Source organism: Carassius carassius, chromosome 34, assembly GCF_963082965.1.
Source record: "Carassius carassius chromosome 34, fCarCar2.1, whole genome shotgun sequence".
In the NCBI taxonomy this organism is placed as follows: Eukaryota; Metazoa; Chordata; class Actinopteri; order Cypriniformes; family Cyprinidae; genus Carassius; species Carassius carassius.
This window is the reverse complement of record NC_081788.1, coordinates 8,855,106-8,999,284: the sequence shown is the minus strand read 5'-3', so window position 1 is coordinate 8,999,284 and position 144,179 is coordinate 8,855,106. Positions and strand designations below refer to the sequence as shown.

The 144,179-nt window shown below is 37.4% G+C and overlaps 6 protein-coding genes and 1 pseudogene across 13 annotated transcripts; 4 read left to right on the top strand and 3 right to left on the bottom strand.

The window, feature by feature from the left end:
- Positions 1 to 5,102: 5,102 nt before the first annotated feature.
- On the bottom strand, positions 5,103 to 31,819 carry LOC132115441 (ubiquitin-associated protein 2-like). Of its 5 annotated transcripts, none has more exons than XM_059523921.1 (27): positions 31,691 to 31,819; positions 30,597 to 30,733; positions 30,414 to 30,491; positions 29,622 to 29,732; positions 27,153 to 27,297; positions 26,934 to 27,011; positions 24,925 to 24,985; positions 24,714 to 24,790; positions 24,344 to 24,396; positions 24,186 to 24,256; positions 21,652 to 21,838; positions 20,282 to 20,486; positions 19,869 to 20,104; positions 18,584 to 18,771; positions 18,163 to 18,307; positions 16,808 to 16,847; positions 16,575 to 16,698; positions 16,348 to 16,405; positions 16,000 to 16,186; positions 15,763 to 15,854; positions 15,536 to 15,586; positions 12,405 to 12,480; positions 10,985 to 11,338; positions 10,293 to 10,400; positions 9,843 to 9,904; positions 7,088 to 7,276; positions 5,103 to 5,226 (listed from the first exon to the last, which is right to left on the bottom strand). In XM_059523921.1, the coding sequence occupies exons 2-27, from the start codon at positions 30,690 to 30,692 to the stop codon at positions 5,146 to 5,148; spliced, it is 3,153 nt and encodes a 1,050-aa protein (XP_059379904.1). In that variant the 5' UTR covers positions 30,693 to 30,733; positions 31,691 to 31,819; the 3' UTR covers positions 5,103 to 5,145. The 5 variants fall into 5 exon arrangements, with proteins under 5 accessions (XP_059379904.1, XP_059379907.1, XP_059379905.1 ...); XM_059523924.1 differs by having other exon boundaries at positions 19,869 to 20,101; positions 31,658 to 31,808; XM_059523922.1 differs by having other exon boundaries at positions 31,695 to 31,808.
- A 2,145-nt stretch (positions 31,820 to 33,964) lies between these two features.
- Positions 33,965 to 55,159, top strand: adamts13 (ADAM metallopeptidase with thrombospondin type 1 motif, 13). Of its 3 annotated transcripts, XM_059523916.1 has the most exons (31): positions 33,965 to 34,219; positions 34,498 to 34,564; positions 34,722 to 34,990; positions 35,077 to 35,239; positions 36,368 to 36,501; positions 36,660 to 36,743; positions 36,829 to 36,953; positions 37,495 to 37,641; positions 37,743 to 37,877; positions 38,548 to 38,698; positions 39,264 to 39,368; positions 39,596 to 39,747; positions 39,991 to 40,054; positions 44,452 to 44,578; positions 44,656 to 44,804; positions 44,945 to 45,065; positions 45,145 to 45,225; positions 45,887 to 46,068; positions 46,163 to 46,313; positions 46,479 to 46,611; positions 46,926 to 47,105; positions 47,389 to 47,584; positions 47,967 to 48,066; positions 48,152 to 48,281; positions 48,358 to 48,546; positions 49,627 to 49,831; positions 49,948 to 50,233; positions 51,302 to 51,448; positions 51,536 to 51,712; positions 53,556 to 53,731; positions 54,936 to 55,159. In XM_059523916.1, the coding sequence occupies exons 1-31, from the start codon at positions 34,124 to 34,126 to the stop codon at positions 55,107 to 55,109; spliced, it is 4,596 nt and encodes a 1,531-aa protein (XP_059379899.1). In that variant the 5' UTR covers positions 33,965 to 34,123; the 3' UTR covers positions 55,110 to 55,159. The 3 variants fall into 3 exon arrangements, with proteins under 3 accessions (XP_059379899.1, XP_059379900.1, XP_059379901.1); XM_059523917.1 differs by lacking the exons at positions 51,536 to 51,712; positions 53,556 to 53,731; positions 54,936 to 55,159 and having other exon boundaries at positions 49,948 to 50,241; positions 51,302 to 51,442; XM_059523918.1 differs by lacking the exons at positions 33,965 to 34,219; positions 34,498 to 34,564; positions 34,722 to 34,990; positions 35,077 to 35,239 and having other exon boundaries at positions 36,368 to 36,505.
- Positions 55,160 to 56,136: 977 nt separating this feature from the next.
- LOC132115440 (carnitine O-acetyltransferase-like) lies at positions 56,137 to 74,640 on the bottom strand. The gene is made up of 14 exons (XM_059523919.1): positions 74,477 to 74,640; positions 72,073 to 72,351; positions 63,848 to 63,963; positions 62,288 to 62,341; positions 62,035 to 62,200; positions 61,646 to 61,820; positions 60,731 to 60,909; positions 60,517 to 60,617; positions 59,445 to 59,564; positions 59,215 to 59,337; positions 58,483 to 58,618; positions 58,333 to 58,395; positions 57,747 to 57,884; positions 56,137 to 56,472 (listed from the first exon to the last, which is right to left on the bottom strand). Exons 1-14 carry the CDS (start codon positions 74,501 to 74,503, stop codon positions 56,260 to 56,262), a joined length of 1,890 nt encoding a protein of 629 aa, XP_059379902.1. The 5' UTR covers positions 74,504 to 74,640; the 3' UTR covers positions 56,137 to 56,259.
- A 952-nt stretch (positions 74,641 to 75,592) lies between these two features.
- Positions 75,593 to 78,626, top strand: LOC132114824 (mitochondrial import inner membrane translocase subunit Tim17-B-like; annotated as a pseudogene).
- A 1,249-nt stretch (positions 78,627 to 79,875) lies between these two features.
- On the top strand, positions 79,876 to 84,012 carry LOC132115438 (PRA1 family protein 2-like). The gene is made up of 3 exons (XM_059523915.1): positions 79,876 to 80,088; positions 82,630 to 82,847; positions 82,978 to 84,012. Exons 1-3 carry the CDS (start codon positions 79,910 to 79,912, stop codon positions 83,115 to 83,117), a joined length of 537 nt encoding a protein of 178 aa, XP_059379898.1. The 5' UTR covers positions 79,876 to 79,909; the 3' UTR covers positions 83,118 to 84,012.
- Positions 84,013 to 85,975: 1,963 nt separating this feature from the next.
- cacna1fa (calcium channel, voltage-dependent, L type, alpha 1F subunit a) lies at positions 85,976 to 117,073 on the top strand. 2 transcript variants are annotated; one of them, XM_059523914.1, is made up of 46 exons: positions 85,976 to 86,102; positions 89,519 to 89,658; positions 90,018 to 90,160; positions 90,240 to 90,392; positions 90,509 to 90,705; positions 93,252 to 93,355; positions 93,560 to 93,702; positions 94,421 to 94,486; positions 94,592 to 94,658; positions 94,755 to 94,781; positions 94,918 to 95,078; positions 95,178 to 95,403; positions 95,951 to 96,158; positions 97,655 to 97,775; positions 97,896 to 97,968; positions 98,097 to 98,160; positions 99,197 to 99,254; positions 99,353 to 99,452; positions 99,549 to 99,678; positions 100,327 to 100,386; positions 100,865 to 100,971; positions 101,045 to 101,132; positions 102,543 to 102,650; positions 102,830 to 102,882; positions 102,965 to 103,111; positions 103,191 to 103,392; positions 103,534 to 103,692; positions 105,406 to 105,516; positions 105,670 to 105,753; positions 105,918 to 105,938; positions 106,342 to 106,473; positions 106,573 to 106,638; positions 106,754 to 106,845; positions 106,972 to 107,131; positions 107,477 to 107,604; positions 107,691 to 107,787; positions 108,049 to 108,151; positions 108,390 to 108,491; positions 108,611 to 108,735; positions 109,246 to 109,356; positions 109,869 to 110,101; positions 112,905 to 113,138; positions 114,568 to 114,872; positions 114,960 to 115,072; positions 115,924 to 116,241; positions 116,848 to 117,073. In XM_059523914.1, the coding sequence occupies exons 2-46, from the start codon at positions 89,594 to 89,596 to the stop codon at positions 117,055 to 117,057; spliced, it is 5,775 nt and encodes a 1,924-aa protein (XP_059379897.1). In that variant the 5' UTR covers positions 85,976 to 86,102; positions 89,519 to 89,593; the 3' UTR covers positions 117,058 to 117,073. The 2 variants fall into 2 exon arrangements, with proteins under 2 accessions (XP_059379897.1, XP_059379896.1); XM_059523913.1 differs by having other exon boundaries at positions 109,869 to 110,158.
- A 3,802-nt stretch (positions 117,074 to 120,875) lies between these two features.
- On the bottom strand, positions 120,876 to 142,286 carry LOC132115435 (adipocyte enhancer-binding protein 1-like). Its single transcript, XM_059523912.1, has 22 exons — positions 142,034 to 142,286; positions 139,767 to 139,841; positions 138,987 to 139,196; positions 135,399 to 135,674; positions 134,714 to 134,836; positions 134,535 to 134,630; positions 134,372 to 134,452; positions 133,822 to 133,881; positions 131,172 to 131,231; positions 128,795 to 128,887; positions 126,837 to 126,946; positions 126,613 to 126,752; positions 126,438 to 126,522; positions 125,796 to 125,940; positions 125,537 to 125,625; positions 125,185 to 125,308; positions 124,858 to 125,054; positions 124,154 to 124,333; positions 123,317 to 124,004; positions 122,491 to 122,630; positions 122,108 to 122,207; positions 120,876 to 122,029 (listed from the first exon to the last, which is right to left on the bottom strand). The coding sequence occupies exons 1-19, from the start codon at positions 142,191 to 142,193 to the stop codon at positions 123,828 to 123,830; spliced, it is 2,481 nt and encodes an 826-aa protein (XP_059379895.1). The 5' UTR covers positions 142,194 to 142,286; the 3' UTR covers positions 120,876 to 122,029; positions 122,108 to 122,207; positions 122,491 to 122,630; positions 123,317 to 123,827.
- Between the last annotated feature and the right edge of the window lie 1,893 nt (positions 142,287 to 144,179).

Genomic DNA, 144,179 nt, shown 5'->3' with positions numbered 1-144,179 from the left:
GCTGCCCCTGGAGTGCAGCATCCATTGCAGTGTACCACTGCCAGGTGGCAGCAGTCACACTACCGGCCTCTACCCCTTTTCCTGTGGGTGGGTCCCTAAGCTCCTGAAATAAAGCAAAATGCTGTCATGTTCTCACCTCACGTTGTTCCACACTTTTAGACATTTTTTATTTTTGCTCTACACAGAGAAAGATATTCTTAAGAATTTTTGTAACCTAACAGTAAACAAACGTAATGGGCGGAAATCACTGGATAATTAGGCTGCGAATTATGGGGGTTTGACCCCCTAATTAAGGCTTGAACCCACAAAGCCAGTCAAAATAAAAGAATTGGGTGCCTTAGAAGACAGTAAAACACAAAGTTAGTCAAGTTAAGGTGGGAATACACAATACAGCTGTTGCACAGATTTTTTTCCCCTCCCGGTTTGCAGTTGACATTGTCGAAAGTCAGACTCAGAGCTAGTGTGCAGTTTTCAGTTTACAGATTTCGCAGAAAATCGCGTAGAGCTTGATGGGCACCAACTCTGATTTTTTAGCTTCAATCCAGTCAGAGGGTATCAAGCATGCTTGATATTTTGGGACTATTTTAGACACATGGTGCATCCCAATCTGCATACTTATGCACTATTCTGTTATTTTATAGCATAAATTTAGCAAGAAGTACCTTCACACCACTTATCTATAAAAAAAACATTTAGAATTTATAAAATTCATACACTACAGGGTTGAGTAGCCTACATAGTACATAAGTACATAGTGTATAAGTGCATAGGCCCTGTCCCAAATAGTGCACTTCATGTCCACTTGCAGACTTATGGCCTAGGTATAGCCTACTTCACTTTCCGCGTTCCATTCCATCTCGTGAACAGACGAGTCCGCACAGCTTTCAAACTATGGCCCTGTCCCAAATCGCACCCTAAACCCTCGCTGTTTTCTACACTTTCATAACTTAATTCTGTTTTGACTGTCGGTCAGAAGTCTGCTGTGGAGCTGGGGATGAATGGGACACCCTGGTCTCGTAGACTTAACAGAAATGCACACGTGGCAGCCATTGTAAGACTGCAAGTGTACATGAAGTGTGCCATTTGGGAGAGGGCCTATACTCAACTCTGGAGGGAAGAGTTCAACACATGTGCAGTACCACCTAGTAGACTAGTTCTGTCTCAACAATCACCTTGTGCCTGCACTGTTGTACACACAGACCATCTGCATGGTCACAAAACATTTGCATAACACGGACAGTGTGCCAACCATCGTGGATGGCCAAAGTATAATTTGAGCTTCACAATGGCCGCCATGTGCGTATGTAAAGGCGATGAGACCGTAGGTAGGGTGTCCCATTCAGTGGCAGTTCAGACGACAGGCACAGTGCTGAAAAGGGGCGAAGCTACATAAGAGCTATAAAGTACATAGACAAGAAATACTGTCAATATTCATCAATATATTATAGATTGACACATTACAAGTATATTGCAAAAACATTTTTATTACCATTTAAGATCTATTAATTACTAGCGATTAATTACTAGCTATTTTGTCATTCAAGACAAGCATGACAAGTATGACAGATGTTAGTTTTTTTATTTCCTTTTTTTTTGGTCATGTTTTGGACACCATTGACTTTCATTAAATGGAAAAAAACTGTTCAAAAAATTTTCTTTTGTTTGCATACAGGTTTTAAACAACATTAACGTGAGTAAACGATGACAGAATTCTCATTTTGGGTGAATATTTCTTTATTGTCCCACATGAATGAGACAAACCTCAACCGAAATTTACAAACAAAATTATTTATAATATTTAATTAATCTCATAAGCTCCTTTTAATGTCACTAAACAATTCTCACACGCTCGGACCCCATGCTCGGACCACCTAACAAGGAGTTCTGCGGCTAATGCATACAGTAGAACCCATTTATTCATTTGTGCACTTGCTCACCAAATGCAATAAGAGAAGTAGGGCAGCAGCATGTAAAACGATTTGACTGGTTGATGCAGTCAAAACTGTATTACTTGATAGCTTCTCTAAGTGTATTTTTTCGCAGGGAGGATTTTACGTGCTAAATGCTGATGGAAATGAAAGAGACAGTAGTCAAACATCACACAGGCTGGGCTCATTGACCTGCATATGTGAGAGAGACAGGCAGCCAGAAAACACACAGCAGTGAGACAAAAAGAGCTCTGTGGTCCTGACGGCAATGTGGGAGCCCCTCACTGATCTCACTGGCAGGAGATCATTGTTATTCTCAGCAAATCAGTGCATGGATGACACACAACTTCATTCTTAGAAACATTTTCCCTCTATATGCACACACACACAGAGACTACATTATTCGGAGCCAGCCAGCTATTCAGCTGACAGACAATCTTATGCTATAGCATAAGAAAATTAATGCAAACACTGCATCAATTAATGCAAAGCTTCACTGCATCAGAGTAATTAACACTGCAGGCCGGCCCTATATATGTCCACATGAATGAAAATACACAATAGTGAGTGCCATGAAGACTGCATCATCTTCTAAAGGTCATTGTATGACATGATAAAGGACAACAACTCATTGCTGTACTGTTTTAAAAACCATCATATAGAACTGAAATAGTTTATTTAGTATATTTATTTATCATTGTCCATATAAGAAAGTCAGTGTTGTTTGGACCCTATTGACTCTCACAGTCTTTGTGTGTGTGTGTGTGTGTGTGTGTGTAAGAAGTAAAATATATTAAAAATAGACAATACTAATAAGTAAAACAATGTTTTTATTAATTAACAATGTGTTTGTTAATTTCATATGTTATTGTTCTCTCTCTCTCTCTCTCTCTATATATATATATACATATATGGATGGATGATGCAAAGAGAGCGAGAGAGAGATAAATAATTACATATCTTAAAAAATATGTAGTGTTATAAAATAGTTCCATTCCTTGTTTCTGATTGGTCAATACAGCGTTCCAATAAAGGAACAGCTATGACGTCACTCTGAACTGTTTATTCAGGGACTATATCTTCAATTGGAAAGATGCCACAAAATGAATTTGCTTAAAAATAATGCTCAAATGAACCTTTGTGGCCTTATTTCTTTTTTTTTTAGTTATGCAGTTAAATGTTTTGTAAAAGCAATATAGCATTTGAGGCTGTGCTGTATTGTCAATGTAGTCAGCCTGCTGCACAATATAGCAACTCACAACCCATATTATATCGCTTAATTATTGGCCAATATCTTACAAATTTTTAAAAACTTAGTGTTTACATAGCTATACATAGTGTACTGATGATGAACTATACTGTTACCTTCCTCCACTTTGACAGCAACATTAAGCACAGTTCAAAACTAGGTTAGTTAATAAAGCACCGCTTCATGCAGCGCCCTCTAGTGTTCATAACATATATGACAGTGACACTAACATCTCTGTCAAGTGTTTTGAATAAACACATTTTTTTTAAAAACAAAATTAAATTCAGGATGTAAAGTGCAATCATGTTTAGTACATCAACACTCCTATTTTCTATTAATAAAAAATAAAAGATAAACAGCACTGTCATAATTAAAGCAGAAATACCAAAAATAAAAAATATTTAGCCAATATGGCGACTTCAGATACTGTGTTGGACAATGCAGGGATTTAAAGAGTCAAATTCAGAGCCACTGAATGCTTATGGTCTTCACCTCAGTGCAAATTGCCTCCAGGGAAGAATTATTAAAGAACGTCTTCGTGACACACCACCTTTTAAACTCCTTGAACAGAACCAGCTTAAAATACCTAAACCCCTAAGCTACTTCAAGTCTGAAGAGCCTTCACACTGTAAATCTATTAAGAAGATGTTGGTGAGATTATGTATTTGCCTTTATTTAACCAGGAGAGAACTTCACTGAGATTAAACATCTCTATACATGGCCAAGACAGGCAGCCCAGCTATACAAATACACATTATAACAAATACAACACACTATAACATTCATTAAAAGTACAGCCTTAGAAGCATTTGGAAATCACAAAATCATTTTGTAGTGCACGCATACGTGTTTTAAAATTACTGAGACACCAAATGATTTATTCATGATGACGGTTTTATCTTTTCACCATTCATAGAAGGAAAAAAAAAAAACTGGTACCATTTGTGTCCCTCATATGCATGTTTAAAAATGAACAGTTCTACATTAGACACTTTTATAAATACATGGACAGAAGGAACAGAAAGTGTATACATTTTTTTCTTTCCAGTCTTCACATCAGTTTATAACAAATCAGTAAATATGAAACCATTGTGGTAGAATTGTCTCTTCTTTTTTTTTGTGAACTTATCTATTCAATTATTTTTACAGATGCACATATACATTTTTGGGTAAAAATAAATTTTTATAAAAATAATAAAATAATTTTCATAATTTTATTAAAAGCTAACAGCAGTAAACTGACAAAATTAGCCAAGTTCAAACTCGCAAACAACATATTTCAAGTTAATGTTAAAAAGCTTACTTTTTTGTATAAAATTACAGAAAACGATGTTAAAATGTAAAAGTTAAAACCAAGCAAATATAAAAAAATAAATAAATCGACTGTAATAGTTTAAAGATGCATCCCAGATGGATTCATTTAAGCAGCAAAATGCAAATAAGAGACACACAACACGGTGAATAGCTCAGAACCTTTATTCAGAGGGCAACAAGAGTAAAATATAAAATGTATGGGCTGTTTTTCCTTTCTTTCAGAAGCATGGTATGGGAGAACTATCCCTAGAGGAAGAGAGTCAATGCTTGTGAAGCCCCGAGACGTTCACCCTCCTCCGCCATCAGTGCTCTAGTTCTACTGCAGGGTCTCTGTAGTTTCCCTCAAAATGCTTTTCCTTTTCAATTTTTTTTGCTACATCTCTGTAGTTTTTAAAAAGTAAAAAAAAGAAAAGTCCTTCAAAAAAATAAAATGGAGCGACCACATCTAAATGTTCAGCTTCTTAACATTTACAGTGTATATAAATACTTACATAAATATCTTACATGGAAAACCTAATTCAGAGAAGGAAAAAACAAAAACGAAAAAAAAAGCAGAGGAGAAGGCTGGAGGAGGGAGTGTGTTTGTGTATTTCATGTCAGAGGCAGGACACACAGGTTTGGGTGTTTCTGTGGGTAACAGTAGAGCCGGTGTGTTCAGTTAGCCCAGTATGGAGAGCTGCTGTAGGTGGACTTGCCCTGACTCTTCTGCATGCTGTTGGCCTGACTGCGCTGGCCCTGCAGAGACAAACAGAGTCAACATTAACCCTCTAAAGCTTACTGCATCATATTTAATATGCAAATTAACAATAGCAAAAATTTAGCCGACAATTTATAGTTAAGTTCAGAAAGGAAAAGGCATTGGAGTATATTTGTATAAGAGTCCCCCATCAGGTTGCAGTCAGTGTTCATTTCGTTAACCAAGACAAAGACTAAAAATATTTGTGAACAAAGCTTTTTCTTTGAGATGTTGACAAGCTAAAACTAATATCTGATGATAAAAACGATGATGAAATATACGCCTCGTCTTCGTTAACAAGACGAGACGGGATTATAATGTTATTTGAGGACATCCATCTAAATGTCACTGGATTGCAATCGGATAAGGGGCGTTCACATATCTAGTCTTTGTATGGCAGCAGCAGTGGATGGACAGACTACCAAAACGCGAAGTGTCCATCTGAAAAAATGGCTTCTGCACCCGAAGAGGTAAGGGGACCAGAGGTCCCATTTTTCCCGGGAGTCACAATTCGTTTTCGATTAACTTAAATATAGGCGGAATTGGCTGATAGAAGTGTTCTCTCGCACGCTGCACTTCCTCAGTTCTCACATACAGCGTGCAATCAGCTCTCAGCGCTCAGATACCACACAGCTGTCCAAATGACTATCATGTAGAGTCTCAAATAAATACAGTTATGGATTAAGTGAACGTAAACAGGTGGGTGAAAACTAAACGTGTCAGTAGCCTATTACATGCATGCCTTCCGTCTTAAAGGGACATGTTAACTAACAAAAGATAAATATGAAACAAATATTTTAAGTAAACCTACTGTATCTGAATAATGAGTTTCATTTGTTTCTCTTTCGTATTTGTCTTGTGCTTTTTTTTTTAATTATTAATTATATATATTAAATATATAAGAACAACTATCATTTGTCAAGTTGTTCCCTTTTCACTACTGTTAAAGGGATAGTTCACCCAAAAATGAAAATGGTCAATTTATTCAAGTTTTTCCAAATTCAATAATTGATTCAAATATATCATGAGATTAACTGATTTTGTCTAAAGAGAGAAGAACTGATTACCATTTTTTTTTAACTACCAAAATAAATGTTGGTAACTGCAGCTAGACTAAAAGTTGACAAAAATGTGATGAGTTTGTCAACTAAAACTATGTGACTCATATGACTAAAATGTGACTATTAGACTATTAATCATTTTCGTCTCAAGATAAAGGCTAAATCCAAATTCCCTGTCAAAATGGTTCACATCTTTATACTGTGAAATCTTTACAGATTTTTATAATGCAAGAATAATATTTCTATTGTCAGTAACATTTGAAGATGAACATTTTCTGGACTGAAGCTACTTAAGTTTACTTGATTATCCATACATCCATACATCATTATATAGAAAAATCAAGTTAAAATGCATCAGATCTGTTGGATGATATCGTGTTACACAGCATTGCCCCCCCCCCCCAAAATAAATTCTACTGCGCTTGATGATAAAACTAAGAATTTACCATTTTATTGAGAGATACAATGAGACAGTTAATATTTATATGCATTTTAAGTAGACCGTTACACATTAAGAGTTAACATAAATCTATCTTTTTAATAATCATTTATTCATAAATTATTTATTTTAATAATGAATCTTAATTTTATAAGTAACTGCATCAAATTTCATATTTTTGTTCCTTTTTTTTGCCCCTGAATAAAACAGGGTTTTTTCTCTCTCCACATCAGCATCATATTCCACGAGATCATATATGAGCCATAAAAGCCTGATGAATCAAAAAAACTGTCTAAAGGTTGAATAAACTTCCATTTCACAGGGTTAAGACACAGACTGCTCAGAGCATCTGCTTGTTACCTGCGTGTCTTGAGCCATGTGGTGGTGCAGTAACTGTGAGGGGGGCTGCTGATGGGGCAGGATGTGAAGGAAGGGTGCGGGGGCGTATCCGGGGGCACCTGCGGGGTTAAGCGGGCCGGTTCCTCCCAGAGCTGAGGGCAGGCTGAACGCAGGGCCGGCTGCTGTGGGGAAACCCTGCTTGTCAAATGACTAGAAGGGTCAGAGAAGAGAAATGAGATTAATGGCCTTGAAAGGACCCCATAAGTAAAAAAAATATTAAAGAAATATTTAATTTAAAATTAATTTAAATAGCAAATATATAACGTAATAATCTATAATATAAATTTTATATATAAAGTTACAGCAAAAAAAAAAAATTTATATCAATTTTATATCAATGATATTTATATATACATATATATATATACACACACACAAATCTATATTAATTTTTCACTGTAACTAGGCTACAATGACTTTTTAAACACGTTCTTAAAGCGTGATTCGCTATTAGTCCTATAGATTCAGTTTTTTCACATTCTGTAGCTTTTTGTGAATAAAAAAAACAACGTGTGGAGTTTGTATGTTCTCTCTGTGTTGAAGTTTTTTTTTTATCATTGTGAAGTGAAAGGAATGAATAGCGATTCTCTCTCTCTGCGTGGACACACAGAGCTCTTAGCAAAGTTATTCGTAGTGGAGTTCATGGTCACCAGGATCAATGGCACGAATGCAGTTTAATTATTATTATTAGAATAATCCTGGTCTGTCCCTGCTCTCTTGGATGGATAGCAGGCTCATAATTGTATGGCTGTGATCTGTTATCAGAGTATGAATAAACATTTACAATTTCCTCAGCGTCCGAACGGTCATTGCGATCCATTGTTTTCCTATTGTTTAAATTGACCACAGCGTTTTTCAGATGCCAAAGTTACATTTTCTCACAAAAACAACTCCAGAAACCTCAAGTAGCATATTTAGAAGTATATAAGAAAATCTAGTTCCTAATCTAGCCATTTTTACGCTGAATGTGCAAATTTTCTGTATAAAACTAGTCAGTTATGCTGCTTGATGTCACAAACTGGTATTTATCATTTCAATATTTTATCGTGATTATAAATATAATGATAGCAGTTTTACCATTCACAACACTTTTTCTTCTGGTTATTTACCTGTAGATGCTAATAAATCAGAAGTCTCGCACATTCACAAGAAACAGCTTTCGCTAGGGCTGGACGATTAATCGAAAAATAATCAAAACCGAAATTCATAACCTCTAACCGACGTAATTTTCCCATGTCGGTTATTTCGGTTTTTTAATCCTGTCAATACTTCCCCCTTAAAAGCATACTAGCGCGTGTGTAGCCACATGACTCTGCTTCGTCCAGTCAGTGGCATAAAAGCAAAACACGTAGCTGAACGCCGGTTCAACACATAGTGATGGCGCGCGAGCGGTGAGCCTTGCATCTTCACTAAACTTTGTCAGTTGTATTTGTTTTATGGTTTGGACATTCAAGCGATTAGAGAAACGGATGTGTATTCTTATATCGAGCTACCATGTTCGCTAACACTCATATAAACAGTAGCTGTGAAGATCGCACACACAGAGGAACACAGAAACTAGTTGTCAGCGCTGTCCTGTGATTTATCACTAAAGTAGCTTAGAATCTCAAAACTTATTATAGCATGTTTGTGTGCAGCGCACATGAAGCACGAGCGCGTGCACAGAGAGCAGCGGTCGGCGGACGCGCTGCGGGTTCCCGGTTTGTGTCCGTTCTCAGACTGTTCTGTGTATTTTAACTGTAGAAAAGGTTGTTCCGAGCCGAAACTACGATACAGAAAACTACATCAGTATATCATCATAAACGCAGCCGTTTTGTCTTACGTAAACATAAACAGATGAGAAAGAAAACACACGTGCAGTATTTTTGCTTAAAGAGACAACAGCCTAATAAACGCGCTGGCTATCATTAATGTTAATCAAAGAACAAAAGAAAATCATTCACTGATCTTGACTGAAAATATTTAATAACTTTACTTGATTAATCTTTATTTTATTTATAAAAAGAAAACTATGCAGTGTTTTTAAAGTTTTAATTACAGTTTCTGTACCTGAAATTTAGTTTAGTTGTATTTATTTATGATATTGCTAATTGATTTGTTTGTTCATTTCTTATTACTGACCTATCTTATTACTTGTCTTTAACACTTTAAAATTTGAAATTTATATTAATCTAGTTGTTTTTGCTATGGTATTTTTTTTTTTTAATCACAGGCAAAGTTCCTCTTGCAGTGTTTTGTAGGCTGCTGATTTTTGCTCATGTTATTCAGCTGCAACAGAATGCTTTGTAAAAATGTTTGACATCTAAATGTTTTTATCTTATTGGAATCGAAACTAGGAATCGATAAGAATCGGAATCGATAAAATTCAAACGATCCCCAACCATAGTAAGAAATGTTACGAACATAGATAAAATAACTGCTGATAGTCAATCATATTTACAGTACAAACCTTGTCAGTGAACTATGAGGGCAAAAAAAAAAACTAAACCGAAACAAAATAATCGTTCAGTAATTGTAATCGAGGTAAAATTTTCAATTAATCGAGGTTTTGATTTTAGGCCATAATCGTCCAGCCCTAGCTTTCGCAATGTTGAAAAATAAGGTGGATATGAAGACAAATACAGAGTGGAAAGTGGTCATGTAAAACGAAATTTATAAGGATAATGTAAACCAAAAAAAGTAAACGTAAAAAAACGAGCAGAAATGTTAAGCTCACCTGTGTCTTGTTGTACACTGTTCCAGTGAGCTCTGAACTCGCAGATCCAGACAGTCCTGGCGCTAAGAAAAGGTTTCAAATGTTCAGTTGAAATCATCTTAAATATGACTTTATTCAACACATTTGCAAGCTTTGTACAGTTGCTACAGTCAGTTTAGTAAGATTTCCAAAGAACTGCAGATAAAAGGCCAATCAGAAGTTAGCATGACCCTTTGATGATCAGATCATATCTCCGCACTGTGCACAGGAAACATTTAGTAGTCACCACTTCAAAGTAGTAATTTCTATTTTTTATATATTTCTATGTACACATTTGACAGATGTTTTGAATGCATTTAAAGTCGTGTTTTCATCAGCAAATAACCAGCATTTAACAGTAAAATGCCAGTTATGTGCTGAACATGACGAACAACAACATCTGTACATAAACTGTGAGTGTGTAAAATCTACCTTTTCCAGAGCTGTTGATGACTGCTTTGGCCTGGGACTGGGAGCTTCCTCCATATCCTCCTTTCCCATAATCTCCTCCAGCATGAGCCTGGGACATCTCATCAAAACCTCAGGAGATAATAAGAGATTTCAAATAAGAAAGTCTATTTTACAACCACAATTATAAACATTTTAGGACCCTCAAAATCCTACAGTATCATGTACTAGTATCAAAGACTTCTAAATGATCAATTCTGTAATCATCAACAATCTACTACATGCCTTCTGTCACTCAATTATACTTCTGTCTAATTTATACTTAAAGACGGTAAAAATCCTTTAAGTACAATTCAAAAAATGTCCAGCAAGTTGTGGTACATATTTTTACAGTGATACTTTAATATTTTTATACAGTAAATGTAAGAATTGCTTTTATATTGGTAGTAATATTTCAAAATGAACATTTAATGGACCGAATATGCTTATGTTTACTTGATTATCCATACAATACTTTTTAGAAAATCATGTCATTAACCAAAGTATGTTACAGACATTTCATGAAGACCCTAAAATGGGCATCCAATGTCCCCTAGAAGTATTATTGGGTGATATAGAGTGATAACTGATATTTATATGCATTTTAGGTAGTGTGTTATTTTATATGTCAGGCTTCCCAGGGTTAAAATCTCAATTCAGTAGCCTTTAACACTTACCTTGGCCATACGTGTGCTGGCCGTATCCGGCCTGGTGTTGGTACTGGCTGGACGGGCCCATGCTGTGCTGCTTTGTGGATGCTGGAGGCATGAAGACAGCGGGGCCGTACTGGAAGGCACTGGGCACTCCCGGCACCCCGGGGTAGTAGGGCAGGCTGGTGTAGCCGTAACCTGGAGGCAGAGGGGGATTGAGGAAGGCCTGGGTCTGACCCTGCTGGGCTTGACCTGGGTTCTGTGGCCCTTGATTTTGAGGGGGGACAGCACTCTGTTGAGACTGCGAGGGGGACACTGAGGAGAGACTGGAGGCAGGGGCTGGGGAGTTTGAGTCGCTGCTGCCAAATTTGGTAGGCTCTCCTGTACGAGCAAGTCAAGACAGAAGAGTCTTTTAGACTGAACCAGTACTAGACTGTAATAACTCTTGTCCTAGCTTTTTGCACTAGCATAATCTTTGTGCTTTAAAAACAACAACAACCAGGGCTCAACAATAAGGACTGCCCGGTGGCCCGGGGCCAGCGTGAAAGCTGCCTGGACAGTTGACACATTTGTCACTTGTCCGATTGGGTCACTGCTGTGTTGTCACAAAAATGATCTCATTTGCATGTTTTTTTAAGCCTTGTTAATTAAAAAATTCAAGCGATTTTAAAGCATTCAAGCAAGATGAGAAAGACAATTACATTCAGTATTCGCACACTGTGTTGCAACTTTTGCACTGAGCTGCAACTCTGACAAAGTGCAAGACCCGAATTGTGTTTCTTTCCTCGCCTTCATGCGCCTGAACAGACTAATACATACAATAGTATGTCAAAATACCAGGTTTTGTGAGTAACTTCGTAGATTTTTTTTTTTTTTATTGATCTCTGTTCCAGGCTTGCACACAAACTGCACTGCAATCATTTTCCAAAAAATAATTTGAATGGAAAATTACAAAGTGTGTACACAGGCATTAACAGAGGCCAGAGACACTGAAGGTGAACGCAAAGAGCAGAAAAATAATGTAGCAGGCAGAGCAAGATCACGGTTCACAATGTGCAAAATATTGGAAGAAAATCCTAAATTGTCTTTGTGGGGAACTGACTGTATTAAGAAAAGTTTACATTGCATTTTTTTTTCATCTGGCCTCTGTATAACGCATTTAAAGTGGTGTTAGTTGTTAGGCTAGTAGTTTTGGCTGTGGTATCAAATTATAATCAAGAATTTTAAAATTTTATTGGTATCTAAACTTTTGGTGTTATATAAGCTTATTAATTAGAATAAAAGATAATATGGGTTAAAAACAATTGACAACAGCAACTATTTTATTTTTTTGTGGCAGGTCGATTAATTGAAAATGTTGGCAGGGCCAGTAAAAAATTGCACCACTGACCCAACTGGGCCAGTAGAGAAAATCCTTAGCTTTGAGCCCTAAACGATGGTTGCTTACCGGAGTAGGGATTGTTTGCTAATCCTCCATCTCTGCCAGCTAGTGCTGTACCAGGGAAAGCCATGCCATAATAATCCTACATAGAAAAGTGACATTCATTAAACATTCATTTAATCTATGAGAAATAAACATTAAGGAACAGTTCATACAATAATACAAGTTGACATCTAGTCAATTTATCACATTAACACCACAGTAAAAGCTCCTCCCCATGAACTCGTCTCTGCAAACCAAAGAGACGCTTTAACGGCTCGCTGCGGGTTTCTACCATAAAAGCTTGGTTTAATGTTTGAAAATCAATAGACAGACAAATTGAAAACTTGAAAATAAATCACATTCTCACAATTTTTCACCTAATTCTGTTAGAATGAGAATCTGTGGAGTCGTTATTGCATACATTTTTTTTTATTAATGTGATATTTTTAAAAATGAAACAAACCCACCAAAACCCATCTTTACGAACAGGTTACTGAATCACTGTAGAGCTGAAACAATGAATCGATTTTCGAGTTGTCAACTAATTTAGTCATCGATTCGTTGCTAAATAACTTTTATTTGCCGTAAGCGGCTCATTTCGTGCATATTTCAAATCTGCGGTGACCAAAGTGTGGCAGTAATGAGCCACCGGAGGTTTTACTCAGCCAGTACAACAGGAGAAGTAGCGAATAGCCAATAGCTGGCCTTGTTTTGTCACGTGCTTCCCGAGCAGCGTCTCTGCAGCCATAGACATCATATGATGTCTATGTCTGCAGCATTCAGCGTGATGTGGGAGTACTTTACATTGAGCCTTTAAAAAAGAAGAGTAACCTGTAAACTCTGCACTACTGCACTGTTTAAGGGGACGTTCACATATCGCGTCTTTTGCGCGCTCAAGTTCGTTATTTCCAACACCGCATCGAGTTAAAAACATTTAAACTTTTCAGAATGCCGCAACCGCACCGCGGGTCATGTGACAAGAACTAACCAATCAGCTTCATCCTTTCCCGTAACAACGTTAAAAGCTCAGTCAAGATGAAAGGAACAGCTGATCATAGTTGTATATGGATTTCCATTTTGAAATAAATTTAGTAGCAGAACTACTGCAAGCGATTTATTTGAGCTGCAAATCCATTTATCCTTTGCTGAAATTTCCGCGTCTTCAAGGAGAGAGCACGTCATGGTTGCTTATCAAAGGCAGACGCCTCAGGGGCGCTTCTGCGCGAGCGCATTGGAAAGAAGGAGAAAGCGGTGCGCCTAGCTTTTTCCACGCGTTTTTAGGCGCGATTTGTGAACGGCCCCTAAGACTTTCATTTGTGCAGATTCTCCAGTACAATGTTGTTTGCAAATGTTTAGTCGTAAAAGCTGATAACATTGCTTTTTAACAGTTAACATTTAAAGCTTTACAAACATGTTCTGTGATCAGTTTGTCGTTTACCAGTTCAAAAATCAGTCGTGCAGCCTAATTATGACTGAATGAGAGAGGTAAATGTAGATATTTGAAATGCACTTATTTTCTAAGTATTCACTGCTCTTTTTCACACAGCAGGTTTTTTGTGTGTGTCCTATTTTTTTCTGGACAACCTTCTGATGGATTTTACTTTAAATTGTGAGTTCCATTCTGGTTTCATGCCATTGGCACTTTTTTTGAAGGATTGTTTACAATTTCACAGCAAAAGCTATAAAGCTGTTTCCCAGTAAATAATAAAATACAATGCACTGCAATTTTATTCTGTTTTATCCTTATTCTTCGTGAAAATATGTTCTGAAAGATTCCTTAATAAGCTTTGTTCAGGATGTTAAACTACTTTAGGAGCTCTAAGGACTGCCATGGTGAAAACATTATTTGAAATCTCCTTGTGAAATTTGCTAGAGTATGGGTCAGTGTTCTGATTGCAGAAGAGTTCGACAAAGGATTACTAACACAATAAAACAACTCCAGGTATATTTTTGATGAGGATATGACAATGCAAAATGGTTACAATCTCTTAAATCTATGCTGAATGATAAAGACCATTTATTAATAATTTACTTGGGGAAAAAATGGAAAAAACTAAAATATAAGTACATAAACCGATTAATCGATTAATCGTAAAAATAATCGACAGATTAATCGATTATCAAAATAATCGTTAGTTGCAGCCCTAAATCACTGACTCACTCGATTTGTTCTAAACTGTGGGTTAATTCAGTAACGAAACACCACTGAGTTGCTCTGAGACACACCAGTTCTGCTGTGGCTTTGATCAGAACTATTTTCATTTGTGAAATTGAGGAAAAATTGGATATAGTAGTGTCTAAAATGCAAGTCAATTAATTTGAACTTCTTGTTTATTGAATTATTATCACTGTCACAATGCAGTCATGCTGATATTCGGAGAAACATCTTGTTCTTGGTAATGTTGCATGCTATATGAGATATCATAAATATTTTATTTTCAACCGCAGTGTGAATCTACAACTTTCTGTGTTACTCTGTGTTGTTGCGCTCATTTGTTTTGATTTCTACACGAGTCTCACACACTCAGGTTGCGGAAGCCTCATGGCACAACAATACATTATCAGTCAGCCAGTACACTATGGATGTAACTATTAACGACGAGCCGGTTGAAAATCTATTCAAATATGAGACTATTCAAATCAGTTGATGCACCAAACAAATCGCGGTACAATTGAAATAGTTTATATGTATCTCTGAGGGGCACGTTCTATCTTTAGAAAAGTTAATGTAGTATTTTCTTTTCATTGTGCCTCTGAACAATGCATATTAAAGTAGTGTTCATAAGCGCAGCACTGCTTTGTTTACATCTGTAACCCAAGAAACACTCATTGCTGTTCATAAGCACCACCTGCTGTTAGAGACCGAATCGGTCTCATTCAGCTCTCTGCTGTTTGTTCAGATGTTTCATGTGATCGTTTCACAAAGCTAAAGTCACAGCATTCTGTTTTTGCTTTAAATTCTTTAATTATACAGTCTAATTTAGATTTAAAAAGTACTCATGTAGATCGATTCATCTCTGGCAATTACATTTTTTATTCTTAAAAAAATGTGCAGCCCTACAGAGTAGAAATTATTTAGCAGCAAATTTTATGAATAGGAGGAAATGCATTGTCAAAAGAGTGTGAAAACAGGCAATTGACTATGAAATGATTACCATGGGCAGGCGGGACTGCATCATCTGTAGGTCCTCATATCCATAGATTGGCTTTAGGGAGGAGAAGGCACAGAAAGATCAGAAACATGTACAAGACAGGTCAGTACCATCACTGAGATACATGCAAGAAGACACTTCACTTCAGCAAAAGATAGAGATAAAGTGAGAGAGTGTATATTTAAAAATGTAGCTTCCTATATCTGAGAGCAGATCAGCCATACACTAACCGGGTAAGCAGGAAGGAGGCCACCAGGACCCATGATATACTGACTGGCCAGCAGCGGAGGCACTCCTTGAGCCAGGTTAGGAGGAGCTTTACCTGGAGATATAGGGGAAAAAAATGGGAAACAAGAAAAAACTATTTACAGATTGACAACATTTCGATTTTACATTTACTTTTTGATAATAAATAATCATGCAACTCTGCTGGATCACTATAATCATGTTGAAGTTTTGTGACAGACCAGAGGAGGGTGTGATGTTGGTCTGCAGTGGTGCAGAACGGACAGCAGAGGGAGCGGATGCACCGTTAGCGGTGAGGCTTTGGGTTCCAGTGTTCAGGCCAATTGAGTTGACCATCGAGCTGGACACGGTCGACACAGCGCCAGAGTACGTGGACAGGCTCACATTCACGTCAGTGCCCATCTGCGTCTAAAGGAAGCATTTCAATTCAATTTAACACTGATCCAGTCACTCTTATCCATAATATAAAAACAAGAGAAGTTAATTGCTGAAACCAGGATAAATAAGGCAGAGAAGCTCAGGTAAAGAAGGAAATGCTGGAAATGGGAGGAGGCTCACGAGACACTTACGCTCAGGGAAGAGCTGGTGGGTGCAGAAGATCCAGGACAGTTAACGCTGCTCACGTGACTGAGAAAAACAAGCAATCAGAAGACCATAAGGAGACGGTGTTTTCTTTTTCAGCTTTTCTGTACTGGCAGACACTAAAGATATCTAATTAAATGCAAAAAACCTAAAGCTATTTCATCCAATGCCCCCTTCAATGAGATTGAAATTCGAATGGGATGGTCAGTCATACCTGCTTAGTGATGGAAGAGCTGTGCTGAGGACAGGCGCTGCTGTTGAAGAGGAGGAAGATGACAGTGATGAAGATGACAAGCTGTTCTCTGTCGATATGGGCTGAGGGGTGCTGGATGGAGCAGCTGCAAATATTTCCGGTCAAAAATGTCAATTGCGGCCTATGGATGGAGTTCAACTAGCCACGAAAATACAGGTAAAAATGGAGAATCTGGTAATACAGAACTCAATTACCTTCCTGTACACTGGATGTCCTCATTTCATTGAACCCATTCTGTGGGAAACGAAAAAAAGATGTATAAAAACATTATGCAGAAAATGTATTTACCGTACATGGATGTTCCACCCAAAAATGAAAATTGGGTAAACTATTCCTGTTTTGGTGATTTTTTTTTGGACACCAGAATGGGGTATGCAAGGGCTGTCCTCAAAGTATCCAGCTAGGTAATATAAAAAATACGAGATAAGAGCAGCGATAGGATGAAAATGGCTGCAGCTTTAGGTAACTGGTGATTGACAGCTTCATCACAACAATGGCTTTTGCCAAAACTAAAAACAACGCCTGAGGCGTCACTGTCCTATGTACAGTATGCCTTGTATCTTCTTCAATAGTATCTCTACTTTACATATTAAATGGTTGAATACTTTTCGAACAGCCCTCGTATGTCAAACATCACCTGACTAAACTGGAAAACAGATCTCATCGTGTCTGCTTGTGAGTGTGTTAGCAGTAGTATGAACTGATGGCAATATCTTTGTTGCAAATAATCTCTATTCTATTCATTTTATTAGAATAAAAGCAACTTTTTGGACTAATTCTATTCTGCGAGAAAATGGGTCTGATTCATGTGGACCCAATGGTACAACTGGTTTGACCAATGAAACACTACTAAAACATTCTTGATTACTGGACTTTAATTTCGCTCAAATTCAGAGCAGTTCACTAATAAATCATGAAGTTTCATTTTTATTTAAGTTTATTTTAGTATCACTGAGATACTACTGTAGTTTTTATTAATATTTTGACATAGTATTTTTATATTTTTATTTTAAAGTTTGTGATTTTGTTGTTTTTTTTGTAAGTTTTTTTTAATACCTATACAGTTTTTATTACAGTTACATCAAGTGTTCGTTCTAGATTAAATAAGTTTAGATTTGAAATTTTATTTATTTAAAACAACTTTTTATTAGATTATTGCTCTTCCTGGCATGGAAAACATGAAAATATCACATTTATATATGACGAGACAAGAAAGATCACATTTTTAGATACTTCCAGGTATTTTCCATATACATAGGAATCCTGAACAAGAACAGCTCAGCTCTGCATTCTGGGTAGTCTGGACCAAGCTAATCTAATTAAGGTGGAGGCGAGAGCCAGCATTAAGAGCTTAGGGATGCACTAAGCACCACTCACACAGAAATCACTTTCAAAGCAAACAGCTTTCTGTCTGTGAAACCTGCAAACTTAAACATGAGCAAAATCTGTATGAGGAACTGATTGTGAAGATTCCAGATGAAATGCGTTATTTTGCCTGTGATATTCTGCCAAGCTACGGTAAACGTGATGAAAAGAGTTTTGGTCATACACTGATAGTGGTGGTGGCTGATGACTCCACTCTGCTAGCTGAGGATGAAGCCAAAACAGGAGGGGCAGTAGTGCTCGGTAAACCAAGAGAGGCTGATGGGTAACTGGACTCCATCACTGCTGGAGGCAAGCCACCTAAAGACTCACTAAAACAAGAACAATTTGATTAGAAATGCATTTAAGTCATTTGTTTATGGAATGATCTGGGTTTTATCAAGAGCATATTTTAACTAAAACTTGAGATTTCTGTCCCTCCACTGAAAGCCAATTTCAAGTTTTTGAAAAGTTCATAAAGACACTGTAACCCATAGAAATTTAGAGGTTTAATCCGAGTCTCTTGAATAATCACTTTTTGTGTGAAATATCCCTTTAAGATCTTGTAAACATGCAGAAAAGGCAGACAAGCAGGAGTACAGTCAGACCTGATGGCGGTGGGTTTGGGATACAGGCTGCTCTGGGTTTGAGGAGTGGCCACAGGTTCCTGACAGCTATTCTCTGATTGGTTGAGATTTTCCACAGTGGATTCGGATCCAAAATCCAGCGCACCAAACTGCACGTTCAGCCTGGACACCTCAGCAGAGCCTGGCATCTCTACTGCCGAAGAGGGGATCTGGCAAACAAAATGCATAATTACTTGTTCATTAAGATGAAAAAGCCATTAGAACCATTCTGTAAATGGGACTCCTCCTTACATTTTTTACTGTAAACTTTTTTTTTCCAGTATAGAATATACTTTTCCTTGGGTTCATTCAGGGTCACAGGTGTAGTTTCAAGAGGCACTGGAGCAGTGGATTCAACAAATGCAGTGCCATTGGTCAGGATGTACTCAGAATATACTTTCAGCAGATGTCAACCTGAAGTTATTTCAAACACTCGACTGATGTGGAGCAAACATGTTATAATGTTCTTTTTTGTTGGGAGGCAGGTTTAGAAATGCTTCATTACATTGAAAATGTTTTGGCGTGTTGCTTTTTCAAATGCATAAGAGGGGAAGAGTCAGCTCGGAGAGAAATAAAATGCACTAAAATAATTTACATAAACCAAAAAGAAAAAAACCCGAAGCAACGACTACTGTACTGTCCACGCTTTAGAAATCAGTCAGATGGCAGGAGTGGAAGGGGAATCGAGTGGGATTTTGTGTTGCTGTCGTTTTGCAGTCTCTTAATAATAGGCCTTCCTCACTTGTAAATCATCCTCACTTGCTATTTGGGGAATGAACCCAGTGCTCTGATTGGCCAAACTCTTTCTTTTGCTCTTGCTTGATTTGAGAACTGAGCGTGGACAGAGGCGTAACCAGGTTTTTGCGTAGTTTAGAGTGACAAATCATACCAGTGTACATTGAGGTCAAAATGTGTACTCATTACACAAAATGCGTACAGGTTGGCAGATGTGTTGATGGACAGTTGTAAAAAAAAAAAAAAAAAAAAAAGCACCTCACTCGCTTGTGACGATGTTAGGAGGCATGGTCATTTCAGAAGTGGAGAGGGAAAAAAAATTAAACTGGGGAGTTAATTTTGAATTTTGAAACTTGCAGTATGTTTTAATTGCAGAGCAACCTCTCAAATGTGTAAATATCAAGAACATTTTGATTCTCCATTTCATGATCCCCTTTAACTAATTTCATGGCTGCCAAATCACATTGCTAACAAATTTTACAGCAGAACTCACAGACAAACAATGAAAGGGGCTACAGGGAACTTTTGTTACCTTAGAGGGAGGTGGTGCTCTCCGTCTCTGTGGTCTGATGTTTCTGGGTTGTGGTGGCTCTGTCGAGGTGACCACAGGCTCACAGTGGGGTTTCAGTGTCAGAGAAGGCCCATCGTATGGGGGGATCGGAGCAGGGTCTCGGGCCTGAGCCGGCAGGTCCGACTGGAGGGCTGCGTTTTGATGCTGGGTCAGACGACCAAGGATGGGAGATGGGTCGGGTTGGGCCTTCAGGTCTACTAAAGACAGAAAAGATATATTCCAACATGTGCAAGTCTCTGTTAAACTCTGGCAGAGAATGTGTATTCAAAAATGTTGGAGAGTGTTAAGGAAAACCACACTGATTTCAAGACATGATGCAACAGTCAAGTAAGAGTACAGGCTGGGCAACTCTGGTGTCTATGCATAGTACTTACGATAAGTTGCTGTAACAGGGGTCTCCTTGGGTTCATTCAGGGTCACAGGTGTAGTTTCAAGAGGCACTGGAGCAGTGGATTCAACAAATGCAGTGCCATTGGTCAGGACCCCTGAAATCTGATTGGACAAAGGGGCAAGTCGGGGTGTGCTGATTGGCTCCATTTTCTGTACATCATTCTGGGGAAGCCTGGATCCCAGCATGGACTAGAAGGAAAAGAAAGGTTGTCATGACACCAAAATATTAGTATTCAATACTAATCTCAGTAAATTTGAAGACTCAATACCAATTTTGATATTCGAGGAAAAACTAATGTCATTCAACACACTATTTTATCAAGTTTGAGACCTACGTGTCATCTTGGTAACAAAGTACAGGTACTTTTGACATTTCTTATTACAAAAAGCATGCAATAAGTAGTACACTATGTAATATGTGATGCATATTATATATTAACTCCATATGAGGTATTAACAGATTTTGTAGTTTATCACAATTAGCCGATATTGTATATTTACTGGCTAAAATTTGATTATTTCACTGACTGTATCCAAAAAAAAGATTTATAACATCACTACAACAACAACTAAAGGGAAAGTGACAGATTATGTGAATTCTGGTCAAAGATACAAGCTTGGGGTTGTTAAGATTTTTTTTTAAAAGATACGTCTCATGCTCACCAAGGCTGTATTTATTTGGTGAAAAATCAAATTAGAGAAATTAATTTCACTAATAAACAGCATTTATTAGAAATCTATTTATAATGTCACTTATCACCATCACCTTTATCAAATCGCTTCAATTTTTAGAATTACTTTTTTCATTTTTAATATATATTATATGATAATTAACAAATGGCATTCCTTCACTACTTTGCATCAGCAATAATTTATTTCAGCCATAATTTTCACATGTATAAACTTAACACAGTGAGCTCAGGAGAGCTCCACACACAGCTGCTAGATGGCGCCTCTTAATCAAGCAATGCTGTCAGCATTAACACACATGTAATAACAGTCATTATGAAAGCAGTATTTGCAGTTTTAGTACATTTAAGTAGACACTTTATTCCAGTGTTACTTATAAAGTAAAACATTTGTACTGTTTTAAGCCATTAAATATTGGACTAAAAAAATAATGCAATTTTGCGTCCTGAATGAGGCAGAACACTGAAGGTACCAACTGTCCAGTTGGGTGATGACGACGTTGCGCCTAACGGCATGCGAGATACCAACAAACACGAGATACACCCCTCAAAAAAACACCTCTGATCTACACGAATCACATGGGTCATCCCTCAGAGGTTGGAGAATACAGAAATCCGCAAAAAAAATCCCATCCCTGGTGCCTGTATGTGTGCGTGTGTCTCACCGATGCAGCATGGGCATAAGTGCCAGCAGCAGCAGAAGCGTAGCTGTGTGTGTGTGTCCGGGTGGCGTGCTGCTGAGAGTTGGTGAACACCAGGCTCTGGGTGAGAGTATCAGGGGACGACGGCTCCAATCCCGACAGCTCAGAGTCACCCTCAGCCACCTTAGGCAACAGAGAGCCCAGATCCATCCTGAGGAGCAGAGAAACACTTTCAGACGACTACAAAAGAGGACACTGCTCTATGATGCAAAACATCAGATTCTGCACTATTGCTTTCACAACATAAGCAGGAAGGGAGGATGTTCCAGGAGCGCATTTGAATATGCCTGCTAATCTGTTTCAGTTTGTAAGGCTGATTTTTTTTCTTTTCTTTTTTTTCCTTCTTCAATAAACATAAGTCCTACTAGTCTTTACTGTGTATGTGTATATGTGTGTGTCCGTCATGTATGAGTATGCAATATTAGATGCCCTGTTTGCTAACTGCGGCATTTCTTATATGTTGTTGTTAAATGTAGTGTATTTTAAATTAAGTCGAATCATGTTTAAATTAAATGTTTAGCTGTGTTACTAGGTATTGTTGAGGACCTCACATGGGACTACAAATGTAAAATAGCCTGGGGGCTAACTTTGGCATATGTACATTACTGAAAAGCTATGTTCATTCATACGCACTGTCCCTTTTAAATAAAATTAAAAAATAAATAAATAAATAAATGAACGAGACAGGGAGGGGAATCATACTGAATGTGTGCCAAATACTTTGATCACTCAAGTAGACAGATGCGGCTAAACTTGCTCTTCAGAACGGCTTGTTGAACATGTAATAGAGTTTAAACACTTGCTTATACTTCTGACACTATTGAATTGAGTTGAATGACACTTTTGTGTACTGTAGAGCTGCTTTATAGCTGACTTAATACTATTGCCTTCTCTAGAGCTGCATACAGCTGAATCAACCATGTTTCATAATTGATGAACTTTACACAGAATATGAAACTAAACCAACAATGTATTAACAATATTGCCTTTTAGAGATGCTTTATGGCAGAATTCAAACTCTTTCTTGTTTCGTAATTCCACACAAGTGTGCCACTTAAAAGCAAATAAAGAAAACTATCATCAATGTATTACTTCAAAATATAAATGACTTCTCAAACGGCTAAATAGATTTTGCTAACTAACAATTAAATGTGACTAAATTAATGTATGTAAATTAATTTTGACATCAAGTTTTGATTTAGTCTTGATTTATTCAGTCTTTTGACTAAAATGCAGTTTAGTTTTAGTCATTTTTGAGTTGATGAATCTGAATTGTTTTAGTTTTAGTCAACTAAATATCATAATCTATCATAGATTTAGTCGACTAAAATCTTAAGTCAGCTAAAATCTAATGGTTTTAGTTAGTGTAAAACATTTATTAAACATTTCTCTAAAATTTCCTCAAAAAAAAAAAAAAAAACTCATGGCTGCCAAATCACATTGCTAATAAATTTTACAACAGAACTCACAGACAAACAATAAAAGGGGCTACAGGGAACTTTTGTTACCTTAGAGGGAGGTGGTGCTCTCCGTCTCTGCGTAATATTAAGGATTTATAATGCAATATGGATACAGATGTAACTGCTGTGATATTAAATTAAATAAAACCACCTCTTAAAGAAACAAGACCATGATCCTCCTTTCAATATATTGTATTCATTCTTTATAACAACTTACCACATTCTTCATTATTTCAAGCAGACATATTTATACAAATAGATTTAGATTAATCCTTATTATTGCTAAAATAATGTCATCAGGTCAAGAGCAGTGAGTGATCTTTTTTTGTTGTTGCTTGAATAACACAGACATACAACAGCTAAATTAGGCTCAGGCTGTTGTCCCTTTAAAACAGAATTACTTAATACTGATACACATCCGATATCTTGTTTACTTTCACGTAAGACGTTACAGTCCAAATGTTCGCCTCTAACCTCCTAACCACACAGGACATCTGACCCTAACATTTACGTCTCATTTTTATTCTTTGACCAAAATGTCAATAGATTTTCATCATAGTTTTTGTCATTCAAAACGAGTTTTTATTCCACTATTCTCATTTTTGTCTGTGAAAAAATGTTAACGAAAATTTGTCATGAAATGACAAACTGCATTAAATATAAATGAACGTTGAATTAAGTTAATTAAAATTAACTTTTTTTAAATTATCAACTTTATTTAAAATTACACTGGACACATCATTGGCTGCTCGCATGTGTGAACTACCCACCCAATGGCATTTATTTGACCTTGATTGACAAATGGCTAAATAAAAGAATCTGGTAAATAAAACAACAAATTGATATTAATATAGTAATATTTTGTTAAATTTAACTTGTTTTTGTCAATTTTAAGTCACAGTAAATGAATGAAACTACTTTTATTTGAATAAAGGTTTTTTTTATGAAATCAGTTTCTTTATTTTTTAAGTGGCTCTCCTAGTCATCCGTACATCCGAGCTCTGTGCTAGAAAGTGCTGAAGCACAGGAAGCACTCACCCCTGTCCAGGCTGCACGTGGTTCTTGGAGCCAAGCGCATAAGAAGCAGTGAACACTTTGGTCTCAGAAAGCTGATAAATGGAAAAGTGAGCGTTACACACTTGACATCTCTTGATCAAGCTTTCCAGTTTCATTTTTACATTCTTGAGATCACTCACATCTTCATTCCAGTCTTCGGCTGCCCAATCTTCCAGACTGTCCTTCCAGGCTCCTAAAAGCACAGGGAAGTTATAGATAAAATAAAATGATGTTTTGCAGTGGGTTATATAAAGAAAATCAAACACTGGTTAGTGATTATGCTCATTTTCACCATCAACTGTGCTTTTTGGTTTGAGAATGAGCCGCAGTACAAAAAAAAATTGGATCAGAGATGAGCATTTCGAGCTCTACACAGGGCTGTATGAAATCGGCTCACCTGACATTGATACCACACTGAAAATCGCTTCAGATATGATTAAGTGAAAAGTATATGAGAAGCAACTTCTGCCCTATTAAAGAAACGGTTTAGGATGTGGATCAATAACTCACCTGCTCCTTCAGTAGTCTCATTTCCAGTCTCCCCTGCCTCAACAGAGCCGGTGCAGTCAGCAGCGTTAAAGGTCCTTCTGGTCAAAGAGAAGCCAACAGAGGGGGAGTGAGAATAATGACCAAGAAAGAGTTTGTTTGGAATGGGCACAGAGATATTTCTCACTGAAGGAGTGTTCGATGGGTTTGGAAAGACAAAAGTGTGAATACTCACCCCATTCCCTGAGAGAGCCTGCTCATTCCAGCTCCTCTGCCTCTTCCTCGGCTTCCTACACCTGAGACGACACCAGCACAGATAACATGAGAACAAATGAAAACATAGGAAGAGTTCAGTCAAAAACAAATATCCATTTACTAGTCCTTGTGCCTTTCCAAGCCAATATTACTGTCATCACTCTTTATGGTCAGGACACGACAAACACTTCACGTTCTTGAATTCTTTACACCTTTCCAAAATAAATATCTTAATAGAAAAATGTATTTCTTAGTTTCTGCATGGTCTAATGAGTGATAGTTTCAAATAAAGAAACCGGTTTGTGTTGCCTGACTTTGACACATATCTTCAGTACAGTTTGCAGTGCAGCCTGCAATAATATTAATAATATTTTTTGTCTCTTAGAAAAGCACGTTTGACAGTAGCTTGAGTTGACGGTAGTAGCTTGAGTTAGGATGCAGATGTAAATTTGCATTCATTATCAAAAACAGTAAATCCGTAAAAATTGTAACAACCTCATTTTTATATAGTGAAATGTAATTATTCTGACAGTTTAAGCTTGCACAGCCCTATGATTAGCTAATCTTCTTACACATGAAATTTAATGTAGATGTAAGAGACTAAATTTTCATTTAAAAACTGGAAGTAATCTGTCCTCTTTAAGAGACTGAAGACAGGCCTTTCCGATGACTCTTTCCTACCCTCACTCACCATCTACCCCTCTTGAGCTGCAGCTGCTTTAAACAACGCATTCGTCACATTTAGTGCCCTACAAATGTTGCTCAGAGTGACACAAATAGCAACACATGAAAAGGCCCCTCCCTGCCCAGTCTGAGACAGCAGAACTTGCATCAGGCATAAAGGTTCCAAAGAAGAACCAACAAAATGCTAAAAAACCTAATATTGTGAAGACCTTTAGTTTTCCACTGAAAAGAATCTTTAGTGCACTGGAGAGTTTCCATGGATGTTGGAAGTTTCTCATAGATCATACACGATACATATTTCCAAATATCACACACATGATAATATTGGAGGTTACAGTTCTCTGGTGAAGACCATCTGTGGTAAGCAGCAGCACATGAAAAAAAATCAACTACTCTGCTTCTACTTCTGCACCAGTAAAAACGCTATTCAAATTCTGCAAGTTGACTCTGTTTTTGGCAACTGAATTGGTTAACATTTTAGACACAAAGTTTAGATGGCTTGTGCTCTCAGTATTTAGATTCTTAATCTATATCTATTTTGATCCCCACTGGATGATGATTGCTTATCATCAGACTGATATTAGTGTGCTAACACAGCACACTTTCAAAAGCACACATTTTCTTTTAAATAACGATAGCAATTCAATAGTTAAAAAAGAGAGAATGTAAACAAAAGTGTTAATAAAGACTTTTATACTGTTACAGAAGACTTCTTAAATGCTGTTCTTGAGTAGTTTCTATTCATCAAACAATCTTGACAAAAAGTACCAGGGAGTAAAAACATTGATAAGGCTACACTGCAAGTCTTAATGCACACATACAATCTTCTGACCATATCTGTTTTTTGGCCCACCTGTTTACTTTCATTTTAGACATGACTCGAGTTCAACCTGTTTTGCTGTTGGCCGCTGCTTGAACAGAAAGCGACACATCTAATATGTGTGATCCCTGATACCTAGCTAGCTGATACCCCTGATAGCCCAGCTTTTAGCCGTTGTATTTATACAATTCACAGGGCAGGGGTTGAAAACCACCTCCTGAATGTACAATTTCTTACCAATATAAAGTTTCCATAAATGTAAGCACATACAGCACACCGGAATTAAAACTTTATGGGCAAACAGGTTTCCCTCGCATTGGGAGTTCTGAGGGGAATCAGATCTGTGTGTTTAGACGCAAGTCGGATGTCCAGATATCAGATAATCAACAGTTCGTTTTTTGCAGCTAATCAAATTAAAAACCACGTCTGCAGGCAGCAGTGTATTGGTCAGCAGTAATGTCTTGGAGTGCATATAATGCACTGACCTCTCCCTCTTCCTCTGCGCCCACGGTCTCCTCCTCTCTCTCCTGGAGCTGAATCAAACCCGTTCTCTTCCGACCGCCCTAAAAAACAAAGTCCAAGAACAGTGACTACCTGTTCTCCTAATCACCAAAACAACATTATTATGCGGTCTCATTAGACACCTGACCTTAAAACACAATCCATACACACAAGTTAGGACATGCACATACAGAAAGACACACCTTCCTGGCTGTGGCTGGCCCCTCGGCCTCGTCTGTTTGGACCCCCCCGGCCTCGGCCTTCCCTCTCTCCTCTCTTCTCCCTGCTCTCTGGAGCCGTCCCTTCCTTTCCAACACTTTTCTTCTTACCAACTGTCTCCCATGAGTCCTGTGCAATCGAAGTAGCGATGAGAAAAATTCACAACAGAACCAGAAACATGGGTTTACAGTGTTTCCCACAGAATTAGATTCTATTTGCGGTGGTGTGGTGTTTGGGGACCGGGGAAGGGGGGTTAAGTTAAACACACACACACACACACACACACACACACACACATATATATGTATATATCATAAATATATCATATTTTTAGTGACAAGTACACATTTCCATTGGCAACACTTAGTGTCAGATACCTTAAAGGGATAGTTCACCCAAAAATGAAAATTCTATCATCGTTTACTCACCCTCAAGTTGTTCCAAACCTGTATGAGTTTCTTTGTTCTATTGAACACAAAGGGAGATATTTGGAAGAATGACAGAATCAAACAGATCTCGGTCCCCATTGATTTCCATAGTAGGAAAAAATATATACTATGGTAGTCACTGGGGACCGAGATCTGTTTGGTTACAAACATTCTTCCAAATATCTTCCTTTGTGTTCTGCAGAACAAAGAAACTCATACAGGTTTGGAACAACTTGAGGGTGAGTAAACGGTAATAGAATTTTCATTCTTGGGTGAACTATCCCTTTAAAGACATTGCTATTGCTACATTGCTATGCCATTGCTACACTTTCTATGCTATGACTGCTCCACAGACTTCTTGTTGCAAATTTGGCTCACACACAGACACACACAAAACTGGACCTGGAGATGGACACACACACTCAAACTCACAAACTTACTGACACACTCAAACACAGGCTCACACACTCAAACCTTCAAAAAGACTCACACACACACACAAACACTCAAACCTTCAAAAAGACTCAGACACACACACACACACACACACACACAGACTCAGACACACACAGGCTCACACACACACCAAACTGGACCTGGAGGTGGACACACACAGACTCTGACACACACACACACAAACCTGGAGATTGAGGTGGACAAAAACCAACACACACCAACCTGAACCTGGAGATAATAATAATATAATGTCTAGTCTGGTGGCTGTGATATATATAAACCTACCAACGTCCGTTGCCATTATTTTTGGACTAACTGATTTCATCCTGTCAAAGAATTACTCAACCTCGAGCCAATAGCCTTCGATTATGAGATGTGACAGAGCATGTGATTTGTTGAATGAAGTGAACGAATACGCCCTTGAACTAGTTTCATACGAGTCTGAACGAGTTCGAGAGATCTTATCGTTCGTGAATGAAATGACTGAACTGATACCCATGTCGTTTGTGAACGAGTTGAATGATTTAGTATATCTCATTCGTGAATGAAATGACTGAACCGGCGCACATGTTGTTCGTGAATGAGTTGAATGAACGGATACGTCGTTCGTGAATTAAATTAACTGGTATAGCTTATCTCGTTCGTGAACGAAATGAATGAAAGTAAACTGGGTTAGTCGGCCAATTAGCATTTCAATCTCGCAAAATGCAAAGCGCAGTTACAGGTACTGTGCACATACGCTCGTTTTGATATTTAGCATACAGAACTCCACGTTTAATCCCCGATTTATGAATGTGAATATATAATATACAAACTATCTGACCAAACAATTAAAATGCTAATTATGCAAGAAAACCTCGTGCTTTGTTCATCTGAACAACTTAATTAGACTTTATATATTGAATGCGGTTATACACACATTTTTATAAAGCCAGATCAGTTTTTGTAACAAGTCAATACGTTCGTTGGCTTAAGAGATAACACATAATACACTCTTTTTTGCCCCCTACTGGCATATTGCGTAATACGAAGAAATTATCACTGAACGAATCAGTGAACGATTCTGAACGAATCATTTTGGTGAACGAACTGAAAATGAACGAATCTCTTGAAAGAATCATAATTTCCACCACTAACCGGCAACAATCCGTAACTAACGCATGCTCATGTTTTGATTCAGATCGTGTTCGAAGAGGAGGGGCTAGTCGTGCGTGCCTCCGTTGTCAGTTTGTGAGAGGGAGGGAGCAAGCAGCGCGCAGCTCTACAATAAAATACATTTGTACCCATATTAAATAGTTTAAAAATCTGAATCAATCCATGGCGGTTAGCATTGATATTGTGGCGGGCCGCCACAAATTAATGAATGTATGGGAAACACTGGTTTATTAGCCTCATAAACGTTTAGCGAAGACCTATAGCAGTTTAGTTAGTAGTATGGCAGGCTAGTAAAGTTGGAAAAGCTCCATGACAATATTTCTACTCAGTCTAGTTCTTCTGGTATAATTAATGCAATTACAAGACACTGAATCAGAAACGAGTAAAACAGGATCAGCTGTAGCAAGCACGCACCTTGACAGTGACCTCCTCCAGCAGGAAGTTGATGGCCCTGGTGACGTCCCCATTGCAGTCATGAAGGGCTACCATACACTCATCCTGATTTTTGCCTGTAACCTCCATGAGCTGGGAGACAAACAACCAATGCAATCAAACTCAACATAACATCTATCATCTAGCTCCATTATATTTGACATTAAATATGTACTTTTGTAAAATCTTTTTAAGATTTTATTAAAGTTTACAATTTATTACAACAAAACTGTCTAAATGTCTACCATCCAGAAATTATACTGATTAATTTAAGATTAGTATACAACGCAAAAACCTTGATTGTGAAAGTAACTGCAGTTCAGGGAATCAAGAACCACTTCACATTCATTGAGAAAACTAAAAGCTATGAGTTCAAGACGGATCTTGATTCTATTTTATCTTCTAGACAGAAATTATATAGATTCGTCTGGACCTTAAGTAAACAAAAAGTAACAAATATTGATTTGTTTGGGGTTGGAAACGTGAAAGAACCACCACTCTGACTGATTCATTAGACCGATTCAAAATAAGGCAAAGAGTCCTGGCAGATTCTGAAACAATTTTTGCTGATTCATTAAAGGAAACTTAAAGGCTTAAAAGAGTTAATCACATATTGGTTTACACTTTTAATTTCCATTATGACTAGATTCTATGCTTCCATCTTCAGCATTGTATATCAGATTTTGTCCTCAGTATTGGAATACAGTCATGATCCGTTAAAACAAACTTGTGGCAATGATGTTCCCGACTTCTGTAGATTCTGGAGTTCCTCACCTGCTGGACTTTGCCCTCAAAATCTGCATCGTTTTTGTCGTAAATCATCTGGGCGAGTCGGATCTGTTCGGCTGTGGCCTAGAGACAGTTGACACAGTTACGCATCCGTAATCAGAACACACACACTGGTTCTCAGGCCTGTGTACACACCTAACTAACAAAGTGTGTGTGTGTACGGCTCACCTGAATCTGTTTCTGTGACTGCGAGGGGTGTGTGGTTTGTGGTAGGGCTCTGTCCCGATTGCCCCTGGCAGCATCAGTGACCACTGAAGTCATCATAAACAGTATATACAAAATAATGTATGTACAAAATAGAAAATCTGGAGGAGAAAACACCAGAATAAATGACTACACACAGAATACTAATAAAAAATATTCCAAAAACATTTGTGTATGACGGCGTTGGTGACCGGTTCATCAGACATATTTAACTCTCAGCACTGTACTTCTCATGTAAGAGCACCACCCCCCATCTGTCCAACACTTAAATATAACCATAGTACTGTGGACTGGTGTCCAATTACACATCGACCCAAACCCCTCTACTGAAAAAATAAAACACGCCTGCAACAACATATCAACAGCACATCGGTCCTAAAAGGACAGATCGACAAACAAAAACTAAACCACAGGACGTGATAAATTCTGCAAACAATAACAAATCGCATTTTTAGGCCTATCCCTTTAAGGGCAGCGTCTCAAAACTAACGTGCGGCTCGGACAATAACGCTGTTTAGGTAACGTTAGGGAGCTCGGTGCATTTTGAGCCACGGAATGATCTCAACTAAGCGCTGACTAATAATAGACGCGGTAACGGTTTGAATTCGCTGCGTCCGTCATGTATAACAATATCCACCTTCGTGACGAACTATAAACAAACAGTAACGTTACCTTGAAACGGCCCTTAGCAACAAACACACAAACTCATGCGATATCACTGCTATATCGTTTTAACGCAACTGAAAATACACAAGTGTGTCCTATTTATGTGTTTACAGTCAGTTTCGGATAAAGTTAGATTCGACGGAGACGCTAACACGCTCGGCTAACTGTTTGGTCTGCACCACGCCGCGCCGCTGCTAATGCTACGAACAACCGTCAACGGACCACAGCTCATCTGTCGCGAATAAAGTGTCGAAATCGAGTGAAGCAAACATTTAATCATGGGCCAGATAGAAGCATAAGGTCTTATACGTGTCGACGGTAACGGCTTTGTTTTCAGTCTCTCGGCATCACAGACATACCTTCTCCGCTCCCTCAATGCTGTGTGTGTTTACCTGCCTACTGACCGCACGCGCTCCCCTCATTCAGCAGCGCGAAGCACGCGACGACAGACAAGTCGATTTTCAAAATAAAAGCTCAGACGACAGTTCTAAAGTAAAAGACCCTTGTCGCGCAGAACGGCCGCGTATACTACTAGATAAACATAAAGCAGATATACAGTATGGCTCTACATTTTTAGATCATGTTTTTCTAATTTAATAACTTTTATCACAAATTACATGACTAGTACAACAATTTGAGTGTACCCATATTGAAAATTAATAAGTTTTTCCATAATGCCTTAGTATTTATTACCACTTTTGTTTTAATGACAGCAGCGTTTGAGCTTAGTGAAATCCACACGATTCGAGAATGCAAGCAAAAACATCTGGCATGTGGTAGTAAGCCCAGAATCTTAATTATATACTCTATAATCCATTTTATCCCATAAAAATGTATTGTTTGAAAATTTCGAAATCCTGACACTTTTCTGTTTATTGTCAAATGTAGGGTTTTTTTTAGAGCAATGTCCCAGATAGCACACATACGTCTGCGAGATGTCTGTTCACTGCATCTGGAAAGCATCTTCTGTGTACAAACATCTGAGACACGTCTCTATGAGGTCATGTCAGTTTTACGGTTCGGTGCCTTCCTCAAGGGCACCTCTCCACCTTCAATACCACGACTGAGGTGCCCTTGAACAAGGCACCAAACCCCCAACTGCCACCTGGGCGCCGCAGCATAAATGGCTGCCCACTGATCCGGGTGTGTGTTCACGGTGTGTGTTCACTGCTGTGTGTGTGTGCACTTTGGATGGGTTAAAAGCAGAGCACAAATTCCGAGTATGGGTCACCATATTTGGCTGTATGTCACGTCCCTTTCACTTTTTTTTGTCACTTTATTTCACTTTTACATATTTTACCATTTTAAACCATAGACATCTTAATTTTATATATATATATATTTGGGCTGGTCAAGATAGGCAGCAAAGGACAAAATAACAAAGAAATACACATTCCCACACAATGAATGAATATAAAACACATTTTTTAAAACAATACAAATCCTAGTCAGTTATTAAAACATGTACACTGTTCTATATAAACAGATATTAAAATATTTTTAAACATAGTGAGAGATTGTGCAGATTTCATATGTAATGTACCTTGAAGCTCATTCGATACATACGGAGCATAACTAGAAAAAGCTATATGACCTATCTCTGTATGAAAAATTGCCATCTTAAGTAAGAGTTTATCTGTTGATCTGGTATTATAAATATTTGTGCAATAAGTCAGCAAACTAGATAAAATTGGCCCCAAAATTTATCCTTGAGGCACGCGTGTCTTTACTATTAAAGGAGCAGAAACATAATTATCTATGGACACACACTGAGTCCTTCCAGTCAAATAATCTGAGAACCTCTTCAACACTATATAACTAAAACCTACACATTTAAGCCTTTGCAATTTAAAGACATTTTATAAACGTCTATTTGACATAAAGTATGATAGGAAATGTCCTATAGACATATTGCAGATTATCTTAAAAAAATGTCTTGCAGATGTTTTTAACGAGAAAGTTCACGGTTTGATTGATTCATTTATTAATCGATTCGTTCACGAGGTTATAAACTCAAGTAATCAACTGGGATTGTGAAGTTATCCTACAATTCACACCATCATTAACAGAGAAAACCAGTGTAAACATATATATATATATATATATATATATATATATATATATATATATATATATATATATATATATATATATATGCACATTAGCGTCGTGACTTGTGGTGATGTAATAGAATCACTGAATCGTTTTTTAACCAGTTCACTGAACTGAAAGAACCGATTCCCAGAAATTATTATTAAACATTTATTTAATTCAATATTAATTATGCCAAAAAATTTTTTTTAATGATTAAAATGATGTGGTTGACACAAATTAAAAATCATGGTCTTAGAAAGTCTAAACAGAGCTTATAGATATAAATTAATTGAGTAATCTCATAAATTGACTGTTGGTTATTCCTGTAGTCTTTCTTTAATGTTGTGTCCCACTTATTTTAACATTGTGCTCCTGTATTCTGATTTGGAATTACATGAGAATTCTCTTCCAGTTGTCCAGTAATGTCAGAAATCAATAAAAGACATGTCAGAGAGCCGACCACAGGACAGCCTGTTACCTTCTACACAGATCATGGTGTGTCAACAACACTGTCTGTCATTCATCAACTCAGTGTTTCAGTGGGGCCTCCCCATGCCTGCTGATCAATAACCTTTTATGTTGATCTTTCTAAACAGACAGAGTGTGAGACATCGGTCTATTCACAGGATACTTTCAACCACCTTCAAACAGAAGTCGAAATTGCGGTGGTAAGGCAGGGTGATAGCTCTCTTGGCATGTTCAGCCTCGTTTGATTAGTCCTGTGCTTCAAGATGTGGTCAAACATGAGAACTCTGATCTGGCTCTTTCTGGTTCCATGCCTGTTAAAAACAACAGCTCTACTGATTTCACAATGCACTTTGCAGAAGGTAAGTGTGTTTAAGCTTGGAAAAAAGGCACATCTATGACCTATTTTAGAATGTTTACAGATTTTAGAAACGTTTAAATCTTAATCTACAAAGTTGGTTCCTAAAAATAACTTACTATAAATTGAGATGAATAGGAGTGTGTATATATTGTCATTTTTATTAAATCTATTGAACGTTGTCTTTTGTGATGGAACATTTACAGTATTTATGTGCAATATAACCTCTGTATTAATGAATCAAATCTAATTTGAAACTAAGTAATTGTTTCTTCTTCCCAGGATTTTTTAGAGTCACTGAGACCTCAAGATTTATTTTATTATTTTGATACTATTTCCATTAAATCAGGTGAGTCTGATTCACAGATATTGAGAAATACTAGTCACGAACGAGGAGTCAAAAGGTTCACAGATATAGGCCATAGGTTCATAAATACAAATTAGAGGTTTCAAAAGTCTAAACTAAACACGTAAACACCCTGACATTAGTAGTTTGTTCTCTTCAGTGCCTCACTTTGAGCTGGTGTGGGTGAATTGCTCAAGGAATGAGTCTTTCAGAGGGCTATGGAGGTGCTTGTTTCACAGCGATGGTGAGAGCTTTGAGCTGGGTCAACACACAGATGAACAACACGTGTCCTGTCCCATGAGTCTGGAGACGGTGATCAACTCAACCGTCAGCGTGGTGAAGAAAAGGGAGGATATGTGCTGCGAGCAGCTGAAGTTACTGAGACCAGCGCATACAAGGACTCTTCTCCCCATCTGCCAAGGCAAATTAGTAAGAAGATGCTTTTTAATGTGCTTCGTGTTTGTTCATATACAGTACTATGTGGAGACAAATTTAGTCTGTATCTGTCCTCAAAGCAAGGTCTGATTCAGTCAGGGGAGAGGAGGCTGAATATTCGGCCGGTGCTTCAAAAACACATAGACCATCTGAAGGAGCTTACTATGGATTTCCCTTCTGGTGTACCTCACCTGCTATTAACCCACACATTACCAGTGAGGACACGTCTTAAACAGCCTAAGAGTGAGTGAACATTGTACGTGTTAAATATCACACAGTATCACTGACCATAGGCCTATAACTTGCCTGAAGTCCACAGCAAAACATCCATATCCATCAATTCAAATTGCTGTTCAAGTCAAGTCAATTAAACTTTATTTATATATTGCTTTACACAAAACAGATTGCTCCAGCATCACAGTTAAAAGTAACAGAATCATTGATGGATGTTTCCTCATTCACAGTATGAGCACCAAATGCAGTGTTAAGTTAGAAATGATCAGGTGTAAAATAAGAGCACTTTCTGCATTTTACATTGTTATGCCAGTAGATGGTGACATTTGACTGATAAGTGATTCATTCAGTCAAATGATTAGTTCAAAACATTGATTCATTCAGGAACAAAACAAAGCTGCATCATATTCTACATGATTAAGGAATTACATTTGAATACATATTAACTTTTCACGAATTATGCCTACATGTTACAAATGTGTGTAGCGTGAATGAAATTTGGACATACTACCGCACATACACCATGTTCTCAACTTTTCATTGTCACATAACTTAAAGTGTCGGATGCACTTCATAATCTCGGCAGTAGTAGTAAGTCATCCATTTACATTTCGTCTTCTGTTTTATGAATACTATGAATTCAGACATTCTATTTATTTCTCGTACTGCTTTCTGTCTAGTAAAAGGGAAGCATGCATATATGTACACAGAGTGAGTATCTGCATCATTCACTTAACAAATTTAAGGAACAAAACAAGTCTTTCTGAGGAAGTCATTGAATAATTCACTTAAAAAAAACACTCATTCTTTCAGGAACTAAACTGTTTGTTGCTCAGAAACACGCAACATTTCTGCAGTGATACTCAAAATAACTTTTTATTTATTGAACTTTTAAAACAGAAGAAATATTATGCTTGCAATAAAGCTGTTTGTCTTAACATCAGAATAACTGCAAGCGAATCAGTTCAGTATCGAGTTCAGTAAATACACAAAGTGCTGCTTTGATCAAACTTAGAGCTTTCTAAAATGTAATACTTTTTTTTGAAGTAATAAATTCCTATTCACACCAAAAACAATAACTACAAAACTAACGATAATTATATTAAGTGTCACCTGTGTGATTTGCGTCTGCCTTAGGTCAGTTCAGGTTACGGAGGACACCTCTGGGGTCAGAGGTCACACATCTGGAGCTAGCAGTGGTGGTGGGTCCAGATGTCTATGATGTTCATAGGCAAGACACTGAGAGATACATCCTAACCAACCTCAACATCGTATGTGTGTGTTTAATCTACTTTTTCAGTTACAGACTAGACATTGGACTTAAATGCATACTCAAGTAAAATACATTTGACATGAACAATAAATGGAATAGGATTAGCTCCTACCCAAGATACTTTGTGTTGTTTAAATATCTTTTCTGCTCTTGCAGGCCTCTGAGCTTCTTAGAGATGTTACTCTCGGTGCCAATATAAGAGTTCATCTCGTCCGTATGGTCATTCTCACAGAGCCAGAGGTAATAATGGCTGTTTGACCTAATGATGTACACAACAACCATTATATTAATCCACAAGAACAATAAAGCTTTTTTTAATCCACAGCCAGACATCCAGATCTCCGAAAACATCACCTCTTCACTAAAAAGTGTGTGCGAGTGGGGTCAGAAGGTCAACCCTTATGCTGACACTGACCCTTTACATGCCGATCTGCTGTTATACATTACCAGGTGTGGACTAAAACCATAGAGAGCACTTAATTAAGAGACAGTCATTCCTCTTTCTTGTGTAATTGTCAAACTGACTTTGTACGCTATTTGTTAATTTATGGAACTCTCTGTGTGTATGGTATAAATAATGCCTAAAACTCATTTAGATTAAGCCATTTTTTTTAAAGATTAAGCCATTTTTATATATACAATAAAAATGTGTTATATTTAAACATATATATACACACACACACACACACACAAATGTAATTTAACGGAGGCATCAGTGTTGGTATTAGTATAGTTGGGGTTAATTTGAAGATTCAGTGTAAAAATATATTTATGATAACATATTTTAATTCATTAAATTTTAAATTGTTAGATAGCACTATTATATTATATTATATTATATTATATTATATTATATTATATTATATTATATTATATTATAGTGCAAATAATTTTTGGAGCAAGCTGTTAGATATCTTGCTAAAATGTTTGAAGTACCAGAATAATACGATCAAGTGTTTCTGCATAATTGCCTCTCTTGGACCACATTAAGGTTTGATCTGGTGTTACCCAATGGGAATAAGCTTGTGAGAGGTGTGACCCAGCTGGGCGGAGTCTGCTCCTCTCAGTGGAACTGTGTGATTACAGAGGATACAGGCTTTGATCTGGGCATCACCATCGCTCATGAGATTGGTCACAGGTGAGCTTGACAACATTATAAAACTTCACACTATCATGATGAAACGTGAGGTGAAATCGAACACTTTACTGTAATTGTTCTTGCCTTATTGTCTTTCCCAGTTTTGGCATAAATCATGATGGAATAGACAACACATGCAGCTCCAGTGGGTTTATGATGGCATCTGATGGGGGATATAACAGTGTTGATCTCACATGGTCCCAGTGCAGCAGAGCTCAGCTCCACAACTTCTTCAGGTGTCAGTCACTTACTGTATAACACACATATACATCAGCCGCCAAAGGTCTGACACCACTAATAAAAACATAAAAACACTGCTATTGTGAATTTAAAATAATAATAAAAAAATAATAATAATGCAATTGTATAACTATATATATATATATATATATATATATATAGTTATACAATTGCATTATTATTATTTTTTTATTATTATTTTAAATTCACAATAGCAGTGTTTTTATGTTTTTATTAGTGGTTCTTTTTGGGTTCATTTTAGTTATTTATTTGCACCATGTTTATTTATTGTATTTTATATCAATCCCTTTGACTTAAACAAACGTATGTGGTCAAAAAAGAAAAAGAAAATCAACAAGGATGCATAAAAAGTGACTTGCAGTTGCATTGTTACAAGAAATCGCTTTCAAATAATAACTTATATTCATCAAATAAATCCTGAAAAGCAAAACAAAAATATGAAGCATAACAACTACTTTGGTCTCAGGAATCAATTAAATTATAAAATAAAACATTTTAATTACAAAAATATTTCACAATATTACTGTTTACTGCAAAAAAAAGCAGCCTTGGTGAACATAAGAGACTTCAATAACATTCAAACCTCTCACTGACGGAAGATGTGCAGTATTGTTCATCATGATGATGTGTTGACGGTCTGTGCAGTGCTGGGAAGGCGGAGTGTGTGAAGGACGTGCCGATACTGGGTGGTTCAGTGCAGGACTGGAGGCCTGGTCTCTTCTACGGAGTGGATGATCAGTGTCGTATAGCGTTTGGCAGCTCGGCTACTGCTTGCTCTTTCACTAATGGTGATATGGTGAGTAAGCTAGTGCTTTAAAGACCTGAAATCACTTGACCAGCATAGTACTCTGTTTTATGTTGACATCTTTCTTACTGATATAGAAAGTTTCAGCGAAACATTTTTTAAAACCCTTAAAAGCTTTGGTTAAATCAAACCCAGGAACATGATTTGCCACTTGCTAGTCAGAGGCAAATGGTATTTAACATTACAGGAATAAATTGTATTTTAAAATTGAACAATTTTTTTTAAAATTGTAGTAATATTTCACAATATTAATGTTTTTATTGTAATTTTCACCAAATAAATGCAGCATAAGAGACTTCTGTCAACCTCAAACATTTCAGTGGTAGAGTATGTAGTTAATATGAATTCAGTCATCTCTTAGGAGAAGTGTATGCAAATAGCATATTGATAGAACATAAAACACATGACCAAAAAGCCACAAAAGATTTTTATTTAATTAATGTAGGTCTATCAAGGTTAATTGTATCACACTTTGATTGTAATTTTGATTTAGTTAATAAAGATCTGACTCAGACTTTCCACTAAGGTTTAATATTTTCTCTCTGTTGTCATCAAGGCAACCTGTCGTGTTTTGTCCTGCCATATCAACCCTCGTGACCGTAGCTCATGTACTCGTCTCCTTGTTCCACTTTTGGACGGGACGGAGTGTGGGCCCAGTCAGGTGACAGACTGCTATAACCAACATTTATTGACAATGAATCCTTAAGAAAAAGAATACTTGTATGCATCGACATATATTTTTGCATTTTTTTAAATACTTTATGGAATATATTTGAGATTCTAAAAAGGAAATTCACCATTATGTTTTAAAATGTATTACATGTCAATTTAATTCCATTCTCTTTCAGTGTTGTTTTAATCATTCTCATTGGATGTTGTTCGATGCAGTGGTGTTCAAAGGGCCGGTGTGTGTCTCCTTCTACTTTGGGTTCCTCCATGATGGTTCACGGTTCATGGTCTTCATGGTCTGAATTTTCTGTCTGCTCAAGAACATGCGGAGGAGGCATCACTTACCGCAGGAGACAGTGCAACAACCCCAGGTGCGAGAGTGGCAATATGAAAACTACTGTTTGAAATAGGAGCATATAGAAACATAACACTTCTCAGTGTACCAAGGCAGTACAAAGACTAAAGTCTGGTGTTTGTACTTTTGTGTTTGTGCTATAAATTTGATATGTAGAAGTATGCAGTATCCAGCATCAGTATCTGCTAAGAAACTAGTGATTGTACATAAATTAGATGCAATGCAGATATGTGTATTTGTAGTGTTGTTTCTGTTTCAGGCCAGCCTTTGGTGGTACCTTGTGTAAAGGACAGGACACAGAAGCTGAACTTTGTAATCAGCAGGTAATAGGCGCCGGGCATGTTTACTCTGGGCCTCTGTAGGTCATATTAGTCAAATCAAGGGTTGCACCATCTACAAAGCCGATTCCAAAAAAGTTGGGACACTGTACAAATTGTGAGTAAAAAAGGAATGGAATAATTTACAAATCTCATAAATGTATATTTTATTCACAATAGAATATAGATAACATATCAAATGTTGAAAGTAAGACATTTTTAAATGTCATTCCAAATATTGACTCATTTTGTATTTCATGAGAGCTACACATTTCAAAAAAGTTGGGGCAGGTAGCAATAAGAGGCCATAAAAGTTAAATGTACATATAAGGAACAGCTGGATTGCAACTTATTAGGTCAATTGGCAACATGATTGGGTATTAAAAGAGCCTCTCAGAGTGGCAGTGTGTCTCAGAAGTCAAGATGGGCAGAGGATCACCAATTCCCCCAATGCTGCGGCGAAAAATAGTGAAGCAATATCAGAAAGGAGTTTGAAGTAGTTTGAAGATCATTATCTACAGTGCATAATATCAACCAAATATTCAGAGAATCTGGAACAATCTCTGTGCGTAAGGGTCAAGGCCAGAAAACCATACTGGATGCTGTGATCTTCTGCACTGCATCCCAGCCTGCAATCCAGATCTTTCACCCATAGAAAACATTTGGTGCATCATAAAGATGAAGATGTGACAAAGAAGACCTAAGACAGTTGAGCAACTAGAAGCCTGTATTAGACAAGAATGGGAAAACATCCCTATTCCTAAACTTGAGTAACTTGTCTCCTCAGTCCCCAGACGTTTGCAGACTGTTATAAAAAGAAGAGGGGATGCCACACAGTGGTGAACATGGCCTTGTCCCAACTTTTTTGAGATGTGTTGATGACATGAAATTTAAAATCAACTTATTTTTCCCTTAAAAGGATACATTTTCTCAGTTTAAACATTTGATAAGTCATCTATGTTGCATTCTGTTTTTATTCACAATTTGTACAGTGTCCCAACTTTTTTGGAATCGGGTTTGTAAATATTGCCATGAGGCTGTTGTGATAAATGTATGTTTTTTATATATACACACTATCTTATCTTTCATTGTAGATCATATTATTGGACCTTATTTTTCGTAAAATTTGCTATACTTTACAATTGAGAAAATTTAGAGTTGCATTATAATTCAAACGTTTGGGTCAGTATAATTTGAAAGAAATTAATGCTTTTATCTGGCAAGTATGCATTAAACTGATCAAAACTGATATTAAAGCCTTTTACTGTATTACAAAATATTTCTTAAGTTATTTTTTAATAAGGGATTTAATTAAAAACCTATTATGATATTTTATTAACAAGGTTCGGGAGGAGCTCGTCAGATACATAGCCTAATTAACACCGGTGGAGTGCTCTAAAGTTACTCAAAACCATGTTATAAATTCAGCTGACTTACCTCTATCCATTGACGGTTTATCAGCATCCCTCCTCCGCCCCACTTCCTCACTTCGAGTTCATTCTACACTTGTACGAGGAGGAGGGTACTCTAGGTTCTGGCCATTCCTGAGCTCAGAGCCCTTCCCTGGACAGCGCGCTAAATATGCATCATCATACTTCAGCTAATTATATGTATGCATGAACTCGTGAAACATAAATTCTGTTCTTTTGAACTTTCTATTCATTAAAGAATCCTGAAAAAAATTATCTTGTTTTCCAAAAAAAATTATGTTTTCAACATTGATACCGTATTTTTCAGACTATAAGTCGCACCTGAGTATAAGTCCCATCAGTCCAAAAACACGTCATGACTAGGGGGAAAAACTTATATAAGTCGCACTGGACTATAAGTCGCATTTATTTAGAACCAAGAACCAAGAGAAAACATTACCATCTACAGCCACGAGAGTGCGCTCTATGTTTACAGTGAGAGGCTACAGGACCAATGAGCAGCATTAGAGCGCCCTCTCGCGGCTGGAGACGGTAATGTTTTCTCTTGGTTCATTTCTCTTGATTCATGTAAAATTAATTTTGATAAGTCGCACCTGACTATAAGTCGCAGGACCAGCCAAACTATGAAAAAAAGTGCGACTTATAGAAAATACGGTAGTAAGAAATGTTTCTTGAGCAGCAAATCAGCATATTAAAATTATTTATGAAGGATCATGTATTTCACAGTTTTTCTGTGTTTTTCATTAAATAATTGCAGCCTTGGTAAGTATAAGAGACTTTTTCAAAAACATTTAAAAAATCTTATAGAGCCCAGACTTTTAAAGGGAAGTGTGCATTATTTTTTTGCATGTACTTATAAATGTTCAGCTATTCAAACTGAATAAAGTAATATTAGTCAATATATTATATTATATTATTGTGATCAGAGGTGGAAAGTAACGAATTACATTTACTCGCGTTACTGTAATTGAGTAGCTTTTTTGTGTACTAATACTTTTTAAAGTAATTTTTTAAATCTGTAATTTTACTTTTACTTAAGTATATTTTGTTTGAAGTATTGTACTTCGCTACATTTTAAAACACATTAATTACTGAGTAAAAAAAAATAAAAATAAAAAAAATAAATCGCTCCCTGGAAACTACGTCAGTAAATAATGGGCAGGAGGGCAAACTGGCGCTAAAATCACAAGAAAGATGCAGACGGACAAAACAGGCGTTAGTGTTGCAGACACCGCTGAAAACGAAACCCCGTCATATTCTGAAGTTGAACTCGAAGGAAATGAAGTGAACCCCTGGCCATATGTATGCTCTATTATGCAGTGTAAGCTGTACTTGCCTAGGAAGACCAAACTAGCAGCTTATAAAATCTCGACAAGACATCAACCCTTCACAAGAATGTAGAGGTAAGCTAAATAATTGCATCGTTGCATTGGTGGTTAAAATGAAGCTTTGACATTTTAGCAAGAGGTTTTTGCACAAATTAGCTAAAAAGACCGTGGTGAGGAGTGTGCTATTTTTGTTTTAATGATGTGCGCGCGCATTTATAGTGCGTTCTTTCACTGTGTGATTCAGTTTCCTAAAATGCATTTAGAATGATCACAAAATTGAAGATATAGGGGCAGAAAATTCACATATTTATATAATTTCATATATTAAATCAAAATCACACAAAGAATGCCATCGTTTCCTCCAAAAATCATCATGAATATATACATGCATATATATATAACAGTTCAGTAAACAAGTTAATTAAGAGACTTGCGTTTTAGACACCATATTACCTTTTTAGCTCTATTTCTACAACAGAAAATAATTCCAAACACAGCCACCAAAGCACAGTTTTGCGTCTCTGAGCAACGTGACAGTGTTTCGTTCCTGAATGAATCAACCGTTTAAATGATTCGGTTCAATCGCAATGACTCACTTATTAACAGTGACTTGCTGACACTGGCCATTTTAATTTCACATTTAAAGTATCTTTTGATTTTTTTTTAATAATTAATTTCTTATAATTTCAAATGAGTATTCAACATTTTATGTCTTGTATATCAAAACATTATTCATGCATTTGTAACTGCAGGTTAAATGCATTCTTGTCCTGCACTAAACAGTGTAATACATCTTAATGCCACTTCCAATGAATCTTCTGCATTTCCTCTGCATTAAAAGATGAGTTTGTTGATACTGATTTGCCTGGTAACAGCCCAAATGTTTTATTATTCTAAATAACTAATTCCTTTAATTAAAAACAACTAGTTTGAGATTAATAGACCTATCCCAGGGGTGTCAGACTCAGTTCCTGGAGGGCCATAGCCCTGCAGAGTTTAGTTCTAACCCTGCTCCAGCACACATATCCTGTAGTTTTCAAATAAACCTAAATGATTAGATTAGCTGGATCAGGTGTGTTTAATTAGGGTTATATCTAAACTGTGCAGGACTGTGGCCCTCCAGGAACTGAGTTTGACACTCTTGGCCTGTCCCATTTTGACTCCCTCCCACTGTTAAAATGTAACTAAGTAATTTTTACTCTGAGTAAAGTTTAAATGAGCTACTTTTTACTTTTACTTGAGTAGATTTTTAGACTGGTACTTTTACTTGTACTTAAGTAAAATTTCATTAATGTAATGGTACTTTTACTTTTACTTGAGTAGAATATTTTTGTACTCTTTCCACCTCTGATTGTGATATTATATTAACAATAAGCAATGGTGTATTAGTTACAAATACACCCTGAAGTTTATGTTTCAATATTTTAACACCAAATTCACAGGTTTGCAGTTTTCTGATGTGGTAAACATAAAATGCAGTAAAAATATAAAATATTGAATCTATTTTTAAGTACCTAGTTTGTTTTCCGTCCTTACTTACTACTGTTTAAATGCAAGAAAGCTTGAAAACGTTACTTAACATTGCTTCCTGTGAAATAATTGATGGTTTACAGTGACATGCGTGTCTTGTTGTTGTTTGTTCCAGCCCTGTGAGTCGACTCAGCTGGAGTTCATGTCTCAGCAGTGCTCAGCCACAGACCAGCAGCCTCTGTTAGTGTCTCCAGGCTCCAGCTCAGTCTACACCTGGATCCCTGCTGTCGGCCACAGCTCAGGTGCACCCAGAAACATCTTCCTGTTCAACTGGTCTTCTGTAGCTTTCTCTGTTCTCACGTCTCTCTCTCCCGTCCAGGTGATGCTCAGTGTAAACTGATGTGTCGCTCTCGTGAGCAGGACTTCATGGTGAGTCGTGGGTCTCAGTTCATCGATGGGACACGGTGTAAAGCTGCTCATCCTGTATCACGTGGTTCCATTTCTGCCTGTCTGGGTGGAAAGTGTCAGGTAAAGCCACACACAAAATGTAAAATAAGTTTTCTTCTTAGCTTTTTTGGGATTTGTGAGTTTTGTGAGGTTTGTTATTCACCATTAACCAGTAAAGTAAATTAAGCAAATTTCTCCATACTGTTTACTTTCTGGCTTAGCTGTTTGGCTGTGATGGAATAATGCATTCTGGGAAGGTGGAAGATGTGTGTGGAGTGTGTGGGGGCAATGGCTCCTCCTGTCAGCTCAACTCAAACACATATTCAGGCGGAGAAGCCGGAGGTAAGTAGAGGTCATTTGGCCATTCATTTGCTCTCAAATATATGAACAATAACCTCTTTCTGTCTGTTGTCTTTTCAAGAGTATGTCACATTCGTCAGGCTTCCTCTGAACGCCTCTCAGGTTCATGTGATTAACACAAAGCCAGTTTTTACACATCTTGGTGAGTATAGCTACGTTCAGCAGAATGCAGTTGTCAGTCCTGTTAGAAGAACTACATTCAGTTTTTTTACACAGTTTAGTTTTGAAATCGTGTTGCATGATGGAAAAAGAGGGTTTCGGTTGTGCATCTTAGAGAATTAAACCAGTGTTAAAAAGTTTAGAATAAAAATTATTGTTAAACGATTGTTACAACCATTAGGCTATTGATAGTTAGAGACTTCATGTCTAAAATTTGGAATAATCACTCACCAAGGCTGCATTTATTTGATAAACTTTGATTTTCTTTAGGAGCCTTGCATGAATAGAAAGTTCAGAAGAACATAATTTATTTGAAATAGTAACCTGTTCTCATTTTATAGAGGTATTTACTATTACTTTTGATCAATTTAATGCATCCTTGTTAGAAAAAAATACTTTCTGGCCCCAATCTTTTGAATGTGTATTTAGGGGTGTAAACCATGTAACCACTCTTTTTTTCTCGTTCATTTATTAAAAATATGGCCAATTTAAATGCATCAATCTGGAATGATTGACTTTTTTTTGCGTAATTTTTTTTTATCTTTGACACACATTCATATTGTGTCTGAGGACAGTATGTCCAAAGAAATAATTGATACAGTTCAAAAATGATATGAAAGAAATGTCCCTCTTTTTTCCTGCAGCGGTGCTGTTAAATGATAAATATGTGGTGTCTGGAGATGGAAGCCCAGGCTTGAGCATCACATACCCCTCACCTCTGGAGAAGAGCCCCATAATCTATAACCTGTTCCTCACACCGGACCACCTGCCTCAAAATGAGGAGCTCACGATCTCTGGACCAATCACAGACAAAATCCACATACAGGTGTGCTACACCTTTACTGGATCGTTGTTATCTGTGACTTTATATGTTATTGTTCAAAAATCATTGTTTGTAACAAGAACTGCTAATTCTTTAGGTGTTTCGGAAATACGGGCAAGAGTATGGAGACCTTACCACCCCAAACATCTCATACCAGTACTACTCTTCTGAAGCTGTTTCAGTGGAGAGAGCTGCTGAAGGCAGATGGTCCTCTGTCATATCTGCCTGCTCAGTGACCTGCGGCACAGGTAACACACCAGCAATGACATTCTGCATATAAAACATGCTACAAGTTAGAGGTTTTGTTAACTTCATACTGTTTTGTAATAAATTAGAATACAATCCAATTGCTTAATATTGTCTTGCACATGAATTTGGTTGCTCTCTGGTTTCTCTCTCTCTCTCTGTTGTAGGCATTCAGAGAATCAGTCAGCACTGTGTGGATGTGCTCACACACAAGCGTCTGGAAGATGAGCTCTGTAGGAGTCCACCCCCTCAATCACTAGATCAGCTGCTGCCCTGTTTCCAGCCCGACTGTCCACCCAGGTAACTTTCAGTGTCTCAGATTCATAGCTTTGCCTCAGAGGAGCCTTTCAAACATACCAGAAAAATTCACAAACTGGCAAAGAATTGGATTAATATTTTTTTCTTGAGTACAGCCAAATAGGAAACCACTCTGGTCCTGTCCAACTTCACCCATTTGATGCTGACTTCATTTGGCCAAGTCAATGAGACGCTTTTATGTTTCAGAAGACTACTTATGATTGTTGCGTTATTGCCAACAGTCAACATTTGACACGTGCAAGGACTGAAGGTGTGATTTTGATAGGCTCTTTGTTTATTTTGTGCATGTGTTGTAGCTGGGATGTCGGTGAGTTTGGGCCCTGCAGCGCCCCCTGTGGCGTGGGAGAGCGAGTGCGCTCTGTCACATGTGTTCAGAAGCAGGGTACGGTGAAAGTGGAGCTGCCTGACTCAGACTGTACGCTTGACTCGAAACCCCAAACCACTGAGACCTGCAACCCCCAAATCTGTCCTGCCAGGTAATGTGCAAAAGTGTTTGAGAATTAAATGAATTAGCAAGTTAGACCATCCAAAGCTGAAATGTCCAAAGAACAGGATTGCAAAGAGTAAATGTTTTAATGCACAGATGAATCCATTACTACGAGACTGAGAAAATGTGTTAATGTGTTAACAGCCTTAAAATAGCAGTGGCATCAGGTCAATGTAGATTTAATGTTCACCTTAACATTCAAATGATTGCTGTTCATTCTTGCAGTCGTGTGTGTGTATATTCATGCGCATGTGTGTGTGTGAGTGTTGTAGATGGCAGGTGTCGGAGCCTGCCGAGTGTTCGGCTGTGTGTGGACCCGGCGAGGCTCAGAGAACGGTGTCGTGTGTCCGCTCCCATCATGGATCTGACTCTGAGGTTAACCAAAACCTGTGCTCTGAACCCAAACCCACAGAACACGTTCCCTGTGTGGTGGACATTTGTCCTGTCGGCTGGGATTCCCGAAGAGAGGTACTGCGTTACAAAATTAATTCAGCATATATTATTGACAATAGAAAATAGTTAAGTAATATCACACAAGTAAGAGTGCTGCTGTACTGAATGTCAGCACAATCTCAACAGTTAATATCGTCAATATCATAAATTAATAAGTCAATATAAAGTCATTTAGGTTTAAAAATGGCTTGTAAGTAGGTATAATATTATTTGCAAACTAAAGGTATTTCACAAGAAACCAAAGCATCAAGTGTTGCATTCACTAAGATGCAGTGGTATGAATGAACCACTAATTACTCTTTAATGGTGATGCAACAGAGAGTTCAGAGAGAATCTTGTTTCTCTGACACATAAGGTCTATTTGTGATCGGTTCAAAAATGTCTTCTCAATACACAGCTGATCCGTACAGACACCCACATAATGCCCCGCTCCAGAATGGTACCAGTTTATGTTTGGAGTCCCGTGATTGGCCAGTGCTCAAAGACCTGTGGGAATGGTAAGTGAGAGCCGAATGCACATGCTGAAATTATGGCCAACTCTGATTTGTGACTCTGTGTGCATAATTTCGCACGCTTACACAGGATCACAGCAGGTTTGGTTCTCCTGTGTGGATCACCAATCACGTCTAGAAGTCCCAGAGTTCCTTTGTGATCGTACCAGTAAACCAGAGATGTACGCCCAGCCCTGTAGCCTATCAATATGTCCTGCTACGTAAGCACTCTGCTTTCGGTTTCTAGTCATACTTCTATACATTTACACGTGATGAGCTTGGTGTCTTCCTCATCAGGTGGCGCTACATACAGGGCCCGTGCAGCGTGTCTTGTGGAGGAGGTGTAGCGAAGAGAGTCCTGTACTGTTCCCAGATGATGCAAGGAGGAGACGGAAACACGGATCTGGTGGTGGGAGAATCTGCTTGTCAGTCTGTAGCCAGACCTTCAGAGGTGGTGGAGTGTAACACTGAAGCCTGTCCTGCCAGGTAATGCTGTCAAACATTTCTGAACACAGTTCAGCCTTCTATCCTTCATTCCCTCTTAGCTCAGAATCAGAATCAGAATCAGAATCAGAAAGAGCTTTATTGCCAAGTATGCTTGCGCATACAAGGAATTTGTTTTAGTGACATAAGCTTCCAGTAAACAGACACACAACAACACACAGAAAAAAAAAAAAAAAAAAAAAAAAAAAAAAAAAAAAAATAATAATAATTACGGGAGAATTACAAATTGGCAAATAAATAAGTGTATAAACAATTGTGCTATAAATGATAATGGAATAGGATCGAGTGAGATGCAGGAATGTTCTAGGATGGAGGGGTAACAAATAAATATAAGGATAGAGGGGTAACAACTCAGAATAAGTCATAATGTTGCACACATTTAACTAGGCTGCTTGGAAAGCTGAAAAAATAATCCAATCACTCACTGTTACACTTGGAAGAATTTGTAATGTTTTTTTGCACGTTTTAATAAAGCTGAAAAATAGCAAAAATGGCCTGTTCTGGGGTGCGTTTCCCAAAAGCATCATTAGCTGACTATTGTCGTTAGTTCCACTGAACTCTATCGGTAACAGCGGAACTTGCGACAGTAGATGATTTTGGGAAATGCACCCCTGATTGATTCACAGACAGCCGGTGAAGAATCAGGGCTAAATGCAAATAATAAATTGCAACTAACCATAATATACACAACTATAATCATGCATACAGTAATCTCAAAATATCCTTTTTATAATTTTGTTTAATGTCTATATATATATATATATTTTTATTAGGTTTGTTTTTCTTTATTTAGTTTTAATTTTAAAACTAAATGAAAATGAGAAATGGAAGTAGAAACTAGCTGAAATAAAATAAGTCTAAAGTTTATTTTATTTCAAGTAATGAAAGTGGTATTTTTTATTGTTTTAGTTTTAGTTAACAATACTACTTACTGTCCAGTAGTGCTTAATACCAATTGTCTTGAATCAAAACCAATTGATTCACATTAATTATGTTTTATGAATTTATGTTATGTTATGTTATTAGAGTAAAGGTGTCTTAAGTGATGTAATGATTGTGTAGGTGGCAGGCGGGAGAGCAGTCTGTCTGTTCGGTGTCTTGCGGGATGGGTGTAGCTGTGAGGAGTGTGCGCTGTGTTCAGTCTGAAGGAGGTGTAGAGAGGGTCGTGGAGAAGGAGCGGTGTGACCCAGGAAACAAGCCTCCTGTCACTGCACCATGCTTCACACAAGTCTGTTCTTTCCACTGGGATGTGCATGAATGGAGTGAGGTATCAACACATCCATGATCCAGACTACACATGCTAACAACACAGCTGTTATCAGACAACCTCGAGTCCCAGTTTGGATATATCATTTCTCACTGTGTCTCTGTTCTCTAATGTAGTGCTCAGTGTCATGTGGTGATGGGATCCAGTCTCGGACCGTGTCCTGCATGGGCCCATCCAGTCCTCATCCTGTCAGTCCCTTTCTTTGCCTCCACTTGCCAAAACCCATCACCATCCAGGCCTGTTATAGCCCTGACTGTTCCTCAGCTCAGACCTCCACACCGGAGCCCAGCAGCACTCACATGCAGTCAGAGCCCTGGAGAGGAGAGGGGACATGGAGAACCACACCAGCTCCAGATGTGATGAAAAGTACCATGAGCTCAACAACAGACCCACCACAGACCAGTTAGGTGGCAAGTGTCTGCTAGCTCCATATAAGACTAATCAACTTTTCAGTATCTAAAGGAGGCATATTCTACAGTTTTGTAGTGTCCTTAAATCTGGAATATTGGTTTTAAATGTTAAAGAATGTCAACATAAAAATAGTACGAAGCCTCTCACATGGCATGCAGGAAAAAATTTTTTAGGCTAAATCGTGTGCACGATTTACTATTTTGTTACCACGATATATTAATTGTGCGTATGATTTACTTATTAGTTTCCTCGATTTGCTAAATCGTACACATGATTTATATATCGAGAGAATGAATTAGTAAATTGAGCGCACGATTTGGCAAATCGAGGGAACAAAATAGTAATCTTGTGCACGTCTTAGTACATCAAAGGAACAAATTTGTAAATTGTGCGCACAATTTATTTATTTTTTCTTGCATGTCATGTGTGGGGCTCCATACTTTTTAAATTGACATAAATATATTATTATTAGGAAGGGCTAAACTGAAAATAATTCTATGTAAAAAAAAAAAAAAAAAAATTTATATTCATAATTTTGAGTGTATAGATACAATTTGATAGATACATTTAGAACCAGTTTTTTCTTTAGGTATTTTATTTCAAGTTCCACATTTATTTTAGTTTTTAAAGGTTAGGTCGTCTTAGTTAACTATATTAACCCAAGTTAAAACTCTGAATATATACATTTCGTCTCTCAATATACATATAGTTAGGACTCTAAATATTATTATGTTCAATATATTATCAGGGTTAATACCTATATATTCATGATTTACATGAATAGATTTAGGATTTATAAATTCAGACTTATAACTACGTATCCATGTTTTACATTTACATATTTATGATTTAAACTATATATTCAGATTTAGATTTATACATACAGAATTGAATATTCATATTATATTTAATTACTTCCTGTTTGGCTCCTCATACATTATAATAGTTAATATAATTTATATTATTTATAATTTTTGGATTGTTACATGAATAGACGGATGAATGGAGGGATAAATGGAAAAGAAGCTATGAGGAATAAGAAATCTAGTCTGGTTTCAGGTTTCTGTGGGCAACTCCTGCTTCAAGACTCAGGAACTATCGATCTGCGCAACATCACTCAGGCGAGGTGTATATTTGCTATTGGCCGACCTCTCGATGAGGTTATTCAGATCAAAATCATATCCAGCACTCTTAACTGCCGGCAGAGTAAGTACAGAGCTTATATTTCTTACAGACAGGAATCTGATGCAATACTAGTGTGGTGAATTGTGTTTGTTTGTCTGTAATCTTCAGAGGAGAACATCGCCCTATATGACAGACGCATCCTGATGCGTCTCTGTGAGAGGATGACCAGTAAAACACTGAAATCAAGATCAAATGTGCTACTGGTGCGTCAGAGCCGCCTGACCCCTGGCAATGGAGTGCTGCTATTTTATCAGAGCATAAAGAACAAAAAAAGCCACTATGGAGGTGTGTTATTAAAAACACTGCATTACACTAAACTTTTTTTAATGCATACTTGATGAAATATGTACATAAGTTCATCAAATGTAATTTATTGAAAATTCTGTCATCATTTGTTTACCCGTAATGTTTAAAAGTTTGAATAAACTTTTAAACATTATAGAAATATATTATTTATTATTTATTATTATTTATATATAAATTATTATTTATTTATTTACAAACCCGATTCCAAAAATGTTGGGACACTGTACAATTTGTGAGTAAAAAGGATTGTTGAAAGAGAGACATTTTAAAATGTTATGCCAAATATTGGCTAATTTTGGATTTCATGAGAGCTACACATTACAAAAAAGTTGGGACAGGTAGCAATAAGAGGCTGGAAAAGTTAAATGTACATATAAGGAACAGCTGGAAGACCAATTTGCAACTTATTAGGTCAATTGGCAACATGACTGGGTTTAAAAAGAGCCTCTCAGAGTGGCAGTGTGTCTCAGAAGTCAAGATGGGCAGAGGATCACTAATTCCCCCAATGCTGCGGCGAGAAATAGTGGAGCAACATCAGAAAGGAGCTTCTCAGAGAAAAATTGCAAAGAATTTGAAGTTATCATCATCTACAGTGCAGAATATCATCCAAAGATTCAGAGAATCTGGAACAATCTCTGTGCGGTAAAGGTCAAGGCCGGAAAACCATACTGGATGCCCGTGATCTTCAGGAATGCTACTGTAATGAAAATCACAACATCGGCTCAGGAATACTTCCAGAAAACATTGTTGGGGAACACAATCCACCGTGCCATTCGCCGTTGGCGGCTAAGACTCTGTAGGTCAAAAAATAAGCCATATCTAAACATGATCAAGAAGCGCAGGTGTTTTCTCTGGGGCAAGGTTCATTTAAAATGGACTGTGGCAAAGTGGAAAACTGTTCTGCGGTCAGACGAATCAAAATTTGAAGTTCTTTTTGTTAAACTGGGACGCCATGTCATCCAGACTAAAGAGGACAAGGACAACCCAAGTTGTTATCAGCGCTCTGATCAGAAGTCTGCATCTCTGATGGTTTGGGGTTGCATGAGTGTGTGTGGCATGAGCAGCTTACACATCTGGAAAGGCACCATCAATGCTGAAAGGTATTTCCAAGTTCTAGATCAACATATGCTCTCATCCAGACGTCGTCTCTTTCAGGGAAGACCTTGCATTTTCCAACATGACAATGCCAGACCACATACTGCATCAATTACAACATCATGGCTGCGTAGAAGAAGGATCCGGGTACTGAAATGGCCAGCCTGCCGTCCAGATCTTTCACCCATAGAAAACATTTGGCGCATCATAAAGAGGAAGATGCAACAAAGAAGACCTAAGACAGTTGAGCAACTAGAAGCCTGTATTAGACAAGAATGGGACAACATTCCTATTCCTAATCTTGAGCAACTTGTCTCCTCAGTCCCCAGACGTTTGGTGACTGTTATAAAAAGAGGAGGGGATGCCACACAGTGGTAAATGGCCTTGAAAAAAAGTGGTAATGGCCGTGTCTCAACTTTTATGAGATGTGCTGATGCCATGAAGTTTAAAATCAACTTATTTTTTCCTTAAAATGATACATTTTCTCTGTTTAAACATTTGATGTGTCATTTATGTTGTATTCTGAATAAAATATTGAAATTTGAAACTTCCAAATCAATGCATTGTTTTTATTCACAATTTGTAGTGTCCCAAGTTTTTTGGAATCGGGTTTGTATTTTTTGTATTAAAGTATTATTAAATGATGACCGAATTTTCATTATAGGGTGCAGTTAGACAAAGTGAAATAATCTGAAAAGATGTAACCCAGCATGTATCTTCCTCCAAGAGTGTGACGTTCAGCTGTTCTCTCCGTCTGGACTCATTGAGAATCCCATCAAGAGCGCAGCCACCTCTTACACTCAGCGCTGTCGTGTGTTCATCGATGCTCCGCCTGCTTTCAGGATTCAGATCAGAGCGCTTTCTGTGCTCAACAACACTGATACAAACTCCACTTATATACTGGTAAGTCACTGTTCATCCATCCTTTATATAAAGAAATTTGTAAGTTGAAAGAAATATTTTTTTTTCCAGCAAGGATGCATTAAATTGATCAAAATTGTAAATACTTTTATAACGTTATGAAATATTTGTATTTAAAAATAAAATTTCTTTCTTTTGATTTTTCAAATCCTTAACCCTTAACTGTCACTCACATTTTTGAACGTAGACTTTATAGTGCACGATTTAAACTTAAATTTTTATAATTCATGAATGAAAACATTTTGTAACATGATATTGATGTACCATTTACATGATAATGCAATGTCTGATATTAAAATGGGTTTTAAAGGATGAATTTTGAGATTTTAAGTTTTCAGTTGATATATAATTTCTGATGATTTCTAAAATGTGATAGAGAAAAACTCAAAACTTAAATATAATAAATAAATTATAAATTAAAAATAAACTCCTGTTATAATGTAGATTTTTGAGGGTGCACTCTTGTCATAAATTAATCTATTTTCATACATAATTGTTAACAAAAAACACTGGTAAAATATATATTTGGGAGTCTTAGACCTTTCCAACGACATATAGTTTGTCAAGATTAGATTAGATTTAATTGTAATATAGTGAAGTAAATGTAGGCATCCCGTATACGGGACAGGGTGACAGTTAAAGGGTTAAAAAAAAAGTCTAATTTTCCACAAAAATATTAAGCAACATCCGTTTTTTAGTTAGAAATGTCTTCAATGTTAGCATATTAGAGTGATTTCTGAGGGATCGGGTGACACTGAAGACACAACATATAGATATTTTAAATTGTAATAATGTTTCACAGTATTACTGTTTTTTTTAAACCAAACAACAGCAGCCTTGGTGAGAATCTGAAACTTTGAAAAATGTTATAGAAGACCCAAACCCTTTGTAAGATAGTGTATGAGCATAATCATTTGTCTAATAAAGAAAGAGATGTCTGTAGACTCTATAAGGGTTTGAACTAAATAAAACTCAAGCGGTTTGCGTTTACAAAATTATAAGGACACTGATGACAGACTGCTTTGTGAGTCATTTACATCAGATAGACATTGAGCTGCATCCAGTAAAAATAAGTAGTTGTGCAAGCACTAAACTTGGAACACAATGTGGATGTAAATGATGCCCCATGGGTTTAACATAAAAGTGTTTATGCTGCAACTCTCTGATATTTTCTTTGCTTACCAAGATTCGGGATGTGGATGCCTTAAAGACGACCATCTTCAGAGGGACTCGGCTCTTCCTGTGGAGCTCGTCAGGAAGCAGGGCTGAGGTTGAATTCCATGGGAAGTACCAGCAAATCAAGGGCATGTTCAGGGCAGAGTATTCATACATTAACCCTTTTGAGGAGCAACCAGTGTAGTCTGAAAGAGAGCTTCTGGTCCATAAAGAGCCTTGGAGCATTAAAAATCATCCGCGTTATAATTTAGCACAAAAATCTGATTCAGAACAGATGATAGGATTTATTAACTCTATATCAAAGATATAATTATATCAGTTTTAAATAACATTTAAAAACAATTTACTGGTTATATATATAAGTGCTTCTGTGTATTTATTGTGATGAGAATGAGTTAATCTATGTAAACTGACAATAATGTGTCAAGCCTACTGCTACTCTATCAGCACAAAATAAATACAAATCATAATCTGTTTTATATTTAAGTGATTTAGAAAAAGTCCATATTGCTCTAAATTGAGCATAACCGACCTACTTACCATTTGTGAAACTAGCATGGAACTTTAATAAGTATACTTTGTTTTTACATGTACATCTGTGTAAGTGCACAGTCGAATGGACTGACTTTCAAAGTGTACTCCATCTGCACTAGAAATGTTCATCCTCTTCCAGTGTCTGTGCTTTTTCTTTCCAAAATTTATGAGTAATAAAAACTGGATCCAAGTTGCGGGTATGTTTTAATCACACCAACTGTACACACCTACCCTAGCGCATATATAAAACACTGAAGTATACTTTAGGTTTAACTTTAAATGGTACTGGATAATATCAAGAGCTTTCTCACACTTACAATTTCTACAGTTGAAACTGAAATAAAAACAGGAGTTTGTGTTTATGTCTGTAGTAGCCTCTTAGTCCAAAGTCTCTTCCCTGAAAGGTGAAGTGTGTCATTTCTATGCCGCTAAATACCCTGTGAAAATAATGACTGTTTTCAAACTGGTTTCCTGACTTCCAGTGGTTAGACAAACAGCCCCAAACCCACACTACTGAGTTAAAGTCCCAGTGTCAGGCTCAAACAAACAAATCAAATGTTTAAAAGCACCACATAGTCACTTATGTTTACACTTTTCAAGGAAATCAACCTAAGATTCGTGTTCTTAGTTACTTATAATCTCTGCATAGTGAAAACAAAATCATGTGACCTTTAAAATATGGAAAACCAATAGGAGTCAGTTTAATGACAATGAAAGTAGTAAAAGCCTCCTGAAAGGGTTCTGAAAGGGCTTCAGGGCTTATACGAGGGTTTCTTTTGCCATTAATGAAGTGTCGTCATTCACTGGGTCTTAGACACCTGCTCCAGAAGAGTCTTCATGTCCAGAAGTGAGTCCTCAAGAAACTCTGACAGTTTTGTGGCGTTTGTTTCCTCGCAGCTATTGAAGGCGGTCACAGCGAAGTTAATATGGTCATCCATTGGGTTGTAGCAGATACCGTAACCATCAGGAACCATGGGTCCCAAACACATAACACAATCTGTATTTGATCCAACCTGAAAAACAAAGAATACAACCACAGCTTCCATGAAAATGCTGCATTTCACAACAGCAGCAGATAGATTTACATGCCATTCAAACTCTTAAAGGGACAGTACACACAAAGAATGTTAGCAAATTCATCATTAAATTGATTTTGTTTTGGAGTCCAAAGAACTGGCTAGCTGTGGGTCAAGTATCTCCTCTGACATCATTTTGTGCAGCAGTAGTAGCTAAACTGGCTGCGTCCCCAAATCGCATACTCTATAAGTAGGTACTTCTTTAGTATAAGCAATTACTTTGCGACTGTTAAACAAAGTCTGTTCTGTATATCAATATTTTCATAACTGCAAGACCCCTAGTACCAATACAGTTGTAAATACATTCCAAAACAATCCTTTCTTTGACTGAAGCTAAGAGCTGTTGCAGCTAAACACAGAAGAGTCCTCTGAAAAGCATCCTTCAGATTTATGTATCTGTAGTGTAAACTATATCAAAGGGCGCCAGTGAAACACGGTTTCTCAAGAAGAGTCTTTAACAAAACCATAACCACCGGGACAAACCTCATTATCAGTGCCTATTCAGTATTTAGAAAGGAAGTAGTATAGATATACCAGAAGAGGGTACTATTATTTGTTTGCATCTCGATTTTGGGATTCTACCAAGCATTGTGCTCTTACTGGCTTAGGGTTTGCACTTATGCTAGTGCATATAACCTTTTTTGAAGGTTAAGTCTATTTGTAGAAAAGGTCCCTTATATTATCACTTCAGCCTAAACCGTATGAGCATTTGTTTTGTGAACTGGACACAATGTAAAGCAGGCCAACTATGCAAAACCCACAAGATGTAAGAAAGCACTGCAACTCATTTCCCATGCAAAGAGGTTAGCTAATAATAACAGAGGTCATATACATACAGTATAGAAGTTTTAAAGGTACAGTAGCAAAAAAAAACTTGTTAAATGTTGGAAAAAGTCTTGTAAAACTAAATTACAACTGTTTTGGAGAAAGCAACTTAAAGTATTAATGTAAGTGAACTTATGGTTACTTTATGATGCTTTTTTTGTCATTTTTGAGCATGACAAACCCAGCTTCCACTCACTTTTATTTATTTGAAAAAGATTAAGATATTATTCAATATAAGATGTCATTACAGTGAATCAATTCCAAGCTTATTTCCATTAATTCCATTAAAGTTCTGTGTATATAGATTGTTATCAAGTGCAAATAAGTGACAAGTGTATTTAAATGCAGTGTGTCTGCAGTAGCCGCCAAGAACCAAATTTGCAAACCTGACTTGTGTAGAGATTGAAATGTGAAGCCACAGCGAACGATGTGTCCATGAAGATCTCAGGTAAAGAGGTCAGATCCTCAATGGCTATCATCCTTAGACCCAGCATGTGCCTCTCTACACCCTGCCCATGGATGGCCTGATCACAAGGAAACAAAAACGGGGACTCTGGTCATGTTTAGCATGATAAACCCGCTCTTTAGCAGTATAAAGTCAGAATGCATGAAATAGCATTAGACCTCCCCTTTAAGATCATATGATGCTGAAAGATTTCAGATGCATTTATATTGTGCCTCAGATGCAATCAACTGAAACTCTGTTTACAAAGGTGTGACCCATATGGCTCATATAATTAGAATGGACTCTCCATGGGTTGTTATTGTATTGATTGTAGCACATTTATTACCAGGAATAAAGGTCTGGTCTCATAGACAGTACTTTGTGTTAAGATTGTTTGAAGGATGACAATCAATAAATTCTTCTCCCCTCAAGAACTTTGCTCAAGCATACTTATTTAATGTATTAGAGAAATCTAGTCCACCCAAATGTTTGCTCAGCCAAATACAGCAAAATCGAACAACGCTCACCATGTGTGTGTGCTTTCTGTGGACTTTGATGGCCTCTTCGAGCAGTGCTGCTTTCTCTCTATTCTGCAGATTGGAACAATATGGAAATAAATAACAGAAAACTCACAAAACGCACTCAAATGAGAACACTACTAAAATGTAAACTTGTACGTGTGTTGATGGATCATCCATGGCTTTTGTGAACTGCAGCGATTCTGTGGTGGTGGATCGAATGGCTTCAGTTCTGCCCAGTTTAAACATGCGTAAAGAGGCGCTCTCATAGGTCGGACAGCACGTCCGATACATCCTAACACAGGAACAAGATCAATCATAAGTGGACTGCCGTGGTTATAGGCACATATAAAATCCCCTTGCATTTCTTGTTAGTTAGCAATTTTCGGTGTACTGAAGAACAAAATGACACAAAAATGACCCATACCTTACCACACTTTAATTTTAATGAATACACAAGTTTCCTAATAACAGGTATTTTTTATGCACATGCAACTTTTCTACTCATATAAGTTTCTGCAATTCTTCACTTACTGAATGAATTGCATGTTTTAAAGGCGAAGTATGTAATTTATATACCACTAGTGGCACTTAACAGAATAGCATAAAAATATGGTTTCCAAACCCTCTTTGGCTATGTAGGTGTCTATGCAGAAAGTCTTCACATGAAACTAATTCAGAGGAAAGTATTTTAACATAAAAAATTACATACTTGACTTTTAAAGATGTTGACAAGAAGAAATGTGGCATAAATGGCATGCATGCAACCTAGGAAATGAAGTGAGAGAAGCCAAAGGGATGTGAACATATGCTATCTGAAGGTCTAGGGATTTTAGAGGTAGTTGATCAGAGGTTTTAGAGCTTTATTTAGCACTAGGATGTCAAACTCACCTGTAGTATGCCAACTGCAGAGCCATTTGGATGAATGCGTCAGGACTCATTTTATGAGACTTTGGGAATTTTCTTCCATAGTGTGCGAAGTTGAGCACTCGGACGTCCAGGTCATGAACCATTCTAGACAGAGGATGTAAGAGGATTACAGTTGTACATTATGTAATATTAATTTATTATAGGTTAATATTGATTTAAACACCATTATAACATTTTTGAAATGTGCTCACATGTTCATGTTCTGTTTGGCTTTCTCGATGTCCTTCTTGATTTCTGGTGTGATGTTGAATCGAAGCTTTTGTGGCATAGCAAGAGGAATCATGGGAGTTCGAACCATCTCACTTCTCTTCCTATTACACACACGTTGCATGCCATATTATCTACAACCTTTCTGAACAACCATACTTTCACAAAAAGTAACAACTATTAAACATTATTAAACCTATTCAGAGCCTTGTGTTCAGGAAAATATCATATCATATCAGTTTTTTTATTTATTGGTGTTGGTTGATATTTGGTGTTTGAGTGTGCATTTAGATTATTAGATTTAGATAAACACTCATATACACTCCCTTAAAGTTAATCTTAAAAGAATAATAATAATAATAATAATTTCATTATGTTAAATTTAATCTTCAGCAAATCTGTTATAGTGTTATGATGCATTTAAAACGAGAATCTATTTTATTTTTTACTGTTTTTATATGATATATTATTAATATATTTAAACAAAGCAGTTCAACATTTTAATATTATGCATTTATCTGTTATCTGCCATAACATGAAAATAACAGCTTATCAGTATTGGTGCATACCGGTTTATTAATACATTTATACTACTATTTCTACTAATCTAATTTTTTTAATGAAAAATTATATCAAAATGTTACAAAATTATTATTATATTTCAAATAAACACTGAAAGAATCCTGAAGAAATGGTTCATGGTTTCCACAAAAATATTAACAACTGTTTTCATCTGAAAATAATAAGAAATGTTTCTTGAGCAGCATATTAGCATGATTTCTGAAGGATCAAGTGACACTGAAGACTGGAGTAATGATGCTGAAAATTCAGCTTCGCATCACAGAAATAAATTACATTTTAAAATATATTCACATTTAAAACAGTTATTTTAAATTTTAATGATATTTCACAGCATTACTGTTTTATTGTATTTTTGATCAAATAAATTAAATCTTGATGAACAAGAGGAAAAAAACATTTAAACATTAAACATTTAAAATATAAAAATATCGATCCCAAACTTTGAATGGTAGTTATATCATATCATGTCCTTACATATAGTCAACAACATGGTCCACCAGGAAAACAATGGGAGGTCCCTCAGCCGCAGCATGTTCATAGGTGAGTCCACACGACCCATCCTCCCCAATTATGAACTGTGGGATACAGAATAGAGCCCAGGTACAGAAGAATATCCCTATATATCTGGATTCCTATCTACCCTGTGAACATACACTTGATTCAGTGATCATACATGCATGACAGTAACCTGAAGTGTTTTGTCAAACCAGCGGTTCCCACTGTTCCAGCGACTGCCTCCTCCATGGAGCATTTGAGCGGCCACCTTGTTAAAGTACATCTCATCTGACACACGTGGCTTTGGAGCATCAAGACACACTGTGAAGATGCTCTTCTGGATCGCCCTCACTGACTCCTTATTTGTCTTGTCTGGAACAACATAAAGATGAGTGGCACAGGAAAATCAACACCATGTCCACCAACACAACAGCCAGTACTGAATAATTCATGCAAGCTCTAGAGTGGAACAAATAAACAGGGTTCACAGGTATGCAGACGTGCACAATCCTTTATCAGAATTTGATGTTACGCAATAACAAGATTTTGAATACAGTGTTTTAAAACATCTATTTAAATAAATATCAAGTTACAGAAGTTTAATTTATTGAATTTTTTTTTATAAAACAAATTTGAAATTTAAAATGGCTATATAATCCAAGCCATATGTCTAACTAACTTATGTTCCAAATTTGAAGGTGATATTACAAAAATTGAGGTTTCTGTGAGATATTGTTTAGGCGATTCACAAATGTATAAATTTCTGTCACAATATTATTTTTCTCACTAAACAGACACCAAATATGGATCCTTGACTCAGACCTTTCCTTTCTAGAGGGAGGAGCCCACTAAAAGGATTTAAAGTACCATTTTCATGGTAATATAATTTCCTATTTCAAAACAGCTTTCATATGATTTACGATTTGATAAGATTTTTACAAATCCATTTCAAGCTACATTTATACGTGGTTTGAAATCAGATTCCAATCGGACAAACAATCGGATTTGGACTGACATTCTGAACCAGGCCTAAGAAATAGGAGTATTCTGCCATGTCTGATTCTGTTGACGTTATCAAACACAGCATACAATTTTTCAGTCATCTCACCCTTGATAAGGTTGTTGTAGGCCTTGCCCCAGGTGTTGCGGTGGTTGGAGGTCAGGATGCCAATTGGCTCTTTATTGGACTGAAGGGAAGAGTTCCAGATCTTCTCCAGCTGAACATAGAGCTGATCTACAGTCAGTGGTGATCCATCGCTGTTGTACACATCCAGAACAAAGAACTGAGGAATCCAGAGAGAAAATCTTACTGCAACAAAATAAACATCACTGGAAAATACCAAAGCATCAGTCTAAACTGAAAACTCGTACATAAACTATAAACACTCCAAATCAAAGGTTTGGGGTCATAGGATTTTTTGCAATGTTTTTGAAAGACTCTTATGCTGAAAAATTCAGTACAACAGTAACATTGTAAAATATTATTACAAGACGCACCTGAAAGTTGTGGACCACTGTGATATGCGTAGGAGGGGTCTTTCCGTTGGCGTAGTTCACTACATTGTCCCTCTTGGGTCCAGGGATTCGACATGAAGACAGCACCTGATAATACTGATCCATGCACAAAGGCTTGCCACCCAGATATTCCACAGGCAATGTGTCACTATGCCACAGTAAAGAACGTCCTTTAAAACAAACTGATCCATCTGTACACTTACCAACTGCTTAAGAAAATAAGAAAATAACTCACCTATCAATCATACTTTTGAAATCCAAAACCCCAGCAATGAGTTTAGCAGCAAACCTATAATAGAGAGATTAATCATTGATAAATCTGAACAGCCAATAAAAACATGTCACTGTCGAAACAATAGGCCAAAAAGACTGATTTCTAAAAGATTGTTTTCATTCACACTAAGGACTGTCAATGTTAAAAAAATATTGTTAACCTGTGGCTGAAAAAGGGCAGACTATAGATATCATGTAGCAGAAGACTACATACTAACACCACACAACACATGTAATGGTTTTATAGAGTAAACAACACAATGTTAATGTATCTGGCTAGATATTAAATGTCACTATAGGTGTGGATTGCCCAGATATAAGGGCAAATCTAAAAGGGGAACAGTGCTGAATCTGAAGTGCACATCCCTTTGAAAAAACAGTGCGATGCCGTGAGTAGGGCATATGCCAAAAATAGCCAAGCAAAGTGAGAACTCTGCTTAAAGGTCGATGAGATATTTAAAACCCCAAATCTAAAGACCTCTCCAACATGAGTTTGAAAATAATACAATACTTTTTACATTTTAAGAATATATCCGCATACATATATGACCCTGGACCACAAAACCAGTCATAAAAGGGTCATTTTTTCGAAGTTGAGATTTATAAGTCATCTGAAAGCTGAACGAATAAGCTTTCCATTGATGTATGGTTTATTAGGATCGGACCATATACAACTATTTGAATATCTGGAATCTGAGGGTGCGAAAAAAATCTAATATTGAGACAATCGCCTTTTAATTTGTCCAAATTAGGTTCTTAGCAATGCATATTAGCAATCGAAAATTAAGTTTTTAATATATTTACAGTAGGAAATTTACAAAATATCTTCATGGAACATCACTTAATATCCTAATGATTTTTGGCACAAAAGAAAAATCTATAATTTTGACCCATACAATGTACTTTTGGCTATTGCTACAAATATACCCCAGCAACTTAAGACTGGTTTTGTGGTCCAGGGTCACAAATATATGTGTCATGCTCTGGGCTGATGACCATCAAGGGGGTTGATCCTGAAACCATCATGAACTATCACCACTGTGCTCTTGAGCAATAAAGATTGAGTGGGACCGTCCATGTAGGAAGTGTACTATTAGTCACTTTGAATTCAAGAATCAGATAAATAATACATATCAAATCCCATTCAAAAGTTTGGGGTTGGTAAAATTAAGTTTTGTTTCCACCACGGTAATTGCAACTTTTTATCTAACAATTTTTTTATATAAACTATTGAATTCTGAAAAAAAAGTCAGAATTGCGAGATATTAACTCAGAATTTGCTTAGTTATGTCTTGTTGCCCAAATAAAAGTAACATCACCTGCTTTCAAATGGAGCGGCATTTAATAGACAGAGCTACACTGACCAGCTACGCAATATCACGTTCATTATCGCAGATGTTAAATGCTGCTCCATTTGAAAGCAGGTGATGGCGATTTCCCGCTAATCAGGGAATGGGCTTTACTGACGAAATGCGCATGACAATCGCATGCGATATATCACCCATCCCTAATTGTCACCCACCTCATTTGTCCCTGACGGTCTTGTAAGTGCATTTTGGGTAAAACGACCCCTGGGCTTGTGTACATCGCCACAGGCATTCGAGAGTCCAGGTATGACTGCATCCACCAGTCCGAGAGCTGCATCATACAATGACAGGGGAATAATTTATATATTTGGAGTAGTTAAAAGTGTAATACACAGGCAAAATAAAAAGAACTGTGTACTTAAAAATAAATTTGGAATTGGTCCAGCATCCCATTTTTACTACAAGCTTTCTCGCAAAAGCCCCGCTTCCACAGACATGTCAGCAACATAACATGCAAAATGATTGACACGCCTCTGTGTTATCTGATTGGCTAGCATGCATGGCTATTTTTTTGTCTGCTTGTTCTGTCCTCAGTTTGTGAATTGTTTTTTTTTGCTATAAGTTCAATTTCATGCTTGATAATTATTTTGTTTATTATAAGAAAAGAGACACAGGTATTTTGTAATGTAAGAAGAGTCTTTATTTTGAAAGAGCTTTTATTTTGACATGACCTTCCTGTTTACGTATGGGCGATCCCATGAGCCTCCGGTCCTTGAGCTTGCCAGAACCGTAATGTTACACAGATGGAGAGCGTCGGGATATTTCTGATGTTTCGCTCCCGAATCTTGTTTGTCCCACACTCGTAAGGCGGCAATGTCTGTAAGTGTCTAACTTGAGTGATGATGTATATTGTATGTTTTTGTGTAGAGGTAAACTTAATGAGCGCGATGTGGCGTCAACTCGAGAATGTATGTTAGTGGCCACGTTGCGTTGTTGACGTTCGTCTTTTGCTAATTAGCTAACTCATACTCTGTTAGCGTGCTGGTTATTGTACATTTTCTATTAAGCTAAAGTGACTGTTTAAAGTTGGTAAATGGTGAAAGTTATATCTTGTACTTGCTAGGCAGGTTCCTAAGTATGTTTTGTATTCTGTTTATTACAGTTTTACTCGATTTTCACTTGCAACGTTGGAAAATAAAGGAGCAAGGCGCTCGCGTCCTGGCTCGTGGAAACGAGTTTGGCTTGCTGTTGAGTCTGTGTTCACGCACCTAGCTCACACACAGACAGGGACAGTACAGTAAAAAGACAACCAGCGTGGGTGCAAGGGATAACGCAAGAACTCCAACATGGCGTCTGAAACGAAATCTAGAGATGAAACAAAGCCTGAAGCAAGCCCGCTACCACGTCCATCGTCTTCAAAGTCTTCGGTTCACTCGAGAGCCAGCTCAAAACGCTCGTCCTCTTCAAGATCTTCTGTCATGGAGGTTGCCGCCAAAGCTAGAGCCGCAGCTGAAGCAGCGCTCACCAAGCTATCTTATGCTAAGCGACAGGTAGAAATGAAAAAGGAACAAGCTAAGCTAGATCTGCAAAAGGCCACATTAGAAGCAGATTTGGAGGCATTGGCGTATGAAAGGGATGCAGAGGCGGCGCGGGTTGAAGCTGAAGTCTTAGAAGCAGCTGTAGCTATGGGGAATGAAGATGTACAAAGTCTAAGAAGTGTGGTTCCGCCACAAGTGATTCGACAGCGCACCGAAGAGTATGTTAAAAGCCAGCCACGTATTAGCGTACAGTCTTCTTCCTCACCGCATCACTATGAAATGCAGCACACAGTGAACAGTCCTCCATGTCAGTCAGCACATGGAACTGTAGAGGTAAAGCCCCCACTCAGAGACTTCAGACCCTTTGCACATGAGCCCGCACATGCAGCTGAACAATCCCCAACCTCAAAACCGTCACACAGTCCATACGGACATGATCAGCCTCCTCTTTGCCCTGACTCTCCACCCATGAGAGATTTCGCCAAGTTCCTAGCACGCAGAGAATTAGTGACCACTGGCCTTACCGAGTTCGACGACTCACCAGAGAACTTCCGCGCATGGCAGTCGTCATTCTACAATGCAACACAGGGCTTGGGGCTCGCCTACAGTGAAGAGTTAGACCTCCTCGTGAAGTGGCTAGGTAAAGAGTCATCGGAGCACGTGAAAAGGATTCGCGCTGTTCATGTCACTAACCCCAAAGCTGCCCTCCATCTGTCCTGGCAGAGACTGCAGGAATGCTACGGCACACCAGAGATGGTGGAGAATGCGCTGTTCAAAAGACTGGATAGCTTTCCACGTCTGTCTGCTAAAGACAATGCAAAATTGAGAGAGCTCAGTGATCTTCTTATGGAGTTGCTGGCAGCTAAGGACGACGGTTATCTCCCCGGGCTGGCCTACTTCGATACTCCTCGTGGGATAAAGCCCATAGTCGAGAAGTTGCCTCCTGGCCTGCAGGAAAAATGGCTCACCACAGGCTCCCGCTTCAAAGAGCAACACAGAGTGACTTTTCCTCCTTTTTTGTTCTTCGTTGACTTCATCAACAGCCAGGCTAAAGCCCGCTATGACCCAAGTTTCACCCTGTCAAGCTACAGCCAGTCATACAGCAAAGGTGAGAAAACTCCATTCAAGCAAAGTGGATTCAAGACTGCTGTATCTGTTCACAAGACAGACGTGTCTGCTACAGTTGACGCAGACACCAAAAGCGCCACAGACGCTGAAAAGAAAGACAACCAGGCGCAGAGGCACAGCCAGCCAGTGTTCCCGTGGAAGTGAGATCGCAGTGCACCAAGGTCTGCGGCCTAAACAGTCTTCCACGCTCCTGCTCAAAGGTATGCCTGACGCACGTCTTCCCTCAAGGTCAACCAGAACGCGCCATCAAGATATACGTCATACTCGACGATCAAAGTAACCGCTCCTTGGCACGCTCTGAATTTTTCCAGCTGTTTGGGGTCAACAGCAGCCCGTCACCATATCTGATGAGAACATGCGCCGGCACGACTGAGATGACCGGAAGAAAAGCAGTTGGCTTTCAAATCAAAGCAGTGAATGGAGGTGTGTGCCTTGATCTACCGCCACTCATCGAGTGCAACGAGATATTGACCAACAAGTCTGAAGTCCCGACACCAGAGGTCGCCCTCGCACACCCTCACCTCAGACACATCGCTCTGCATATTCCCAAGCTGGATCCTGACGCCCAGATGATGATTCTGCTAGGGAGAGACATGATTCGTGCACACAAGGTGAGAGATCAAGTCAATGGGCCCCACAACGCACCCTTTGCCCAGCGTTTAGATTTAGGTTGGGTGATAATAGGTGAAGTGTGTATCGACAATGCTCACAAGCCAACCGTGAACACCTTCAGAACCCACATTCTTCAGAATGGACGTCCGTCACTCCTCACTCCTTGCCACAATAGCATCTGCGTGAAAGAAAGACTGAGCTACGGCGGGGAGCACAGGTATGGCCACTCTGCACATATGACAAAGCCTAAGTCAGCTGAAGAACAGCTCGGGCTCACAGTCTTCCAGAGAACAGACAATGACAATAAGAGTGCCATGTCCTTTGAGGATGAACTGTTTTTGAGCATTATGGAAAAGGAACTCCATCAGGATAAAGAGAATAACTGGGTAGCTCCGTTGCCATTTAAGTCCCCTCGTCCTCCGCTCCCCAACAACAGAGAGCAAGCTCTGTCACGCCTCAATTCTTTGAGACGCACGTTGAACAAGAATGCTGAGATGAAGCAGCAGTTTTCCTCCTTCATGGACAAGTTGTTCGAGAACAAGCATGCAGAGAGGGCATCGCCCGTCCAAGAGAAACAGGAATGCTGGTACCTGCCCATTTTCGGGGTGTACCATCCTCAAAAGCCAGGGCAGATACGAGTCGTGTTTGACTCAAGCGCCCAACAGCATGGTGTCTCCCTCAACTCAGTGCTGCTCACAGGCCCCGACCTAAACAATTCTCTCCTGGGTGTGCTGATACGGTTTAGAAAGGACCTCATCGCAGTCACTGCTGATATCCAACAGATGTTTTATGGATTCCTGGTGCAACACGACCACAGAGACTACCTGAGATTCCTGTGGCACGAAGACAATGACTTCTCGAAAGAGATTCAAGAATATCGCATGCGTGTGCATGTCTTTGGCAATAGCCCGTCCCCGGCGGTTGCCATCTACGGCCTGCGACGAGCTGCTCAGAGAGGTGAGTCAAGGTACGGCGCAGACACTAAGCAGTTTGTTGATAGACACTTTTACGTGGACGACGGGCTCGTATCCCTGCCCACAAAGTCAGCAGCCATCGACCTGATGAAGCGAACATGTGCATCACTCGCAGAGTCCAACTTGAAACTGCACAAAATTGCCTCAAACAGCGTCGCTGTGATGAAAGCCTTTGAGCCTGAAGAACTGGCCACAGGCATCAAAGACTTAGGTCTGGACGACGAGACCCTGCCTGTACAGAGGAGCTTAGGCCTATGCTGGGACATCAGCACAGACATGTTCACCTTCAAGGTCGCCGTAGCTGACAAACCTTACACCCGGCGCGGTGTGCTGTCAGTCATTAACAGCATCTTTGACCCCCTGGGTCTGGCAACGCCAGTGACCATCAGAGGCAGACTGTTGCTACGAGAGCTGTCCAGCGGAGTTCAGGATTGGGACACTCCTCTGCCTGATGAAAAGGTGAGCAGATGGGAAGAGTGGAAAGCCTCACTTGAGAAGCTGAGTAACCTCAATGTCCCTCGCTGCTATGTGAAGATGTCACTCTCAAAAGCCAAATACACAGAACTGTGCCTTTTCTCTGATGCCTCGAACTGGGCTATAGGGGCAGTAGCCTACTTGAGAGCTGTCACTGTAGAAGGCCATTGTGAGGTTGGATTTGTGCTAGGGAAGGCTAAGCTGTCACCACAACCAGAACCCACAATCCCACGCCTCGAGCTCTGTGGAGCTGTTCTGGCAACTGAGATGGCAGAGCTGATCTTAGACGAACTGGACTTCAAGCCAGACGCTGTTAAATTCTACTGCGACAGCAAGGTGGTCCTCGGATACATCTGTAATGACTCAAAGCGCTTCTATGTGTACGTGCACAACCGTGTGCATCGTATACGCCAGACAACATCCCCAGATCAGTGGCATTACGTCCCTTCGGAACAGAACCCAGCGGACTTAGCCACCAGATCTGTAGCAGCATCACAGCTCATGGACACAATGTGGTTTAAAGGGCCCGACTTCCTCTACAAGCCTCCAGAGATGGAGAAACGTGATCACTTTGGATTGATAGATCCTGAAGCAGATGTGGAAGTTAGACCACAGGTGACCGCTCTAGCTACCCACCTCAAACCTAAGAGACTTACTTCTGAGAGATTCCAGCGCTTTTCCACATGGAAGTCTCTGCTGAGAGCTGTTTCCTACTTGAAACATCAGGTGCGTTCGCACAAGGCAGACACAACAGACACACCACAGCACACATGCAAAGGCTGGCATCAGTGCAGTGGGCCTCGCACTCCTGAGGAGCGTGCAGCAGCTAAGAGGCTCATACTAGAGACTGTTCAGAGAGATGCATATCCAGATGAATACGCTGCTCTTCAAGCAAACAGAGAAGTCTCTAACTCGAGTCAGCTCTTGACCCTTGACCCTTACATGAGCGACGGTCTGCTACGGGTTGGAGGGCGTCTTAGAAATGCTTCTCTTGACTCCGAGGTAAAACACCCAATTATCCTCCCTAAGTATAGCCATGTAGCTAAGCTGCTTGTAGAACACCATCATGCTGAAGTGAAACACCAGGGGCGACAGTTCACAGAAGGGGCTATCAGAGCAGCTGGACTGTGGATTGTCGGTGGCAAGAGACTGGTGAGTTCTACCCTTCATCATTGTGTGACATGCCGTAAGCTCAGAGGGAAGCTGGAAGTGCAGAAAATGGCTGACCTCCCTCCAGAGCGGCTCGACACCTCCCCACCCTTCTCATACGTAGGGCTGGACGTATTTGGACCGTGGACAGTGATGACCCGACGCACTCGAGGAGGTGCAGCGCAGAGCAAAAGGTGGGCCATTCTGTTCACGTGCATGAACACCAGGGGGGTACACATTGAAGTCATAGAGTCAATGGATGCCACAAGCTGTATTAATGCATTGCGAAGATTCTTTGCCATCAGAGGCCCGGCAAAGCAGCTCAGATCAGACAGGGGGACGAACTTCATAGCCGCCAGTGCAGAGCTGGGCATGGAGCGTCCTGAGGAAAAGCAGGCCGAAATCCTGAGTTATCTCCACAGCAAAGACTGCACATGGGAGTTCAATCCGCCGCACGCCTCCCACATGGGGGGAGTATGGGAACGTATGATTGGGGTCACACGCAGAATACTAGACTCTATGCTTTTGCAAAACAAGCATACTCACCTGACGCACGAGGTCCTGTGTACCTTGATGGCAGAGATATCAGCAATTATCAACGCACGGCCGCTGATTCCCATCTCATCAGACCCCTCCTCGCCTATTCTGCTGTCCCCTGCTATGCTCTTGACCCAAAAGCCAGGCCTACATGCTCCACCTGGAGACTTCACCAGTAAAGATCTCCTGAGAGGTCAGTGGAAACAAGTGCAAGCACTGGCAAACGAGTTTTGGGGCCGTTGGAGAAATGAGTACTTAAGCACTCTCCACTCAAGACGCAAGTGGCACAGAAATCAGCGCAACCTACAAACTGGAGACATTGTGCTGTTGAAACAGACTCAAGCACCAAGGAACGAGTGGCCAATGGCTTTGGTCACATCGGCCTCTCCGAGCAGCGATGGACGAGTCCGCAAAGTTGAGGTGCAGACCGCATCTCAGGGCACTTCAAAGACTTATCTGCGGCCCATCTCGGACGTCATCCTTCTCCTTGAAAAAGACTGAACAGACGTGCACTGAAAAAAGAAAAAAAAGGAAAGTATATAAAGACAAGTTGAGTAGTGGCATTATGCCAGACGGGGAGTGTTCTGTCCTCAGTTTGTGAATTGTTTTTTTTTGCTATAAGTTCAATTTCATGCTTGATAATTATTTTGTTTATTATAAGAAAAGAGACACAGGTATTTTGTAATGTAAGAAGAGTCTTTATTTTGAAAGAGCTTTTATTTTGACATGACCTTCCTGTTTACGTATGGGCGATCCCATGAGCCTCCGGTCCTTGAGCTTGCCAGAACCGTAATGTTACACAGATGGAGAGCGTCGGGATATTTCTGATGTTTCGCTCCCGAATCTTGTTTGTCCCACACTCGTAAGGCGGCAATGTCTGTAAGTGTCTAACTTGAGTGATGATGTATATTGTATGTTTTTGTGTAGAGGTAAACTTAATGAGCGCGATGTGGCGTCAACTCGAGAATGTATGTTAGTGGCCACGTTGCGTTGTTGACGTTCGTCTTTTGCTAATTAGCTAACTCATACTCTGTTAGCGTGCTGGTTATTGTACATTTTCTATTAAGCTAACGTGACTGTTTAAAGTTGGTAAATGGTGAAAGTTATATCTTGTACTTGCTAGGCAGGTTCCTAAGTATGTTTTGTATTCTGTTTATTACAGTTTTACTCGATTTTCACTTGCAACGTTGGAAAATAAAGGAGCAAGGCGCTCGCGTCCTGGCTCGTGGAAACGAGTTTGGCTTGCTGTTGAGTCTGTGTTCACGCACCTAGCTCACACACAGACAGGGACAGTACACTGCTGTTTACAGATTTTAGTTAAGTGTGATTGAATAAAGTTAGTGAAAGCAAAAATTCCACCAACTCCACAAAAATAATAACTTTTTTTTTTCATTGTTGGCATTTCTGAGGTTAATATTATGACTGTTATGACTATTCATAAGAGGTTTTATTGACGATTTTGACGGGACATTCATTTTTTATTTAGCTGTTCAGATTTTTTTCAACATGTCTTCTGACATTCATTCACATTTCTTTTGTGCTGTAACTAGCAGAAAAGAGGAAATTATTGATTCACATATCACATTAAAAGAGCAGAAAAACACATTTATCATTTGTATTTTGTGAAAAAAATTAGAGAATTTAAATACGATTTGTTATATTAAAAGTAACAAAACAGGCTAATTGCGATTATTGGGTTGCGCACTACAAATATTGATTAGACTTGAAAACATTAAATAATAATTTTATTTCCAAGCATTTATACGGTCAATAAAACAGCTTGAGAATAGTCATGTAATGTGATTTACCTCAGAAAAGACAACGAGAAGCATTGGAGCCCAGTTTAACATCCAAATGTTTTTCCATATGTGCAGGAAGTAGGGCTATTTTATGCGTGGTATTAAAATATAATTCAAATTTATTTTGGATACTACAAAAGTAAGTTATTATAAGTAAATAATTGAAAAAAAAACAAGTGATGAAATAGTTATAATGAGACAGTTATAATGAAGTGTGCTTCTTCCGCACCCAGTTTTCAGTTTTGCGTGCCCGGCGCTCAAGGCTCTTCTGCAGTCTCTCTCCGATGCCGCCGGGTCGCAGGAACTCGTCCATGAGCTGACGAGTGTGCATCATCTCCTCCTCACTGATCAGCGGCTCGAGCGAGGCCAGATAGCGGGAGCATGTCTGCTGCAGCGGAGGAACGGGCAGCTTCGGGAGACTCTCCTGATAGACCAGCAGCCGCTCACAAATCTGGACAACCGGCACTGGACTCAGTAGACGGCAGGGCTTCACCAGCCCCGTCCTTGTCTAAGAACACAAAGAATCATTTATAAACATTTATAGGACAGGGAATATACAGGATCCCATTTCAATAAGGAGGTTCAACCAAGTCTGAGTTGACTTAACCTGACATGGGAAACTCAGGTTCAGTTTTCAGGAACAAAATAGCTGAACTGAGTTTGTTCAATCACTCGATTCCGAAATTATGATTCATCATGGCTACAGCACCCAACAAATCTTAATCACTGTTATAATAGTAAAGGTAAAAACTGTTACATTCATGGTATCAGGGTGTCCCACAGGCAAAAGAAACAAGAAGAAAAAAGAAAAGCAGCTAAACATGAAGTATAAAAACATAATTCAATCAGGTAAAGCTTTGAGCATAAGAGGTTCATAGGGGTAGGCTACATGACTTTACAAGCATTTGACATATTAAATAAATATAATTCAGAGTCCGTTTCATACATCTCAAACTACCCTTCCATCTGGTATCCTCCCATTCAGTAATTTTCAATGGGTTTGTGCTCAGGAAACTACACAAAAATTCACAAAAAAGAGTGCGAGAGTGAGACACACTTTCCTTACCGCTCTGCATACAGCAGCCTTACTAATGTGCTCTGCATCGCTGATGTTATACAGAAAACTACCATGTAAAAATGGAACCGCTCAAATAAAAATGTATGTGGATATGGCAAAAAAATCTAAATAATCCTCTCCCGATTTAAATGTATCTCCCTACGAATTATTGTAGCCTCCTCATCAACAGGATTCTGTATAAAAGGACAGTACATGCCGTTTTTGTCACAGTGTCTATGATGAAAACCTGTGAAATGAATGAATGTACCTGCTTTTCTAATTTAGTATTTTTGTCTTGTTTCCAGTCAAAATATTTGAAGATTCTTAAATCAAGATGCATTTTCTACATAAGCGTCATCTACAAGAAGTAATCTTGTTTCTGTTTGCAATTAAGATTAAGATTTTTCTTGTTTTAAGTAAAAAAGCACTTCATTTTTAGATTCCAGTAAGAAAACGTCTTACTTAGATTTAACTAAGAAAAGCATTTATGCAGCATGAATGAATAAATGAATGAATGAGGGATTAAAATATTGCTTAAACTTTAAAAAAAAATGGGAGGAGACCGGAAGAACAAAGAAAACCTGCCGCAGACCAGGTGAAGTTCATAGAGTAAGTTAACATGGTAATTGACTCGGAGTATAAGTTTCCTCTCTTTCAGAAATGGGCTTGATTTACCCTGCTTTCTCAGGTTAGACAGACCTCCCATTCTGAAACTGAAAACCCACTTTCTTACTCAGTTCAGGGTGAACATACTCCATACATATACATAACAACCTCTGATCTGTAGCTGGCTGTGAGAATAAAACAGAGGAATAATAATATTTATCTCTTTTAACAATAGACTAATACAAAAAATAATAATAATAATCTAGTCATTATTTTAATAGTATGTAGGCTCAGTGTCATGTGTCCAAATGAGTTTTGTACAAATGAGTTGTGTCCAAATGTTATTGTACAATTTACTTCAATTCTTTTATTTAGTTTAATTTTCTTCTAAAAATGCAACATGCGTTTTATTAGTAAATATCCTCCTAAATGGCAATAAATAAATCCCATTAAATGGCAAATAAAACAATAAAATAAATGAAAACTCTTATATAAATTGAGGCTTTCGTATGTCGTGCTTCGGAAAACTGATCTTTCTCGACGACCTTCACACACACACACACACACACACACACACGTTTCGAAACATGCCACTAAACTTGTTTGAACAGACATGGTGAATATTGATCGATCTGTCTCGTTTTCAAAGTGCATGCAGTGCATCCCTGTTTATTGACATAGGCTAATTGTTGATTTAATTGTGCTGTAATTAAGTTGATCATCTCAACATGTCACAGGTCAATCGCTGTTTGTAGGCGATCGTAACAACAGTCGAAATGATGCACAACAGATACGATGTTTCCGATCATGTTGCAATGAATAAAAAGCGAGCAGCAGCACATCAAGAGATACACGGGCCTCACTGCTACTGTTGGCGCATGCATCTGATCAGGAGTTCAATGAACTGTTGAAGTCGCTGCGTTTGATCTTAGTGTGAGTATCGTACATTATGATAATAATCATCACTTACCGCAGTTCTGGTCAGGACACACAGCATGATCTGACACAGATAATCCCGGAGAATTCAACTGACAGCTGCAGGACAGGATCTCCCTTACATTATGCGCTACAAGGGCGAACAAAACTTTCTTCACAAGTTACAAACACGGCTCGCACACCTTCGCCCTCGCTCGGATAACACTGACACTGCAGCGATGAGCTCATTTTGACCCTCAGTGGCCGTCCTGCACTGTAGTAAATAAACTGACTGGGATTTCATTTAGCGTTATAGGCTACTGTATTTATATGCATATAGCCTACTTTTCAACTTCGCGAATCTAAATTATTAAATTATCATTTAATGCACCTATTACGGCCAGGATGCATTTATATTAGATGTTTTGTTTTTAAATATTACGAACTGTGTGTTTATGATAGTACTATGCGTGATTGTGTGTATGTAAATCAAATAAATAAATACAATTTATAATTTAGTAAATTATATATATGGTCCTGAAGTCAAAGGGCTCTTGGTTATTTCAGATCAGGTTTGGTTAGTATAGTAAACGAAACTATCATCAGATCTGTTTTGCGAACCGAAAGCATGCGTGCTGTCTGACGTCAGGAGGTATCATGGAGGATTCGCTCGTGAACCCTGGGGAAGTGAAGATCATCTCTCCTCACTTCTGAGCGGTCTTCTCTTCAGATCGTGTCGGGAAACAGCTGCTATCGGAAGCAGTTTGTGTTCTCGTTTGCGTTCATGATGGTGTCATGCTCTACAGTAGCTGCTGTTGACATATTATTACACCGAGTGTTTGATAAACATCGCCATCACGTGGATCTCATCTCGCTTCAGTGCTCAGGAGTGAAGGGGCTAAATAAACTCACTGTTTTACTGCACTTACAGCTTTAACTTCTTGTTTATGACGTTTAAATGATTTATACCAGTAACGCTTGAGATATGACACTATCATAATTTTTTTTAATAGAATAGTTTATTGAACAAATTTGACAAAATATAAACACACACACATATGTATCTGTATTGGGCCTCTGTGTTTCATATATAGAGCTCAGTCTCGAGGAGGAAACACAAATCAGTTTGATTCAGAGGCACAAATCTATGAAATTTGTTCCATATGCTGAAATGTATGTGGTCAAAAAGTAATCTGTAATGTATCAATGAGATCTTTATAACAATATAGCAGTCTACTTACATGAAATGCATATGGATAAGGTATATCTTAGTCAGATGATGTTTAAATGCTAAGGATTTTTTTTTTTTTTTTTTTTTTTTTATGAAAGCGCTGTAGTTTTTATTGTGGGGGCAAAACATGGGCTTATATACAATACAATGATGATTGAGAGATGTGCAAAAAAATGTTACAATTTGCTAGATAAATAGTAACATGATTTTTCTAAACAATAAATAGCCTACAGATAATAAAGAAAACCTAATTTTATTACATCCAGTAAGTGTTTATCTTGAAATATTACTAACAATATACAAGTTATTCTTACGTTTCACTTCAAAAAGAGACGTTATTACAGTTATATTAAAAGCCCTTTTACTTTCAAATACAGTATTAACTTTAATGCTGTAAGGCAAGTAAAATGCATGCAGTAGGTTGTGCACAACAGTTTTGATCATGTTGATCGTTTAGAGGCCTTAGAAAATAATGCACTGAATTTGATACAGTAGGGATAATGAATTAAAAATATAGCTCTTTCATTTCATGTTTTTTAGTCTGTGGAGGATAGTTGATGATTGTGGCAGTGCATTTAGCATGGGGGCCATTGGTGTTCCAGTCTGTTAAAGGCTTTCGAAACACACCTGTGGTAAGCTTCTCTGTCACCAACAAAACAAATGAGCTCATATATTACTACTAATACACATTCCTATTCAGCTACTACTAATAAACACACTCTTGTTAGTACAGGGTGTTTGACACAGACTAAGAGTGAGTGCAAATGCTGTGAGAGTAAGAGCAGCACAAATTGGAGGTGATGTTGCAGACTCATGTCTTGAATTTGTTATGAGGTTTTATAGGGGGAGTTCTTTGGGTTCGGGTTATGCTCCGGACCCCTCCCCCAGGACAGCACGCCAAATTATGCTTACTATTCGCTTTCAGATTAGATGTAAGGGTGAACTCGTGAATATCGTGCTGTATAAAACTGTGTAGTGTATGTCTAGTTTTAGTATTTTGTATATCAGTGATTCACTATAAATTGAGCTGTGGGTCTGTTTCTCCTGCAGGTAGTTTTGCTGTATGGGCTTGGCCTCTTTTCCACCATAGACTGTGGTCTTGTGCGTTTGTGGGGTAAAGAAGACCCTTGAAACTCCATCACCAGTGGAGCCATGACTGGAGCCATACTGGCTGCTTGCAGTACGTTTAGCATGATAGTCGTTTTTCTTTTATCAGTGTTATTCCACAACATTAGACCATAAGTTTGGAATACACTGCACCGCTTTTAAAAATGCGAACAGATTTTAAACATACAGTTGTCTTGTCAACTTTGTTAATGTTTACAGTGAAAAACTGGGCATCATACACTAAACGACAGAGGATTATACACTATAATAGACTACCACAACAAACTGAAGCAGAAACCATGTTTAATGTCCTCCGACTGGATGGAACGAACTTGAAGCTAAACAACTGTTGTCCGTTCCCATTAAACACTACACAGTTTTCTTTGAAATCTGTCAATTATAGCTTCTGAATTTCTGCAGTCTGACTTTCGGAAACTACTGTAGCATTGACCGAAAATTAGGCCAAACATCTATGAAAAAGCTGTGTAGTGTATTCCAGCCTTTAGACTGGAGATATATGAGATATAACAACTATTGGAAATAGTCTTTTGATGATCTGTAGTATTGTGCAATAGTATTACATTCAGCATTAATCTCTGGTCTTGAAATGACCTCTGGAAGTGTCCATAATGTGCTTGTTGGTATTTCAGGTGGTCCGCTGTTCATGGTGAGCTCTGCGATGATGGGGGAATTCTGCTTGCTCTAATCGAGGGATTCGGGATACTTCATACAAGATTCACAGTTCAGCAGTGTCAGAATCGTGAGTTACACGTGAAAACTGGTTTGGATGAGTTAATCAACTTCAGAGGAATTGTTCACAACAATGCCAGTTCATTTTAGAGGAATACAAAGAATGTCTAAAACACATGTCCATTTTTTTCTTTGAATTATTATATATATTTTTAATTATTAGGTGTCAAACATCATTTTAACACAAAGACCCGCACATGTGGATAAAAAATAGATACTGTGACCGTGAATTAAGAATTTGTTCCCACAAATTTAGCACATTAGTACAACGTGACAAGGGATGTCACAATACCAAATATCTATTATTCGATACTGATACCACCAAAAGTACACAATACTCAATACCATGGTATAAAAACAATAATAGTTAAACATTAGCTCCTTTATTTAAAGTACAACATGGCAAAAATTTAGCTAAAACAAGAAAACAACCATGATTTATCCAAAAAAAGGGAAAAAAATTAGTTCAAAGTGGCCATAATTTGCCAAAAAAGAAAGGAAAAAAATGAGTACGAAGTCTCCACGATTTACCCAAAACGAGAACACACATTAGTACAACATGGCCAAGTTTATAATTTATCTAAAATAAGGAAACAAATGGGCACAAAGTTGCCAAAATGTACTAAAAATAAATAACAAATAAAAATATTTTTTTTTTAAATGTTGCAACAACTTACCAAAAATTTGAAAACAAATAAGTACAACATAGCCATGTTTACAGTTGACCTAAAAAATAAGTTAATTAGTACAGCGTGATCCCAGTTTACCTAAAACAAGCAAATAAGAACTAATTAGTATGACGTGGTCACAGTTTATCTATAACGAGAGAACAAATTAATAATTTGAGGCCACAATATCTTGTTTTTCCCTACATATTATGTGCAGGGTCCATACTTTAAAACTGTTTTTAACATATACTGTATATATTCCATGTTAAAAAAAAATGTAGTATTGTTTTATTAAAATGCTTCAGATGGGGTTCATTATCTGCAGCTTCTCTTCCTCTACAGCGAGTCCTTTTTTGGAGGACATGAGTCAGCTTCCCCCCGAAAGAAGGCTAAGAGACATGCAGTTATGGACCGTAGCAGTAAACTCACTGTTGAGCAGTAGTGACTGAAAAATTATAGACTGTGAAAAAAGAGAGGATTGTTAGATCATAGTTTACAGTCCCCAGATGGCCACTCAGGGGCAAGCAGAATGTCATCTGTATTATGAATTGTAATATACATTTGTGTTTTGTCCTGTTGAAAAGGGAATATCGTCATCCAAAGATTTCCATTAACTCAACTCAGAATTCAATATTTTTATAGTTCATCCAATCCTGTTTGAACACTGATACAAATATACTGTATAACTAGATCAGAGATATTCCGGGTTTGTATGAATGATGATTCCTTTCAAAGTTCATTTTAAAATTTCCATTTTTAATTTTTACATCACTGATGTAGTGTTATGCAAACATCTATCTAGTTTATCTGAAACATAACCTGAACCTGACTATTGATAGGCTACACCAGTGGTCTTTTTTTTAATTTTTTTTTAGATTTTGCTTTATGAGTTATTATAATTGAGATCTTTCAGAGACTTTGGACCTTTCCATTCAAGCTACATAGCAATAACAATTAATTTATCTCCAAACCAGAATGTGCAGTCAGGAGAGACACCATTGTTAAAGATGATATTCAAACTTTAATATTCATCTAAAGTAACTTTTATACCAAAGTAACTTTAAGCATTCATCCTCTCAATATTTTCTGTCTCTCCAGCTTGCTACTGATTATTTTTCTATGGTCTATTTATCACAATCTTCGTTTAGAGTCTTGTAGGTTTTTTTGTTTTTGTATTTTAGAGCGCAAGAAGAGGATATGTACAGGTATGTATAAGTAACCTGTCTCAAAGTATTTTATGGTTGATGCTTCTATGTTTTAAAGATGTTATTAGGTGTTAATAATAGAGCAGGAACCCTATTGTATTTATACTGTTTTGCCAATTTTGTTCTGCCTTGAAAGTGTCTGGAAATTATGAGACCATAAATCGTGGAAACCCCAAACCTACTTTTGCATTTTAGTTCGTATTTGGACTATTAAAAGCAGGAGTCAAAAGTCCCTTCTCAAAGTCTAACAGTAAGACTGGGAGTGATTTCCTTTGGATGTCATTTGTTCCCTTTGACACCAGTGTGTTCTGTTGCTGTTATTATTATTAGGCTAGTGTAATTATTTATATAGTTTTAAAAAACACTTTATAAAATACAAAAACGTTACATGCCTCCTTAATATTAAAGACGCACGTTAATAAAACTATTTTTTATTTTCATTTGTCGTCTATTTCAGGCGTTTGACCGCTTTTCTCGCGTGTGTCTGCAATGCATGCTGGTAAATGTAGTTACCAAAAGCGTCAAAAATGGTGGATGTTCAGCCTCCGCCTTTCCGAACCCTGGACGATTTTGTGCTGGGTTCGGCCCGGTTCTCAGTGCCTGATGTCCGAAACTTAGATCGCTGGAACCACCGCATCATTAACAACCTGCTGTACTACCAGTCCAACTATTTTGCCTCCGCCGTGGTATTTCTGATCGTGGTCGGGTAAGAAAACAGTGACGTGTTCGTTCATTCAGACCCGTTCACTGTTCTTCTTTCTCCCAAACGGGGAACAACACTTGTGATGTGCTCTGAAATGGAATGCTCTTATAAAAATACTCACAATGTATTACTTTGTAGTGTGACTTAACTGAAGAAAAAAAAAGGTTAGGCCATTAAGTTATTATATTATTACAAACATTCACTTCTGTTTGGAGTTTCAGCTTTAAGTGATATTGCAAATGTTTTGATAGGTTTAAGCTATAAAAGTCGTTGTCAATCTGTCACTTAATAGACAGTTATGAAGCAATAATCATGTTTTTAAACCCATCCCAGTGCGGTGTTCGGAAATAGTCGGGGTCTGAGATTTTCTGGGCGGAGTTAAATGAATATCTATGAGTTTCCTGTTTCACTTTGAAAGCTTTGCTTAATTTAAAAAAACCGGTATAAATGTATCTTTGGCTGCATAATAAAGTTTCAGTTGTGATGATACTGTCTTTCCTTATTGCAGTTGGTGGCCTACATAACTTCAGATAGAGATTTTTATTAAATTAATGTTTTTAATGTTTAATGTCAAATATAAACATTCTTACGTTTTCCCGCAAAACACTCTATGCTCTATATGGTTAGAAGCATATGGTGAGATGATAAAATTAGCATCCATGTTTTACATTTCACAATATTTTAATCCTATTCTACAAGCTTACATTATTCCAAAGTTAACATTTTAGTTACATGTGAATGAAATAATAAGCCACATGTATAAGATGAAAGTCACTCATGATGGTATTTTTAATCTATGAATAAAGAGCAAAATATTGATTTCATTCACATATGTGTAAGACATGACATATACTTGACAAATGTTTATACCTGGATTTCAGCAGGCTTATACACTGTTGTGATTATTTTCTGCCATTATTGCATAGTCTCAGACTCATTATTTAGATAATAGCTTTAAATTCCAAAGATAATAAAAAAACTTTTTTTGATCATTTTCTTTTGACCAGGTAAAAAAAAAAAAAAAAGACAACCTACCCAACTTTCATAAAAAATAATGATTCCATTTATATAATAATAATTAAAAAACACAATGAAAACAACATTCATAATGAGTATTTTTGAAGCCAACAAGCAAAAAATATATATTTTAATACCATGGTTAACTTCGTTAAGGCTACTCAAATCACATAAAGGCCCATTAGTGTAAGTGATTGGGTGATGAAGACCAGTTCTGTACAATTACTTATGTAATCTAATGTGGATTGTCAAACAATTTAATATACGAGGCTACAGACAGGGTAAAATATTAAGTTAACAACCAATAATATATGAGACCCCTCTATAGATTTGTCGGTGCAGTAAAAGTGATGAGGTAAAAGTCAAAGTCCTTGCAGATTTCAAAAGGTTTGGAAAGCTACCTGAAGGTCTTTCCAGACTTGAAAATATATATATATTTCATAAAAGGGCTAAGAGCTTCATTATTGAAAATGAGTACTTACACACCAGGGATCAGTGTCTTCAGTGATTGTCTATAATGATCAATCACTTCTTTATACTACTTTTTAAATTAAGTTTTTTATTATGCTTGCAAAGAAGTCACACTGGCAGAAGTGGTCAGCAGTGGCCACTAAATGTTTGACCAGTTCCACAGAAGCCCATTATGTGCACACTGTGGCATTCAAAAAACCCTGGTGCCATTGGAAAGTGCTTTTATTGTCTTTTATATGTCTGTGGACATAAAAATGGGTGAGTTTACTAATGTGAGTCCTTCCACAGGTGGTGATATTATACATTTGCATTGTTACTGATCAAAACAGGTTTTTCCAATATATTTTATATCACACACACTGTGCTGCCTGCCAAAGAAAACAATATTCTTTGAAGAATCTAAATTAATATAAATTAATTAATCACATTGCTGTGTCCTGTGCTTGGAAACAATATCCCCACACACAAGACCAAGACACTGTGTTAGGATGTGTTTCTTTCTTTCTATTTTAACATTACAGTGAATTGCAAGATATGTTCATTTGTGTGTGTAAAGCCCGTTCACACCAAGAACGATAATTATAAAGTTATGTTTTATTTTTATATTTGTTTATTCAGTTTCTTGAATGTCACTTCTAAATGCACCTACTGTACCTGAAAAATGCTGTTTGGTTTATTTGTATATTATGTGTATATTGTATCTTTGTCCTTATTTTTTAATAACACAGATTTTTATATTCGCCTACTAAAGGTCTGGAATTCTGTTTTGTTTTATATTTTGTTATCTTATATAGGTTTTAAAATAGTGAAATTAGTTACTGTTCAGACAACTTGCAAAATATTAAAACCAACATGTGATTTTCCTCGCCATTCCTAATATATATATAAATTATATATTTACACACACACACAAACACACACATATACAGTATATATATAAATTGTTTTTAATTATGTTATTCTTTCTAATGATGACGCTGCTATCATTTCATGTGTCATTACATGTTTATTTATTTAAATTGTATTTTTCTTTGTGTGTGTGTTATTGTGTCATAGGTATTTCCAACCACTCCAGCTGATTCTCGGGGCAACAGTTGTGATCCTTCTGTTCTTGGGGTTTGTCTGGGTGGCTGAAAACAAGGCCGTAATCCGGCGATTCCGGAGAAATCATCCATCGCTTGCCCTGGCTGCAATTTTGGGCTCTAGCTACCTTCTTCTCTATGTTTTAGGAGGGGTAGCTGTTTTCCTCTTTGGCATTGCCTTCCCCATTTTAAGTTAGTATTCGTTTTCATGTGACTTTGTTGTTTTGATAATATTTTGCATGCACTGTATATGAATTTACGAGCTTAAGAGGTGTGTGTAAAATGGCTGTAACAGTCCTTTTTTGACTTTTTCTCTTCGTAGTGATTCTTATCCATGCTTCAGTGAGACTCCGGAGCCTTAAGAATAAACTGGAGAATAAGCTGGAGAGTATAGGATTGAAGAGGACTCCTATGGGTCTGCTGCTGGAGGCACTGGGACAGGAACAAGAGGCTGGATCATAGCTGCATTAACTATTACATATTTGAGCTATCGCTCACCCCTTCTGGAGCTTCTCGCGTGTCCTTAAAATATGTATGGAAACAGATATTGGCAAAACATGTATGGCATGTAGCTGAAGTCTCTCAGAAATGTAGGAAGGGCCCAGTGGACATGATTTAATTACGATGCAGTATATGAAGGATAGCCAAAAGTAGAGCAAGAAGTAAGATTACAGGATCAGCTGTGTATAACTATAGATGCCCAAATATAAGAACAGCAATATATGTAGGTTCACATTTTTGCATCATTCTATGGATTTAATTGTGCCTATACTTTATTCCATCCCTAAATGTGTTTTCTGTGAGTTTGATTTTGTGGATCGTGTTTAAAGGATGTCTCTTTGCCAGTTTGTTACTTGACCAAATATAATTTTTACTGATTGTTTTGAGTTTTATTTCATGTTTCAAGTTGTGCCATGCCACAAGTTCTTTGCACTCTTACAAAGTGCCAAGGTGAAGACTTCTCTGTCATTGCAACACAAAAGAGTGATCAAGAATATTAATCATGTTTCCATTTATGTGGATTGCACAAAATGTGTATGTATTTTTTGGCAAAATGATCGTATTTTAAGGAGAGATATGAAGTCTAGTCATATACATATGCTATCTAAGAAACATTTATCTTAGTATCTTTGAAAGTGTAACCGAACACAGATTTGGGTGATTCAGAGAAATTTGGCATTATGCTCATTCTTACTTTGAGGTTTTTAATATGGTTGAAAATCATTGCTTAATTGATCATTCCTTCAAAAATGAAGGCATTTGTATTTCCTGCATGTGTAATGTTTACAACATCAGCTGCCTTGAATATTCAGGAAATGCTCGTCCATTGCAATGGTTATAATAAACTTTCATATATATTCGCGGTCTTTGTCTTTTCGTCTGCTACCGCTTAGAGGCGCTGTGATCGGTAAAATGATTTTATAATAGGGATGTGACTCGTATATAAGTATACATCATTTCGTTTTATGTTCTGTTTTTCTTTTCCTACGATTAAAAAATATGGATTAACTTGAAGTAACTTTAGAAATATTTGGTTAGCATGCTTCAAATCACCCAGAACATTCCCCGTGTCTCCACCGCCCCTTTGAAAGAGTTGTGCAGTAAATGTGCACAATGATCCCCGTTAACCGGCTCACGCGAGTTAATCCTGCATGCACGGTTTACCCGCGCGCACACGGCGAGAGAATAGACGTTTGTTTTCTTTAATGAGTGTTACATATAAAACAATTCACGTGTTGTTGTTTTTTTAATTATTATTATTCGTGTAAATACATTTAAGAAAAATGTTTTGGTCTTTGCACCTAGCTTTTAAATCCCGTCTTTTGGCTCGCGTGAGCTGATTCACCTGCGCGCGACACCTGTTCGAGACGCGCTTCCGCCCGAGAGATATTGTCAGTAGCCTAGATATGAAAGGTGGTGTAAATTGTTGTTTCATGTGAGTTCGTGGGAATAGGCAGCAGACGGTGTTGAAGAAGTCGTGGATATGGACGCGGTCCCTAAAGGTGAGTAATCTGACAAATACCTTCACTGAAACACAGGACACAAGACAACATTAGACTACACATAACTGACGATTGTCGTCATTCAACTAAAATAATGAACATGTTATTGACATATTGACATGTTATTGTTAAAATTAAAATATAGAAGTTAGCCCATATATTTTAGGTGCAGTAAACATTTCTTAAATTATTACGTTTGCATTTGCAATTCACATCCTTGCATTTCTAGCAATAGATAGATAGATAGATAGATAGATAGATAGATAGATACAGTCAAGAGTGTCAAATACTAGCGGTTCTTTTCTCTCTGAACTAGGTCACTAGACCTGATCCCTTATTAGGCGTCTTAAGTGTACACTCTGTTTGCCACATCTGGCCTCTTTATTTAACATCATTTAAAATATTTATAAGGTTCTGTTGAATGGAGAATGCCAAATGTAAGACTCGTATGATTAATATTATGCAGTTTAGGTCAAATACAACTTATATGCAAGTCATTGGTTTTTGACTTTTACCATTTTTTTTATTTAACATCATAGGCTCACATAAATCTCACTGATGCTAAATTATCTTAGCTCTTTTTGCCTTTATAATTAAGCTTGAACATTTATTTTGTTGTCATTATTGTATTTTGAGATGTGAGTTGATGTGATTACAGAGTTCTCCAAAAATGAAAAATGTGTCATCATTTATCCTGAACACATATGAACACAAAGCAGAATCTTTGAATAACGAGCTTGTGCTGGTTTGTAGATTGTCAGTTTGGTCACATTTTAATTTGGGGACCAATTCATTCTCACTATTATAATATATAGTTAGTAAGGCAGTTGTTAAATTTAGGAATGGGGTAGGATTTAGGGATCTGAAATATGGTCATGAAGATTAGGAGGGTTTTTTGTTGTTGTTGTTTGTTTTTTTACTATAGAAAAAAGTCATATGGAGTGATTTGAGAGATTTAGTTTTTTGAGTGAACTTTTATCTTTTAATAGTAAAATTAGATGGAGATAACTTGTTGGCCACATAGTTTTAATAATAGGACCTTTATTTCAGATGGGGCCGGTTTGGCTGACCCCAGCAAGACAGACACACTCAACTCAACGGGTTCAGCAGGGCAAAGGAGAGCTGGAGGAGCCAAGAAGCACACGCAAGCTAACAAATCAGCCCTGCGTGCACCCAGAGCTCTGTGCTGCCTCACTCTCAGCAACCCTATACGCATGGCAGCACTGGCCCTGGTGGAGTGGAAATATCCTTTTGCCAAATATGTGTGTGTGTGTGTGTGCAATCCTTGTGCATTTGTATGTTTTCAAGACTATTGTTTCCTTGACCTCAGACCTTTAAGCCTTTTGATATATTCATATTATTGGCCATCTTTGCCAACTGTGTTGCCCTTGGTGTCTCCAAACCATTTCCTGAAGATGATTCCAATGCCACCAACCACAATCTGGTGAGTGTGCATTGCCAACAGAAACATGATCTGCCACAGTGAGCGAAGACTGATTTCTCCAGCAACACATCAAACAGCATAATATACCTCTGTGATCCACCCAAACACATTCAGCTACTGACATTCATGTGTGTGTGTATATATATATATATATATATATATATACAGGTGCTGGTCATATAATTAGAATATAATCAGTTTATTTCACTAATTCCATTCAAAAAGTGAAACTTGTATATTATATTCATTCATTACACACAGACTGATATATTTCAAAGGTTTATTTATTTTAATTTTGATGATTATAATTGACAACTAAGGAAAATCCCAAATTCAGGATCTCAGAAAATCTGAATATTACTTGAGACCAATACAAAGAATTTTTAGAAATCTTGGTCAACTGAAAAGTATGAACATGAAAAGTATGAGCATGTACAGCACTCAATACTTAGTTGGGGCTCCTTTTGCCTGAATTACTGCAGCAATGCGGCATGGCATGGAGTCGATCAGTCTGTGGCACTGATCAGGTGTTATGAGAGCCCAGGTTGCTCTGATAGTGACCTTCAGCTCTTCTGCATTCTTGGGTCTGGCATATCACATCTTCCTCTTCACAATACCCCATAGATTTTCTATGGGGTTAAGATCAGGCGAGTTTGCTGGCCAATTAAGAACAGGGATACCATGGTCCTTAAACCAGGTACTGGAAGCTTTGGCACTGTGTGCAGGTGCCATGTTCTGTTGGAAAATGAAATCTGCATCTCCATAAAGTTGGTCAGCAGCAGGAAGCATGAAGTGCTCTTAAACTTCCTGGTATACGACTGCATTGACCTTGGACCTCAGAAAACACAGTGGACCAACACCAGCAGATGACATGGCACCCCAAACCATCACTGACTGTGGAAACTTTACACTGGACCTCAAGCAACGTGGATTATATGCCTCTCCTCTCTTCCTCCAGGCTCTGGGACCCTGATTTCCAAAGGGAATGCAAAATTTACTCAGCAGACGTCCAGTCCTTTTTGAAGCGAGATGAAGCATACGTCTGTGCGTAGTGGTTCTTGAAGCACTGGCTCCAGCTGCAGTCTGCTCTTTGTGAATCTCCCCCACATTTTTTAATGGGTTTTGTTTCACAATCATCTCCAGGGTGCAGTTATCCCTTTTGCTTGTACACTTTTTTTCTACCACATCTTTTCCTTCCCTTCGCCTCTCTATTAATTTGCTTGGACACAGAGCTCTGTGAACAGCCAGCCTCTTTTGCAATGACCTTTTGTGTCAGTGGTCATCTTTTGGACAACTGTCAAGTCAGCAGTCTTCCCCATGATTGTGTAGCCTACAGAACTAGACTGAGAGACCATTTAAAGGCTTCGCAGGTGTTTTAAGTTAATTAGCTGATTAGAGTGTAGCACGAGGTGTCTTCAATATTGAACCTTTTCACAATATTTGGGATTTTCCTTAGTTGTCACTTGTCAGTTATAATCATCAAAATTAAAATAAATAAACATTTGAAATATATCAGTCTGTGTGTAATGAATTAATATAATATACAAGTTTTTGAATGGAATTAATGAATTAAATCAACTTTTTGATGATATTCTAATTATATGACCAGCACCTCTGTATAGTAATGCCTAAATTCAGCCATAAAATTGAAATACATCCTATTTATATCTATATTTTGTTCTGTTGATATTTGATAACACTTTCAATAGGGTTTCATTTGTTAATAATAATAATATAAATAACCATAGAAATAAAAACAAATCACATATAAGCAAGTATAAAAATGTTTTACACTGAAGCGTAAACTATGACTAGTGACAGAACATTTCGTTACACACTTGATTTCCACTACTGCAACATCACACTTGTTAGTCCTGTCCATTGTGAAATCTCATTGGTTCAAAATCTTGTGCAACATACAATAACTGCATGTTGTCCAGCGGTTTCATGTTCAGTCAGATGTTCACATTGCCCCAGGTTAGAACACAGTGTTGTTATGGAAAGTACTTTAAGGTTTATTCATTTGGCCCCAGGCTAAACAACATGCCTGTGATAGTTTATAATTTGATGATCTGCTTGTGAAACAGAGGATATCCAGTAAAAAGAAGGCTACAAAGTCCTTTAGGGCTGGCAGTGTCAGGTGCAATACTATAATTGCATTAGGCTTGAAGTTTGACTGACAGCTCTGAATACCAAACAGGATAAGCGTATCGACCATCTGTTCTCTCACTATGGCCTCTCGCTCATTGCCCTTAATGTGATCTACTGTCTGACTGCATGTTTAATATAGACAATTATGATTCCAACAAATCATCATTCTTGTTGTTTTTAGATTGCTTCCATGCTTCTTTTTATCTTTTCTTTGTCAGTTTTTTATTTTTCTCACTCAACAATATCTGTCAAGATTTAAAGGAATAGTTCACCCAAAAATGAAAATATGATGTTTATCTGCATACCCCCAGGGAATCCAAGATGTAGGTGACTTTGTTTCTTCAGTAGAACACAAACTAAGATTTTTAACACAAAACGTTGCAGTCTGTCAGTCATATAATGGAAGTGGATTGGAATCACAGCTAAAACATACAATTAAACAAAACCAAAAAAAGACACAAAACATCAGTCTGTGCAAGAAACTGAACATATAGCATTTTTTTTACCTACAATTCACGCAATGTCTGAACTGTTAGAACTCTCCTGAGTGCGTCCTCTTGTGAGCGTCCTCAGCAGCAGGTGTGTGAGTCATCTTCTTCTTCTTGCTTTATGGCGGATCACAGACTTATAAGTGCATTACTGCCACCTATCGCTCGAGTGGACCATTGACACTCCTAATTGAGATTGTAGATAGAGTGTCAATGGTCCACTTGAGATATAGGTGCCGGTAATGCACGTATAAGTATTAGCATCAAAATTGCATATTTTTTATTTTTTTATTTTGACAAAATGTACAAGATTTGAAAGCTGGGACTTTGGTTCTTATTAGAAGTAACAAAGCACAAAGCTCTTTGCGATTATTAGACTTAAGGCACATTTCAAATAATCTTTGATGAAGAGAAAACTGCAGATCTGGCAACCCTGGCTTTATTAGTGCTTTAACTTGGACAGCCATAAATTTGACACAAGAAACATTTTCTTCACGCAGGCCGCTGTCTGACACATTTTTCCACCCTGTTTGACAGAATATAATTGGCCCTGATCATCAGCTGTTTTTAAACAATTGGGCAAATGCCAATTCCATTTATTGGCCGATACATTATATATATAGGATTTCTTCAGGATTTGTCAGTTATTTGGTACAACATAAAAATACATATATAGCAGTTTAAAGAAATAGAAAAAGTTGAAAAAGTTGTATTTCAGCTCAATCAGATACATAGTTATTCTTATTCTCTTGTACTTACTACCTTAATTATTCCTAGGAACAAGTGGAGTATGTGTTTCTAGTCATTTTCACCATCGAAACATTCACAAAGATCCTCGCATACGGCCTGGTCATGCATCCCAGTGCATACATCCGCAGCGGCTGGAACTTGCTGGATTTTGTCATTGTCATTGTCGGGTATGTGCGAGGTTACTTGAAATATCCTTTCAAATTCAAGCCACGTTAAATGTATTCGTATAGTGCTTTTCACAATGCACATAGTTTCAAAGCAGCTTAACACAAAGTCTTCATGTCTTATAGCATTTAGCAGATAATATCGCAGTTGAGATATAGTATATACTGCTTTATATGAATATACTGTAAACTGGGGTAAAGTTGGATATATGCAACTTTATAGAAAGACTTTAATTTAATTATTAAATTGTTTATTGATTGTGTTATTTTTATTTAAATTGTTTAATAAAGGCAAAGTTTAAGGCTGCATGATGTACTTAACTGACAGTAGAGGTCACAGGGTATGTGTGCTCCATTTGCAGTCTTTTCAGCGTTATAGCTGAGATGGGCGAGCACAAACCAGGAGAGGCTCATCACGCTGCAGGTAAACCAGGCGGTCTGGATGTCAAAGCGCTGAGAGCTTTCAGAGTACTGCGACCCCTGCGGCTCGTGTCCGGTGTGCCGAGTAAGTGTGTGTTTGTGTTTTCTGACTGTATACCTGTACACATCTACAGTGATTGTGATTCTGTTTGTGATGTGTGCAGGTCTGCAGATTGTGTTGAACTCCATCATGAAGGCCATGGTGCCTCTGCTTCACATCGGTCTGCTGGTCATGTTTGTCATCATCATTTACGCCATCATTGGGCTGGAGCTCTTCATAGGCAGGATGCACAAGACCTGCTTCTATATAGGGACAGGTGAGAAATGCAGACATGAGGGTATAGAAATGATGACTTTCCCATCCCTTTAAATGGGAGTTTGTTCACTGTCAATAATAGAAAGCCTAATAAACTGTTTGTTTTCATGTGAAAAGATCTAATGGTGGAAGATGATCCCACACCATGTGCTTTTGCTGGTAACGGTCGATTCTGTGAGGGGAACAACACAGTGTGTCGGGGAGGATGGGAGGGACCCAATGGAGGCATCACCAACTTTGACAACATCTTCTTTGCCATGCTGACTGTGTTCCAGTGCATTACCATGGAGGGCTGGACTGATGTGCTCTACTGGGTACGGCCTGTCCTCCACCTTTTCCCTCTTGATTTTATTAAGCCAGAGTTACTAATCATTTATTGGAATTAAAATAGAAGATTATTTGAGATGTTACTTCTTTCTGATTTAAATATTACAGTTTATGGAATGTTCATTTTATGCAATATTATAGCTAATTTTATATATATATATTTATATGTGTGTGTGTGTGTGTGTGTAAGAGATTTTTGATATCATCAGATCAACACACATTAACACACATGCCAATTCTTCCAGAACGCCAGTTAGTTTACATAAGAAAATAATAATTTCAACTTGAATTTTTTATGAAAAACAAAAATATAAAAAGTACTTAAAATTAAAGTAAGTGAGGCCAGACAATAAATGTTAAAATGCACACTGTCTATAGCCTAAATGTTTAAATATTATACTTGTTAAAATAAGACTAATGAGTGTTGTTTCAGTATCATTTATATAATTTGTCTTAATTACGATTGTATTCAATTTATTACTATTTTAAATTTGCTTTTCATTTATGTTTTGAAGTTTTTATTTCATTTCAGGATAAAGTTATACAACCCGAATTCCGGAAAAGTTGGGACGTTTTTTAAATTTTAATAAAATGAAAACTAAAAGACTTTCAAATCACATGAGCCAATATTTTATTCACAATAGAACACAGATAACATAGCAAATGTTTAAACTGAGAAAGTTTACAATTTTATGCACAAAATGAGCTCATTTCAATTTTGATTTCTGCTACAGGTCTCAAAATAGTTGGGACGGGGCATGTTTACCATGGTGTAGAATCTCCTTTTCTTTTCAAAACAGTTTGAAGACGTCTGGGCATTGAGGCTATGAGTTGCTGGAGTTTTGCTGTTGGAATTTGGTCCCATTCTTGCCTTATATAGATTTCCAGCTGCTGAAGAGTTCTTGGTCGTCTTTGACGTATTTTTCGTTTAATGATGCGCCAAATGTTCTCTATAGGTGAAAGATCTGGACTGCAGGCAGGCCAGGTTAGCACCCGGACTCTTCTACGACGAAGCCATGCTGTTGTTATAGCTGCAGTATGTGGTTTTGCATTGTCCTGCTGAAATAAACAAGACCTTCCCTGAAATAGACGTTGTTTGGAGGGAAGCATATGTTGCTCTAAAACCTTTATATACCTTTCAGCATTCACAGAGCCTTCCAAAACATGCAAGCTGCCCATACCGTATGCACTTATGCACCCCCATACCATCAGAGATGCTGGCTTTTGAACTGAACGCTGATAACATGCTGGAAGGTCTCCCTCCTCTTTAGCCCGGAGGACACGGCGTCCGTGATTTCCAATAAGAATGTCAAATTTGGACTCGTCTGACCATAAAACACTATTCCACGTTGAAATAGTCCATTTTAAATGAGCCTTGGCCCACAGGACACAACGGCGCTTCTGGACCATGTTCACATATGGCTTCCTTTTTGCATGATAGAGCTTTAGTTGGCATCTGCTGATGGCACGGCGGATTGTGTTTACCGACAGTGGTTTCTGAAAGTATTCCTGGGCCCATTTAGTAATGTCATTGACACAATCATGCCGATGAGTGATGCAGTGTCGTCTGAGAGCCCGAAGACCACGGGCATCCAATAAAGGTCTCCGGCCTTGTCCCTTACGCACAGAGATTTCTCCAGTTTCTCTGAATCTTTTGATGATGTTATGCACTCTAGATGATGAGATTTGCAAAGCCTTTGCAATTTGACGTTGAGGAACATTGTTTTTAAAGTTTTCCACAATTTTTTTACGCAGTCTTTCACAGATTGGAGAGCCTCTGCCCATCTTTACTTCTGAGAGACTCTGCTTCTCTAAGACAAAGCTTTTATAGCTAATCATGTTACAGACCTGATATCAATTAACTTAATTAATCACTAGATGTTCTCCCAGCTGAATCTTTTCAAAACTGCTTGCTTTTTTAGCCATTTGTTGCCCCCGTGCCAACTTTTTTGAGACCTGTAGCAGGCATAAAATTTTAAATGAGCTAATTAAGTGGATAAAAGTGTAAAATCTCTCAGTTTAAACATTTGCTACGTTATCTATGTTCTATTGTGAATAAAATACTGGCTCATGTGATTTGAAATTCCTTTAGTTTTCATTTTATTAAAATTTAAAAAACGTCCCAACTTTTCCGGAATTCGGGTTGTAGTACTTTAGTTATGTGCTATTATAATTTTAATTTCTATCATTTTCAATTACATTTCTATTTAGCTGTATTTTTATTCGTTCTATTTTCATTTTAGTACTTCAACTTAAATAACATTTATTTCAGTTATTTGCCAAGGCAACCTTTTTAATTTCCACTTTTTTGATGACAATTTTTATTTTATTTTAATATTTATATTTTATTTCACTGCCAATCAGATTTTTCATTCAAGTTTTTGGTTTTAGGTAACAATAACAACACTACATAGAATTACTTACTAACCCTGACTGTTAGTACAGTCTGATTACATTTATATCCAACCTACACCACTCAGAAAACACTTGAGAGCAGATATTCAGCTTTATAACATCTTACTGTTTCTCTCAGATGAATGATTCCATCGGGTTTGAGCTGCCTTGGATTTATTTTGTGTCTCTGGTCATTTTTGGATCTTTCTTTGTCCTCAATCTTGTTTTGGGTGTGTTGAGCGGGTGAGTGACTCCAGCCCTGATCCCTTTTGGGCCTTTTAACTCATATATATGTTTTTATAGTAGTGTAGTGTAGTATATTTAATAGTTGATACTGCTATGTAAATATATGAGACTTAAGGTTAAGGGGGACTTGTGATGTCAGTTGTTGGGCTGTCATCTTGTGAAGGTCTGGACTGTAATGCGTGTGTCTTTCTCTCTTCACAGTGAGTTCTCTAAAGAGAGAGAGAAGGCCGTGTGTCGAGGTGAGCTGCAGGAGGCCCAGGAGAAACAGCAGATGGAGGAGGACATGATCGGTTACATGGACTGGCTCATCGAAGCAGAGGACATGGATGAGGATGGAAATAAACGTAATATAAGTTTGTTTAGTATTCCTTTCATATTACACATAATCACACTATCATACAGAGAGTGAGCAGCACATCGTTTATAAACAAACACTTTTGCCCCCAGAAGATGATAGAATATCACATGACGTGCCATCCATGTGAAAAAGTAGTACACACTCACATATTTTAAAAGGAGTACTTATTAGAGAAATAATATACTTCAAAAGAATATACTTAATGTTTTAGACACTTGATTGCATGATAATTGCAATTAAAAAAAGTTTAAATATATATTAAATGCAATTAGCTGACCTTATTGCGTTTTGTACCAAGTAGGACTCTTTATCTGTAATTTCATAATTACTTCTATTGAACTTGGAAAAACTGACAAGCACTTAAAATATGCATGAATGTCATTTCATTTGAAACTTTTTTAAATGTGTACTTAAAAAGGACAAAAAAAGGAACAGAAACATAGCCATGAAAGGGGACTCTTTTTAAGTGCACTTACAGTGGCAATTTATCACATTAATGTTTTATTTGCAAGTACCGTTATTTAAAAAATATACTTTTAAGATTTGAGAAATATACTTTTAGTTCAATACAATTAAGTGCTTTTCATTTCCACTAGCACAGCCAGCTCTGTTTATCATGATGGACAGGTTTTAGATATTTTTTTTCAGTCAATAAAACCAAATTTTTGTTTGTACATGTTGTCTTTTTGTGGTGTAAATGGCAGGTGCTGTGGTGGCTAAGAAAAAGATGATGAAGAAATATGGCTGGTACAAACACAGTGAAGATGGAGGTACTGCAGACAGTTTCACTCAGATTTCTTAAATGTATTTTTAAATGACATAACACAGATCTGACTTTATTTTTGAGTTACACATTCAGTCCTTCTCTTGTACAGAATCAGATTCAGACTCTGAGTTTGAAGCGTTCCTGGATGATGACAGTGGCTGCTGTTCATCTATAATGTAAGTACAATGTTCACACTGCTGTTCAATCCATTATGAAGTGTTAATCACCAGATCTTTGATTAACATTGATCTAAATTCTCTTATGTTCCTTAGGGCACGACTGATGGCTATAAGCTTCTGGTAGGTGTTTATTTGTTAAATAATGTTTACCAGAACCCCAACATTTCTTCTCTTCATTTCTGACATGCATTATTTTTTTTAACGTTTCATATTCATTTAATGTATTGATATATTTGCCGATTCTTCTCTTTCTCAGTGAGCAGCTGTACCACTTGAATCTGGTCATCAGGAAGAACTGCCGTGTGGCTGTCAAATCCACCAATTTCTACTGGCTGGTGCTACTGCTGGTGTTCCTCAACACGGCCGCCAGCGCCTCTGAACACTACAGCCAACCCCAGTGGCTCACCGACATACAGGGTGTGTGTGTGTGAGTGTGTGTGTGTGAGAGAGAGAGAGAGTTTGCCTTCAATGACCTGAATTGACCCTGTCTTAAACACGGTCTCTTTAATGTCCCAGAACGAGCAAATAAGATCCTTCTGGCTCTGTTTACGCTGGAGATGCTGATGAAGATCTACAGCTTCGGCTTTCAGATCTACTTCATGGCGCTCTTCAACCGTTTCGATTGTTTCGTGGTGTGTGGAGGGATTCTGGAGACGGTGCTGGTGGAGATGGACGTGATCCCCCCCATCGGGATCTCTGTGCTGCGCTGCGTCCGTCTGCTCCGTATCTTCAAAGTCACGAGGTGATTCAGCTCAGAAGTGTTTCCATCTGTTTGAGAATCACTGTGATTAGTGAGTGAGTAAAGAGTCATGTGTCTCAGTTTAGTTTTGGTTTCATTGAGTGCTTTTACATGCATGTTTTTAAACCGATTACAGATGACAGCGCATGTGGTCATGTTAACATGTTAAATCGTTTCCTTTATCAACGTAAGGTCATAAACGGCTTAAAAATAAACTGATTTCTGCCCATTACCTGATATATATATACCGTTTTCATTCATTATTTCAGTTTTAAGGTAAAGTAAATGAAAATGAGAAATTTCGCCTTGGCTGCTAGCTAAAATTACACTTTTATTTTGCTAGATTTGAATATATATATATATATTTTTTTTTTTTTTCAAGTAATGATTTTGTTTAATGTTAGTTTTAGTTCATTATAATTATCCTGTTATGCCTTTTCGATTTTATTTAAAAAATGAGAGCTTATTAAATGAATACCCAATGAGAGTCATGCTGATTTTTAAGAGTCATTTTCAGAGTCATGCTGAATTGGTTGAGGTCTCTCTTTAGACACTGGGCTGCTTTATCAGACCTGGTGAGCTCTCTGCTGAACTCGATGAAGGCCATCTGCTCCCTGCTGCTGCTGCTCTTCCTCTTCCTCATCATCTTCGCTCTCCTGGGCATGCAGCTCTTTGGCGGAAAGTTCAACTTTGATGAGACTCAAATGAAAAGAAGCACCTTTGACACTTTTCCATCTGCCCTGCTCACCTGTTTCCAGGTTACTGCCTCTGTTACGAAGTCATTTGTGTTTTTTCTAACCGTGTTTTTCTAAATGACAATTAACTCCTCATCTAAACTCCTAAAAACTGTGGAAAGTAAAGGTATCCCGTGTGAAAAAGAGTGTGCTTTTTTAACTGATTTAATAAATAAGTATTTAACACACCAACATTTGTTTAATTAAACACAGTTCCAATGCAGCAATTCCCATGAAATTTTGACCAGATGATGGTATTAACACAATAAATCTACACAGATAAAGAAATCATGGTAACACTTTAGTATAGGGGATCAATTCTCACTATTAACTAGTTGCTTATTAGCATATTATTAACATATTGGCTGTATATTAGTACTTCTAAACAGTGTTGGGAAGGTTACTTTGGAAATGTAATAGGTTACAGAATACAAGTTATGTGATTTAAAATGTAATAGTAGTGTAACTTTTAATTACTTTATTAATGTAACTGATTACATTTCTTTTGTACATTTTTAACAAATCATTTAGAAACATTTAAAGCAGGCAGGGTTAACCTTACAGCAGGACTCAACACTGATTACTGTCAGACTGCAATCCTTCATCTCTTGAATTAATATTATAATAATTTAATTTTAAAGCACAGCCACCATAAAATCAGACTTTAGCGCCACTTTTTACTTTGAGATCGTTCTGAGGTTAAATAAAGATTTAAAATCATATAGATATAGTTTAATAGTGTAATTAGCTGAAATTTAGAGTGCTTTTATCGACCAACTTAAGTGGGACCTAAGTAGTCTTTACGTGTAATTGCATAATTAATATTTCATTGTTACTACTCTTTAAATTATGGTTAAACTGTACTGCTGAATGTACATGGTAAACTAAAAAATACTTTAATGTAATTTCTACTGAAACCTGGATGTCATGTATTTAAATATATTTGTAATTTAAAATATTATCTTTAAATGTAATATCAAATAACATGTTAGTTTTAAAATTATAATGTGCTTCAGTATGTTAGCATCAAAATAAATGCACTTATTTAAAGCATGACAAAAGATTATTAAACCATAATGGGTTAATATGTACTTTAAAGTAAAACCTTTAATTTGACATTATTAAAGTGCCTTTTTTAAAAGGGTACTTAAGTGCCTTGAAAGTGTCTCTCTTTAAATACACTTAAGTGGCCTTATATTTCATTAATATTATATTATCTGCCAATACAATTTTTTTAAACATACTTTTAAGATTTAAAGAACACTACAAGTGCACATTCAATACAATTAAGTGCACTTCTTTTTCACAAGGGAGTATAGGCTTATGTGCATCTACAGATTGTGTGAGAAGTGGCTTTTTTTTTCCAAAACAAAGATAGATTTTTATTAGCATTCATTTTAATGATGGTTCTAGACATCTTTATTATACTATACAAATGATACGATATTGAGAAAAGATTCAGAATACAGTAGTTTCTGTACTGAACTGGGAGATGTAAACTGAAGCTGTTTCTTATGTAGATCCTAACAGGAGAGGACTGGAACTCAGTCATGTATGATGGCATCATGGCGTATGGAGGACCAGTGTTTCCCAATATGATTGTCTCCATTTACTTTGTCATTCTTTTTGTCTGTGGTAACTGTATCTTTTCAATGTGAAATATGTATAAAATACATTCACTCTATAAGCTCCATATTTTTATATGGCTGTTCTAATCTTGTATCTGGAGTCTCGTTTCTGGCCCTTGACTTTGTCATACAGACATCTTGTTGAATGTCTTCTTGGCTATCGCTGTGGACAACTTAGCTGGAGATGGAGGCAAAAAGAAAAAAGAGTAGGCAGCATGCACACACACACACACACACACACACACACACATACGGGACAGAAGCAAAATGTGCACATCCTTTTTATTGTCCTGCATTCACAGGCACAGAGCTCAATCTGTTTGTTGTTTTAAAGAGAGCGAAAAGAAGAGGAGGAGGAATGGGAGGATGATGAAGACAGAGAGGAAGACGAAGCTGGAGTAAGTTCTGGAGAGCTCTTTCTTTCTCTCTGCATTTGAGACACATTTAAAGAAATAGTTCACCCAAAAATGAAAATGCACTTCTTAGGCAAAGCAAGATGCAGATGAGTTTGTTTCTTTATTGGCACAGATTTGGAGAAATGTAGCATCACATCACTTGTTTCTCTGCAGTGAATGGGTGCCGTCAGAATTAGAGCTGAAAAAAACATCACAATAATCCACCAGTAATCCACACCTCTCTTGTCCATCAGTAAATTTGTGAAGTGAAAATCTGCATGTTTGTAATCACCAAAATCCATCATTAAAGCATTAAAACTTTAAATGATTCCTCTGGCCAAAATTTGACTCCATAATCCATAATAATGCTTCCTTCAGTGAAAAGTTCATCCTCTGTTGCATCAAAATCCTACAACATATTTGTTTAGAGCTGTTTTGGGCTGTTTTCACTGGTAAAACGTGCTTGATCTGTACATATTTCTCTCCTGATTCCGATAAGTAGATTTGTTTTTTAAATCTATGCAGTATTATGGATAGAGAACTAAAATTTTTGACGAAAGCAACAGTTTGAACTTTGAAGTTAAATGATGATGGATTTGTTTCTTACAAACACAGTTTTTTTCAGCTTGTTTACCACATTACTGGAGTGGTGTGGATTACTCGAGGATTATTATGATGTTTTTATCAACTGTTTGGACTCTTATTCTGACGGCACCCATTCACTGCAGTGAATCCATTACTGAGCAAGTGATGTAATGATACATTTCTGCAAATCTGTTCTGATATAATTGGTTAATATTAATGTTTTTTTTTCCAGTGGAAAAAGTAAATGTTATTACATTTTGATGAATAAAAAAATATTTTCATATACACTTATTAATCATGTATTATATGATCAAAGACATTTATTAAGCAAGTGATTTCCATTTGACTGAGAATTTCAATATTGTCTGTTGATTATAATTTATGTAAATGATCCACTTATAGAATTTCTATGATCATATTATTCTTTATATTTGTCTTGTTCTTAATAATTTAGAATGATGTGGACGATTGGGAAGAGCATGAAGAGTTGAGAGCAATTGAAGGACTTGAGGGTAAATTATGTCCCGTCCAACGCTTTATTTTCACATTCATTATATATGTGAATTTATTTAATGACAATTTTTTTTTTCAATCTTCATATTCTCTAAAGGTATAGGCACTCCCATGAAAGTTGAAAGTTTTCAACCCAAAGAGAAAATTGTACCCATTCCTGATGGAAGTTCTTTTTTCATCCTCGGGAAGAAAAACTGGTATGTTAAAAATGAAAATCGTACAAATGATGGTGGTTAATAATGTTATTTTTTCACATCTTTGACCTGAAACTGACCATGCTAATATTCACTTAGTCTCAGAGTCGCCTGCCACAACCTCATTCATCATCACTACTTCACCAACTTCATCCTCATCTTCATCATATTCAGTAGTTTTTCATTGGCTGCTGAAGACCCAATCAAAACTCATTCTGTCAGGAATGTTGTAAGTCCATGCACCTCTAGAATAGAGGACTAGATCCAAGTGCTTGAAGGCCAGTCTGTGTGCAGATCTTTCAGTATTCCCATTGATAAAAATAGTGAACAAAATGATTATTATATCATGTAGATGTTGTGTCCCCGTTGGATGGCTTTTCTCAAGAGGACCGTGGTTCCCATGATTCCCAAACTCCATCCCATTTGCTCTATAGAGATTAAACTAGCCTTAAAGTACTATCTCTAGTTTAAAAAAGGCTAAACCACATATGTTGATGAATCCCATGAAGACTTTAATATTTCAGCCCAAATCAATTATATTTTACATCAAGAAAATAATATATATATTTTTTATATTGTGAGATTTTATTATTGTAAGTACAAATGTATTATTCACACTTATTACTTCAATGCAAAATCATTTAATTTTGTAATATAATCACAGCATGTAATTTAAATATTTATCTGTTAACTGTATTGTTTTCCTTAAAATCAGCAAATAGTATGTTTACAATTGTATTCTTAAATTACTATTTAAATAATGTATTTTTTTCTTAATGATCCTAAAAAATATATTTTTTTTATGTGTAATATGATATGAAATTATGAGACTGACCAGGTGCCTTTATATGAATGCTGTCTTTATGTCTTATGATAGATGCTGGGCTATGCTGATTATGTCTTTACCACCGTCTTCACTATCGAGATCATGTTTAAGGTAAACTATCAATCATCTCTCTGCTTCAAACTGATTTTTATCTTTTCTACAAGTCCAATAAAGGCCAGGGGTATTATTGTCAACTAAAACTAAAAACTAAATATTTTTATAAATTGAAATAATATACTGAAAACCTTTACTAAAACAAAAAGTAGAAATGTTGCATTGGCAACTAACTAAAATAACTTCAATAAGGAAGTACAACAACTGCTAACTAAAACTAAAATATAAATAAATAAAAAAAATACTAAAAATGTAACTCAATTTTAAATGAAATCTGAATATAAAGCTAATTCAAAATAAAATGTATTAATAACTTTAAAAGCATAAAAATCATACTAAACTAACACTGGTTTTGGGCTCTGACAAGGGATCGGTCATGTGCAAAAGAATCAGTTGTTTGTGCAAATTGAGTTGAAACTTTACATTTGCTAAACTTTTGTGTATTAATGAAAATGTGTGACGGTGTGTTGTTCAGATGACTGTGTATGGAGCTTTCCTTCATCAAGGTTCCTTCTGCAGAAACGCCTTCAACCTGCTGGACCTTCTGGTCGTCAGCGTATCTCTCACCTCTTTCTTCTTGCAGTAAGTCTCCATCTATCACTTAGTTCAATTATTCGTCGATTCATTTTTTATTTGTTGTCATTTCTGTATTTAGTTCAAGTGCCATTTCTGTGGTGAAGATTCTTCGAGTATTGCGAGTGCTCAGGCCTCTTCGAGCCATCAACAGAGCAAAGGGACTCAAGGTACAAGCTCACAATGCATTTCTCCATACTAACATCCACAGTCCATTCATCCAGTACCATTAGACCTGCATGATACAGGTCCATCTCCAAAAAATGTAATATCATGGAAAAGTTCTTTATTTTTTTGTAATTAAATTTAAAAAACTTTTTTATATTATAGATTCATTGCACACAAACTGAAATATTTCAAGAGTTTTTTTGTCTTAATTCTGATGGTTATGGCTTACAGCTTAGGAAAATTAAAAATTCAGTATCTCAAAAAATTAGAATATTTTCTCAAAGATCAATCAAAAAATATATAACAAACAGGAATTTTCAAGATCTCCAAAGCAGATTTAATTATGCACTCAATACTTGGTTGGGGCTCCTTTTGCACGAATTGCATGGAGGCGATCAGCTTGCGATTCAGCTCCTCTGTATTGTTTGTAAGATGTTACTTCTCTTCCTCTTCACAATACCCCATAGATTCTCTGTGAGGTTCAGGTCAGGTGAGTTTGCTGGTCAATCAGGCACAGTAATCATGGTCATCAAACCTCTTGGAAGTGGTTTTGGGACTGTGTGCAGATGCTAGAGTCCTGCTGCAAAATGAAATCAGCATCTCCAAAAAGCTTGTCAGCAGATGGAAGCATAAAGTGCTCCAAAATCTCCTTGTAGTTGGCTGCATTGACTTTGGACTTGATAAAACACAATGGAGCAACACCAGCAGACGTCACGGCACCCAAATCATCCCTGACTTCATAAACTTTACACTGGACTTCAAGCAGCTTGTGCTTCTCCAGTCGTCCTCCAGACTCCAGACCTTGATTTCCAAATGAAATGCAAAATTTACTTTCATCTGAAAAGAGGACTTTGGACCACTGAGCAACAGTCCAGTTCTTTTTCTCCTTACCCCAGGTGAAATGCTTCTGACGTTTTCTTCTGGTTCAGGAGTGGCTTGGTTATAGGAAAGTGACAGCTCTAGCCCTTTTCCTGAAGATGTCTGAGTGTAGTGACTCTTGATGTGCTGACTGTGAAGCTCTCCCAAGTTCTTGAATCGGCTTTTCTTCACAATCTTCTCAAGGCTGTGGTCATCCCTGTTGCTTGTGCACCTTTTCCAACCACACCTTTTCCTTGCAGTCAACTTTCTATGAATATATTTTGATACAGCACTCTTTGAACAGCTAGTCCTTTCAGCAGTGACCTTCTGTGCTTTACCCTCCTTGTCAAGTCAGTAGTCTTTCCCATAATTGTGGTTGCATGTTCTATACGAGCCCAAGAGGTAATTTTTATTTTTATTTTCCTAAGCTGTAAGTCATAACCATCAGAATTATAGATTGCAATGTGTCATGCTGCCCTAAATACCATTGTGTTCATTATTTCCAGTTATGTTTATTCATAACCTTCAGTGAGTGTTGCTGCTTGTGTCTTCAGAGCGTGATTCAGTGTGTGTTCGTGGCCATCCGCACTATTGGCAACATCCTCATCGTCACCACTCTCCTCCAGTTCATGTTCGCTTGTATTGGTGTGCAGCTTTTCAAGGTGCATAAACTCAAATGAATGCATATTCCTGGTCTTATTGTGCTTGATTCTTCAATTCATTATTTCCTAAGAAAAAAATGATCCGTCTTTTTATCAGTCAGCAATTTATTAAAATGTAGTAACTTTCCTGATAATAAGTATTTTCTTGCTGATTAACATTAATGTAATCCCTCTTGCAGGGCCGGTTCTACAGATGTACGGATGAGGCCAAACATACACCTGAAGAGTGCAAGTATGTGGTTTGCTCATAAATGTGTTTGCTTTGCACTCACAGTTGAGTTATTTTCTGAGACTTGTGTGTGTGATTGTTTCAGGGGCACGTTTGTGGTGTTCAAAGATGGTGATATGAACCATCCAATGGTGAGGGAGAGAGTTTGGGAGAACAGCGACTTCAACTTTGACAACGTGCTGATGGGGATGCTGGCGCTCTTCACCGTCTCCACATTTGAGGGCTGGCCACAGTGAGTGAGAAAACCACTCAACACAACAACACTGATAGTGGATCCTCCAAACTTTAATTGTCTTTCATGTATTTCACAGGCTCTTATATAAAGCCATTGATGCTAATGCAGAGAACAGAGGCCCAATCTACAACTACCGTGTTGAGATTTCCATCTTCTTTATCATTTATATCATCATCATCGCTTTCTTCATGATGAACATCTTCGTGGGTTTTGTCATCATCACGTTCCGTGAACAAGGAGAGGCTGAGTTTAAAAACTGTGAACTAAATAAAAACCAGGTTAGTCTGAATTCAGGGCCATTTCTTTAGATATTGAATACGTTATGCAACGTTATGTTTCTTTGGTCATCTAGTCTAGTCGTTTGATTCTTTTGTTGCTCTTCTTGTCTGTGTCACGGTGTCTCTCTCCTTTCCTCACAGCGGCAGTGTGTGTATTACGCATTGAAAGCTCAGCCCATAAAGATTTACATCCCCAAAAACCCCTCACAACTCAAATTCTGGAAGATCATCAATTCCTCTCAGTTTGAGTACATCATGTTTTTGCTCATTCTGCTCAACACACTCGCACTGGCTGTACAGGTACGCACACACACACACACACACACACACACACACATACACACACACACACATTCATATAGCTATCTGAATGGGGACATTCCATAGACTTTTATTGTTTTTATTTACAGCTACTGTAGTTATACTGTTAATACTATCCCTTGAGAAAACCCCCTCAATTGTACTTTAAATCTTAAAAGTATATTAAAAAACTGTACTTGCATATAAAATAATATTAATAAAATAAAAGGCCATGTAAGTGTACTTAGTGCACTTTTAAAAAGTGCACGTTGTAATAATGTCAAATTAAAAGTTTGACTTAAAGCACACTTTAAATCATTATGTTTTAATAATCTTTTCTGCTCTTCAATGAAGTACACTTATTTTCATCTGTTGAATAACATACTTTTATAAAAATATTAATCATAACAAATATATTTACATATATGTGACCCTGGACCACAAAATATATTTGTAGCAATAGCCAAAACATTGTATGGGTCAAAATTATAGATTTTTCTTTTATGCCAAAAAGCATTAGGATATTAAGTAAAGATCATGTTCCATGAAGATATTTTGTGAATTTCCTACTGTAAATATATCAAAACTTTATTTTTGATTAGTAATATGCATTGCTAAGAATTAATTTGAAAAACTTTAATGGTGATTTTTTCAATATGTAGATTATTTTCCCTCAGATTCCAGATTTTCAAATAGTTGTATCTCAGCCAAATAGTGTCAAATCCTAATAAATCAATGGAAAGCTTATTTATTCAGCTTTCAGATAATGTATAAATCTCAGTGTTGAAAAATGTACACTTAAGACAAGTTTTGTGGTCCAGGTCACATATGCATGAATCAATAGAAATTACATCAAAGTATAATTTATTTTACGATAAATGCATGTCAGTTCATTAAGCAGTACATTTTGATTTCAAAGACAATAGAAGTAATTTACATATAAAAATAACTTGAGGTCTATTAAAGGGGTTAAAACACTCTTAAGTTCAATTAATTGCATTTAATATAAATTTAAACTGTAATAAATTTTCAATTACCGGTAGTTGTAAATAGCATGCAGTTAAGCATTAATTAGCTATAAACTACAACTTTTGCCACAGTACACTGCTAATTTGCTGCTTATTAATAGTTAGTAAAGATGTTTAGTTATGGGATAGGATTTAGGGATCTAAAATATGGTCATGCAGAATAATGCATTAACATATTCTTTAAAAGTACTAATAAATAGCCAATACGCTAGTAATATGCATGCTAATAAGTGACTAGTTAGTAATGAGAACTGGTCCCTAAACGAAAGTATTACCCTTTGTTTTTGTTTTTTTTACTATTTCACAAATAAATATGTCCACAAAGGGATGTTTTGTCAAATTTAGCACATTTCTGTGTTCATTCCCACACACACAAATGCGTGCACACACACATAATACACTATCTGAGTAACCGTAACAGCTCTCAGAGGGTCTCTTTCAGCACACGTGAAAGTTTAGAACTAATTTAAACAACACGTGTGTAAAAACAGAGACTTCTGGTGACCTTAGTAACACTGAAATGTTGTATATGTGTGTGTGTGTGTGCTGCATATGTATTATTAGAAATGGAAAGATGAAGTGATCCTGCAAACTATCATATTTCAATGTGAAGTTAGCGCTCCTCTGGGAGACGTTCTAGTCATAGTCTCGAGCACTAATGAGTTCACTTGACTGTGACCCACAGCACTATGAGCAGTCCAAACTCTTCAACTCTGTGATGGACATCCTGAACATGATTTTCACTACGCTCTTTACGGTTGAGATGATCATCAAACTTCTGGCTCTGAGACCTTACGTGAGACCTGCTGCACACTGTCCTTCCTCTTCCACTTTTCACTCAGAAGTCATTCGATATGCAGACTTGACATGTCCATTTGTGTTAGTGCCTTGACATTTGTGCTGTTTTCTCTCTCTCTTGCTCTCGCTCTTTGTGTTTTGGACTACACAGCACTATTTTATAGATGCCTGGAACTCTTTTGATGCTCTGATAGTGGTGGGCAGTTTGGTGGACATCATGATAGCAGAGTTCAGTGTATGTAACTATATCTGATCTGTGAGAGATGTCCAAATCTAGTCAGTGTGAACTTTTGCTACTTAATCTTTTGTTATCACAGAGACACACACTTATCAATTTCTATAATCTCTTCTGTTTCCTGCTCTCCTGTGTGCATTATGATGGTCCCGTCACTCACTCAGGGTGGAGGAGGCCATGGAGAGGTACGAACATGTCACCTTATGCATCAGCAAAATAACTATTCATTTTAATATTAATGTTAGTTCTTTTTTTAAATGTTATGTTTTTATGCATTAGATGAGGGTGACTTTTTGAGCTTCTCTGCTATTTTCTAAATTTAATTCAACTCAATTTAATGATTTGATTGTCTTTCGAATTGAATATTTCTTGACCATTTTCCAAATTTTTTGGTCTTTCTTTCTTTAAAATGTCCTATTATAAATGTTTAACCTCTGATGTAGTTTGCAAAGCATGCATTATATTGGGACTGTTTAACAAAACAATTGACACTGAAATGTCTGACTGACATGATCAGGGACTTCGTTAACTCTAATCTTTAGTCACATTCATATTCGGTCTGTCATTTTCTTTCCCCACTTTTAAAAGGGAAAAGAAGGGGAGAGTGCCAAAGTGTCCATCACCTTCTTTCGTCTTTTCCGAGTTATGCGACTGGTCAAGCTGCTCAGTAAGGGTGAAGGCATTCGAACCCTCCTTTGGACCTTTGTTAAATCTCTACAGGTGAGAAATTTAGGAAACAAACAAGCTAATCTATATTTCTCAGTTATTTTATATATGTGTATATACATCATTTCTTCCTGTCTCTCTGCTTACCTTTAGGCATTGCCATACGTTGGTCTACTCATTGCCATGATCTTCTTCATCTATGGTGTGATTGGGATGCAGGTGGGTTCATCTTTATACATTTGTCTATGTTCATTCGCTCCCTCTCCTCACATGAGGAATGTTACAGATTGGGAAGTTTAAACTCTCTTTTCCGTTTTTTTTTTCTTTTTCTCAGACATTTGGGAAGATAGCTATAGATGACAGCACAGAGCTCAATCGAAACAACAATTTCCAAACCTTTTTCATGGCTGTACTGTTGCTCTTCAGGTGAGCATAGACAGCATTAAACTCCTGGTAGATTTCTGGATTGAGTTTGGTTAATCTGCTTATCTGTAGTTAGTAAATGATTTCAAGTACATTTCATTGAATGCTTTTTTTCTACTTCAAACCCAGGTGTGCGACAGGTGAACAGTGGCAGCAGATCATGCTTGCAGCACTGCCAGGGCGTCGATGTGACCCGGAGTCTGACTTTGAGCCGGGAGAGGAGTACAGCTGCGGAAGCAACCTGGCGTACCTCTATTTCATCAGTTTCTTTGCACTCTGTGCCTTCCTGGTAGGAAATAAAACATGCAACGCATTCGCCTGTAAAGCTTTTGCTTTACCCCAAGAAACTATGATCAGCTCACAAAAAAGTTTTGTTTTTCGCTTGCAAAAGTTTTAAGTTGACTCACCAAAATTTTGCATTCCCTAGAAATGTTTTTCTCACAAAAGTTTGTTCTCTCGCGAAATTCTTGCATCAACTCTTTGCAAAAGGTACATTTAAAACTGGTAACAGAAATCACATGACGTGGGAGGAAAAACTACAAAAATGCAAATGCAAAATTTAAGTAATCCATCTCTGAAAATAATAAACTGAAAAATATTTCAGTGATTAACTGATCCATTCTGTTTTTCTCAGATCATTAATTTGTTCATCGCGGTCATCATGGATAACTTTGAGTATCTGACCAGAGACTGGACTGTGCTGGGCACTCATCACCTCGATGAGTTTAAACGAGTCTGGTCAGATTACGACCCAGAGGCCACGTAAGTGATATCATACAAGCTTTGTGTCTGCCTTAAATTAGTATAGAAATTTAAATTACAAATACTTTTGTATCGTTTTGCATCAGGGGACGGATTAAACATCTAGATGTAGTCACCATGTTGCGCAGAATTCAGCCTCCGCTGGGCTTTGGGAAACTCTGTCCACATCGAGTAGCCTGTAGGGTAAGCATGACTTGGATTTGTACAGTCAGTGGCTGTTCGCTTACATTTAAGAGGAACCCGAATCATACACAACTTCTCAAACATTTATAATCAGCATTTATTGTAAAGCTTTTTAAAATGACTTTACTGTCACTTGGCAAGTCCTGTGAGGCCCAGTAAACATCTACCCAGAATGAGCAAGCAACCTGCTCCACATAGCAATGTCATTACAATCACTAATCTCTGCACCTTTCTGTTTGACTCTCTCTTTCTCATCGGCAGAGATTGGTTGCTATGAATGTGCCTCTCCATGCTGACGGCACCGTGTCTTTCAATGCCACTCTGTTTGCTCTCGTCAGAACATCACTCAAGATTAAAACAGATGGTAGAACTTCTACACACACACTAGCATACACACAGTTAATACACTTACTTCTGTCAAAGTCAACATTCACAAGAGAGGATGTTAGTAATTATTTCTATAAATTAACTTCTATATGAAAAAGGTTGCTATTTATAGATTTAACAACTCTGCTGTTTGCTATTTGGCACAGTACAGCAAAAAAATGAAGTGTTAATCTTATTTTAAATACAGTGATGCAGTACCTTTCCATTCCCCACAGGCCCCATTGACCAGCAGAACGAGGAGCTGAGAGCTATCATTAAAAAGATCTGGAAACACACCAAACCCAAACTTCTAGACGAAGTTATACCTCCTCCTTCAGGTACAGTATGTTATCAGATCTTCTGTTCTGCAGATACGGACAATCAAATGACAAATAAAACTTACTTAAAACTACTTCCTTTTAAGTCTTTTTATAAAATCCATCTCTCTGTGTTTTAGGGAATGAGGTGACTGCAGGAAAGTTCTATGCCAGCTTCTTGATTCAGGACTACTTCAAAAAATTTCGCAAGCGGAAGGAGAAAGAGAGGAAGAAGAAAGGCAAGGACAAGTCAGCCTCTCTCCAGGTAAACAATGTGTTGTCTTGCTTTTCAAATGGGTGTTTTACATGCATCAGATGAGAAATAATATATTTATAAGATATAATATTTAACAGCAAAATTAAGTATGGTATAGAAAGCTGAATCGGACAGCATGTACTTTCTTATTTCTTGTTTAAAGTACATACTTAACATAAGTAAAGTTAAGTACTCATGTTATGATGATGTTCGTATCTTTTAAGATTTAAATAAAATTTTACTTAGACATTATTGGGAGATTTAGAATGACAACTGATATTTATATGCATTTTATGCAAGTAGTATTTTATACTTTTATTAAAACCTCATTGAATACATTTCAAGCTATCAGAATTTCTTTCTTTTTTTGTTAGGGGGTGGGGTCATATAAATATCAGCAACTGCATTGATTTGCATATGTTTTTTAGATCCATATTCTCTCTATATCATACTACATGAGCCAGATATGTTACTCAGAAACACACAACACATCTTTGACTCTCGTCTTGTGTGGTCCAGGCCGGGTTACGCACTCTACAGGATCTGGCCCCAGAGATGCGTCTGGCTATAGCGATGGAGGATGAGGAAGGGCTGGAGGGGGAGATGATGGAAGAAGACGAGTTCTTCAGGGTAAGAACACCCAGCATCTAACATCTTATCCAGTGGGGATAGTAAAATCAGTGTGCTTTAAGATTACCAACAGTATTATTTTCATGTCCTTGTTTCATGTGCACTATGGGCTAAAAATGTTAAATTTGTTGAAAAATGTTTTTCATGCACATAAATAATGTGTTTGAGCAAAAAATTGTAATATTGTGAAAAAATATTACTTTTTACTGTGGTTTTCTGTCAAACGATTGCTGGTAATCACATAATATATGTGTGTGAATTGTGTATAATTATTATGTATATATAAATACACACAAATGCATTTATATATTTGAGAAAAATGTTTTGTTTATATATAAAATATTTATATATTCATGTATGTGTATTTGTATATACATAATTCTACATGGTGTTAATAAGTAGTACTTAATTGTAAATTTTTCTGTAAAAATCACAAATTAAGGTGTAACCAGTTTGCATTTGTAATTAGTCTCTAATTACATTGTAATTAATTGTGTTTCCCTTGACGGCAGAGTGACAGCGTCTTCAGTGATGCTCCTCCCACATCGGCCATGTCCACTCCCAGAAGCACCCCAATGCCGCCCCATCTGGACGAGACCACAGTGAGCTTTGAGCTTCCTCCTAGAGTCCACAGTGGGAGCTTGATGCTGGAGGAGGCCCTGGTGGACTCCCGTCCGGCCTCTGCCCTCTCCGAAAACACAGTGATAAGTGAACAGCCTCAGAGGTTGTCTCCCCTGCTCGGCAGGTGGGCCTCCAGTCACAGCAAACTCACCCCATTGTGGATGCTGAATAACAACCAAAGGCAAGGAGCACACTAAGAATAGAAATATACCTGTATAAACAGAGGCTAATGCAGCTTGCCAGAGTAGAGAATTTAACATTAATGGCTTGATCTGCTCAGAGACTCGAGGTCTGAAAGCTGTTTGATCTATTATGACTGAAGGATGTGTTATTTGGTCAGATTTTAGTCCAACAGTACCTAACAGTATTTTAATCTCTTTTTATTGGACTGTAATTTGCTTACAAATCACCTTACAGCTTTGAGACACTCTAGAAACTTTAACATGAAAATATGCTAAGAAGTTTGAATTCTGGGGAGTTGTGATGCTTGCCAAGCTTGACACATGCTGTGTAGATATCATGCTCTCTAGTGTTCCCTAAAATGTGAGTATGGCAGGGGTTTTCAACCTTTACATGCTCATTAACCTCTCAGTCAACCATTTTACATTTATTACATTTATGCATTTAGCAGACACTTTTATTCAATGCAACTTACACTGCATTCAGACTAACAATTTTCTCCTAACATGTGTTCCCTGGGATTTGAACCCACAACTTTGCGCTTGCTAATGCAATGCTCTACCACTTGAGCTCAATTTCTAATAATTTCCGTCAAGAGCATTACAATTACTGCATTATACTCATTTTCATTATTTAGTTTAAAACACACAACCCACATGCAGTACCTTCAGGGACCCCTGGTTGAAAACCCTGGCACCATGAATTAATTATCACAAACAATGTTACGCCCCTTAACATACGATGCCAATTCCCAGGCCAGCAGCCCGAGACTCAGTCCAGCTGCTCTGCTCGTGCACATCCCATCATCAGCTCTCTTTTAGCAGCAGTGTACTGTTAGGAATAACTGAATAACTTGGGATATTGGTTTTGCATCAGAGGGAGTGTAAGGCACGTTTATAAACAGAATAACCTAAGCAATTTGTGGATTAGTGCGTACTGGAGATGCAAACCATTTCAAATGTTTCAGTTCGATTTGGTGAACTGGTTCCACCGGGTCACTAAGAAGATCTGGTTAAATAAAAAAAATAATAATTTTTGACTCGCACATCACTAGATGAGACAAAACCAATAAAACCCATTACAAACGAGGCATTTGTTGCATCCAGTGGGAATATAATTACTGAATATACATTGCACCGCATAAACATAAAACCATGTCTGCATTTGTGATCATAGAAACAACAAGCACTACTCTACACTGCTCAAAACTTGTGTTTGAATAATCAGTGGTAAATTATTTAAATATAAAAAACTTACAGGCTGTGAGTCAGAAGCGCCAGACTGTCCTTGCAAAGTTTGAACTGCCCAACTTTATAGAAACAGCCTTTTTTCTACAGAAGCATTGTAGGCTTATGGTGCAGGAAACAGTCATCATCCTCCATAAAATGCGCAGCACACATCTGAATATTGGGTTGGACTGTTCTGGAACAGTGTTGAAATACAACTTTCTAGTTGTGTCCTCTTTTGAAAGACCGAACAAAGTAGTTTCGCTTTCACAACACCATTGACTGCACAAAATGTTGGCGACGGTAACAGCAAGAATCAGAGTTATGCCTTCTTTCTTTGTGTGAACATTTGGGTGGTGTAATGCAAATCTTCCCAGATCATGATGTAGACGTGTAGATGCGTGTTTAAACAAGGCATTTTAGGAGGGTGTGAATGAGTCTTAACTTTTATAAAGAATATCTCTTTGGATTTGAGACTTTAGTCTTTGCAACTTTACAGATCTTCTTTATGCACCAAGAGCTTGTAACACTCTAAAGATAAAAGAAGAATTTAAATCACATCATATGACACATTTAAAAAAAGAAAATTACAGCACAGCTTTTTTCAACATTAAAAATAAGAAATGTTTCTTGAGCAACAAACAGCAAATTATGATTTCTGAAGGACCATGTGGCACTGTAGACTGGGGTTTTTCAGCTTTGACAACACAGGAATGAATTACATTTTAAAATATATTCAAAAACAGTGGGTACAGAAAAGATTAACCCCCTCCCCCCTAAAATAATCACATTTTGTTGCTTTGCATCCTGAAATGAAGACGGACACAGTTTTTGTTCTATCCAGCTGTATTTACTTATACAGTATTTACTTATTAACTTATAACAGCCAAGTGAAAGATATAACACCAACATGTCAGGAAAAAATCCAATAAATAAAAAACTATAAAATATATATATAAAAAAAGTCTTACCAACTCCAAACTTTGAATAGATAGTGTAAATCATATGAAAATCCTAGTTTGGAATGTCATAGGGTATTAGGAAATGATGACAGAATTTTCATTTATGGGTGAACTGTCATTTAAGGCCTATTCACACCAAGAGCAAAGCAGCGAAGGGACATTAACAGAAGTAAAACACATTCCCATTAGTCAATAAATGCCTTTGTTTTTTTGTTTTTTTACTTTGCTGACAGGCTGTTGCTTTTTTTTTGTCATTTCTTTAATTCAGAGGATGAGCTCTGAATCTATCTATAGTGTGCCATGGATTTTTTCTTGTATTACTTTTAAACATCTTAAAAGCACACTATCATTGTGGAGCAATATCAGCTACTATAGCCATGGCTTATTGCAGTTAGCATGAAGGAAAGCAGGAGACAAGATTGTTCTCTTAGTTGTTTGCCTACTCATAATTTCAAAAGGGATTTGAAGAACTTAAAGGAAATTCTATAAGTTGACAGGATGACGTCAAGGTTTTAAATATATATATATATATATTTATCAATGTATTTCTCATATTCAGGACTGACACAACCAGAGTTAGTGACTATATTCCCTCACCATCCCTGGATGGAGGAATGCAAAATGGAGGAGTCACAGGAGTCACTGTCACTCCAGTAGGAGTCACAGGTGGAGGTGAAGGAGTCACAGGAGGAGAAGCGGGAGTGATGGGAGGAGGAGTCACAGAGATGCCATATCCTACGGAGCAAGGCAGTGTCAGCAAGGAGGAGCCTCAGATTGCTGTCTCAAACGATAGGTGAGTACAACATGTTTGACTACCCATAATGCACCAAAACAAGCACCGTCATGCATTGATATGTATACGTAGATGCATCATTAACGGCTGTTTCTATGGGCCATTTTACAGAAGTCATCCTCCACATTGGAATAGTCCGTGAAAACTTGAGTGCATCTGTAATTATACACATGTATTAATATCTGTATCTGCAATAGACTTCAGCAGATGATTTTGCTAAACTAAAACAGTTTTTTTTATACACTTTTTATGCATGTTTGTATTTCTAATCATCATCCAACGTGTAATGGGTTGAGGGCAATATCAGCCGTGTATGGATCTGCTCTTCAAATTTCAAGTACTATTTAGGACAGATAGTATTCGAATTGGGACACAGCAATTAATTTTCACTGTGAGTGATGCCACAAGACTGTTGCAAGATGGCACACTCATCGACATCTGAATGTGGCATCTACCTTTTCATATCAATGCTGTCAAGGCCCTGATATACTTAAAGCAAAATTAAAGAACAATGTAATTTCAAACAAAATCAGTCCAAAACTGTTTTTTAGAGAGTTCTTAAACAGTTTGCCAAAGCAAACTTTCCAGAAATAAATACAATAAAAAAAAACTTATATTTTTCTATAAATTACAATGAAAGAACAAACTAGTGTGATGTCATTTCAAACAAAATCGAGCCTAAATGAAGTTCATTCTGAGTTTTGGGAGTTCAAAACAGCTTGTCAAAGTAAACTTAATAGATAAGTTCACTTCGGCTGGTAAACACCTTCAAGCTACAGTACAATTGGTCAGAGGTGATTACATAACAGGTGTGGCTCTGGAGCTCCGCCCTCTTTAACACAGAACTATTCTCTGGTTCATTTCTTATGTTCAGTCTAGTCTGTCGAGGTTAGATGCATGTTAAAACATGAACACACCGAAGAGCTGCATTATAATAGAAAAATTCTAATAGAAATCAACACTGACACTGTTTTATCATGTTTAACACCGTAAAGCCACTTGCTTTAAAGCAATCTATTGTATAAGTGCTATATAAATGAACATGACGTAACTTTACTGGAGTGACGAATGGCAGAACTGGTGCAAACATCCGCATCACTATGATCAGATGCTTTCTTAACTGCTGTTTTCTCACTGCTGTCATTTAGTTGTGTTTACATTGTTACTGAGAGGAAAGCGCGCTGCACATATTTACATATTCATCTAAACGCTGCTCTCAACAAATGTGGTCAGTGTCGGGATGTTTGCTAACAGTAAACCACTGCAAAGGTATTTTAATTTTCTTTTTACCCCTAAACGAAGAACAAAAAAGAACTTTGCTGTGAGTATATTGGGACCTTTGCATGACTTATACAGAAGGGACTTTGTCATATTTTACAAACGTTGCTCATAAATTAATATATCTGAGTTTGTGTTGATGTTTGAACAGACAGTGGTTTCCTGAGGTTCCTCCAGCACAAACACCAGCACTTAATTGGAGCATTGAAAGTGTGGCGCCAGTTCAGCCCAGTAACATTAACAACAACAGTTATCAAGGCAACAGCCAAGATGCTGGTGGCTACCATGGCAATGGTTACCCTGGAAATGGCTACAATGTTAAGGGTAACAATGGGACTGGTTATCCAGGCAACCATTATTCCAGCAACGGCAACAGCAGCAATGGATACAATTCTAATGGATACAATGGCAACGGTTTCGCTCCCCGGCGACGTGTGCTTCCCCCAACTCCCTTAGGTAAAACCAACTACTTTATTTCTGCACTGCACAAAATATAACAGCTCTTCAGTGAAACTATTGTTTGTTTTTTCCTGTATCTGTCAGGTCGAAAGCCCAACTTCAACATCCAGTGTTTGAGAAGGCAGACCAGTAATGAAGATCTGCCCATTCCAGGCACTTACCATCAAAACTCCCCACCCTGCAGGGCACTCGCACAGGTACACCTCGCCCAACATGATCCACACCTCACTGGATAGCAGGCATTTGCAGTATATTTATTTCATTGTAATTTATATCATCATTGTAATTTATTTAATGGTATATTACGACTACCATAATAAAAACAATTTAATCATTATTTTAAATGAATTATATTGAATTATATACAAATCTTGCTATTTAAGTAGGAGCTGAAATTTGTATCTATATAATTTATTTATAAATGCAGCCTGCTCTAACTTCTTTTGCTATAATAATCTTCTTGCTACAAATTAAATTTGATGGTTATTATTCATATTAATAAAATCTATATATTACATTAAATGAAAAAAATTACATTTATATTTACAATATACTTATTTTGTCACTGATGAAACTATAAACGCATAGCAAAATAGGTTTCATGGATTGTAAATTTAATTAAAAAAACATTTTTGTCAATAAATTACTATAAAGGCCTTATATATTAAATATAATGTAAATAATTTTTATTTTTAAAGCAAGCAACATTAAAAAAATAAGTTCAATAAAAAAATAGTCAGAAAATAAATTAATTTAATATATATATCTATATATATATATATATATATATAGATATATATATATATTTTTCATATTTCAGGCTTAACAGGGTTGAAAAGATGTAGTGTATAACTGAGAATACAGCAGCAATTTACTTTAAATCAAGATTATACAAAAAAAATGTAATACATTATTATTTAAATTATTTATGAATTAAATATAATTAAATTCGATTAATTTAATTATTAAATTAAATTATGACACATTCTCACTTTTTTCCACACCAAAAAATAAATAAATAAAATGATTTGCGTACCTGCTCTAACAGACGAACAACAGCTACGACTCACGGCGGAGCAGCATTTCATCTGGAGTTTCTTCGGCCTCTTGGGCAAACAACCAGGCCAGAAGGGGCCGTCTCCTTTACGCTCCCCTCATGCTGGTGGACGAGGTGGGGGGCACTCAGGCACTGTGGGGCGACACCAATGGCAGCGCCAGTCTGCCGGCATCGGCCCGTCCCGGATGGATTGGCGGTGGAATGGCAGGCATGGCCCAGCAGCCTCGGGCATACACCACTCTCAGACTGCCGTCCCAACACAGCACCGGATACATAGAGAAGGGAAGCGCTGACAGCCTCGTGGAGTCGGTAAATGCACTTTTTTAATAGTGTATAAAATATCCATTTTGTCTGAAAATAAGTAATAAGGATAGCTGTTATATGTGCAGGTACAGTGGCTATAAAAACTATTCAAGCTGGACTTTATTGGCTTTACAGCAGTTAAGCATAGACTTAATTTAGATTTTTGGCTGTGATTAAAAATAAAGGAAACACAACACCATAAAGGCTACTTTATCATATTTGATATAAATTTATACGTTTTTGATAATTTTTTTTAATTTGCATGATTTGACTCAATTTGAACCTCTGAATAAAACTGAGGTGTTATATTCCTCAAGTATAAGTGTCATATTCTTACTTAATGATATTATATGAGCCATAAAAGCCTGATGTATCAAATATGATACTCAAAACACATAGGCAAACATTATTTTTGGATTTAGGGTTTAATAAATGGTTCCATTTAAAAACACAATTTTTTGCACTCTATTTGATATGACATTTCCTAAATTATTACTGGTGCAAATAATTGGTTTGGGCAGACAAATAAATAGTGAAATGGAGATCACCTGTGTGTAGTCAGTGGTTTCTGTTGGTTGTAAGGTAACGTCTTCCTGTTTCGTATTTATTTAGATCCTGATCTCTGAAGGATTGGGTCAATATGCCAAAGACCCCAAATTTGTTGACTTTGCAAAGCGGGAGATTGCAGATGCCTGTCACATGACTATTGATGAAATGGAGAGTGCTGCAACTGACCTTATAAGTCGAGGGAGGGCAGGACAACCGACCGGACGCTTTGAGGAGGATCTGTCTGATGAGATGAACTGTGTTATATCATACTAAATGGGCTTCAGTTTGTTGGTGAACGCAGGACAGAGTGTCAGTGTGAATGTGATGATATCTGCATCACAAAATCAGATACATTCACCTCTTCATTTTAAGCTTGGTTTGGTAGATTTAATAATTATATTCATTTGATTCAGTAGATATAAGGAAATTGTGGCGATCACTTTGACATCACCCCTGTTGCATTGCATAGACATTTAGTAAGAGCCTAAATAAACTAAAGGATTACTATTCATATAACTTTGTGTAAAGTCACAAAATCTTTTTTTTTATGGAATGTTTCAGCATTTATTATAAATGATTTATGTTGACTTTGTAAAATGGGAAATTGCAAGGATGGGCATTTTTTTTTATGGTTTACTCGATTTGCTCTAACCCACTGGGCGCTAGGTTAAGTTTATGCATTATGAGTTTAGAAAATTGGGAAAAGTGAACTAAAAAACCCAATCTCAACCCACCGACTGGAAAATATCCATGATGGTTCCACAGAGACAATGAATGGAATTCAAATTTGAGGGCTAATAATAAAAATGCAATAGCCATGATGTGTTCTCCATTTGCCAGTTCTACTGCGCTCTATAAATCCCCAGTCTGACTGTACCCGGTGTGCTCATATTTAGTGTTGGGTATATTTAATGGCATTTGTTTTACTTTGTTATAAACTATCCCATGCACAATCAGTCATACTGCAGACTAAAACACATTGCTTGATGCACAGATATCTTCAAAGCACTTATTGCAAGGAACGATTGGGGCTTTAGTTTCAGTAAAAATTACATTTAATCAAATCTGAAGTCGTCAAATCCACAATATCAGACAATATCAAATCAAATATCAAATATCAGACAATATCAAATCCACAATATTTTCTCACAGAAAAATAAGCATTGCTCATGTAGCATTATGCACACCATACATCAGGGTATTATTTGCATGTTCGCAGATCATACTTGAACACACACAAACTCAAACGATGCAAGAGCAGTTTAGTAAAGTTAACACTTTCAAATAAAACAGGCTTCTGTGTTCTTTAGTAACATCTTTTAAAAAGCATGTCTGGTCTTGACTGATTTGTGAGCTGCTGGTAAACAGAAGACAAGTAACTCTGAACTCAGATGTTCTCTCCTAAATAAGGCTAGCATTTTAATTCCTCTCAACCAGTGGTATCCGATCCTGCTCCTGGAGGGCCACCGTCCTGCAGAATTCAGCTCCAACCCCAATTAGACACATCTGAACCAGCTAATCAGGGTCTTACTAGGCATACAAGATAAAGACAGTGGATAAAAACAGTCCTAACTGGATGTTTGGAAACACAAGTCAACATAACCAACAAATGTCAAAGTGACCATACTTCATTTTTTCAACAGCTTAGTTAAGTGCCTTGTGCGTCACTATTAAGACGCTACAGAAACATCTGCGCTACTGTTGTTAATTACGGTTTACAACAACCTACAATAAGAAATGTAGTTTCCCAAAGTAAAAATATGAGCCCCGGCTGAAACCACATTGTGTCTAGACGTACAATATTGTTTAATAATGTTATAGTGCATTATGAATATTGGTAGTATAAATGTATTCGGCTGAAACCACATTGTGTCTAGACGTACAATATTGTTTAATAATGTTATAGTGCATTATGAATATTGGTAGTATAAATGTATTCATCTCAATACATCTGTTATATTACTGTTAACTTTCTACAACTTTAGAATCGCAGAAGTTGGACACAGTATTTTCCACATACTGTTTTTGCCTTTATAGTATGAAAGTGGGCATATTTAGTGCAGCAATAGTGTAAATTTAATAAACTGTAAACACAGCTAGTCAGTTCACAATGAAAGAATCCAAACTGCAAATTTAAAATGCAAAGCATCCAGTATGTACAAAATTAATTACATTCCATTAAAAAGTAACTTGCATATTTTTACATGCTCATGACAAACATCACTACCTGCACCTGACAGCAATTAGTGGCTGATAAATGTGTGGCTGATCAGTGCAAAGCCACAGTCTAACACACACACGCGTAAATCTGCCTTTCACTTCAGTGCACAAATTTGAAGGCCATTGGTTTATCAGAAGTAATCTACGTATTATGACCTGCAAGTGACTTACAGTGTGAGCTTCACGCAACGTGTTGCCAGGTATACGATAATTTTGACCTCTGTACGATTAATAATTAAAAAAATCCCATGATGTATGATAATTTCAGAATTGTGTGACTTCAAATGATGGTTGTTGTAATCATAGGGCTTCTATACTCATTGATCTAGCTGTGGATCCTACGTCTACCGTCATGATTGTGAGGAGAATGTGAAAGTGGTGTTACGCATGTCTTCCATCTTATCCCACATTATGTCTTCTCGGCCAATCATCGTAGAGAATGTCTCTCTTACCAGTACAAGGTAACATTGCTGCTGTGGCGATTAGGTCCGTTGTTTCCAAGCTGAGGTCAATAGTTCAGCAATAAAGTATATAAAATAAGTGCTGAAAAGGAAGATGAAGACAGGAGAGAGACAAGGAGGAAAGCAGTGTCTACAATATGGAGCCGCCTAAAAGTAAGCACCGACAACATTCAGAACTGAGTGGGAAAAGGACCCCAGTTTTGCAGGATGGCTAAGACCTGTTCCAGGCAATGACACCAAATCCCAGAAAAAAATCAGGAAAGTCGAGAGAGAAAACAAAAAAAACATCAGGACAAAAAGAAAAATCTAGCCTCAGCTCAAAGGTCCATAGCACAACAAAGCATTGAGGACCTTGGACCATTTGGTCGATGTCTTAAAAGATAAATGCCTATTTAAAGATTCAAAATCAGCTCACCACATGAGCCTTGGTCACATAAAGACAACAGTATTACCAAGCATGTCATTGGCGACTGTTACTTTTTAGAGTCTAACTGAAATCATGAAAAGGACAAGTCAAGGGCAAGGACAAGTTGATTGACAAGTCAACAAACATCGGGAATGTGAAAACCCTTTGTTGTTGTTCGTTTTTGTGAGGGCACAAACAGGATTCAGACTAATTTCTGGAAACTGGTGCAGATGTATTCAGACCATCAGACAGTTTGCCACTGAAGGGGCCACTGCAGAAATCTTTACAATGAGATGAAGTCATTCACCGATCCAGATGTACCGATTGAAAACATAGTGGGGTTTGATGATGGGAAAAAACAATTCTGTCTCCAGCCACCTTAGAAATGATCTGCCAGGCATCACTGTGCAGCGGTGTGTGTGCCACTCTGTGCGAGTGAGGCATGCGAGCAGCCAGAGACATTAATGGATATTTCAAAACCGGTGCAAAATGTGCTGCACAGCTCCGAGAATTTAGCTGTCATTGAGCAAAGATGTGAAACCTGTGTCCGTCCAGTGGAATGCCCTCTGGCTTTTTTTTTCCACTAACCAATGGATGAAGGCCAGATTGACAACTGCAGAGAACGTTTTTTACTCCCTTGATGAGTCTCTTTGCTTGAACTACTATTTTCTAGATTCACATACCTTAAACAACATTTTGATGAAAAGGTAAAAAGGTGGTGATTACTTCACCCAAACATACACAGATCTCCTTCTCACCTTCATGGACAGAGATGTTCATATATATTTTAAAGATCCCTTTATCCTGGAAGACTTCCCCATGTGAACTTCAGTCGGCATTCACTACCCAAGTGTTTAATACTTGAATCAATATGCAAGCAAAGGCTGGACTACACTATGAATAGTCACCTCTAATGTGTACTGTTAAATATGACAGGTGTGAAGTGTGAATGTAGTGACTTGATGTGTACTTAACACTGTAATATAAATAAAACAACAACTGAATGAGTATGAAAAGACTTTATTTACCGAAAAGAAACCATCTTTTAGAACAGACCATTAAACATGGTGGAACTTTGAAGGAAAATCTCCCTTGTACACTTGCCTATAACAAACACTGACTGTTTATGTGAGAGAAAGGTAGAAATGGTAATACAGCCATGTCTCTTGCATTAAAACATTCTCATTTCCCCTCAGTGGGTATGATGGTCATATGAGAAGTTTTTATGTTATGTTTTGGTAGTATAGAACAGATGTTTAGCCATTAATACACTGCATGATTATTCTAACTACTCCTAAGTCTTTGCAAACCTTTGAGTGATGCCTCCAACCAGCTTTGCAACCAGAAAGAGGAGTGTTAATAATCAAGGTCAATTTGAAAGTTTATATTCTGGAATAAAAGTCTTCTATAATTAACTGTGCAGTCTGTAATTTACTGTGCAAAGCGTATTTAGTGTTGCCAGAATTCTTTGATTCTCCATGTGACACCTCTTTGCTCATATCTCTTCCAGATCCAATCAAACCAAGGCACAAAAGCAGGGCAACAATTTCCTATACCAGTCCAAAACAATCAATGTCTGGAGCAAAACTCTGATCTGTAGTTTGCTATTAATAATCATCTATCCTGTAATTGTAGTTGTAGTCCAGTGTACCTGTCTCTTCTGGTGGGGCTGTGTTCTCTTCAAAAATTTCCCCAAGAGGCCAAGGGTCATACCAGGGAGTTATACTCTCTGTGGTTGGCGGAACTGTAGTTGTGGTCGTCGTAGATGTGGTAGGTGGTGGTGTTGGTGTTGTGTTGCTGGCTAGAAGTCTCTGTTGCCTTAGGCGGCGGATTCTCATTAGCCGTAATTGACGAAGACGAGTCCTTCTCATGTCCCCACCATTACCATTAGAATTTGGGATTTGGTTACCGCTGTATGTGTAGCGCTGTCCACTTCCCCTGTTGCCACTGCTCAGCAATCGGATGGGTTTATTGCCATGGAGAGCCATGATCTGTTTGATGCGGTCCCAGTTAGATTTGTTGAGGTCAAAGTTGCACAAGGTAGCGCCTGGGTCGAACCCTACAACACATAGACGGGAGAAGGGGGCGTAGCCTTCTGCTCGGGCCGTTACACGGTACTCACCGGGATTTAGAAGTCGCCAGTAATCTCCAGATTCACCTAAGAGTAGAAGTCGTTTTTTAAAATTTGTCAGTACCCTAAAAACAGGACAATTTTCAGAAATAAAGAAAATCTCACCTGTTCTGATGTCATGGTTGACTCCCTCCACAGACACAGTGGCATTGGAAATAGGATTGCCTTCCTTATCCCTCACAACTCCTTTAATGCCCCGATGCACCTGGTAAAAGGACTGTGGTTAACGTATGGTTGCGCAGGGCAGTGTTGTAGTCGGACTGAAGTCAATCTCAAGCTCGATTCCTAATTTTTAGGAGCATTTGGACTTGGCAATGACTTTGACTCGAATAGTCATAGAAAATATGGTCTTGAACTTGATATGGACTTTAGTCTGAGTCTGTTTTTGTCCAGATTCAAGTTCATCAACTCTGATGCAGGATTCCTAAAATCTTACCTACAAGGGATTTATGGTTTCTAAACACTTGCAACTGATATCAGTAGCTCACCTGAGCCATGAAGGTCAGCAGGGCCTCTTTGTTGTGCTCCCACTCTCTTAAAAGTTCACTCTGATGAGGGAACTTATCACAGCCCAGGAAAATGGACAGCTCAAAACAGTTAGTGTGAAGGTAGCTGAAGTCATTCATACCTACAGTACATGAGAGGAAGGGACACAAATAGGTATTCAAATGAATATGAGTCTTTAGGGTGACAGTGTAGATTCAAATTGGTCTTACAGATCCTTCTAGATCAAGGGTGTCCAATTCTGCTTTTGGAAGACCACCTTCCTGCAGAATGTAGCTTCAACCCTTATTAAATAAACCTAAACCTGAGCTGAAAGCTAATTTCCATTTTCCAGATTTAACAATTTTTTCGTGGTACAGTATATCTTCCTCTTCATAATACCTTTTCTGATTCTAAGCCTTTATTCCATTTCAGTTGGAGAATACAGTATCAAAAGACATTTAGAAACACTATTAATTTTAATACACCTTTAAGCTAAGCTACTAAGATATTCACAGTGTATACTGCAGTCCACAGACTCACAGTGTCAAGGACAACAACATTTAATTGATTCAGAAAAGATTAATGTCTGTCTGGCTGAATGAGATTTTGGTGTGGTGTAGATTAGCATGTTGTTTACTTCTGGTATTAGAAAAATCCTTTGGACTCATAACATCAGACTTAACAACCAGATAAAACTTCCAGGCAGGACTGGGGAAGCTAATCTCAGCAGGAAGGTGGTCCACAGGAGCAGGATTGAACAATCCTCTTCTAAATTATCCACTTAATGGTCAATCACATGATTGTACAACACAAATCCCTAATGCTCACTTCCTGGGATGGGCTTCCACTTAGCACGGTTGACAATTCCCATTCCACCTGTTGGGTCATCAGTATGGCATCCTCCCTTATAAGTTTGAGTCATAGTGTGGTGAGTTGAGGCATAAGATATGGCTAGCCAGCGGAACAAAGATTCGTCCTCAATCAATCTGATCTCCTCTTCTGGTTCACCTTCTCCGTATCCCTCACTGTGTCCTTCCGAGTATCCTTCTTGGTAACCCTCATGGTATCCTTCAGAGTGACCCTCTTGATGGTATCTTTGGTTCTCATCATGGTACCTTTGGTTTTCATCATGGTACCCTTGGTTCTCATCATGATATCCTTGGCTCTCCTCATGATATCCTTGGTTTTGATGGTGATACCCATAACTTTCTTGATGGTACCCATAGTTCTCTTGATGATATGCATGGTTTTCATGAGGGCCACTGTAGCTCTCCTGATGGTATCCAATGTGAAGGTAAGGGTTGGCTTCTTCTTCTTCATCTTCCTCTTCCTCATACTGTCACTTATGTCTGTTTCCTCTAGGGTTTAGTCTTTTCTCCATCTCCTCCGACTCCTTGGTGAGCCGACGCATGTCGAAGGGGTATGTGACCAGTCTCTCGCCACCCTGCAGGTTGGCACCAAGCACAAATGGATGGCTCTCCATCCAGGAGATAAGGGCAAGAGTCTCCACTGCAACCTGAAGGGTAGAACATAAAGAATATTATACAGCAGTTGGTTTCTGTCCTATAATCTGATTAGCCAAGTTCAAGGCGTTCAAGATAAGAGTATGTGAGTGCTGCGTTCATTCATTAAATGTAAATAACACAGCATTATTTCCTTACTTACTGAGCCATTGCTTGAAAGGATACCCTCAGGGATGGGTACATGGTGATTTGATATCAATTTGGGCACCATGCCCTTATCCTCTGCATCCCAAAGAATGTTATTTAAGTCTGGAAAGTTCTGGAATATGTCATGGCCATCTTCAGTCCAGTGCCCTAATGTCCAGCTGCCCAACTCAGAGCCCTGTGAAACAAAGTTACAATGTGTATATTACTTCAATGAGATTCTCCTCCAACCCTGATCAAACTCGCCTACCTCTGATTTTCTAATGATCCTGAAGACAAAGACTAGCATGCTCGGGTGTGTTTGATTAGGGTTACAGCTAAACTCTGCAGGATAGTGGATCTCGTGGGCCAGATTTTAGAATCACTGCTATAAGCCATAATGGTTGAATTCCTAAAAAAAAAAAAATCTGGCGCTTCTAAAACATTGCTTTGTTAATTTTAGCAGTCCATCATGTCAAATTCAGGGCTATCTGTAATAAGCTATTTGGTGAGGACTTACTTCTTTACCAAACATGTAGTTGTTTACTAACTCAACTGGAGAATAACTTGAGCTCTTTCTGAATTATCTTAATATTACTAAATACTAATATTAGATATCAAAGATTTTTGGGAAATTAGTTTGAAAGCATTATTTTAGCAATTTCTGGCCACCTAGTAACATCACATATTTCACTTTTAACCTCTGTATACATTATAACGCACCTTTTCAAAAGCTTTCATATGGCCATCAGGATTAACTGATGGCACCAGGTGAATTCGTGTCTCATCAACAAGGAGGCGAACTCGAGGGTTGCCATCTTTATACTCTCTACACAGGTACTGCATAAGCATCAGGAGAAGCTCTCGTCCCAAAGCCTCATTACCATGATAACCTGCTGTGTACTTGAACTCTGGCTCTCCTGAGGAAAGATGGTATGTTCATGAAATGGATAATGAACATAATTACATTGCTTGTTTCAGTACCTGTAACCATACTGGAATAATAATACTGTGAATAAATTCTTCCATATTTAATCAGATGTTCCTCACCTGTTTCATGCATCCCAGGATTATCAGTAATCTCCATGGCATAAATTTCCAGACCTTTAAAGCTCTTGCCCAAACTGTAGAATCTGGTGATGTTTGGACACTCATCAGAGATGGATTTCATGAGCTGTGCCAAAAAGAAAAGTCACATTTGGAAGCGATTAGCACGCATTTAGCGCCCCAACCATTCCCAACTGGTTTGTGCTACAAATATCAGTTACACCTCAAATCTTTTGTTTTAGAAATCCCTGGCAGCCACCCACACTTTTCTTAACTGTAAACTCTAGTGTTTTTATTATATCTTTTTTCCATTCATGAACTTTTAAGACTCCGGGCATTGACACTCTCCCTTCACCTTCTCCATGTCGAGGTAATTGTGATGGGTGTAGTCGAAGTCATCTCGATGTGTCACTTCATTCTGACTCTGGTACTGGCTTAGAGGATCTGAGTAAAGAGCAAATGCAAAATATTCAGTAATACACCTAAACTATAAATGAAGAGGTATTTAAACAATGTCCAGACAGGCATATTAGTAATAGGAAATATTTTGTCATTGCACAATGCACAAACAAACAAATAAAAATAAAGACCACAACAGGTCCTGATTCTCTCACCTGGTACTGGGCATCCCAGAACCTCCATCCTCATACACATGGTGCCATTCCAGCTTTGTGGCAAGATGCGTATATAACGTGCCACTACCGGCTCCATAAACTGAGACAACACTGGGGTGTTTTTATCTGAGTTACCAAAGAATAACTGAAAGCAAAAAGAAAAAAAAAGAAACTGAATTGTTGAAATTACAATGTATTAATAAAAAGTGCTGCACTTTAAACCTGGCTTATTGTTACACATGCATAGAAACAATTTTCTCTCAGAATGAGTCACAAACAACTAGTAACACATTGAATGGCATTTTGAAGTAGGAGAAAGTACAAAACATTTTATTGTAGTGTACTCCAGTAATGTTGTTTTATTCAAAAACGTAAAAAGTACCGAACAGCTAAAAGACCCCATTGACTTTCCCTTATATGTAAAAAATATGATGGGAACCATCAACTGTCTGGTTACCTACAGTACATTCTTCAAGATATCTTCTTTTGTGTTCAACTGAAAGAAACATGCAGTTTTGGAACAATTTAAGGGTGAGTTATGTTATGACAGATTTTCATTTTTGGGTGAACTCTTTTTAAGCACCACAGAAAGATTTAGCAACCAAAAGAAGAAGAGAAAATGATGACAATCTGGCAGCCTACCCATTCAGCATATCCATCATGAAGGACAGTCCACTCTCTGCTGTCATTACTAAACGCCACATAGTAAGAAGACACATAGTCACTCCTGAAACAACAAAACAAAATTACAAGGACTATAGATGTAGACTTTATATATACTGTGCGAGGGCTACAATGTTTCTAATGTTTGTCTTACTCTAAGGGGTCATCTCGACCCTGAGTGATAATGCCAGTGAACTCTGTTAGTGTGCGAGCATCCAGTTCAATCCAGTTGACTTTCTCTTCAGGGTTAGCACACCATGCCCCACCATTCATATCATCTTCATCCCCAGACGCCTGTGAGATGAACCAGTTAAACACCTCATCACATTTAGTTCCCAGTAATGAATTTTCAGAGTGACTATCTGCATATGTTTGTACCTGAATATTGAGACGAGCTCTGTGTGAGCCATAGCGATGTTGATAAACAGAGGAAGTCAGCAGCTGGTCATTCTCTATGCGGTGAGACTCCATACCCAGAGGAGGACAAACTGATACACATCACACACCAGAGATTTTTTTTTAATAATATTATGGACAAGTACAGAGTGAAATTAGTTTATCTGTGCTTTCTCACTAAGCACTGTCCTACACTTTCTGAAGGTATCACATTAACTACATTTATGTCCTTTTATTTATATATTTGTATTGATGTTCTCAGTCATTCATCCTTTTTTTCATTATAATTGAATATAGTAGCACTTTTTATACATTTTTATTTATTTTAAAACTGACAACAATATGTACGTATGGTAATGTATAAATGTCTGCAGGTACATATACAGATCTATCTCAATAAATTAGAATTTCATGGAAAGTAAATTTCAGAAATACAAATCAAATTGTGAAATCTGTGTATTAAATAAATTCAATGCACACAGACTGAAGTAGTGTAAGTCTTTGGTTCTTTTAATTGTGATTATTTTGGCTAACATTTAACAAAAACCCACCAATTCTCAACCAATTATATTATGGTGACATGCCAATCAGCTAATCAACTCAAAACACCTGCCAAGGTTTCCTGAGCCTTCAAAATGGTCTCTCAGTTTGGTTCACTAGGCTTCACATTCATGGGGAAGACTGCTGATCTGACAGTTGTCCAGAAGACAATCAGTGACCCCCTTTACAAGGAGGGTAAGCCACAAACATTCATTGGCAAAGAAGCTGGCTGTTCACAGAGTGCTGTATCCAAGCATGTTAACAGAAAGTTGAGTGGAAGGAAAAAGTGTGGAAGAAAAAGATGCACAACCACTCGATTGAACCGCAGCCTTAAGAGGATTTCAAGAATTTGAGTGAACTTCACAAGGAATGGACTGAGGCTTTTTTTTGAAAACCAAAGTAACTTCACCCGTTTACCAAGAAATTTTGGAGCACTTTATGCTTCCTTCTGCTGACCAGCTTTTTGAAGATGCTGATTTCATTTTCATTTTCCATACTGCCAATTTATTGGTCTTATGAAGTATTCTAATTTGTTGAGATTGGTGGGATTTGATTGAATTGGTGGGTTTTTGTTTAATGTGAGCCAAAATCATCACAATTAAAAGAACCAAAGACTTATAAAACTACTGAATTTATTTAATACACGAGTTTCACAATTTGAGTTGAACTACTGAAATAAATTAACTTTTCCACAGCATTCTAATTTGAGATGCACCTGTAAATTTATATTAGTTTTAACTAGCAAGGTAAATGGAAACAATATAGACAGACTGTGCACAAATTCTTGTGTCATCAAGAAACAACAACTATAATGGAACTTAACATATTTAACTTGTATCATACAACTTATATTTAACTTAACTTTTAACTTCAAAACAATATGTTCAGCCACTTGTCTTAATTCCGAGTAATTTTCCTGAAGCATGAAGGACTATATCCATGCATGCGTTTCATGAGCAAGGAAGACATTTGGAATTTCCTTTGAAAAGAACCAGCCGTGGAATTGGAGCAGGTTTTGGCAGGATTCGGCATCTGTAATGACTTAAAAACAGCTAAAGTATTACAAAATGTTCTCAAAAAAGGTCTCATATTCTCTTGAACCTAATGAAGGCTTCATCAAGATATCACTATTTCAGTTACGTTTGTTAGCATTAATTATGTTAGTGTTAATTAATCTAAGACAGGTTTTGCTTTAAGGAACATATTTGTTTGGTAAGATCTGCAGCAAGAACTGAGAGCTGGGAGAGCTTCAGTATTACATCACTTGAGTGCTCTTATATAAGTTTGTTGCATGTTAGTGTTTTATAAAAGAATAGTGTATTGTATTTATTGCTCTATGTTATCTATTAAGTGATGGATCCCATCTTTCTGCATGCCTAAACCGAGCCCCCACCACTCACTTTTAGGCTCTCTGTAAACACGTGGTGGAGGTCTGTCAATCCTGGGTTCCCTCTCCCTCTCCTCCTCGTCCTCATGCCTCCTCTCTTCTCTTTCTGAGGAGACAAATTATTTGAGAAAACAAAGTTCTCCACTGATGCTATGGATTCATTAGCATGAAATATAAAGATTAATCTCTTAACTTCCTTGTAATTAAAGGGATAGTTCACCCAAAAATAAACTAGAATGAGTTTGCAAAAACCAGCATCATAGTACCATATATGCCAGTATTTTGTCTTGTTTCTAGTCAGCGTGATTGTCAGGCCTGAATGAAAGTGAGTTCTGACTGAGTAACTTGTAGATCTGTGTTCAAACCACATACTGTTTCAGATGATTCAGTCTAATTTGGTGAACTGGTTCATTCACTAAAAAGAACCGGTTCAAATGAAATGATTCATTCGCGAACAGGACATCACTGTACAGTAGACTGTTTGTCTCTGTATTACTGGTAATAATGTTGTAAATAAGGCTCAGTTTCTTGCACAGACCGATCATTTCGCTTCATAAGACCTCAATTTATCGCCAGGAGTCATGTGTATAAATTTTGTTTTCTTTGATATGCTTTTTTTTTCCTCAAAGATGGGCAGCCACTGACTTGCATTTTTTACATTGAAGAGCACCAGAGCAACCCTCGACATATATATCATAGAAACATACATGAATTTGACACCAAATATCTTGATCGTACAGTAGATTTTTGCAATGCTTTTGGTAAATGTTATACTGTTCACAATCCTCTGGAAAGTTCTGGAGCTCCATTTCCATTCATCTTTACAATCCAGGGAGGATGTGATATAGATCTGTGCCCTGTAAATCTGAATTTTATTGTTCTTAAAATACTCAAAGACCAGTCATTGTAACATCCTTACCATAAGTATATTCGCAAATCAAAGATAATGTCCTTTAAACAAGTTAGCATCAGTTTTTGCTTTTTAAGCAAGTAGCAAGCCCTTGTAGTGTAATTCTAAAACTGTCAGACTTCAGGTCATGGTTTACATGTCTTTTTGCTGTAAAATTATTATTTACTTTTAGTAAATGTAAGAATAAAAATGTAAAAAATTATTAGTAATGTTTTTTAAGCTTGAACATGTACTGTGCTAAAATGAAGCAACTTTGGTTTACTGGATTATCAATACATCATTTTTTAGAAAAACCATGTTTAAAAAACAAACAAACTTTGAATTATTCACAGTATCACTACCATTTCCTTTTTCTTTTGACTCATTTTTACAAATTTAGGGATGACACATGTTTATTTTTAGTAGTAATGCCAAAGATGCTGTTGATAGAGCTTAACTTTTGTTGAACCTGGAACTTTCTTAATTTCTTTCTCAGCTCGCTTTCTAATTTCTTAAAGTCCTGTTCTTTAATATCCTGCATATCAAAATTGTCCTAATTCCTGCTCCACTGCCTTAGGTCAGTGCAAAGGATATTGTTCAGTCTGTCAGGAACCAAAACTGAAAACAGAGCTCATGGGAACAAGGTCCGTTCTCTGTTGTTAATGAATGCTTGTCATTCAGTAATTTCCCACAAAGTCTATAATCAAGTGTAACAGATTGTGGGGCAGCTGGAAGACAAAACAGAGGTTCATGCTAACAGTGTTATTTAAATAATTTGTATTACAGAGAGTTCAGAGAGTCCTGTTGAGCACTGTTGGCAATGCGCATTAATGTTTTTCATCAGTAAGGTATTTTTTCAGTTCAGCTCAAGACAAACCAAACAAAAGGAAAGAACTGATATAAAAGAACAAAAGAAAGTACATGATCTTACTTGTGAATTGTATGTCCTAGTATCCGATTGAGACCAATGATAGTCTAATACACTTACTGGAATGAATACATTCCTATGCTATTGTTGTGGAAGACTGAATAGTAGTGACTGTATGGTCCTGTAAATTGTACTGTTGTTCTGAACATCAGCACAGCTGTGAGTGCCTGCAGTTTAGTGTCTACATTACAACAGTACAACAGCATTCATTATATTAACTGACAAATGACAATATATGAGGATAAAAACACTGGGTTACACTTTATTTTGATAGTCCACTTTAGACATTCTACTAGCAGTAAGTAACTTTGCAACTACATGTCAACTAGCAGTTAGTAGAGTATTAGTAGACTGTCTGCTTAATATCTTCTAACACTTTCTTTGTCAACTTATTGTCAACTTATACTAAGCCTTAACCTACCCCTAACAGTCTACTCTGAGAGTAAGTAGACATGTAGTTGCAAATTTCTGAGATTTAGTTGATATGTAGTTGACATGTAGTTACAAAGTTACTTATACTCAGTAGAATGTCTAAAGTGGACTATCGAAATAAAGTGTAACCAAACACTGTACCTTTTTCCTCTTGCTCTTTTCTTTCTCTCCCTCTTTCCCTCTCCTCTTCCAGGTTCTTTTCTGTTGACAAAACAGAAACCGAGGGTGTTACTGAACGCATTAAATAACAGTTCAGTGTCACACACTAAGTACAGCAGGTTTCACAAGTCTGAGACCACTGAATCAGAAAAAAAATTAAAACAAAGTTACATATTACAATGCATAAGAAATAATCCATATTCCGAGCTTTTAGGTCACTAATCAGATAAGCAAGTTTTTGTTTTGGAAACAAAACATACATATTTTATTCATTAAAGCAAAAGAGGACAAACAAAATACTAAATTCAAAATATCTGAGGCAATATGAACTGAAAGTCTTATTTGCAACTGAAGTGGATTAGATTAAAATTGAATCAGATGATCAAATCAAAATGGTTCCTGACACACTTGTCCCTTAGTGGTTTGCCAGATTTCCATTTTATAGCCTAATAAAAACAGGCTCTGCCTGCAAAATCAGAAACCGGTGACATTTTTTGGTTTTACTCCAGGACATAGTTTTGTTACAATTTTTTTTATTTATTAATCCAAGATAGGTGCTCCATGCACCAAATATAATTTTACCTCTTAAAACTTGATAACATGGGCAAAAAGCGTTTTTATACATGCATATTATTTTTACAGTAAGGTATAAGTTAACATTAGTTAATTCATCAGCTAATATTAGCTAAGAATGAGCAATACATTAGTTACAATACAGTCATGGCCAAAAATATCGGCACCCTTAGGGTGGTGGGGGGAAATATGGTTATGAAGTAAATGTTTTCTCAAATACATGTTGGACACCCATCGAAATTCTTATGAGTAAAATATCTCTGAAGTATATTCCCATTCATATTCACAATTTTGAGCACTCCAGGGTGATTATGAACATGAAATTATCCAGCCATGGATAAAAGAAATATAAATAGGAGAGAAAACAAAGCCAAAAATCCCTTAATCATCCATCACAATGAGAAAAAACTAAGAATATATTTCTGATGTGCAGCAAAAGATAATTGAGCTTCACAAATTAGTGAATTAGTGAAGTGGCTTTAAGAAAAGAGCTAGAGCAGTGAAAATTCCCATTTCCACCATCAGGGCAATAACTAAGGGGTTCCAATCAACATAAAATATTATGAAACTGCCTGGAAGAGGACGTGTGTCTATATCGTCCTAATGCACGGTGAGGAGAGTTTGAGTGGACAAAGACTCTTCAAGAATCTCAGCTGGAGAACAGCAGAAAATAGTTGAGTCTCGGGGTCAGAAAACCGTAAAAAATTGTCAAACAGCACTTACATCACCATGTGTTGTTTGGGAGGGTTTCAAGAAAAATTCTCCTAGCTCATCCAAAAACAATCCCAATCATATTCAGTTATCAGACAAGACAGGAACTTCAAATGGGACTGGCTTCTATGCTCAGATGAAACACAAAAATGAGCTTTTTAGCAGCAAACACTCAAGATGGGTTTGGTGAACACAGGGATAAAAAGTACCCCATGTGTACAATGAAATATACAGCTGTATTTTTGATGTTGTGGGCCTATATTTCTGCTGGAGGTCTTGGACATCTTGTTTGGACACATGGCATCATGGATTCGATCAAATACCAACAGATTAAAAAAATCAAAAAGTGACTGGAAATTTTGTAATGGGCCATGTTTGGATCTTTCAACTGTACAATAACCCAAACACAAACCTCGAAATCAACAAAGAAATGGGTCACTGAGCCTGAACCAAGTTTCTGCTATAGCCATTCCAGTCCTCTGACCTGAACCCTGTAGACAAGGATTGTGGAGAACTGAAGAGAAGAAGCTGTGAATCTGAAGGATCTGGAGTGATTCTGGATGAAGGAAGGGTCTCTGATCTCTTGTCAGGTGTTCTCTAACCTCATCAGGCATTATAGGAGAAATCTCAGAGCTGTTAAACTGGCAAACTGAGGTTTCAAAAAGCATTGAATAAATCGGTGCCATTAATTGTGGCCAATGTGTATTAAAGAAAAACATTTATTTCATAATGATATTTCCCCCCATTTTAATTTCTTATTATCCAATGAAAGGTTAGATTTTTGTGATTTGTTTTTAAATAAAAGATCAAATGGATTAACAATGCAGAGTTTACCAAGGGTGCTGAAATATTTGGCCATGACTGTATTTATTGATCTTTGTTAATGTTAGTTAATAGTACAACTATTCATTGTTAGTTAATATTAGCTCAAATCCATTAAATAAAACTAACAAATACAACTTTCGATTTGAATAATGCATTAGTAAACATTCAAATTAATATTAACTAAGATTAGTAAATGCATTATTAGCATTTATCAATGACTAATATTAACAACCCTACTGTAATGTGTTACTGTTTTTTTTTTTTTTTTTTCTTATTTTGGAGTAAGATTCAGTTGGGGAGGAGATATACTACAGACAATAGGAAAATATTTCCACTTATAATTTTTATCTAATGTCAACAACATTAAATGTTCAGCTTGACATCAAGCAGCACCTCTGCGTGTCTGAAAGTGTTTATTTGAGTGCAGAAATGGCAGGTCACACTGTCTGTACTCCTATTAAGACGAGAGCGAGGCCAACACCTCTGTTTTCTTTTCAAAATAGAGTATCAAAGCAGTTTGTACCATGTCCATATTCATATTCTTCATACCAGTTGTTTTCAAATGGAGGGACGGTGGGCTCCTCTGTGACAGAAAATAAAATAAATGCAGGTTAAATTTGGGAGTTTTACTGACAGTACAGTAGAAAAACTTTAATGTTTGCTAAATGTCTGTCGCTGCTGAACTGCTTTCTTTTGTAAGAACCACACTAGACATTGTGGATTTTAAATAGTGTGAAAACGAGATGTTGGATGAGATGGGTGTATACTGTGGTAAAAGTTTTATTTGTTTCACACGCAAATTTATAGGGTGCTGAAATCCACTCTTCTGTAATGTAAAATATAACAGTAAAACAACTCTGAGACAGCAGAAGCCTACTAACCCAACTGTTAAACCTACTTTTTTGTCTGTTCTAAACATGTTTTAGAGCTATAGTCACAATTACATAATGTAAACAATGTCATTTTAAAACATAGTAGCAGTCTGCAGTAATAGTGAAACAAAGAAGTAGCACAAGAACATTGAATTAATCATAATTTATTATCACAGTTTTTAGAAGGAATGATCAGTTTACCTGTGGTAGTGTAATGCCAGTCATTGTCAGTAGAGCTGATCTCTTTACCATCAGGAAAAGGCATGTTTTCTGCCACCTCATCTGTTGCCAAAAAAGGTTTATAGCTGAAAAATCGGTCTTTTTTGACTGTTTGGTAACTAACTTTAATTACTGGAAGACTCACATCTGGCATCCCAGTAATCATCCTCATCATCAGGTGGACGGCCAGCGATCACAGAGGTTGTAGGTGTGGGTTCATCCACCTTCCAATAATCATCGTCTGACAGTAAATTAAAGGAAATGTTAAACATGATGAACAGAAGTGGTATTTGTGTACACAGACATGAGTGATGTTCTGCTTACATGAGTCAGGATAAGGTGGGGAATACTCGTCCGTGTCAGGAGGAAAGTCTGTTGGAAATCCTGTGGTTTTCTCAATTGGAGGGTTTGTAGGCTTTGCCGCTGTTGTTGACTTTGTAGGAAATTCTGTGGATACCAAACAGTCTTTGTAAGTGCAAGTCGATTCTTCCAGTTCGTCTTATTCCAGACGTGGCATGTTCTCCAAGGTTGTTTAAAAATGATTCAGCAGAAGCTACAAGTCCGTTCATTTTCTTTTTCTTTTTCAATGGATGAATAGCTGAATTCCAGGTGAAGAACTACACTACCCATAATTCCTGGAGAGCGATCCACCAATCAGAGAAGCTGCTTTTACCATACAAACATAAATTGCGAATACCTATATCAAACAATTTAATATGTATATGTTTCACAATGCTTCATTTGATGAGTTAAATCATTTGTAAAGCAATGTCATTTGATATACCGTTTTGCTTCAAATCAGACTGTGCAATGCTATGATTTATCTCTGAGCTGGTTGGTTTGGTTAGGTCTGGTAGTTTTTATGAAGAATGTTTTGAAATCCCCATGGAGAAAACAAGTGGGAAAATCACTTATAGAGAACCAAGGCGGTCAATGTTCTGCTCCAATCTGCACCAAAAATACACAGATCTAAAACACTGAGTTTTTTTATGAGAAGGGCTTTTCTAACCTACATCCCAGTACTGGTCTGGTTCAGGGTCATAAAACTCCTCGTCATACACAAAGGTCACAGAGGTTGTGGGAGCCTCAGTGGTGGTGGTGGTGATCGTGGTGGTCTCCTCCCTGTTCTTCTTGCCTTTCTTCTTCCCACCCTTCTCTCCTTTGTTCTTCTTCTCGCCCTTGGGTTTCTTGGTGGGCTTGGGAGCTTTGGGCTTCTTGGTGGGCTTTGGCTCTTTCTGTCGTTTTCCTCTTCCCTCCCTCTCTGTTTCTCGACGCATTCTCTTTGCTTAAATAACACAGAGAAAATCAGCGTAAATAACAGCATAAGTCTTTATAATCAGTGATTATGTCCCCTACTGGATGCAACAAATTCTTTGTTTGTAATGGGTTTTATTGTGCCAAGAGACGGCATCACAGTATGATTAGGGACGTAACTTTTCCATCACACGCTTGAGGTATTCAGCCAATCACAACACACTGGCCAATCAGCGAACACCTTGCTTTTCAGAACAATTAACTTTGTAAAAATTTAATTGATGTGGAAAATGTTTTTTGAACCTTAAACCGCATAAAACACATTGCATTACACCAAATACACAACATAATGTTCTTTTTAGCAACGTCATATGACCCATTTAAGAGTTTTTTTTTATGCAAGCATGTAAAAATTAGCTTCAACATTTTTCAGAGATGTAAGTTCCAGGGCGTAAATTATAGTGGATTTGACACTCACTGTGAACAATACCGCAAATGGAGTGATACAACGAAACAGTTGAAGTTACGATTTCACTTCAATATCTCACTCCTGGAAAAGGCTCTCAGAAAAGCCAATCAGATTCAAGGACCAGAAAGAACTATTGTGTATATATATATATATATATATATATATATATATACAGTACAGACCAAAAGTTTGGAAACATTACTATTTTTAAATGTTTTTGAAAGACGTTTCTTCTGCTCATCAAGCCTGCATTTATTTGATCAAAAATAAAGAAAAAAACAGTAATATTGTGAAATATTATTACAACTTAAAATAATAGTTTTCTATTTGAATATACTTAAAAAAAATAATTTATTCCTGTGATGCAAAGCTGAATTTTCAGCATCATTACTCCAGCCTTCAGTGTCACATGTAACATCCAGTCCATCACATGATCCTTTAGAAATCATTCTAATATTCTGATTTATTATGAGTGTTGGAAACAGTTCTGCTGTTTGATGAATAAAAGGTTAAAAAGAACTGCATTTATAACAAAAAACACATTCCTAATAATATATTTTAATAATATATTTTCTTTACTAGCACTTTTTATCAATTTAACACATCCTTGCTGAATAAAAGTATTGATTTTATTTTTAAAAAAAGAAAGAAAAAAAATGACTGACCCCAAATTATTGACCAGTAGTGTATATTGTTATTACAAAATATTTATATTTTAAAAACATAGCTGCTGCTGCTTCTTTTTTTTTATACTTTTTATTCATCAAAGTATCCTAAAAAAGTATCACATGTTCTGAAAAAATATTAAGCAGCAAAACTGTTTCCAACTTTGATAATGAATCATCATATTAGAATGATTTCTAAAGGATCATGTGATAATGATCCTAAAAATTCAGCTTTGCATCACAGAAATAAATGATAATTTAAAGTATAATAAATTTAAAAACAATTATTTTTTAATTGTAATAATATATCACAATATTATATTTTTTTCTGTATTTTTGATCAAATAAATGCAGGCTTGATGAGCAGAAGAAACTTCTTTCAAAAACATTAAAAATAGTAATGTTTCCAAACTTTTGGTCTGTACTGTATATCATTCAGTTCACTTATATTGACTCTACATACTGTATATTGATTAAGTAAAAACATTCTCCAGGAATACTGAAAGTCTTATTTGGAAGTACTTTTCCCCCACTAGTTTAAGCTTTCTTTCAGTTTTTACTGTGAGTTAAACCTCTCTCATGTTAAAAATGAATGTTCCAAGATGGGGTTTTTGTTTCCTTAAGAACCTCTAAAGAACAGTTCATAAAAGAATGTGAATAATCTTAAGAGGAAATCATTGAAGAAAACCCTTTTTTAAGAGATTTTAAAGATTGAAGAGCTAAAAAAAAAAAAAAAAAAAAAATTTAAATACAGCCTGTCATGTCTGTTTTGTTTGAATCTGTCATGACCAAAATCTTGCTAGGCTTAATTGATTTGAGCTGCTTCATCAACTGCAAGAAGTTTCGGGAAACCATACCAAGAAACTAGCTATTGCTTAAAAGCCTAGTTTTTTCCACAGCAACACTGGCTCCCTCAGTCAACCCACACTTTTTTGACGCTTGTAACAGGAAGGTACAAAGAGAAAGGAATGTATCTGTGTCTACCAGGATGTCTGGCTACACTTTGATAATTCCCTCCAAACTTCCAACACATTGTTCCGGACGACTCACTAATTCAAGCATCATTCAAACGGACCATCTAGTAACTTCTGCTCCAGGTTTTGAAATGAGAAAAAAAAATCTAAATAATACAAGATATATTACAATGACCTATATGACTCTATACAGTTAGATTACACTTTTTTATTATAATTATAAACAATACAATAAAGGCCCAGAATATTTGAACATCCATTAAAAACTTTGTTAGTGATTCATTTTGTGTGTTCAGATCAGAATCAGAATCAGAATCAGATTTGCTCATATCATGTAAGCTGACACTGAAGGGAAGGTTTTGAGAAAGAGCCGTTGAACAGTGTTGGGTAAGTTACTCTGAAAATGTAATCAAATGACTTATTACTGATTACTCATTTTAAAAGTATTCACGTTACTGTTCTGATTACTTTATTTCAAAAGTAATTAGTAATTAGTTACGGTACATAACTAGTTACATTACTTTTTTTTCCTCTATGAAATTTATGAAATCCAAGCATACACGCTCCCAATAAATATGTGTTATTAAAGCATCAACATTCACAGAACACTGTTATTTTTAACTAAAGCAAGCAGCTGCTGCATGCATGGTTTGGCAGAATTCAAGCAAAGAGTGCTGCATTTAAAATCTCTAAATTACAACTCAGTTCATCGCAATCTCACAAATCTCTGTTATAACAAAATAAATATATGCATAATTAATATTTCATAATGTCTACAATTCCTGTGTTTATAATGAGAGGATTCATCAGCATGCAAGGTTCAGCATTGGCAAACACGTGTTATAGCCTAAATAGAAACTCTGCATACACTTGCGCCTGCTAATCGTTTATATTTTATATTTGTTCATGTTGCTTTTGTGCAATAGATGAATAACAATTTATTTGTTTTAGATATTTTATTTTATGATATTTCTATTTTACTGGAGTCCCGTGAATCATTTTATTCTCCTGAATCCCGCACACACATGAGTCTCTGCACTCACCTATCAAGTTAGCTAAACGTCAGCTAAATGAATACATGCAATAGCAAAGTCCATAGTTCAGTATTTTAATAGTTGCTGAAATAAAAAATAAAAAAACCTGAATCCAGGTTGTTAAATGGATCATAAAAATGCAGACTGAACTTAATTTCTTTTCATAATATTTATGATGATAATATTAATGTTAATACTTACAAAAGATGTTCAGCTTGGCCGTAGCTTGTGATTCTGTGTCCCAGTTTCTGGCCACACATTTGTATATCCCAGCATTGTTTAAATTGGCATTGAAAACAATGAGAGTGGACAAGGAATTTCCACGACTGCGCACAACGAGATTGTCATGTTTTGTTAGAATCTTCTCACCATCAGGAGAAAACCAGGTGATCTCTTCTGCACCCCCATCAACTAAGAAAGAATAGAGAAAAAGTATTGAACTGAATTAGCATCTGAGCTAGTTCAACAACAAGCACATATCAAACCACTGCCAAATATATATTTATTGTTTAGTATTATTATTCAATCTCTTGCCATTCCAAACTCCTATGACTTTCTTTCTTCAATGGAAACACAATAATTTTTGGATGAATTTTCCATTCTTTTCAAAATACTTTTGCACTATATTCCAAGCCATTTGACAGCTTTGCATGAAGAACAGACTGAAATGTATATTTTCATTCAGTTAAAATGTCCCTCATGCACTCAAATAAAATACTGTATGGTGCCATTAATGTCAATGAAATTTAGTCTCAAATGTGGCATTGTAACATATTTGACTTTTGTACTCCAATTCAGAGCTTTATTGGCTAGTTCCAATCCAATTCCTTTCAGTTTGAATATTTTGGAAAGAGTAGACAGGATCTTCTCCAAAAATTCACCTTTTGTTGTCAATTGAAGAAAGTCATATGGGTTTGGAACAACATGAAGTTGAGTAAATGATAACAGAACTATTATTTTATGGTTAAACTGGCTTCTCACCTTTGCATAACAATAGTTTGTTTTGTCCAACATGAACCTTTGCATAGAGTGGGATTATCTTCACTTGCAGAAGATCTAGAGAAACATAATCAATTATTTTTGGCTCTTCATTTCCACATTATTTCACACTGTTGACTCATATTTAATTGAAGCTCACAGACTGTCCCATTTAGAGTTCATAGCCTCATTTGTTGACACAGACGCTCTGGCTCTTGAAACTAATCCTGTCATGTCTCCAAAGGGCAGTTTCATCCATACTGGGAAAGTTTTAAGCAACATTCTTGCCAGTTGCTGTGAAGTCATTACCCCCACAGAGATAGTCCACAAAGCCAGTCCTCGGGAGTAATCTGGCAAAAGTTTACTTATCTGCCAGTCAACACTGGCTTGAAATGGTGACGGGGCTTCAAAACAGGAGAAGTAAGCTTCAACAGATTTCCTCTGCTCAGGGAGTAGGAAGCAATGAACACTGTGTCAATAGGACCACAGTTCATGCACGGAGCTCACTTCTAATGAACTGATTATCTGAATTAGGTGTTAACAAAGAGAGACATGCCAAATGTTTCTCCAATAACAAATACAGACATGGTTTTATGTTTTTGCGGCGTGGCGCGATGCAACGCAACACGTAAAAACACAGTATGAGTCATTATAATTCGTAAATATGTCTCCACTGGATGCAACAAATGGCTCATTTGTAATGGGTTTTATTGGTTTTTTCTTGTCGCGCTGGTGTTCTGCATCACAGTATGATTAGGGGGCGTAACATTTTTGTCACACACTTTTGGCATTCAGCCAATCACAATGCACTGGATAGCTGGCCAATCAGAGCACATCTCACTTTTCAGAACGATGCGTTTCAGAAAGGCAAGGCATAGAGGAGAAACAATATTGTAAAGTATGTGGAAAATAAAGTTTTTTTTTTGTGTTTTTTTTTACCTTAAACCACAAACACATTTCATTATACCAAATACACAAAATAATGTTTTTTAGCAACATCATAAGATCCCTTTAAGTCCTAAAAGGCAACCAAAAGTCTATTACTCTCCCACTAAGGATGAAACCTTTATGACAATTTTGTGAAATGCTGCTCACTACTTAGGGAGTGACCAATAACATTATAGATATTTCTGTCTAAGACAGGGTGCCCAACCCTGCTCCTGGCGATCGACTGTCCTGCAAAGTTTGGCTCCAACCCTAATCAAACACACCTGGGATATTGGGATGGTTCCTCTGTTTTTCTCATTACTTTTATTTTTGTATTTTACTGATCTGTCCAGTTTGTCAGAGTGAGTCTGCTTCCCTGCATTAAATGGAAATGCTGTGTTACTGAATACCAAAAGCCAGCCATTAACTATATTTTCCAAACCTCAGCCACAGCGCTGCTATTTACTCTTAAATTAACTCCTTAATCCAAGTTGCAAGTGTAATGAAGCTATGACGTTCTTCCAATTTCTACAGTACTGGTTTTTCAGCTTCTCCATTCGTCACATCGTGTCAGCTACATATTCATTTGTACTGGTGGTCTGCAGTGGTTTTCTTCCTCAGTGAGTTGGCTTCTTAGACTTGGCTTCTCCAAGCACAGGTGCAAGTGTTGAGTATGGATCTGCCACTGTCAACAAGAGCTTTGCACATGTAATTGCAAAAACTCTGGTGTCCTTCAAGAAGAATCCCTGTCTTTGTTAAGGTACCAGTTTAAATGTGCTGTAAACTGTGGAAAATATAACCTGTCAACATTAATACAGTGTGCTGCTGGAAAACTGCATCTTAAGTTATAAGTGCTTTTGTTCCAAATCACAGAAAATTCATCCTTGGTAACCCTTATGTTCTTTTGAGACTGATTTCACAGATTTTTTTACATAAGGGGTCCCAATTACCTCTTTTACCTAATTAGACCCCAGTAGACAGATATTATTGAAGATTTCCGGGATCATTACAAGTTATTATCAGACTGACAATGCTTATCCACTGGGCTGTAAAAAGCTGTCATTACATACCAAAATATAGCCAGAACAAAAGCAAGCTTGCAAGCATAATGAAGCCATGACATTCTTTTGAAACACAAGGATGAAAGTCTGTCACTAGTATTTCAGCCTCTTCATTCATCACACCATGTCAGCTAAATATTCAGTTGTACAGTCATTCAGCAGCATTTTTCTTCCTCAATAAGTTGGCTTCCTAAACGTGGGTCCTCCAAACACAGGTGCAAGTACATTTTTCAACAGGGTTAAAAAGAACATGACAGACAACAGCTATTTTGTCAGTTATACCTGCTTCAGTTGTTGCCCTTCTGTCCTCCACATGTTGCTCTGGGGCTGTGTGGCTGATCTCTGAGCTGCTGTGGTCTGTCAGTCCGTTTACAGTCCAGACACGCACCAGCAGCGACAGACAGAGAACTGAGAGTGCTGTCTGGTCCCTCCGTCCAGGCATGGTACCTTATTCACTGCTGCAGACAGAAGAGGTTCTCCACAGACAGTACTTCTCTGAGGAGAGAAGTGAGAGGGAGTGCTGGAGAGGGAGAGAGAGAATGTGTGTGAGAGAGAGACACAAGGGTGTGAGCAGAAGGGGAGGGGGAAAGAAACACGAGGATCTACGGAGGAGTGTAAAAACAGACTTGAAGAGTGGGGGTGGTAGAAAGAAAGAAAGAATAATACAGAGCAGAACCGTTTTATTGTAAAGTTTATTGCAAAGAGCCAACTCTAAAAACCATATATGGAGTCAAGGTACTGTAAAGAACCATTTAAGATCCATTTATGAGTTTTACTAGGTGATGAGAACATTATGCAGTAGCTGTATAAACACAGAATCATTCAATAAAGAAGACTTGACAGGTGTGGCAAGAAACCAACTGCCATATATAGATATATGCTAAAGGCAGAGGCTGAAAATACACAGGATTGTGTCATGTAATATTTATATTCAGCACTGGGATTTCAATGTTACATTAAAGAATTCAAGCTTTCAATTGGTTAGGCAACTTAAAATAATCACAAGTTTGGGTCAAAGGGCATTTTTGAACTAGTGTTCCTGTAGCTCAACTGGTAAAGCGCAAGGTTGGGGGTTCGATATATATATATATATATATATATATATATATATATATATATATATATATATATATATATATATATATCATACATAATATAACAGTTTCTGTGAGGATATATGCATTCCTACCAGGACTCAACTAAATTACAACAATGACAAACCGTGGTTCACTGCAAAACTCAGACAGCTCCGTCAGGCCAAAGAAGATACTTACAGGAAGGGGGACAATGTCCTGTATAAATAGGCTAAATACACACTGGAAAAGGAGATCAAAGTGGCAAAATAAGGACTCAGTTCACTTCGAACGACTCTGCATCAGTGTGGAAAAGTCTAAAGGAGATCACCAATTACAAGACACCACCCCCCAGCACTGTGGAGAATCAACGACTGGCAGACGATCTGAACGAGTTTTACTGCAGGTTTGAAAGAACACCCATCACCTGCCCTGAATGCCTCTCCACACATTCATTCACACCATTCACAACTCCTGCAACCCATCCTGAACACCTCTCCAATCAACCGCTCTCACCATTCACAACTCCTGCAACCCACCCTGAATGCCTCTCCAAACAACCGTTCACACCATTCACAACTCCTGTATGCCGCCCTGACAACCTCTCCAATCAAGCGCTCTCACCATTCACACCTCCTGCATCCCCCCTTTCCCCCACACCTGCAATTCAGATAAGCGAGGATGTGGTGCGCCAGGTCTTCCGGAAGCAGAAAAGGAAAAAAGCACCAGGCCCAGATTGTGTTACACCAGCCTGTCTGAAATCCTGTGCTGACCAGCTGGCCCCCATCTTCACAAAGATCTTCAACAGATCGCTGGAGCTGTGCGAAGTCCCTGCATGCTTCAAACGCTCCACCATCATCCCCATCCCAAAGAAATCCAAAATTACAGGACTAAATGACTACAGGCCTGTGGCTCTAACGTCTGTGGTCATGAAGTCATTTGAAAAACTGGTGCTGGCCCACCTGAAAGACATCACTGGACACTTGCTAGATCCTCTTCAGTTTGCCTACAGAGCAAACAGGTCTGTGGACGATGCAGTAAACATTGGACTGCATTATGTTCTGCAACACCTAGACAGACCAGGGACTTATGTGAGGATCCTGTTTGTGGACTTCAGCTCGGCCTTTAACACGATCATCCCAAACCTCCTCTTGCCCAAACTAACTCAGCTCTCCGTGCCCACCTCCGTCTGTCAGTGGATCAACAGCTTCCTGACAGACAGGCAGCAGCTAGTGAGGCTGGGAAAATACACATCCAGCACCCGTACAATCAGCACCGGAGCTCCCCAGGGCTGCGTTCTCTCCCCACTGCTCTTCTCCCTGTACACTAACGATTGCACATCTAAGGACCCCTCT

Coding starts and splice junctions, on each gene's coding strand:
- LOC132115441 (XM_059523921.1), bottom strand. CDS start 30,692: ATGATGACTTCAGTGGTCACTGATGCTGCCAGGGGCAATCGGGACAGA. Junction 21,839..24,185: donor CACGTGCAGCCTGGACAGGG/GTGAGTGCTTCC, acceptor TCTGCTCCTCAG/GATGGATCTGGGCTCTCTGT. Junction 15,855..15,999: donor CAACATCACACCCTCCTCTG/GTCTGTCACAAA, acceptor CTATATCTCCAG/GTAAAGCTCCTCCTAACCTG.
- adamts13 (XM_059523916.1), top strand. CDS start 34,124: ATGTGGTCAAACATGAGAACTCTGATCTGGCTCTTTCTGGTTCCATGC. Junction 39,748..39,990: donor AGACAGTGCAACAACCCCAG/GTGCGAGAGTGG, acceptor TTTCTGTTTCAG/GCCAGCCTTTGGTGGTACCT. Junction 46,612..46,925: donor CAGCCCGACTGTCCACCCAG/GTAACTTTCAGT, acceptor CATGTGTTGTAG/CTGGGATGTCGGTGAGTTTG.
- LOC132115440 (XM_059523919.1), bottom strand. CDS start 74,503: ATGCTGTGTGTCCTGACCAGAACTGCG. Junction 63,964..72,072: donor CACGCAAAACTGAAAACTGG/GTGCGGAAGAAG, acceptor TGTATGATGCAG/CTCTCGGACTGGTGGATGCA. Junction 62,342..63,847: donor GACCGTCAGGGACAAATGAG/GTGGGTGACAAT, acceptor TCTCTATTATAG/GTTTGCTGCTAAACTCATTG.
- LOC132115438 (XM_059523915.1), top strand. CDS start 79,910: ATGGTGGATGTTCAGCCTCCGCCTTTCCGAACCCTGGACGATTTTGTG. Junction 80,089..82,629: donor GTATTTCTGATCGTGGTCGG/GTAAGAAAACAG, acceptor ATTGTGTCATAG/GTATTTCCAACCACTCCAGC. Junction 82,848..82,977: donor CATTGCCTTCCCCATTTTAA/GTTAGTATTCGT, acceptor TTCTCTTCGTAG/TGATTCTTATCCATGCTTCA.
- cacna1fa (XM_059523913.1), top strand. CDS start 89,594: ATGCATCCCAGTGCATACATCCGCAGCGGCTGGAACTTGCTGGATTTT. Junction 98,161..99,196: donor GAGAGGAAGACGAAGCTGGA/GTAAGTTCTGGA, acceptor TTAATAATTTAG/AATGATGTGGACGATTGGGA. Junction 110,159..112,904: donor ATGCTGAATAACAACCAAAG/GCAAGGAGCACA, acceptor TCTCATATTCAG/GACTGACACAACCAGAGTTA.
- LOC132115435 (XM_059523912.1), bottom strand. CDS start 142,193: ATGCCTGGACGGAGGGACCAGACAGCACTCTCAGTTCTCTGTCTGTCG. Junction 126,523..126,612: donor GGTCGAGATGACCCCTTAGA/GTAAGACAAACA, acceptor TTGTTGTTTCAG/GAGTGACTATGTGTCTTCTT. Junction 125,941..126,437: donor ATGATGGATATGCTGAATGG/GTAGGCTGCCAG, acceptor TTTTGCTTTCAG/TTATTCTTTGGTAACTCAGA.